This window comes from Salvelinus sp. IW2-2015, linkage group LG23, assembly GCF_002910315.2.
Source record: "Salvelinus sp. IW2-2015 linkage group LG23, ASM291031v2, whole genome shotgun sequence".
Classification (NCBI taxonomy): domain Eukaryota; kingdom Metazoa; phylum Chordata; class Actinopteri; order Salmoniformes; family Salmonidae; genus Salvelinus; species Salvelinus sp. IW2-2015.
The window spans coordinates 9,156,665-9,279,951 of NC_036863.1; the positions used below are offsets into that span (position 1 = coordinate 9,156,665).

General features: G+C 41.1%; 2 protein-coding genes across 3 annotated transcripts; one reads left to right on the forward strand and one right to left on the reverse strand.

Annotated features, from left to right (window-relative positions):
* Window positions 1-19,393: 19,393 nt before the first annotated feature.
* On the reverse strand, window positions 19,394-44,277 carry mpzl1l (myelin protein zero-like 1 like). 2 transcript variants are annotated; one of them, XM_023967959.2, is made up of 6 exons: window positions 44,002-44,277; window positions 38,640-38,812; window positions 35,927-36,140; window positions 35,511-35,640; window positions 26,156-26,264; window positions 19,394-23,930 (listed from the first exon to the last, which is right to left on the reverse strand). In XM_023967959.2, exons 1-6 carry the CDS (start codon window positions 44,072-44,074, stop codon window positions 23,829-23,831), a joined length of 801 nt encoding a protein of 266 aa, XP_023823727.1. In that variant the 5' UTR covers window positions 44,075-44,277; the 3' UTR covers window positions 19,394-23,828. The 2 variants fall into 2 exon arrangements, with proteins under 2 accessions (XP_023823727.1, XP_023823726.1); XM_023967958.2 differs by having other exon boundaries at window positions 26,144-26,264.
* Window positions 44,278-54,067: 9,790 nt separating this feature from the next.
* Window positions 54,068-120,877, forward strand: rasa4 (RAS p21 protein activator 4). Its single transcript, XM_023968581.2, is given in 21 exon segments — window positions 54,068-54,415; window positions 67,487-67,543; window positions 69,089-69,202; window positions 74,035-74,096; window positions 79,971-80,097; window positions 87,270-87,351; window positions 87,486-87,620; window positions 88,235-88,326; window positions 96,445-96,562; window positions 98,487-98,640; window positions 100,755-100,819; window positions 105,139-105,251; window positions 106,053-106,106; window positions 106,108-106,243; window positions 112,493-112,630; window positions 112,822-112,966; window positions 117,365-117,537; window positions 118,097-118,234; window positions 118,914-119,049; window positions 119,685-119,805; window positions 120,120-120,877. Coding segments are annotated over 21 exon segments (2,316 nt in total). The 5' UTR covers window positions 54,068-54,350; the 3' UTR covers window positions 120,211-120,877.
* Window positions 120,878-123,287: the final 2,410 nt, after the last annotated feature.

Sequence of the window (123,287 nt, forward strand, 5' to 3'; positions counted from 1 at the left end):
GTTGCTCTCTGTAGTTATTCTAGTTGCTTGTGAGAGTTGTGATGGTGGCTGCAGTGTAAAACTATGATTTATACCTGAATATGCAAATTTTCGAACAAAACATATGCATACCATAAATATGTTTATCAGACTGTCATCTGATGAATGTTTCTTGGTTAGTGACTATTTATATCTTTTATTTGGTCGAATTTGTGATAGCTACCTATGCAGTAAACAAATGTGGGGAAAAAAAGTTGTGTCTTTTGCTATCGTGGTTAGCTATAAAATACATATTGTGTCTTCCTGTAAACATTTTAAAAATCAGAAATGATGGCTGGATTCACAAGATGGTTCTTTCATCTGGTGTCTGGACTTGTGATTTCATGATATTTAGATGCTAGTATTTACCTTGTGGCGCTATGCTAGGCTATGCTAGTCAGCTTTTTTACTGATGAGGGTGCTCCCGGATCCGGGATGAGTACAAAGTAAAAGTTAACACTGGAATGACAGATGTGCAGATGATGATGTGCAAGTAGAGATATAGATACTGGGGTGCAAAAGAGCAAGAGGATAATAACAATATGGTATGAGGTTATTGAGGGGCTATTTACAGATTGGCTGTGTACAGTACAGTGATTGTTAAGCTGCTCTGACAGCTGATGCTTAAAGTTAGAGAGGAGATATAAGACTCCAGCTACAAAGATTTTTGCAATTAGTTTCAGTCATTGGCAGCAGAGAACTGGAAGGAAAGGCGGCCAAAGGAAGTGTTGGCTTTGGGGGTGACGAGTGAAATATACCTGCTGGAGCGCATGCTACGGGTGGGTGTTGCTATGGTGACCAGTGAGCTGAGATAAGCGGGGCTTTACTAGCATAGACTTATAGATGACCTGAGCCAGTGGTTTGGCGACGAATATGTAGTGAGGCCAGCCAACGAGAGCATACAGGTCGTAGTGGTGGGTAGTATACGGGGCTTTGGTGGCAAAACGAATGGCCTGTGATAGACTAATCCAATTTGCTGAGTAGAGTGTTGGAGGCTATTTTTAAATGACATCGCCGAAGTCAAAGATCAGTAGGATAGTCAGTTTTACGAGGGTATGTTTGGCAGCATGAGTGAAGGAGGCTTTGTTGCGAAATAGGAAGCTGATTCTAGATTTAATTTTGGATTGGAGATGCTTAATGTGAGTCTGGAAGGAGAGTTTACAGTCTAACCAGACACCTAGGTATTTGTAGTTGTCAGAACCGTCCAGAGTAGTGATGCTAGTTGGGCGGAAGGGTACGGACAGTGATCGGTTGAAGAGCATGAACTTAGTTTACTTGCATTTAAAAGCAGTTTGAGGTCTCGGAAGTAGTGTTGTATGGCATTGAAGTTCGTTTGGAGGTTTGTTAGCACAGTGTCCAAAGAAGGGCCGGATGTATACAGAATGGTGTCGTCTGCGTAGAGTGGATCAGAATCACCAGCAGCAAGAGCGAAAAAGATCGGCCCGAGAATTGAACCCTGTGGCACCCCCATAGAGACTGCCAGAGGTCCGGACAACAGGCCCTCCGATTTGACACACTGAACTCTATCTGAGAAGTAGTTGGTGAACCAGGTGAGGCAGCATTTGAGAAGCCAAGGCTATTGAGTCTGCCAATAAGAATGCGGTGATTGACAGATCGAAAGCCTTAGCCAGGTCGATGAAAACGGCTGAACAGTACTGTCTTTTATTGATGGAGGTTATAATATCATTTAGGACCTTAGCGTGGCTGAGGTTCCCGATGACAGCTCGGAAACCAGATTGCATAGTGGAGAAGGTACGGTGGGATTCGAAATGGTCGGTGATCTGTCTGTTAACTTGGCTTTCGAAGATTTTAGAAAGGCAGGTAGGATGGTAATAGGTCTATAACAGTTTGGGTCTAGAGTGTCTCCCCCTTTGAAGAGGGGGATGACCGCGGCAACTTTCCAATCTTTGGGGATCTCAGACGATATGAAAGAGAGGTTGAATAGGCTAGTAATAGTGGTTGAAACAATTTCGCGGATAATTTTAGAAAGAGAGGGTCCAGATTGTCTACCCAGCTGATTTGTAGGGATCCAGCTTTTGCAGCTCTTTCAGAACTTCAGCTGTCTGGATTTGGGTGAAGGAGAAGCGGGGGGGCTTGGGCAAGTTGCTGCAGGCGATGCTAATGTTTTTGTGCTGGACAGGGGCAGTCAAGTCTGGGGTGAACCAAGGGCTATGTCTGTTCTTAGTTCTACATTTTTTGAATGGGGCATGGTTATTTAAAACTTCTTGTCAATACGGGGGCGCTGTTTTCACTTTGGAAAAAATCATGCCCAAATGAAACGGCCTCGTACTCTTTCTAGATCATACAATATGCATATTATTATTACTATTGGATAGAAAACACTCAGAAGTTTCTAAAACTGTTTGAATTATATCTGTGAGTAAAACAGAACTCATTTTGCAGCAAACTTCCATACAGGAAGTGAAAAATCTGAAAACGAGGCTCTGTTTCAGGGCCTGCCTATTCAACTGGCTTTTATGTATCGATATGCATGCACTTCATACCCTTCCACTAAATGTCAACAGGCAGTGGAAGGTGGAATGGGGTGTCTAGCTTGATCTGAGGTCGAATGAGAGCTTTTGGAGTGACAGGTCCGGAATTTTCTTTGTCTTCTAAGGCGCACGGCGGAGCTCGACATTGTCTTGTGAAAAGCGTTACATATACACGGCGAATATCTCCGGCTCTGATTTTATTTGATACATGTGATAATAACATCATAAAGTAGGTTTTTTCAACCGAGTTTTATCAGTTTATTCAACGTTTATTGGGACTTTTGGAGTTTTCCGTTCTTTGCGTCAAGAGAGGATGGGAATGTTAGCAACCTTGGCTAGCATTGGGGCGCGAATTCACAGAAGAAATGGACATTCTAAACCAAACAACGATTTATTCTGGACCAAGGACTCCTTGTACAACATTCTGATGGAAGTCCAGCAAAAGTAAGAAAACATTTATTATATGTTATTTCGTATTTCTGTGTAAAATGTTGAATCCTATTCTCCGCCGTTTGGTGAGTGCTGTCTCGCAATAACGCAAGCTGTATGTTATGGTAAAGTTATTTTTAAAAATCTAACACAGCGGTTGCATTAAGAACCAGTGTATCTTTCATTTGCCATACAACAAGTATTTTTATGTAAAGTTTTTGATGAGTTCTTTGGTCAGATTAGGTGAGTGTCCAAAATATGCCCAATGCATCATCTGGTGAATCGATGCTACGTATTCACAATGTATAACCAGGATTTGTAGCTATAAATATGCACATTTTCGAACAAAAACTAATTGTATTGTATAACATGATGTTATAAGACAGTCATCTGATGAAGTTGTCCAAAGGTTAGTGATTAATTTATATCTTTTGCTGGTTTTTGCAAAAGCTACCTTTGCGGTGAATAAATGCGTTTGTGTGTTTGGCTATTGGTAAGCTAATATAATTCTATATTGTGTTTTCGCTGTAAAACACTTAAAAAATCGGAAATATTGGCTGGATTCACAAGATGTTTATCTTTCATTTGCTGTACACCATGTATTTTTATAAATGTTTTATGATGAGTATTTATGTATTTCACGTTGCTCTCTGTAATTTTTCTGGCTGCTTTGGTACTATTTTTGATGGTAGCTGCAATGTAAAACTATGATTTATACCTCAAATATGCACATTTTCGAACAAAACATAAATGTATTGTATAACATGTTATAAGACTGTCATCTGATGAAGTTGTTTCTTGTTAGTGACTCAATTTTATCTCTATTTTGTCGGTTTTGTGAAAGCTACCTATGCGGTGGAAACATGGTGAAAATATGCGGTTGTGTGTTTGGCTATTGTGGTTAGCTAATAGAAATACATATTGTGTTTTCGCTGTAAAACATTTAAAAAATCGGAAATGATGGCTAGATTCACAAGATGTTTATCTTTCATTTGCTGTATTGGACTTGTGATTTCATGAAAATTATATTATATGATATCCCTGTCCCGTTAGGCTAGGCTATGCTAGTCAGCTTTTTTRATGAGTAGGATCCCGGATCCGGGAGAGAGAAGCGGTAGAGGTTTTAAGATGGAGAGGAAAGCACTTTTAAAGAGCAACCAGGCATCCTCTACTGGTGGGATGAGGTTAATATCCTTCCAGGATACCCTGGCCAGGTCGATTAGAAAGGCCTGCTCGCTGAAGTGTTTTAGGGAGCGTTTGACAGTGATGAGGGGTGGTCGTTTGACCGCGGATCCATTACGCACGCAGGCAATGAGGCAATGATCGCTGAGATCCTGGCTGAAGACAGCAGAGGTGTATTTAGAGGGCAAGTTGTTCAGGATGACATCTAAGAGGGTGCCCATGGTTACGGATTTAGGGTTGTACCTGGTAGGTTCCTTGATAATTTGTGTGAGATTGAGGGCATCTATCTTAGATTGTAGGACGGCCGGGGTGTTAAGCATGTCTCAGTTTAGGTCACCTAACAGTACGAACTCTGAAGATAGATGGGGGGCAATCAATTCACATATGATGTCCAGGGCACAGCTGGGGGCTGAAGGGGGTCTATAACAAGCGGCAACGGTGAGAGACTTGGGAGTGGAGCTAGGCGCTGCAGGGCCTGGGTTAACCTCTACATCACCAGAGGAACAGAGGAGGAGTAGGATAAGGGTACGGCTAAAGGCTATAAGAACTGGTCGTCTAGTGCGTTCGGAACAGAGAGTAAAAGGAGCAGATTTCTGGGCACAGAAGAATAGATTCAAGGCATAATGTACAGACAAGGGTATGGTAGGATGTGAATACAGTGGAAGGAAAAACCTAGGCATTGAGTGACGATGAGAGAGGTTTTGTCTCTAGAGGCGCCATTTAAGCCAGGTGAGGTCACCGCATATGTGGGGGTGGAACAAAAGGGCTAGCTAAGGCATACTGAGCAGGGCTGGAGGCTCTACAGTGAAATAAGACAATAATCACTAACCCAAACAGCAATTGACAGGGCATATTAACATTAGGGAGAGGCATGCGTAGCCGAGTGATCGTAGGGTTCAGTGAGTAGCTAGGCGAGAACATTTTCAATTTCAGGTCAATTCTCTCCCAGAAGCTTGAGAGGGATGTTACCTTAATTTGATACCACTGTGCCTTCACTGGAATGCAATTGGACGCTTCCATGAAAAAGAGAGGACTGACATGATAGATGATATCACCAGCACTTACAGAAGAAAAACACAAATTCTTATCATACTCAAACGTCAGTTCAGCAATAAGACAATAACACCTTAGGGTTTCTGAGGTGAGGACTCTGGCGGTTGACGAAATTATCTATGATAGCTGTTCTTCTGAACTCCAATTAGTATCTAAACACATGTTACATGAGATCTGAATGTTTGGTAGTAGTAATAGTAAATACATCACAGCGCTGTCAACAAAACAGGTCTCTTCCATGTAATAGTCAGGACTGAGATGTGTATATAGAAACAAACGCTAATCTCATTCTCCAGAAAAGCAATGATGGTGATAAATAGGCAGGTTACATACTTTCATCACATGTCATATGGGCAGTCAAAAGCATTTCCCCCACCCCCTACTACTTCCAATGAAWAGCCAGGAGGAAGATCTTGATACTAGGATTTTTTTTTGTGACCAAATCTTTATAAATGTTTTCATTTCCTTGTTGGTGGGGGCTACATGAACAATACACACATTCATATAATTGAATAGTTAGCTCGCATCACAGAGCCAAAAGGTAACAATAAATTGAGTATGTAAAGAGATATATATWTWTWTTTTTATAAGCTCCCACTCCATTCCCTTAACCCCACCCATCCAACATGTCTCCCTCCAACCTTTTGGGCCTTGGGCCTAAAAGCAAAGAATACACTGAGTATACAAAACATTAAGAATACTGCTCTTTCCATGAGATACACTAGCTAGGTGAATCCAGGTGAAAGCTATATTGATCCCTTATTGATGTCATTTGTTAAATCCACCACAATCAGTGTAGATGAAGGGGAGGAGACAGGTTAAACAATGATTTTTAAGCCGTGAGACATGGGTTGTGTATTTGTGCCATTCAGAGGGTGAATGGGCAAGACAAAAGATTTAGGTGCCTTTGAACTGGGCATGGTAGTAGGTGCCAGGAGCACCGGTTTGTGTCCAGAACTGCAATGCTGCTSGGTTTTTCCCGCTCAACAGTTTCCTGTGTGTATCAACAATGGTCCACCACCCAAAGGACCTCCATCCAGACATCCAGCCAGCATGCCTGTGTAACGCTTTCGACACCTTGTTAGGGGGGGTGCAACTCAATATTAGGAAGGTGTTCCTAATGTTTAGTATACTCAGTGTATATATATTTTGTTTGTATGTTTGGGCTTCATTGATTGTTTATTTGAATGTGTTGGGCTGTAGCTGAGATCATTCTTTACAGATCAAGTGTATTTGTCCAGGCCTTGTATCTTAACTAGCTCCATTCATTCTCGCTGTTGATAATTCTAATGTTAGAAGTTCTAATAGTAACTGTATCCACTGGTGAATTGGGAGAGAGTGAGGTGATTGCACTCCAAGAGCCAACATATTTTTTTTGCAGCAGTGCTGCCTGCCAGCAGTTATCATCTCTGGTTTATTGAGAGATTCAATGAGCTATGATCATTAAATAACATAGTAAATGTTGTAACTTTGTAACTTTGTCCCAGAAGCATTTATCTGTCCGCCAAATCCATCCATTACGCACAGTTCTCTTATCATCAAATTATTAGGTTGTTGTCATCAGTGCTATTGAAAATCGGATAGCTTCCTTATGTTTCAGTAAACCATTAGCCAACACTTCAACGATTAAATGAAGTGTCATCATGAAAGTTTACTACCTCTTCATTTTATTTGTGATTAAATAAATGTTTTCCTGTTATTGTCTACTGTAGTTCAGAACAAGTTTGACATTTTAATTGAAGGCCTATCACAAACCTATTTTTGTAGACGATTCTGGTATGTTAATTAAAGCCTGTTGTTCGCAGCATAAACCAGCCTATTATTAATGAAGTTCATTCATTTATTGGTGATGGATACTTTAACTGTACGTTTAGGCTACTGTTAAAGAGCTCACATAGGCTACTTCTCTTCCAGAGCGGGTGAGATAACTAGTCCTACCAGTAAGTTCAGTCTAATCAATTCCCTTATGATATCACGTTACCTCCCTACATTGATTCAATGGATGGAAAACCGTTGTTCACCATTTGTGTCGCACACATTTCATTCAACATTTCAATCTAGCTCACAATCAAAGTTGGCTGTGTATTCCCTCCAGCATTGGTGAAGTGTAGGCCTATGACTGTGTAGCCTTGTGACACTGTCCTCCTACTGGACTCTAAGCCAGTCCCAATTTAAATGCAATATACTGTAGTACTATGGCATGGTGGAATCTCGTTATTTTCCTGCAGATGGCAGTATTGAGTCAAGACGCCATCCTGCCATCTGCAGGATTGTAATCAGACCCTGCAGGTGACGCCCAGTGCATTGATGGAATAAACTACCAAAAAGGAATAACCTGTGCCTGTTTACTGTACTAATAAGATATATAGCAAGATATCACATTCAAACTGATCCCAAATCCACATAGTAAATTGCCACTGGTGTTCTAGAGTCCAGGGAAAGTGTGACAAATCACATATTGTTAAATTGCTGAGATACAGTGGGGTAAGCTATCCCCCCTCCTGGACACCTACAGCACCCGATGCCATAGGAAGGCCAAAAAGATCATCAAGGACATCAAGCACCCGAACCACTGCCTGTTTACCCCGCGATCATCCAGAAGGCGAGGTCAGTACAGGTGCATCAAAGCTGGGACCGAGAGACTGAAAAAAAGCTTCTATCTCAAGGTCATCAGACTGCTAAACGGCCATCACTAGCACATCAGAGGTGGCTGCCTATAGACATAGATTAGGAATCATTGGCCATATAAGGAAATGAAACATTAGCCATTTTAATAATGTCTCCGTATTTTGCATTACTCATCTCATATGTATAAACTGTACTCTATACTATTCTACGGTATCTTAGTCACTTTAATTGTGTGTAAATATTGCATCACCCATCTCACATGTATATACTGTTTCTATACTATGCCACTGAAATCTTAGTCCAATGCCGCTCTGACATATATGTACATTACCGGTCAAAAGTTTTAGAACACCTACTAATTCAAGGGTTTTTCTTTATTTTTACTATTTTCTACATTGTAGAATAATAGTGAATACATCAAAACTATGAAGTAACACATATGGAATCATGTTGTAACCAAAAAAAGTATTAAACAAATCAAAATATATTTTAGATTTTATAAAATAGCCACACTTTGTCTTAATGACAGCTTTCAACACTCTTGGCATTCTCTCAACCAGCTTCACCTGGAATGCTTTTCCAACAGTTTTGAAGAAGTTCCCACAAATGCTGGGCACTTGTTGGCTGCTTTTCCTTCACTCTGCGGTCCGGCTCATCCCAAACCATCTCAATTTGGTTGAGGTCGGGGGATTGTGGAGGTCAGGTCATCTGATGCAGCACTCCATCACTCTCCTTCTTGGTAAAATAGCCCTTACACAGCATGGAGGTGTGTTGGGTCATTGTCCTGTTGAAAAACAAATAATAGTCCCACTAAGTCCAAACCAGATGGAATGGTGTATCGCTGCAGAATGCTGTGGTAGCCATGCTGATTAAGTGTACCTTGAATTCTAAATAAATCACAGACAGTGTCACCAGCAAAGCACCACCACACCATAACACCACCTCCTCCATGCTTTTCGGTGGGGAACACACATGCGGAGATCATCCGTTCACCCACACCACGTCTCACAAAGACATGGCGGTTTGAACTAAAAATCTCCAATTTGGACTCCAGACCAAAGGACAAATTTCCACCGGTCGAATGTCCATTGCTCGTGTTTCTTGGCCCAAGCAAGTCTCTTCTTCTTGTTGGTGTCCTTTAGTAGTGGTTTATTTGCAGCAATTTCGACCATGAAGGTCAGATTCACACAGTCTCCTCTGAACAATTGATGTTGAGATGTGTCTTTTACTTGAACTCTGTGAAGAAAGGGCTCTGTGTTGTTGTTTGTGTCGCACTGCTTTGCTTTATCTTGGCCAGGTCGCAGTTGTAAATGAGAACTTGTTCTCAGCTAGCCTACCTGGTTAAACAAAGTTGAAATAAATAAAATAAAAAATAAAAAATTAGTGGGGTCTTTGGTAAACAAAGTGTCACAACACATAGCGGCATATTTATCAATCGGGGCATTTGAAGACGAGCAGAGATCTTTGCCTTCTGCCAAACCTGGTCTGATATCACAAAGATTATTCCTGTCCCTTTGGGGATTTAGATAATTAAAAAGTACTTTAGGGACTGCAGATTACCGGCGTGAAGCTGTTTTTACGTACCAATAATCTGTTCTCATTGTGCATGCCCTTGGTGACAGTCTGTCCGATTACAAAAGCTGTTTTGTGGTGAGTGTTTTAGAGTTTTATACCCTTCTGGCTGATTTGCTCCCGTATGTATTATTTTGTATATATTTACTGTAAATAGTTCACTAAGGCTTATTGCACCATACTGGCAGCCTTTCTTTCTCCAATCCAAAAAATATATGTAGCACAATAGGCGCTAAGGAAAATCAACATTTTTTTGAAGTAGCATTCACATACTGGGGTGGCTTCATCTCAATTTTAGGCTTTTCGAATTCTATTCTCCTTCCTCTTGTTTATATTATGGCTATATTCCCACTAATATTCCTTTATGTAATTAAGCTTTTACATGTGCATTTTTCTGTCTTTATAATAATAGTAATAACAATAAAAATAATATGTAATTTGTAGTGGCATTTCCCATGCTCAATACACATGTGAAAGTTGTTGGGGCTTACTTCTGTGCGCAAATCATTTCACTGCTGGAGAATGAGCTTATTTATTCGTTTTTACTTATGAAAACCTGAAACTGGCCTTTAATATTTTACATGTTTTAGCTTAATTAAAATTAGCCTATCTAAAACATCTGTTAATACATTTTAAGTCATTCAAAATAGAAACTACATATTCGGTTAGAAAGTAGGTTTATAAACTACATATAGGCTACTGTGGGTGTGGTAGGCTAAATAATTACAACTGAATAGGCCTATGTGAATAGTGATAATGGATATGAAATATTCTAGGCACAGCATGCCCAAAGCTTGTGGATGAGCAGTACCAGACCAAAAACTGGAGCCAGAGAGAAGGCCATTTTTTTATTCTATCTGCTTAATTATGTTCTGTTCCTCACTCCACACATTCGCACACTCACATGCTCTGGCATTCAAAAGCAGACATGCCTTTAGCTATCGAAGAACTGTCAATCATATCAATGGACGGAATCAGTGAATGATTGCAGCAACCATTACATGGTCTGACAAGCTGCATAACAAATGAGGCCTAATTAGACAAAATAACAATTAACTTGTTTGAACGACTAAGTAAAAAATAAACAAGATACTAAGTTGTTTAAACGAGATACTAAGTAGTTTGAACAAGATCCTTCCAAGAGTATACTTTTTTTTCTTGGTGCCTTGGACTTCAGGTCTTCCGTAATATTCACTTAGTCAATTTAGGATGGGAGGAAATGCTAGTGCCCGGAAATACAATTTAAAGTATTGTACGGATAATCTTCCTTCGTCTTTCGCTCTTTGTAAGTTTGTTAATTTTATCAGTGATTGCTTAACTTGTCATATAAACTCAGTAAAAAAAGACGTCCTCTCACTGTCAACTGCGTTTATTTTCAGCAAACTTAACATGTGTAAATATTTGTATGAACATAACAAGATTCAACAACTGAGACATAAACTGAACAAGTTCCACAGACATGTGACTAACAGAAATGGAATAATGTGTCCCTGAACAAAAGTGGGGTCAAAATCAAAAGTAACAGTCAGTATCTGGTGTGGCCACCAGCAGCGTTAAGTACTGCAGTGCATCTCCTCCTCATGGACTGCACCAGATTTGCCAGTTCTTGCTGTGAGATGTTACCCCACTCTTCCACCAAGGCACCTGCAAGTTCTCTGACATTTCTGGGGGGAATGGCCCTAGCCCTCACTCTCTGATCCAACAGGTCCCAGATGTGCTCAATGGGATTGAGATCCGGGCTCTTCGCTGGCCATGGCAGAACACTGACATACCTGTCTAGCAGGAAATCATGCACAGAACGAGCAGTATGGCTGGTGGCATTGTCATGCTGGAGGGTCATGTCAGGATGAGCCTGCAGGAAGGGTATCACATGAGGGAGAAGGATGTCTTCTCTGTAACACACAGCGTTGAGATTGCCTGCAATGACAAGCTCAGTTCGATGACCATGACGGACCCTCCACCTCCAAATCGATCCCGCTCCAGAGCACAGGCACACGATCAGCTGTCCGTCCTGTCTCCCTGTAGCGCTTAGGCGTCTCACAGTACGGACATTGCCCTTTATTGCCTTTTCAGTCAGTAGAAAGGCCTCTTTAGTGTCCTAAGTTTTGTGACCTTATTTGGCTACCGCCTGTAAGCTGTTAGTGTCTTAACGGCCGTTCCACAGGTGCATGTTCATTAGTTGTTTATGGTTCATTGAACAAGCATGGGAAACAGTTTTTAAACCCTTTACAATGAAGATCTGTGAAGTTATTTGAATTTTTACAAATTATCTTTAAAAGACAGGGTCCTGAAAAAGGGACGTTTCTTTTTTTTGCTGAGTTTACATTTCGAAACTGCACTATGGATTTTTTTCCAATAGCCAGAAGGGGGAGACAAGGGAAGCATTGAACTACAGAAATTCAGGTGTGGCAATATTTTCATTTTGACAATAGATATTTTGCCACTTAAAGCATCAGTAGATGTTAGTCCATCTACTGAGGTTGGATTTAATTGATTTGAGTGTTCTGTTACAGTTTCTGGTAATGGCTTTATCTAAGAAAGGAAATATATCTATTCCCAAATATTTAAAATGGAGCTGAATTTGTCTATGATCTTCAAAGCGTTTGGGAGGGATTGAGATACATTGTCTACCAAAAGTAACATAATGTAGGCATATAATGAGATGACAAGATCCGTAGAATTGAGAGATATTGGTGTAATTTCTTTCGAATTGCCTGGACCAGAGGCTCCATAGACAATAATATGGATTGTGTGCGCTCCTCCCTCCCCAGATACCCCACACGTAGGGGATGAGATTAAGGGGTTTAGGTCTGGGTGCCCCACATTTGAAGTCTGCACGACCGCGCACCCTAGATTATAAACATAGCAGATGTGAGATGGAACCACCTTGCCTGCCACTTTTTTTTTTTTTTTTAACATGCAGTTATTCTGACAGAACATTAGCAGGTATTGCCTGGTATTACTATGGCTGAGGGATTGGCATATAGTATTTTAATCATATGAAATTGGAGCCAAGTGCCATATGTTCCAAAAACTGAACAAAGATATGACCATTCTAGTCTCTCAAAAGCTTTTTCTGTGTCGAGAGAAATAACTGCCCAAGGAGCTTTGGTTTCTGACGAAGCATGTAAGATTGAGGTTATCGAAGGAGAATCGTTTTTTAACAGACCCGCTTTGGTCCAGATGTACCAATTTGGGTAAATAAATTGAGACAGGACGACAGAATGTATTTTTAAAATATAATTTTTAAATCTGTGTTTATCAAAGATAGGGGGCGACAGTGAGAACACTGGGTGGCATCTTCACCTTATTATAATAAAAGCAACATTTGTGCTGTATTTACATCCCTTCCAAATGAACCTTTGTGAACGGCTGTGTTAATCACTTCAAGTAACAGTGGACCTAATTGGTTCCAACATTTTAAATAGACCTCAGGACAAATACCATCCCAACCAGGTGATTTGCCTTAATTAATGTTATTCAATGCCATTCTAAGTTATATGGAGAGATTTGGGCTCCCGATACTTGGATTCTTGTCAATGATGTTTAAAACACTTGATTATATGCTACTGTGACCTGAGGGGTATCCTACAAAGCAGGTTTGAGTAGTTAGCGAGGTACAGTGGGGCAAAAAAGTATTTAGTCAGCCACCAATTGTGCAAGTTCTCCCACTTAAAAAGATGAGAGAGGCCTGTAATTTTCATCATAGGTACACTTCAACTATGACAGACAAAATGAGAAAATAAATTCCAAAAAATCACATTGTAGGATTTTTTATGAATTTATTTGCAAATTATGGTGGAAAATAAGTATTTGGTCACCTACAAACAAGCAAGATTTCTGGCTCTCACAGACCTGTAACTTCTTCTTTAAGAGGCTCCTCTGTCCTCACTCGTTACCTGTATTAATGGCACCTGTTTGAACTTGTTATCAGTATAAAAGACACCTGTCCACAACCTCAAACAGTCACAACTCCAAACTCCACTATGGCCAAGACCAAAGAGCTGTCAAAGGACACCAGAAACAAAATTGTAGACCTGCACCAGGCTGGGAAGACTGAATCTGCAATAGGTAAGCAGCTTGGTTTGAAGAAATCAACTGTGGGAGCAATTATTAGGAAATGGAAGACATACAAGACCACTGATAATCTCCCTCGGTCTGGGGCTCCACGCAAGATCTCACCCTGTGGGGTCAAAATGATCACAAGAACGGTGAGCAAAAATCCCAGAACCACACGGGGGACCTAGTGAATGACCTGCAGAGAGCTGGGACCAAAGTAACAAAGCCTACCATCAGTAACACACTACGCCGCCAGAGACTCAATCCTGCAGTGCCAGACGTGCCCCCTGCTTAAGCCAGTACATGTCCAGCCCGTCTGAAGTTTGCTAGAGAGCATTTGGATGATCCAGAAGAAGATTGGGAGAATGTCACATGGTCAGATGAAACCAAAATATAACTTTTTGGTAAAAACTCAACTCGTTGTGTTTGGAGGACAAAGAATGCTGAGTTGCATCCAAAGAACACCATACCTACTGTGAAGCATGGGGGTGGAAACATCATGCTTTGGGGCTGTTTTTCTGCAAAGGGACCAGGACGACTGATCCGTGTAAAGGAAAGAATGAATGGGGCCATGTATCATGAGATTTTGAGTGAAAACCTCCTCCATCAGCAAGGGCATTGAAGATGAAACGTGGCTGGGTCTTTCAGCATGACAATGATTCCAAACACACCGCCCGGGCAACGAAGGAGTGGCTTCGTAAGAAGCATTTCAAGGTCCTGGAGTGGCCTAGCCAGTCTCCAGATCTCAACCCCATAGAAAATCTTTGGAGGGAGTTGAAAGTCCGTGTTGCCCAGCAACAGCCCCAAAACATCACTGCTCTAGAGGAGATCTGCATGGAGGGAATGGGCCAAAATACCAGCAACAGTGTGTGAAAACCGTGGAAGACTTACAGAAAACGTTTGACCTCTGCAATGCCAACAAAGGGTATATAACACAAGTATTGAGATAAACTTTTGTTATTGACCAAATACTTTTTCCACCATAATTTGCAAATAAATTCATAAAAAATCCTACAATGTGATTTTCTGGATTTTTTTTCCTCATTTTGTCTGTCATAGTTGAAGTGTACCTATGATGAAAATTACAGGCCTCTCTCATCTTTTTTAAGTGGGAGAACTTGCACAATTGGTGGCTGACTAAATACTTTTTTGCCCCACTGTAACTTTGGTCAACTCTGAGTTCAACTCAGGATAACCGGTCATACGAAAGTGGCTCACCTTTAGCCACCTAAATTTAAAAAAAAATAATAATAATTTAAAACCTTTTTCTCCCCAATTTCGTGGTTTCCAATGTTAGTAGTTACTGTCTGTCTCATCGCTACAACTCCCGTACGGGCTCGGGAAGATGGAAGGCGAGAAGCATGCTCCTCCGAAACACAACCCAACCAAGCCGCACTGCTTCTTAACACAGCGCGCATCCAACCCGGAAGCCAGCCGCACCAATGTGCCGGAGGAAACACCGTACACCTAGCGACCTGGTCAGCGCGCACTGCGACCGGCCCGCCACAGGAGTCGCTAGTGCGCGATGAGACGAGGATATCCCTACCGACCAAACCCTCCCTAACCCGGACGACGCTAGGCCAATTGTGCGTCGCCCCATGGACCTCCCGGTCACAGCCGGCTGCGACAGAGCCTGGGCTCGAACCCTAGCCACCTAAATTTATATGGCAATGAATCCTTCAGAACTAACCTGGGCCCAGTTTCCCATTTGAAATGTATGACTTTTTTCTTCTTCTCCGATGTGGGGAAAAAAGGTGCTTGTGCGTTGATAAGCACACCAAAGATGGCATTTATGATAAGTAAAAAAATGCATTTCTAAAACTGCACTTCTAAGACTATTTCACACCATAGCCTGCTGAATTTGCAAGATACATTTTCTTTCATTTTGATTTCAGCATTGTCTCAATGAAGTTCGGCATTCGACTAGCCATGTGCGACATGCACTCGCACTTACAACCTGCTAGAGTTAGCAGCAGACGGAGGAGCAATACCCACTGTCGTAGTACGGAAGAAGCCTGAGCTGAAATGTGAAGCTAACTGAAGCTGGTTAGCTTTAGAAAACCCTGAGAAGATCTAGCTTGCCTCGTAGGATACCCCTCTGGCTGCTGACCTCTGTAAATGACATGCAGAACATTGCAAATGTGCTTGTGTAGGAGTAGGTCAGTTTTGCATTATCCCCACTAATAGTTACAGTTAGGATTGGGGTAGGGGAAGCTGATCATAGATTTGTTACTAGTGGAAACTTCACCCTGGAGTGCATGGGTAGAGCAAGTTTGGAATGACAAATGTTTGACTTGCACGGCCAGCAGTATTCCATCTGGTAAACAACCCAAAATACAATCTTTGTAAACAACCACACAGACATTTAATCAGGAATAGCTTTTATATAAAATTAGACCATCAGATCCAGAGTGTTCTGTATAACTACAGTGCCTTCAGAAAGAACTCACACACCTTGACTTTTTACACATTGTTGTTTTACAGCCTGAATTTAAAATGGATTATATTTAAATGTTGTGTTACTGGCCTACACAGACTAAATGTTGTGTTACTGGCCTACACAGACTAAATGTTGTGTTACTCGGCCTAACTGTTCACGGCTCCTCCTCTGCAGTGCAGGGGGCGTTCCTCCTGCAGGCAGAGGAGGGTCGTGAGTGATTGGAGCCACCTGGGCTCAGGGTATAAAGCTGTCACTAATCACTTCTCTCTCTCTCTCTCTCTGCTCCTCCAGGTATGCTCATGATTTGTTTGTTCCTTTGTAGTTTTGCATAGTTTTCACTCAGTCATGTTCACACACACATATTCACGCATCCATGCACTTTACATACACCTTACATCATGATACTTCCACACCTCATTCCTTTTCTTAGTTTAAGTTAATAGTTTGTTTATAATAAAGAACACTTTTAAATTGGCCTATACCTGTTGTTCGTGCCCCTCATTTTTGTCACAGGCTATGAGCCGGCTTGTGACACCTACACAGACTAAATGTTGTGTTACTGCCTACACAGACTAAATGTTGTGTTACTGGCCGACACAGACTAAATGTTGTGTTACTGCCACACAGACTAAATGTTGTGTTACTGGCCGACACAGACTAAATGTTGTGTTACTGGCCGACACAGACTAAATGTTGTGTTACTGGCGCACACAGACTAAATGTTGTGTTACTGGCCTACACAGACTAAATGTTGTGTTACTGGCCGACCAGACTAAATGTTGTGTTACTGCGCGACACAGACTAAATGTTGTGTTACTGGCCGACACAGACTAAATGTTGTGTTACTGGCCTACACAGACTAATGTTGTGTTACTGGCCTACACAGACTAAATTGTGTGTTACTGGCCTACACAGACTAAATGTTGTGTTACTGGCCTACACAGACTAAATGTTGTGTTACTGGCCTACACAGACTAAATGTTGTGTTACTGGCCTACACAGACTAAATGTGTTGTTACTGGCCTACACAGACTAAATGTTGTGTTACTGGCCTACACAGACTAAATGTTGTGTACTGGCCTACACAGACTAAAGTGTGTGGTTACTGGCCTACACAGACTAAATGTTGTGTTACTGCCACACAGACTAAATGTTGTTTTACTGGCCTACACAGACTAAATGTTGTGTTACTGGCCTACACAGACTAATGTTGTGTTACTGGCCTACACAGACTAAATGTTGTGTTACTGGCCTACACAGACTAAATGTTGTTTACTGGCCTACACAGACTAAATGTTGTGTTACTGGCCTACACAGACTAAATGTTGGTGTACTGGCCTACACAGACTAAATGTTGTGTTACTGGCCACACAGACTAAATGTTGTGTTACTGGCCTACACAGACTAAATGTTGTGTTACTGGCCTACACAGACTAAATGTTGTGTTACTGGCCTACACAACAAATGTTGTGTTACTGGCCTACACAGACTAAATGTTGTGTTACTGCCCTACACAGACTAAATGTTGTGTTACTGGCCTACACAGACTAAATGTTGTGTTACTGGCCTACACAGACTAAATGTTGTGTTACTGGCCTACACAGACTAAATGTTGTGTTACTGGCCGACACAGACTAAATGTTGTGTTACTGGCCTACACAGACTAAATGTTGTGTTACTGCCTACACAGACTAAATGTTGTGTTACTGGCCTACACAGACTAATGTTGTGTTACTGGCCTACACAGACTAAATGTTTTGTTACTGCTACACAGACTAAATGTTGTGTTACTGGCCTACACAGACTAAATGTTGTTACTGGCCTACACAGACTAAATGTTGTGTTACTGGCCTACACAGACTAAATGTTGTGTTACTGGCCTACACAGACTAAATGTTGTGTACTGGCCACACAGACTAAATGTTGTGTTACTGGCCTACACAGACTAAATGTTGTGTTACTGGCCTACACAGACTAAATGTTGTGTTACCCTACACAGACTAAATGTTTGTGTACTGGCCTACACAGACTAAATGTTGTGTTACTGGCCTACACAGACTAAATGTTGTGTACTGGCCTACACAGACTAAATGTTGTGTTACTGGCCTACACAGACTAAATGTTGTGTTACTGGCCTACACAGACTAAAGATGTTGTTACTGGCCTACACAGACTAAATGTTGTGTTACTGGCCACACAGACTAAATGTTGTGTTACTGGCCTACACAGACTAAAGTGTGTTTACGGCCTACACAGACTAAATGTTGTGTTACTGGCCTACACAGACTAAATGTTGTGTTACTGGCCTACACAGACTAAATGTTGTGTTACTGGCCTACACAGACTAAATGTTGTGTTACTGGCCTACACAGACTAAATGTTGTGTTACTGGCCTACACAGACTAAATGTTGTTGTTACTGGCCTACACAGACTAAATGTTGTGTTACTGGCCACACAGACTAAATGTTTGTGTACTGGCCTACACAGACTAAATGTTGTGTTACTGGCCTACACAGACTAAATGTTGTGTTACTGGCCTACACAGACTAAATGTTGTGTTACTGGCCTACACAGACTAAATGTTGTGTTACTGGCCTACACAGACTAAATGTTGTGTTACTGGCCTACACAGACTAAATGTTGTGTTACTGGCCTACACAGACTAAATGTTGTGTTACTGGCCTACACAGACTAAATGTTGTGTTACTGGCCTACACAGACTAAAGTTGTGTTACTGGCCACAGACAAATGTTGTTACTGGCCGACACAGACTAAATGTTGTGTTACTGGCCTACACAGACTAAATGTTGTGTTACTGGCCTACACAGACTAAATGTTGTGTTACTGCCTACACAGACTAAAGTTGTATCTGGCCTACAAGTGTGTTACTGGCCTACACAGACTAAATGTTGTGTTACTGGCCTACACAGACTAAATGTGTTTACTGGCCTACACAGACAAATGTTGGTACTGGCCTACACAGACTAAATGTGTTTATGGGGCCGTACACGAGACTAAATGTTGTGTTACTGGCCTACACAGACTAAATGTTGTGTTACTGGCCTACACAGACTAAATGTTGTGTTACTGGCCGACACAGACTAACCCCATGATGTCAAAGTGGAATAATGTTTTAAGATGATTTTTAAAACAAACTAATTACAAATTAAAAGCTGAAATATCTTGAGTCAATAAGTATTCAACCTGTTATGACCAGCTGAAATAGGTTCAGGAGTAGAAATGTGCTTAACAAGTCACATAATACATTGCAAGGACTCACTCTGTGTGCAATAATAGTGTTTAAAATGATTTTTGAATAACTACCTCATCAGTCGAGCACTGAATTTCAAACACAGATTCAACCACAAAGACTAGGGAGGTTTTCCAATGCCTCGCAAAGACGGGCACATATTGGTAGATGGGTAAAAAATAAAAGACATTGAATATCCTTTTGAGCATGGTGAAGTAATTAATTACACTTTGGATAGTATGTCAGGGATTTCACCATGAGGCCAATGGTGACAGTTACAAAGTTTAATGGCGGAGATAGGAGGAACTGAGGATGGATCAACAACAGTGTAGTTACTCCACAATACTAAACTAAATGAGTGAAAAGAAGGACGCCTGTACAGAATAAAAAAAATGCATCCTGTTTGCAATAAGGCACTAAAGTAAAATTGCAAAAATAAATTAACGTTATGTCATGAATACAAAGCGTTATGTTTGGGGCAAATCCAAAAACACATCAGAGTTCCTCTCTTCATATTTTCATGCATGGTGGTGGCTGCATTATGTTATGGGTATGCTTGTCATCATCAAGGACTAAAGAGTTTTTAAGGATAAAAGAAACAGAAGAGCTTAGCACAGGCAAAATCCTAGAGGAAAACCTGGTTCAGTCTGCTTTCCAACAGACACTGGGAGACAAATTCACCTTTCAGCAGGACAATAACCTAAAACACAAGGCCAAATATACACAGGAGTTGCTTATCAAGACGACATTGAATGTTCCCGAGTGGCCTAGTTACAGTTTTGAATTAAATCATCTTGAAAATCGATGGCAAAATCTAGCAATGATCAACAACCAACTAGACAGAGCTTAAAAAAATAAAATAATAATAACTTTGTGCAAATATTGTACAATCCAGGTGTTCAAAGCTCTTAAGAGACGTATCCAGAAAGACTCACAGCTGCAATCGCTGCCAAAAGTTGTAACATGTACTGACTCAGGGGTGTGAATACTTATGTAAATGAAATATTTCATTTCCATTTTCAAACATGTCTAAAAACATGTTTTCACTTTGTCATTATGATGTATTGTATGTAGATGGGTGAGATTTTTTATTTATTTAATCCATTTTAAATTCAGGCTGTAACATCAAAATGTGGAATAAATCAAGGGGTATGAATAGTTCCTGAAGGCACTGTATAAAAAGTACATACAATGAAGTAAATAAATGAATTACACACACACACAGTTGAAGTCGGAAGTATACATACAGTTAGGTTGGAGTCATTAACTAGTTTTTTAACCACTCTACAAATTCTTGTTAACAAACTATAGTTTTGGCAAGTCGGTTAGGACATCTACTTTGTTCATGATACAATACATTTTTCCAACAATTGTTTAGACAGATTATTTCACTTATAATTCACTGTATCACAATTCCAGTGGGTCAGAAGTTGAAATACACTAAGTTGACTGTGCCTTTAAACAGCTTGGAAAATTCCAGATAATTATGTCATGGCTTCAGAAGCTTCTGATAGGCTAATTGACCTCATTTGAGTCAATTGGAGGTGTACCTGTGGATGTATTTCAAGGMCTACCTTCAAATGCAGTGCCTCTTTTCTTATGATTTTCCCGTGATGTCAAGCAATCAGCCAAGACCTCAGGAAAGAAATTGTAGACCTCCACAAGTCTGGTTCATCCTTGGGAGCAATTTCCAAATGCCTGAAGGTACCACGTTCATCTGTACAAACAATAGTACGCAAATATAAACACCATGGGACCACGCAGCCGTCATACCACTCAGGAAGGAGACGGGTTCTGTCTCCTAGAGATTAACGTACTTTGGTGTGAAAAGTGCAAATCAATCCCAGAACAACAGCAAAGGACCTTGTGAAGATGCTTGAGGAAACAGGCACAAATGTATCTATATCCACAGTAAAACGAGTCCAATATCGACATAACCTGAAAGGCTGCTCAGCAAGGAAGAAGCCTCTGCTCCAAAACCATCATAAAAAAAAGCCAGACTACGGTTTGCAACTGCACATGGGGACAAAGAATATACTTTTTGGAGAAATGTCCTCTGGTCTGATGAAACAAAAATAGAACTGTTTGGCCATAATGACCATCGTTATGTTTGGAGGAAAAAGGGGGAGGCTTGCAAGCCGAAGAATGCCATCAAAACCGTGAAGCACGGGGTTGGCAGCATCATGTTGTGGGGGTGCTTTGCTGCAGGAAGGACTGGTGCACTTCACAAAATAGATGGCTTCATGAAGATGGAAAATTGTGGATATATTGAAGCAACATCACAAGACATCAGTCAGGAAGTTAAAGCTTGGTCGCAAATGGGTCTTCCAAATGGACAATGACCATTTGCGACCAAGCTTGAACTTCCTGACTGCGTGGTCCCATGGTGTTTATACTTGCGTACTATTGTTTGTACAGATGAACGTGGTACCTTCAGGCATTTGGAAATTGCTCCCAAGGATGAACCAGACTTGTGGAGGTCTACAATTTCTTTTCTGAGGTCTTGGCTGATTTCTTTTGATTTTCCCATGAGGTCAAGCAAAGAGGCACTGACTTTGAAGGTAGGCCTTGAAACACATCCACAGGTACACCTCCAATTGACTCAAATGAGGTCAATTAGCCTATCAGAAGCTTCTAAAGCCATGACATAATTTTCTGGAATTTCCAGGCTGTTTAAAGGCACAGTCAACTTAGTGTATGTAAACTTCTGACCCATTGGAATTGTGATACAATTGAAATAATCTGTCTGTAAACAATTGTTAGAAAAATGTATTGTGTCACGCACATAGTAAATGTCCTAACCGACTTGACAAAACTATAGTTTAAGAAAGTTGTGGAGTGGTTGAAAAACGAGTTTTAATGACTCCAACCTAAGTGTATGTAAACTTCCGACTTGTATGTAAATATGTATGAGAGAGAGCAGGTGTTTAAGTTAGTAGATGAAATGCAAAAGGCACTAAATGACTACATTCCAGTTAAGACATCAAAAAGAAGCACAGGACACGGAGAAGAAAAATTAAATCATATAGTGCATGTGGTCTTTGATACGCAGGACATAGTGCATGTTTTGCAACATAAGATATTATATAAACAAGCACCAAATTACACATGCTAATATCGCTACTCAACAACTACTACACACATATACTAATACTGCACAAGCAGGAGACAGCAAGATAAACACCAGCATTTGATTCATTTTTAGGAATGTAGACTAACAATTACTTTTGCAGGACTAGTGGATGAGGCAGCTTTGGAAAACAGGAATGACACCTCTAGCTCTCTTGGGTGATCAGAACCATTTTGTCAACTGCGAAAATATACGGTTAAAAACACTAAAGCGCTACCCACTGGGCACAGATGTCAAGTCAACGTCTATTCCACATTTGTTCAATGTAATTTCATTGATTCAACCAGTGTGCCCAATGGGTAAAGAAGTAAAGGATTTTAAGACGTGAAAGTGTGAAGTATAGCATCAAGACAGACCACCAGCCACGCTTTTTCAAACTATTTGACAAAAATGACACACAATTTCAAATTGGAATTCTGAAACACATAATTGATTATTTTGTTAAAACACCAAGAGATACTACCATTGACCAGAAAGGAATGAATTACAGTAACAAGCTCTAGATCTTACATAGTTAACTATCCATATGCATAAATGTTGGTTGGGGTAAGACTACTGCATTCAAATATGGAAGGGATTAATACAGCATTTAAACTGATTATTAATGCATCGCTTCAATCAAACATGATTGAGAGTGAGTCATTGGAACAGAAACATTTGGCTTAACGTAAAATAAGACTTGGAATGTCAACTTTGTATATTAAAGCACAGTGATATATCAAAGTAGTTTTGTTAAAGGAAGATATTTGGTCCATTGCTTCTGAAAGACGGAAGAGAAGATTTGATGATATTATCTCTCTCACATGATCACGTCAAACCTACATAATCTAAAACGGATGTTAACTAAAATGTGTCAAACGTGGTTATTGCCATGATTAGTTGTGGTTAGTTAATAAATTACATGCAAACAGTGTATACATTTCTGTACAATAAAAACAATGTAAAAAATATAAATTTGTTTTGTATCATTGTTTCAGCTGAACAGTTCAGTTTCGAACCCAGTGGCAGGCAGTGTTTTAGTCATAGATATAACAATGCAATGTTAAATTCTACAGCACAATACACAAACTGTACACTGAAGTAATTTCACCAAGAGGCTTTCCATGGCTGTGTACCAGAGTGATATATGGTGTTAATGCGATTGTTACCTTGTAAACATTTATACATGATTAGATGAAGGTAGCATGATTGCAGCCAAAACGGCGATGTATTTCAGGTATCCTATTCTATATCCAAACCCTATGTCTAAACCGTCAATTTAACATGGTACCTGTATTGTAAAAAAAACAACTTGAACCTATGTATTTTACAGTTACTAAGCATGCAGTTAATGTATTAAAAGTGTTTCTCTAATCTCTGTGTTGTATTGAAAGCATTGGTAGCATACATTTTGTATCACACACATGAACATGCAATAAATGCTATCAGCAGACAAGGGTTTTTATGAGACAAAAAATATATAATTCTAAACCGCATCAATCCCCCCCTGTATTTAAACATTCCCCACCCACCCCAAAGCAGCTAGCTATGGTGGCCTTTCCCTTTTCGTCTCCAGTTCTCCCCCCACCCCCGTTTCAGTTTTTCCTTATGTCAGCGTAGACCACTGGCTCCATCTTGTGGAATGAGTTGGGGTTCTTGGTGCCCGAGTGATCCAACTGGGCGTATATCACCGGCCCCTGTTGTGATGAGCGGATGGATGGGTGGGGAGATATGGCAAAGGGGAAGGAGGAAAACTGTGTTAGTAACAAAACTTGTTTCACTGGTTTAGCTGTCAAGTTCAAATGCCCGTGGGAAACGTAAATGGCCGTGGGATTTAAATGGGGACAACTGCAGATAACAATGCCAAATAACAAAGACATCAAAGCAGTGTTGTTAATGGAAGATATTTGGCCCATTGCTTCTGAATGAAGCCAGATAAAGATAAAAGCCTATAAACAATGCCAGATTGTTGCGCAAAAGAAAACATGTTGTTTTTTCTCCCATCTAGCACAGCTTGGGACTACATCTGGGCTGCGTGAGTGTGTAAAAGAAGAGGGTGCCATTTTCCTCTTGTTATCTTCAGGGTGTCATTTCTACCGACCACTGGGATCAAAGAATCACACACAAAAAAACTCATAAAAACTCAAAACATAGATAGGGGGAAAAACAACACACATACAACGGCCAAGTACAGTACAGCTTCATGTTTTGACTGACAGAGGAATGTGGTGGCATTATCCTAGCCACCACAGATCTGACCTAACATGTCTCAATGTAATGAGCGAGAGGCACATTTCAAGACTGTCCCTCACAAGATCAACAAACTAAACCAGTCGACCGCAAACAAAAGCCTATCAGACACACAAAGATTAAAGGTTCTCCTTTTCCTAGACATAGGCCTACAATAGTGTTTGATAACGTCAGAGGACTCCCATGAACGTTTATAAGCAATGCATGACACCTTCATAGGCACTACATGAACATCTATACATGCTTATGTTAGCAACAGCAGCTTTGCAAAACGGGATGCTGTGACACTCTAGCCAGTTGTTGACATAAGCATTTAGGGCTTAACCAGAATAATAGTGATCTCACGCATTACATCATTCAGTGGTCACCAATCCTGGTCCTGGAGAGCTACAGGATGTGCAAATTTTTGTTTCAGTCCAGCACCAAAACACCTGATTCCATTCATCAAGGTCTTGATGATTAGTTGGATCAGGTGGGTCACTTCTGGGCTAGAACAAAAGCCTGTTCCAGGCCCAGGGTTGGTGACCACTGATTTAGTAAGTCTGTATAGCAAGGGTATCCGCCTCCAGTACTTGATGGCAGCAATGTCTATGGGTCTCCCCTTAGACTTAAAGGGACATTACACTCCAATGCTTGTCAGATGTTTTCAGACCTCAAAAGTTGTCTAACATCAAGATGAGTCCACATCCCATGCCATTGGTTTTGCAGATCCAGCTATGCGTCAACCCCAAATGAATGGGAAAGATAAGTACCGCAAATCTGGAACTTTAATGTCAATTATTTTTTCATTGATTTTGGTTAGCTGGACCTACATATAGCTGGACCTACACAACAGATGGTCTGGGACATGGACTAATCTCAACGTTAGACTACTTTCGAGTGCGAAAAAACGTGACAAACTTAGATTTGAGTGTAATGGCCCTTGAAATGGATATTGGCAATGAGGCTCTTTATCTACTTCCCCAGAGTCAGATGAACTTGTGGATACCATTTTATGTATCTGTGTCCAGTATGAAGGAAGTTAGAGGTAGTTCCGTGAGCCAATGCTAACTAGCGTTAGCGCAATGACTGAGAGTCTATGGGTATCTGCTAGTATGCTAGGGAGTGTGTCAACCTGGGTCTCATTCAGTAGGTTGAAAAGTCAACATTTTGTTATAATGTTCCCATTCTGAACACAACCCTGATTTCCAAAATCAGAAATCAGAAGGATGAAAAACTAAAAAGGTAGACAACCAGACACTAAAGCCATCAAAGAGATCAGCTTGAAATCCTGTTCCAGCGTTTCCCAAAATCAGTCCTCGGGACCCCAAGGGGTGCACGTTTTGTTTTTCGCCCCAACTACACAACTGATTCAAATGATCTAAGCTTGATGATTAGTTGACTATTTGAATCAGCTGTGGACGGAGTTTGGGAAACCCTGGCCTATGCTGTCGTAGCTAGGTACTAATCTGTTTTTGTTCTCTTGTCAACTACTTATGGAATAGTCATGCAAAATGTTGACTTGACAATGACAGCAATGGAGTTGACAGGAGCACAAATAGATCCGGGAAAAGGCTAATGCTGTTGTGTATCTCAGCTCTAGTTAGTTATTAGATCTCTCTTCCCCTGTTCGTGTCCCCTGGGCGACAGTGGGTGTGGATGGTTGGTTTGAGTCACTCACTGTAGCGCCTACCTGGACCGGGGCGGAGGGGCTGCTACACCTGGAGCCCTCCAAGCTGGATTCGTGCTTCTTCCCCCCCGGGCGTGTGGCGTGGGAGCTCACACTCGCCACTGAAGTGCAGCTAGATTTTGCACCGGGGGAGGGGTTTACGAATCGGAGGTTTGTTTTGTGCAGTTCAGGAAGCGTTGGCGCACAGAGAAATGGGCGACATGGACACATACAGTCAGACACAGGAGAAGACATGGGAGACAGATACAAATGAGAGATGGGCAGATTCCACATGAGTTATGCTGCACATTTTGAAATGACTGCTCCAAGTGGCTGGGAAGAGAGGTTGGCAGGAGTGACATACATGGGCAGAGACACTGTACTAGAAGATTAACAAGGCATGGATCTGTATGGGAACAAGGAGCTGATGCTTATAAAGACAGTTGAACTGCAGCTTTCCAAAAAACTAAGAAACAGCATTAACGTAACGAAAAAACACTGACTTAAAAACAGTTACTATATCTAATAGCCTATGTGACAATCAATTGGTCAATAAGAGAAGAGAATAAATAAAGTGGATTAGGGAAAAACATCATTCCCCACCCCAATGAGATAACGATGTGATCACCCACTTGAAAGATTAGTGTTGTATGTTAGTCATACCAATGTCAATCAGTGGTCCAATAAAACACACTTATTTTTGGGCTCTTGGTTGTTTAACAATTTGATAAAAGGTCATATTGTCAATGTAATAGTATCTTATGTTGTTCTTGTACATAACTGTTCTGTACTTCAGTCATGTATTTTATGTTTTATGCAACAGTAAATAGGGATCCTAATAAACAAAACTGAAGTGCAAACATGGCACTCTCCGGAAGCAAATATTGGCGCTGGTCAATAGTAGCGTACTATATAATAGGGTCCGGAGCCTGCTGGTTTTCCATTCTAACTGATAATTAAATGAGTCCCTGATTCAAAGGGAACAATGAAAAAAAATGCAGTGGAACTGGCTTCAAAGTCCAGAGTTGAGTTTGAGGGATCTAGGATCAGGTCCCCCCTGTAATATTATTCATTGTGGTCTAAATGTAAAAACTGATCCTAGACCAGCTACCTTACTCTTGAGACACTTTATAAATATGGGCCTAGGACTCCAAAATATACATTTATAGATTTCTTAAAATGTGAAATTAAACTTAAAACTGTTAGCATTTAGTTTGTGAGATTTTAAGAGCATGTGTCCAGTGACATAAAGTATTCACACCAATTGACTTTAGCACAATTTGGATGTGTTAAAGCCTGAATTTAACATTGATTAAATTGAGATTGTGTCACTGGCCTACACATAATACCCCATGCCAAAGTGGAATTGTAAAATGTCTTGAGTCAATAAGTATTTTACCCTTTGTTATAGCAAGCCTAAATAAGTCCAGGAGTAAACATTTGCTTATTGAGTCATAATAAGTTGCATGGAAACAGTGTTTAACATAATTTTTGAATGCATGCCTCATCTCTCTACCCCACACATACAGATCATTTTAAGGTCCCTCAGCTGAGCAGTACATTTCAAACACAGATTCAACCACAAAGACCAGGGAGGTTTTCCCAAAGAAAATATTTCAACATGCATCCTGTTTGCAATAGGGCACTAAAGTAAAACTGCAAAAATGTGGCAAAGAAATTAACTTCATGTCCTGAATACAAAGTGTTATTTTTGGGGCAAATCCAACACATCACTGATTAACTCTTCAAATGTTTTATCATGGTGGTTGCATCATGTTATGGATATGCTTGTCATCAACAAGGACTTGGGAGTTTTTTGGGATAAAAAGAAAACAGAAGCTAAGCACAGGCAAAATCCTAGAGGAAGACCTGGTTTAGTTTGCTTTCCAATAGACACTGGGAAACAATTTCACTTTTCAGATGAACAATAACCTAAATCACAAGACCAAATACAGTTGAAGTCAGAAGTTTACATACATCTTAGCCAAATACATTTAAACTCAGTTTTTCACAATTCCTAACATTTAATCCTAGTAAATATTCCCTGTCTTAGGTCAGTTAGGATCACCACTTTATTTTAAGATTGTGAAATGTCAGAATAATAGTAGAGAGAATGATTTATTTTAGCTTTTATTTCTTTCATCACATTCCCACTGGGTCAGAGGTTTACATACACTCAATTAGTATTTGGTAGTATTGCCTTTAAATTGTTTAACTTGGGTCAAACGTTTTGGGTAGCCTTCCACAAGCTTCCCACAATAAGTTGGGTGAATTTTGGCCCATTCCTCCTGACAGAGCTGGTGTAACTGAGTCAGGTTTGTAGGCCTCCTTGCTCGCACACGCTTTTTCAGTTCTGCCCACAAATATTCTATAGGATTGAGGTCAGGGCTTTGTGATGGCCACTCCAATACCTTGACTGTGTTGTCCTTAAGCCATTTTTCCACAACTTTGGAAGTATGCTTGGGGTCATTGTCCATTTGGAAGATCCATTTGTGACCAAGCTTTAACTTCCTGACTGATGTCTTGAGATGTTGCTTTAATATATGCACAGAATTTTCCATCCTCATGATGCCATCTATTTTGTGAAGTGCACCAGTCCCTCCTGCAGCAAAGAACCCCAACAACATGATGCTGCCAACCCCCATGCTTCACAGTTGGGATGATGTTCTTTGGCTTGCAAGCCTCCCCCCTTTTTCCTCCAAACATAACGGTGGTCATTATGGCCAAACAGTTCTATTTTTGTTTCATCAGACCAGAGGACATTTCTGCAAAAAGTACAATCATTGTCCCCATGTGCAGTTGCAAACCGTAGTCTGGCTTTTTTATGACGGTTTTGGAGCAGTGGTTTCTTCCTTGCTGAGCGACCATTTCCTCCAGCATCTTCACAAGGTTCTTTGCTGTTGTTCTGGGATTGATTTGCACTTTTCACACCAAAGTACGTTGGTGTGAACCCGTATCCGTCCTGAGTGGTATGACGGCTGCGTGGTCCCATGGTGTTTATACTTGCGTACTATTGTTTGTACAGATGAATGTGGTACCTTCAGTCATTTGGAAATTGCTCCCAAAGACGAACCAGACTTGTGGAGGTCTACAATTTATTTTCTGAGGTCTTGGCTGATTTCTTTTGATTTTCCCATGATGTCAAGCAAAGAGGCACCGAGTTTGAAGGTAGGCCTTGAAATACATCCACAGATACACCTCCAATTGACTCAAATGAGGTCAATTAGCCTATCAGAAGCTTCTAAAGCCATGACATAATTTTCTGGAATTTTCCAAGCTATTTAAAGACAGTCAACTTAGTGTCTGTAAACTTCTAACCCACTGGAATTGTGATGCAGTGAATTATAAGTGATATAAATCTGTCTGTAAACAATTGTTGGGAAAATGACTTGTGTCATGCACAAAGTAGATGTCCTAACCGACTTGCCAAAACTATAGTTTGTCAACTTCTTATGGCTGGGGGCAGTATTGAGTAGCTTGGATGAATAAGGTGCCCAGAGTAAACAGCTTGCTACTCAGTCCCAGAAGCTAATATATGCATATTATTAGTAGATTTGGATAGAAAACACTGAAGTTTCTAAAACTGTTTGAATGATGTCTGTGAGTATAACAGAACTCATATGGCAGGCGAAAACCTGAGAAAAAATCCAACCAGAAGGTGGGAAATCTGAGGTTTGCCTATTGAATATACAGTGTCGTTGGGGTCATATTGTACTTCCCAAGGCTTCCACTAGATGTCAACAGTCTTTAGAACCTTGTTTGATGCTTCTACTGTGAAGAATGAGGGAAGGAGGGCTCTTTGAGTAAGGTGTCCGGCATGAGCTGACCACGCGAGCCCCCGTGAGAGCGACCTGCGTTCCATCGCATTTCTGAAGACAAAGGAATTCTCCAGTTGAAACATTATTGAAGATTTATGTTAAAAACATCCTAAAGATTGATTCTATACATCGTTTGACATGTTTCTACGAACTGTAATGGAATTTTTTGACTTTGTCTGGACCTAGTACCTGCGCATTTGGATTACTGTACTAAACGCTGCGAACAAAAAGGAGGTATTTGGACATAAATGATGGACGTTATCGAACAAAACAAACATTTATTGTGGAACTGGGATTCCTGGGAGTGCATTCTGATGATCATCAAAGGTAAGTGAATATTTATAATACTATTTCTGGCTTCTGTTGACTCCACAACATGGCGGATATCTGTATGGCTTGTTTGGGCTCTGAGCGCTGTACTCAGATTATAGCATGGTGTGCTTTTTCCGCAATTAAAAAAAAAAACCTGGCAATGTTTATTATGAATATTTCTCTAAATTGACATGGCTCTCTGCAAAATCACCGGATGTTTTGGAGGCAAAACATTACTGAACATAACGCGCCAATGTAAACTAAGATTTTTGGATAGAAATATGAACTTTCTCGAACAAAACATACATGTATTGTTTAACATGAAGTCCTATGAGTGTCATCTGATGAAGATCATCAAAGGTTAGTGATTAATTGTATCTCTATTTCTGCTTTTTGTGACTCCTCTCTTTGGCTGAAAAAATGGCTGTGTTTTTCTGTGACTAGGTACTGACCTAACATAATCGTTTGGTGTGCTTTCGTCGTAAAGCCTTTTTGAAATCGGACGCTGTGGCTGGATTTACAACAAGTTTATCTTTAAAATGGTGAGAAATACTTATATGTTTGAGGAATTTTAATTATGAGATTTCTGTTGTTTGAATTTGGCGCACTGCACTTTCACTGGCTGTTGTCAAGTCGATCCCGTTAAAACCTCTTGAGAATACAGGGGGTAATATTTTCGCATTAGCATAATTTGCTCTACAGATTAAACTGCCTCTTATTCAATTATTGCTCTTACTATATGCATATAAATCATACCATTGGAAAGAAAACAATCCCTAGTTTCTAAAACCGTTTCAATTTTGTCTCTGAGTGATACAGAAGTCATTCAACAGCACTTTCCATGACCAAGAACATAAAATCAAGATGTGTTATGCTGGCTTCAAAGCTCTGCCTATATATGGTCGTGCCCCCTATGACCAGAAACACACCTCATTCGCCTTCCTCTGGTTGTCAAGATGACGTCAGAGGAGAAATTCTTTGTTTATCTGGGACTGACGTGAAATAGGACCCATTTCTTTGGCGTGACCGACAACTTCCGGACATCTGAATTTTCGAATTTGAGCTGCGTTGGTGTACTGTTTTGCTGGCGTTATGTATGCAAACTATCTCCGTGTCGAATTTTGTTTGATACATGTGACCATATCATCGTAATGTATGTTTTTTCAATATAGTTTAATCAGATTATTTGAATTTTTCCGGGAGTTTTTCGGTGTACCGTTGTCGGATTGTATTTACGTTTGAGAAATTCGTGCCACTCGACCGGTACCTGTGCTAAATGGAGTGGGCAAGGAAGAATTCTGAACGGAACCAACGACTCATCTTGACAAAGGACACTTTGATCAACATTCTGATGAAAGATCAGCCATAGTAAGACCCAATTTACGATTTTATATCATATCTGTTGTGCATGTGAACTGGACGTGGGCGCCTAGCCGAATCTGCCTGGTAAAAATATCGTGTCCTCCGCTAACGTGGTTAGCTAATAGATTTACATATTCTGTCTTCCCTGTAAAACATTTTAAAAATCTGAAATGGTGGCTTTATTCACAAGACCTGTATCTTTCATCTGGTGTCTTGGACTTGTGATTTAATGATATTTAGATGCTACAAGTTACTTGTGACGCTATGCTAGCTGTGCTAATCAGTGGGGTGAGTTGGGGGGTGCTACCGGATCAGGGTTGGTGACTCGTGAGAAGTTAACGGGATCTCAGCCATAAGAAGTTTTAACAAGAAATTTGTGGAGTGGTTGAAAAACAAGTTTTAATGACTCCAACCTAAGTTTATGTGAACTTCCGACTTCAACTGTATATACTTGGGTTCTTACCAAGAGGACATTGAATATTCCTGAGTGGCCTATTTACAGTTTTGGATTAAAAATGGCAAATCTTGAAAATGGCTGTCTAGCTATGATCAACAACCAACTTGATATTTTAAGAATTTTAAAAAGAATGTGCAAATATTGTACAATTCAGGTGTGCAAAGCTCTTAAAGACTTACCCAGAAAAACTCACAACTGTAATCCCAGCCAAAGGAGATTCTAACATGTATTGATGTGAATACTTATGTAAATTTAATTTAACACATTTGCAAACAATTCTAAAAACATGTTTTCACTTTGCATTATGGGGTATTGTGTGTAGATGTGTGAGAAATAGGGCTGTTCACTACAACAACAAAACAATTGGTTAACCGAGTCTGTTCTCTCGACCAATTGATTGGTCCAAATTTTTACGTGTATTTTCCATATATAGACAAGCTCTATGTTTGAATATAATCAACTATATGTAGGCTACTGAGCTTGTCTGATGCTTTAAGCACTGCGATTAAAAATAAGGACACACAAATTACTAAAGAGGGCAGCAGAGATTAATATAGCCTAACCAGAAGAAAAAAAAACTGTTCCCAACCCGACGCTCCTGAAGTTGCCGGTAATAGGCTACACCAGCTGTTGGCAACCTTTTCCATTTGGAAAGTAAATCGTACCATTTCTACTGATCCGCATGTCAGTTATGATTTTCATATGCACATTTTCATGGAACAGTTTAATTTATAATAAAGTATTAATGTCTCAAAATCAATGTCATGTGGTTAATCAAAATTCTATCTAAATGAAAATACAAATCTAAAAGTAACTTCTATTGCCAACATGTAAAAATAGCCTACATAAAGCCAACAAATAAAAACATTGCAGCCTGCAGCTATAAAATATCATGATAAAAATAAATATCCTATAAATCCCATTGGCTTCGCATGGCCTGTCTGCAAGGAACTTGAAACATTGTATCAACTATTAACTTGGTCCGGCCAAAAGCTCATGCTAGCAAACTTGCAACATAGAAAATATTCTGGGCCCTCACTCCAGTGATCTTGGGACAGACACAGATGTAGGCTATTTGCGCAAGGGATAAGTAATCAGGTAGGCCTATTTTATGACGTTTCCACCGGATCAAAGCATAACATTTTTGTGGTTATTGCAAGGGAGATGGCTGGAAAGATTTTTCAAATATGCTACATTGAGGAACTATTGTCAGCTCCACAGTGATGGTGAGTTAAGATAATCAGAAATAGTATCAGATCCCAAAATGGGCACATTTATAAGCCTACATTTGTGCGCAGGCCAGGTAGCCTAGGTCTACTTCTATGCATAATCAGGTGTGTGTCCTTACTCAAGATCGACAGGAGGGCTCCAAACAAAAGACAATTAATAAATTGACAACTCGTAAATGAAATAAACCAAGTTTAGCCTAGGTTGTGCGCTCTGCAAACAATGTGTTCACTCCTACAATGACAACGGTAAAACAGTAATAATAATAATAATAAATTGAATTTAACAGAAACTACTGTAACCAAACACAGTGTAGATGAGAAATTGAGAATTTACGATAAATGTACTACTGGTGATACTGGTGTGCCATCCCCGAGGCCTCCACAATGGATTAGTCCACTCAGACAGGCGTGAATCAGACAGGTCTCTCATGTCCCATAAGTGTTTTTACATATATTTGCCACTGCTCGACAAAAAAAAAAATCTTGGTTGACTAAATGGGGTCAGCCCTTGTAAGAAAACCCCCCCAATTTAATCCATTTTGAATTCAGGCTGTAACACAACAAAATGTGGAATAAGTCAAGGGGTTTGAATATTTTCTGAAGGCAATGTATATTGTTCAGGAGGTAGCGTTAGAGGAAACAGGAGAGCCATATGACAGTGAAACAGAAGAGGAAGGGGTTAGTGGTCAGTAATGGATGAGTGACATGTGAGTGGCAGACAACGACATGAACGTTAGATGACAAGCCAAGCTTAACGGCGCACCTATTTTTTTTTAAATCCGTCACTGTGGGCATTGACAGACAGATCTTGGAAAGCAACATCTCTGGTCTTTCGAAGTGCGACATTGTTGTCAACAATTATGGTGATTTGGATGATAGACTATTTTCCTCTCTCGAATTGAGTCTAGAAGATGGATAGTTTTTTTAACACTGCAATCAAAACTATCTGTTTGCATATAATGTGATACGAAAAAAAATAACACCTTGGCGTTTTATACCCATTAAATTATTGCATGTCTATCTTAAAAGTGTTTTCATAATTGTACTATTCCTTTAGTCAGCACCCCTACTTATTTGGGTGTGCGTCAAATCATGCTTAATATTAGGCCTAGGTCAAGAAAAACCTTGTAACTAATCATGTGAATCACAGCGAAGAGAGAGCAGTGTCTACACTTGGCATTTAGCCACCCTCTAAACACCTTCTTGTCGGAGATCGCATGACTTCCTCCACTCAGGTCTCTAATGGTAAACCTGGAGCACACATTTGAGCTAAGCAGATCGGACACCTACTAGGTCAGTAAGTAATTCATCATGGTTATAGGGCATTACAAGTACAAGTACCGCTGGTACAGTCTAACCCCACATAGCCAACACACACACTGGAAAATCCAGTCACGTCTTTCTTCTGAGTTTTCATTAATATATAATAACAACAACATATGCCATTAAGCAGGCGCTTTTATTCAAAGCGACTTACAGTCAAGCGCATACATTTTTTTACGTAGAGGTGGTCCCGGGAATCGAACCCGCTATCCTGACGTTGCAAGCGCCATGCTCTACCATCAAATGTTATTTCCAACACATAAAATGTTTTAATAGAAAACATGTTATTTTCTATTCCAAGAGAGAGGACACAAGCGACAATCGCAGCCATTGTAACTCAACCCCCATATCCCATGCAGCGGAGTTAGGGCTAAGTGTTAAGGTCTGATGACTAAAAACGTTAGTGTGTGTGTGTGTGTGTGTCAGTTGGTGACTCAGAGACATGCCAGGGGGGAGGTCAGGAAGAAGAGAGATTCAGGCAGGCCCCACAACCAAATAGGCCATGAAAACATTTTTTGAAAGTAGAGCTCCATTCACTGCAAGGGTTGCTTTCAGAAAAAAGACAACTATGAACATCTGATACATAATTTCTGAGATGCAGTTCCTTTTGATTGACCTCATCAAGAGCTATTAACTGCATGCAGTAAATTGGTTTTTGACAGAGCCGAGTAGTCTTTGCACACAAAACATATCACAACGATAGAAAGGTTTCTGGTGTGATTTCATTTGTTTCATCAAATATTTCATATTGCATTTATTGATGCCCCCTAAAATACTCTACAGATACTGATGGTCAGGTGTAATGATTGATACTGACCAAAGTCCAGATATTAAAGTTATCTACTACCCTGATGCTTATACAAGGGAGGATGTCTTACCCTTCGTATTCATGACTGGTTTGTTGCCTCTTGATGATCAGGCAGGTAACAACAGCGATGAGAATGAGCCCGATGACAGCGCCACACACGGCGCTCACTATGACAGCCGTGCTGTTCTGAGGGAGAGACTCTGCAAAACAAGGCAACGTAAGCATTGAAACATAATTGTAATGTTGTATGACAAAGTCACAGCTGTGCCAATACTGCCAGTTCAATGTTTGAGGCATTATATCAGTGTTAAAATGGTTAATCTCTTGTATGAGTGTTTCTCAACCCCTGGTTATTACGATATTGTTAATCGCTCAGTTGGCAGTTTTTATTCCAAGTCATCCTTCAATGTGAGAGAGCATGGTCACTTCCTGCTGAAAATTGACTTGAGTGTTGCTGTACTGTTGTGAATCCATTTGCAAGTTTACCTTTGATGACGACTTTGAGCTGTGTTTGAGCGGCGGTGACAGATATGTCTGGCGGGTTAATCACGGCACACGAGTAGGTGCCGTTGTCGTTGAACTGCGCCTCAATTAAATGGACAGAGGCGTCTTTTTTGTTCAGATCTCCCGCCCATTTCACCCTGTCTTTGAATTGAGCCACACTCCCTGGGTAGTGCTTGCCAGAAGTGTAATAGAAAATCTAAAAAAAAAAAAGACATGAGAAAAAAACGATATAAGAATGACTGAAGAGAAAATATATCGTTGCAGAATTGCACACTGTCAGCGTCCGAAATGGCACCCTATTCCCCTTATAGTGCACTACTTTTGACGGTGCCCATGGGGCTCTGGTCAGAAGTATTTTACTAGGCTATATAGGGAATAGGGTGCCATTTGGGACATAGTCATTGGCTAAGGACTCATAACAGAAATGGGAAAGACAAGCAAACAGGTTTAACCGTTGTAAGCTTATGGCTTATCTACATCACTGGGCACTTTTGCCAAGCAACAGCAAATCTTCCCCTGATACTCTGTATTATGTTCGTATCTGCTACTGTACCAAACTGATGGCCGATTTTGTTTAGTGTGTACATGACAGGCGGATATCCTCAATAGTCAATTTGTTTAAAAGATGGGAGGGACAGATAGCTGTGTGGACTAGTGTGGGTGACTCCCTCTCCAACTGAACACTGTTACGAGGCAGAATACAAGCGCATCATTACGAGCAAGATGAGCCAGCTAGCTAGGTCTCTAGGGGAGGGAAATGGGAATAGGGGTAATAGTTCTGCTTCTGCCTGCCATTTCCATACAAATCCCAGCAATGCAAAAAATACAGTGCCTTCATTAAGTATTCACACCTCCTGACTTTTTCCACAATTTGTTGTGTTAAATGTAAAAATTAAAATTAAATTTTTTTTTGGGTCAACGATCTACACAAAATACTCTAATGTCAAAGTGGGAGAAACATTTCCCTTTTCAAATGTTTGAATTTGTGAAGTATTCAAACCTGTAAGTCAATATATATATATATATATATATATATATATATTATTTTTATTTTTAAATCACCTTTGGCAGCAATTACAGCTGTGAGTCATTCTGGGTATGTCTCTAAGAACTTTGCACACCTGGATTGTACAATATTTGCACATTATTCTTTCAATTCTTCAAGCTCTGTCAAGTTGGTTGTTGATCATAGCTCAACAGCCATTTTCAAGTCTTGCCATAGATTTAAGCTGATTTAGGTCAAAACTGTAACTAGGCCACTCAGGAACATTCAATGTAATCTTGGTAAGCAACTCCAGTGTATATTTAGCCTTGTGTTTTAGGTTATTGTTCTGCTGAAAGGTGAATGTCTCCCAGTGTCTGTTGGAAAGCAGACTGAACCAGGATTTTGCCTGTGCTTAGCTCTATTACGTTGATTTTTATCCTAAAAAACTCCCTAGACCTTGCCAATGACAATGACATGATGCAGCCACCACCATGCTTGAAAATATGAAGAGTGTTACTCAGTGATGTGTTGTGTTTTCCCCAAACAACGCTTTGTATTCAGGACATTCAGTTAATTTCTTAGACACATTTTTATAAATTTTACTTTAGTGCTTTATTGAAAACAGGATGGATGTTTTGGATATTTTTTCATCTGTACAGGTGTCCTTTTCCCTCTGTCGATCAACTGTTGTTGATCCATCCTCAGTTCTCTTATCACAGCCATTAAACTCTGTAAAAGTTTTAAAGTCACCATTGGCCTCATGGTGAAATTACTGAGCGGTTTCTTTCCTTTCTGGCAACTGAGATAGGAAGGACGCCTGTATCTTTGTAGTGACTGGGTGTATTGATACACCATCCAAAGTGTAATTAATAACTTCACCATGCTCAAAGGGATATTCAATGTCTGCTTATTTGAAAAAGATTTACCCAGCTTAATATAGGTGGCCGCCTTTGCGAGGCATTGGACAACCTCCCTGGTCTTTGTGGTTGAATCTATGTTAGAAATTCACTACTCGACTGATGGACCTTACAGATAATTGCATGTGGGGTACAGAGATGAGGTAGTCATTCAAAAATCATGTTAAACACGTATTGCACACAGAGTGAGTCCATGCAACTTATTATGTGACTTGTTAAGCAAATGTTTGCTCCTGAACTTATTTAGGCTTGCCATAACAAAGGGGTTGAATACTTAGTGATTCAAAACATTTCAGCTTTTCATTTTTTATTAATTTGTAAAATAATATCTAAAAACATAATTCCACTTTGACATTATGGAGTATTGTGTGTGTGGTCCAGTGACACAAAATCTCAATTGAATACAATCATGTTTAAAAGATACAACTTTTTGTATTTCTGTATTTTGAAAGTTATATCTTTTAAACTTTATTGCTGACATGAAAAACATTTAGGACTATATGAACAACAGACTAATGAAACAAATACCAAATGATTGTTTTTGGGTTAAGTTTGGAGAAACATGAACTGGAAGGAGGCAGATGGTCAGGAAGAAGTTGCCTATAACATAACACAACCCTCCTCAGGCTAATGTCCTTCCATTGGACCAGTCACAAACACACATACTCCCTCGTTCTTTTCTGTGGCAGTGGGCCTAAATAAGAGGAAAAATGTTGTGCTCGAACACTTCGTGGAAAACCTGAGAGAAACTTCTTGGGAGTTGTTCATGGACCCAGAGAAAGAAATCACTCACAGAAACAGCGCTTCCGGGGTCGGATCCCGTTGGACGAAACGACCAGGTGACTGTGGCTGCGCTGCTGATCACTTCCCTGGACTTGAAGGAACACTTGAGGATCCCCGTGGTGCCATTCTCAACCAGCACCTCTGCCGGGGCATACAACTCTATGGCCGCTGTTAGATTTGTACCTGTTGATAAAGAACCAACATTTAGTTTGTTGCTTAATGTATTCAAAATTGAGATGCTGGAAGGGCATTGGGGCTATATAGTAGAGGTCGACCGATTATGATTTTTCAACGCCGATACTGATTATTGGAGGACCAAAAAAAGCCAATACTGATTAAATCGGCCAATTTTATTTATTTATTTGTAATAATGACAATTACAACAATACTGAAGGAACACTTATTTTAACTTAATATAATACATCAATAAAATCAACTTAGCCTCAAATAAATAATGAAACATGTTACATTTGGTTTAAATAATGCAAAAACAAAGTGTTGGAGAAGAAAGTAAAAGTGCAATATGTGCCATGTAAAAAAGCTAACGTTTAAGTTCCTTGCTCAGAACATGAGAACATATGAAAGTTGGTGGTTCCTTTTAACATGAGTCTTCAATATTCCGAGGTAAGAAGTTTTAGGTTGTAGTTATTATAGGAATTATAGGACTATTTCTCTCTATACCATTTGTATTTCATATACCTTTGACTATTGGATGTTCTTATAGGCACTTTAGTATTGCCAGTGTAACAGTATAGCTTCCGTCCCTCTCCTCGCCCCTACCTGGGCTCGGACCAGGAACACATCGACAACAGCCACCCTCGAAACATCGTTACCGTCGCTCCACAAAAGCCTCTGCAAGGGGAACAACTACTTCAAGGTCTCAGAGCGAGTGACGTCACCGATTGAAACGCTATTAGCGCGCACCCCGCTAACTAGCTAGCCATTTCACATCGGTTACACCAGCCTAATCTCGGGAGTTGATAGGCTTGAAGTCATAAACAGCTCAATGCTTGAAGCACAGCGAAGAGCTGCTGGTAAATGCACAAAAGTGCTGTTTGAATGAATGCTTACGAGCCTGCTGCTGCCTACCACCGCTCAGTCAGACTGCTCTATCAAATAATAGACTTAATTATAACATAACACGCAAATATGAACCTTTGGTCATTAATATGGTCAAATCCGGAAACTATCATTTCGAAAACAATACGTTTATTCTTTCAATGAAATACAGAACCGTTCCGTATTTTATCTAACGAGTGGCATCCATAAGTCTAAATATTCCTTTTACATTGCACAACCTTATATGTTATGTCATAATTACGTAAAATTCTGGCAAATTAGTTTGCAACGAGCCAGGCGGCCCAAACTGTTGCATACACCCTGACTCTGCGTGCAATGAACGCAAGAGAAGTGACAATTTCCCTAGTTTAATATTGCTTGCTAACCTGGATTTCTTTTAACTAAATATGCAGGTTTCAAAATATATACTTCTGTGTATTGATTTTAAGAAAGGCATTGATGTTTATGGTTAGGTACATTCATTGCAACGATTGTGTTTTTTTTCGCAAATGTGCTTTTGTTAAATCATCCCCCGTTTGGCGAAGTTGGCTGTCTTTGTTAGGAAGAAATAGTCTTCACACAGTTCGCAACGAGCCAGGCGGCCCAAACTGCTGCATATACCCTGACTCTGTTGCACAGAACGCAAGAGAAGTGACACAATTTCCCTAGTTAAAAGAAATTCATGTTCGCAGGCAATATTAACTAAATATGCAGGTTTAAAAATATATACACTTGTGTATTGATTTTAAGAAAGGCGTTGATGTTTATGGTTAGGTACACATTGGTGCAACGACAGTGCTTTTTTCACGAATGCGCTTGTTGAATCACCCGTTTGGCGAAGTAGGCTATGATTCAATGATAAATTAACAGGCACCGCATCGATTGTATGCAACGCAGGACAAGCTAGATAAACTAGTAATATCATCAACCATGTGTAGTTAACTAGTGATTATGTTAAGACTGATTGTTTTTTATAAGATACGTTTAATGCTAGCTAGCACCTTACCTTGGCTCCTTGCTGCACTCACATACCAGGTAGTCTGCCTGCCACGCAGTCTCCTTGTGGAGTGCAATGTAATCGGCCATGATCGGTGTCCAAAAATGCCGATTACCGATTGTTATGAAAACTTGAAATTGGCCCTAATTAAATCGTCCATTCCGATTAATCGGTCGACCTCTACTATATAGCCACTTAAATGTATAGCTTACATCAAAGCTTTGATGCTTTACAGTTGCTAGGCTTAAGACATTTTCAGTTATCAGAAAAAAAAGGAAAGCCACATTTCCAATCAAGTGTAGCGAAATGCTTGTGCTTCTAGTTCCGACAGTGCAGTAATATCTAACAAGTAATCTAACAGTTCCACAACAACTACCTAATACACACAAATCTAAGTAAAAGGGATGGAATAAGAATATATACATATAAATATATGGATGAGCGATGACCGAGCGGCATAGGCAAGATGCAATAGAGGTTATAAAATACAGTATATACATAAGAGAAGAGTAATGCAAGATATGTAAACATTATTAAAGTGACCAGTGATCCATTTATTCAGGTGAAATAGAAGCTGTTTTTCAGTCTCTCGGTCCCAGCTTTGATGCACCTGTACTGACCTTGCCTTATGGATGGTAGCAGGGTGAACAGGCAGTGGCTCAGGTGGTTGTTATCCTTGATGATCTTTTTGGCCTTCCTGTGGCATCGGGTGCTGTAGGTGTCCTGGAGGGCAGGTAGTTTGCCCCCGGTGATGTGTTGTGCAGAACGCACCACTCTCTGGAGAGCCTTGCGGTTGTGGGCGGTGCAGTTGCCGTACCAGGACGGTGATACAGTCCGACAGGATGCTCTCGATTGTGCATCTGTAGAAGTTTGTGAGGGTTTTAGGTGACAAGCCAGATTTCTTCAGCCTCCTGAGGTTGAAGAGGCGCTATTGCGCATTCTTCACCACGCTGTCTGTGTGGGTGGACCATTTCAGTTTGTCTGTGATGTGTACGCCGAGGAACTTAACTTTCCACCTTCTCCACTGCTGTACCGTTGATGTGGATAGGGGGGTGCTCCCTCTGCTGTTTCATGAAGTCCACGATCATCTCCTTTGTTTTGTTGACGTTGAGTGAGGTTATTTTCCTGACACCACACTCCAAGTGCCCTCACCTCCTCCCTGTAGGTGGTCTTCTCGTTGTTGCTAATCAAGCCCACTACTGTTGTGTCGTCTGCAAACTTGATGATTGAGTTGGAGGCGTGCATGGCCACGCAGTCATGGGTGAACAGAGAGTACAGGAGGGGACTGACCACGCACCCTTGTGGGGTCCCAGTGTTGAGGATCAGTAAAGTGGAGATGTTGCAAAGTGGAGATGTTGCAAAGTGGAGATGTTGCTACTATGGTGTTGAATGCTGAGCTGTAGTCAATGAACAGCATTCTTACATAGGTATTCCTCTTGTACAGATGGGATAGGGCAGTGTGCAGTGTGATGGCGATTGCATTGTCTGTGGACCTATTGGGGCGGTAAGCAAATTGAAGTGGGTCTAGGGTGGCAGGTAAGGTGGAGGTGATATGATCTTTGAATAGTCTCTCAAAGCACTTCATGATGACAGAAGTGAGTGCTACGGGGCAATAGTCACTAAGTTCAGTTATCTTTGCCTTCTTGCGTACAGGAACAATGGTGGCCATCTTGAAGCATGTGGAGACAGCAGACTGGGATAGGGAGAGATTGAATATGTCCGTAAACACACCAGCCAGCTCGTTTGCGCATGCTCTGAGGACGCGGCTAGGGTTTCTGTCTGGGCCGGCAGCCTTGCGAGGGTTAACACTTTTAAACATCTTACTCACGTCGGCCACGGAGAAGGAGAGCCCCGCAGTCCTTCATGGCGGGCCACGTCGGTGGCACTGTATTATCCTCAAAGCGGGCAAAGAAGGTGTTTAGTTTATCTGGAATCAAGACGTCGGTGTCCGTGACGTGGCTGGTTTTCTTTTTGTAGTCCGTGACTGCCTGTAGACCCTGCCACATACGTATCGTGTCTGAGGAGGGCCTTGTATGCATCGCGGAAGTTAGAGTAGCAGTGATCCAGTGTATTGCTCGCATGAGTGCTACAATCAATATGCTGATAGAATTTAGGTAGCTTTGTTCTCAAATCTGCTTTGTTAAATTTCCCTTTGTTAAATAATACAATAAATGCAGCCTCAGGATATATGGTTTCCAGTTTGCATAAAGTCCAGTGAAGTTCCTTGAGGGCCGTCGTGGTATCGGCTTAAGGGAGGATATACACGGCTGTGACAATAACCGACGAAAATTCTCTTGGGAGATAATATGGTTGACATTTGATTATGAGGAATTCTATGTCAGGTGAACAAAAGGACTTGAGTTCCTGTGTGTTGTTACGATTACACCATGAGTCGTCCTTCTCCCAGAGAGATGTTTATTTCTGTCGGCGCGACATTTGCTTCTTAATCTCTGTTGTTAACTAGTTTGGCATAGGTAAATTCGGGTTGTTCATCAGAGTTCTGTACCTATTTGGCAACATCTTCTCCATTTAGAAAGAGCCAGGCCAGGGAGGAATGTATGCAGTGTGACAAAAACATGCTGACAGCACAGAACGCAATAATAAAACAGGTGGACCCTTTCCCTTCAAGCCTTTGAATTTCAACCCAACAGACTGGGCAAGCAACACACAAATGAAAACCAAGTCCATTGGAAGCAATATTATTGTTGTATCTCAAAAGTGTAGTAGACCACAAATGATGCGCTACAATAATCATGTCTGACAGATTTTATTATAACTTTTTATAAAATGAAATTAGCTAAGTAAAATATGTTTAACTTGCTGTCCACAGACTATGAATCCGTCATATTTAGCCAATAAGTTGGTCAATTCTTACTCGTCATGACAAAACAATAGATTCAGAAATGTTTAGTTAATTATGTGAACAACACGTGACACGTTTCACAACAACAGGCGCTTCCTCGCGTCTCTGTGTATTTTGATATTCTTTGGTTTTATGTTAGGGAGCTAGGTTAGCATTCCTAGCTAGCTACCAACAAACTAAGCTAACCAGACCCTATAAGTCAAGAATGTAACTAGCTAACTAACTGGTACTCCATAGTTCATATATACATCACACACACCTTGATTTGAAATACGACTATCGTACCAAGTCACGCACTACTAACTAACTATCGTCTGTTTAGCTAGCCAGTTAACTAAAGCTTAATTTGCTAGCGGCTAGTTAGCATGCAAACTACTATAGCTACTGGCTAGCTAACAACTATAGCGATCATGTTATTAGCTTCTTTAAAAAGGTTTACAGTAATTTACTTACCGAAAAAGAGACATAACGTTATTCCATATAGTAAAACACAATTGCACGCGAGGTTTGTCCTCCTTAACTCCATAATTTAGAACGCATCAATATCTCCCCCTCCCTGTTTTTTGGTCCAACATTAGCCAACGTCCAGCTGCTCAATGCACCCTCCTCCTGTGTGTAAAAAAAAAAAACGCACTAGCATGACTGGAAAGACGATGACATATAATGTGCACTCGATTTATCTCACGCGGAGCACCAGACGGTAAAGTTGTTTTAAAATCCCATGCACCAAAGTGGAAACACCCCATTCGCACCTGATCTGAAGTAAATAGAGTTCACCTTCTACCACATTCTACTGTATATGCATTGGCGATTTTAGCATGTAAATCATGGTGGTGCAAACTCAAAGCTACTACACAACACTAAACAATACAATCATTTCACTATAACGGTGACAAACAGTTAGCCACTGATTCCTTCCAAACCACTCATTGTTGAATTTGCGATTTCCAACTTTTTGTGTAATGTTTATGTACAATGATACATTTCAAAAGTGCTGAACAAATCGTTATATTGACTACGTCCATCCTAGCTCGCTAATTTCTTAATCGAAATAACAGATTGTATCTTATCCGCTCGTCGTTCCCTTATTCCATAGTTTGTACATCTCAATTGTCAGTAGAAACCACATTTGTTTAAGCAAGTACGCCATATCAGCTATGTTTTTTTTTTAAAAGGCAGTAAATGAGGCTGAATTAACTGGTACCCCTCTCTCTCTCTCGCTCCCTCTCTCGCTCACTCCCTCTGATCTCAAGACACAGAGAACGATTGGTTCTAGTTTACAGTGCAGGGCTATGGCTTGATCACTACTGCTTGTACCACTGATCCATAACTGAGGATGTGGAAAGGTGATAGTGCTTGTGTGTGGTTGTCCTATAGGAGGAAGCCGAGTGCAGAGTGCCGTTAATATCAGGAATAATATACAGTTATTACAGTGCCTTGCAAAAGTATTTATCCCCTTTGCATTTTTCCTATTTTGTTGCATTACAACCAGTAATTTAAATGGATTTTTATTTGGATTTCATGTAATGGACATACACAAAATAGTCAAAATTGGTGAAGTGAAATTAAATAAAACACTTTTTTCAAAAAATTCTAAAAAATATAAAAAACGGAAAAGTGGTGCGTGCATATGTATTCACCCCCTTTGCTATGAAGCCCCTAAATAAGATCTGGTGCAACCAATTACCTTCAGAAGTCACATAATTAGTTAAATAAAATCCATCTGTGTGCAATCTAAGTGTCACATGATCTGTCACATAATCTCAGTATATATACACCTGTTCTGAAAGGCCCCAGAGTCTGCAACACCACCAAGCAAGCGGCACCATGAAGACCAAGGAGCTCTCCAAACAGGTCAGGGACAAAGTTGTGGAGAAGTACAGACCAGGGTTGGGTTATAAAAAAATATCTGAAACTTTGAGCATCCCACAGAGCACCATTAAATCCATTATAAAAAAATGGAAATAATATGGTACCACAACAAACCTGCCAAGAGGGCGGCCACCAAAATTCACGGACCAGGCATGGAGGGCATTAATCAGAGAGGCAACAAAAAGGCCAAAGATAACCCTGAAGGAGCTGCAAAGCTCCACAGCGGAGATTGGAGTATCTGTCCATAGGACCACCTTAACTAAATACAGGGAAATTATTGAGGGAAACCTGTTTCAGTCTTCCAGAGATTTGAGACTGGGACGGATGTTCACCTTCCAGCAGGACAATGACCCTAAGCATACTGCTAAAGCAACACTTGAGTGGTTTAAGGGGAAACATTTACATGTCTTGGAATGGCCTAGTCAAAGCCCAGACCTCAATCCAATTGAGAATCTGTGGTATGACTTAAAGATTGCTGTACACCAGCGGAACCCATCCAACTTGGAGGAGCTGAAGCAGTTTTGCCTTGAAGAATGGACAAAAATCCCAGTGGCTAGATGTGCCAAGCTTATAGAGACATACCCCAAACGACTTGCAGCTGTAATTGCTGCAAAAGGTGGCTCTACAAAGTATTGACATTGGGGGGTGAATAGTTATGCACGCTCAAGTTGTCTGTTTTTTTATCTTATTTCTTGTTTGCTTCACAAATAAACACATTTTGCATCTTCAAAGTGGTAGGCATGTTGTGTAAATCAAATGATACAAACCCCCCAAAAATCTATTTTAATTCCAGGTTGTAAGGCAACAAAATAGGAAAAAGGCCAAGGGGGGGTGAATACTTTCGCAAGCCACTGTATAGAATGACATTACTTGACACCACTTACAATATAAACTATGAAGGCATCACTATAAGTTTACTACACATAAAGGGCCTGATCTAAAGCACCACTAGGTGTCAGTGGTAACACATTAATGACTAGTGCATTACTTCATAACTGAATGGTGGAATCTCACTGAATCCCACAAGACACCAGAAAGAGTGGGGCATAATACTGAAGTAACATGCACTGGCGCCATTTTAGGCTTAACTAACTAATAATCACTAACTCTCATAACAGGACTAATATACTGAAAGGGCACACTTAAGTGCTATAACAACCTAAATAGTATACATAGGCATACACAAACATAATACATTGGGTGTATAATAACTCCTTTATGTAACTAAATAACTCCTATGACTGCGACCCGTTGTCCACTAATAACAGACTATGACAGACGGGTTGCGGTTGTTGTTTTTTCAGTCACACTGTGGCAGGAAAATAGATCCATGAAATGAACATGGATCACTCTCAGCTTGAGTTCTGGTTAAGTAAATGTGAGGATGGCTCACCTAGGGAGCTCTACACTCACAATTACACTTAGTTCAGGACCTGAATGGGCATTCTTATGGAGAACTGAAATGTCTTAGTCAACTAAATTGAGATCAAATTAATCTGAAACTCTTGACTTGCTCTGGCTACTCCCAGGGTTGGACGGGGCAGTGCATTTCCTCAAAGGGTGTCCCTGACAATTGGAAGATGAGCGAGATTTGAGAATCATCCTGCAGCGACGAGGAGGACACGGAAGGAAAGGAGAGTGTGGTGTTCTACCTCTTCGACTACCCCAGCAACATCCTGTCAGTCCCCGTGCCAGACCTGTCTCAGCTCACCCCCCCCGCCCCGCCATGACACCTCTCAGGTAGGGACAGCTGGTTTACTAACAGACAAACAACTACTATACTTCTACAAGCATGTTTGTTTATTTGTCTGGATGGAGTTGTAGTGATAGCAACTTGATACCAAATATACTTTTGCAATATCTTACCTAACCCAATCAGGCTCCATGAGTTCCATTCGAAGTCATGGCCATGATGGTGCCTCCCCAAACGCTAGACAGAGTACCCTCCAATATCACAACAACTCCACCAGTCACCACAAAAGGTCAGTCCAACAGTAAATATAGGTCTAACTTTGTTAATTCCCTGACTAAGAAGATAACTAGACACCAGTTAACTTCACAAAGCCTCAAAGCGTTAAAGGTAATTATTACTGTAATATTGTATGGTACAACCTTGTAGCTAACTGGTTGTGTTGTCATGTGTGGCTGTCTCAGGCAGAGACTGGGCGGTCTACAGGATAACCCCGTTGCTGTAGACGGTCCAGACAGGCCTGCTGGCACTGACAGGCCCATTCACCCGTACCAGCCCCTGGAGTGGTTTGTGAAAGAGATGGAGGCCAAGCTGAACGAGCTGGGCCAGAGGATCTCAGCCATGGAGAAGGCCCAGCTGCAGAATAAGAAGATGATCCTCAAGGAGAAGTTCACCAAAGAGTAAATGAAGGCCAAAGGCTTGAAGGATAACCTATGGCAGCCCCTGCAGACCAGCTTTGTACCTTGGCCACCCAGCAATCCACACTTTACTACGGCAGACTACCCTGACAGCTTCAGCCCTGACCTGCCGAGGCTGATGGTGGGCCAGCAGCAGATGTTGTGGCAGCAGTTGACAGGCCTGGGACCGGGCATTCTCACCCAGGCCCCCGACTGACTCATAGTGGCCTTCCCTGCTCAGGACGACATCATGGCAGGTATGTGAGCATTTACAGTAGAAGCTGGTTCCTTAATTCTTCTAATAACAAAACAATAGAGACAGTGTTCGGTCCGCCATCCTTTTCGTAATACTGAACATGGTTTCAATACATTTTCAACATAATTCACAAATTCGAATGTAATATGATGTAGTTATAATTTGAAGGTAGACTCTTATTAACAGCTCTATCTACCCCTGTGACAGTAGTGGTGAGCAGTGTCTATGTTGAACATTACAACCTCGCCCATACCTACAGCACAGTAGCCCATTACCACAGTGTCCCCACCCTCCATATACATCACGCAACGTAGCTACATTTTTATGTTTATATGTCCATCTTTCAGGGAACTTGATAATTTGTGTGTAGAAGTGGAAGTGTATGATGGTGTTAAAGAGTCATCTAACTGTCTGTCCCCAGGTTTCAATCCTCTAATCCTGGCTGCTACAGCGGGTCGTGTTGAGGTGAAGATCCTGCTGGATAAAGGAGGGGACATCGAAGCCCAGTCTGCGAGAATCCAGTCTGAGACAACCAAAAACACAATATTGTTTATGGACAATATTGCAAAACATGTTGATGCTCTCAGTATCACCGAATGTCTTACATGTGTTGACTTATACTGCTTTTTAAATTCCTTTGCATGGATGGGTGAGCTGGATGGATGCCACACCACTAACTCAAGCTGAACTGCTGCAGCTATGGTCCATGTTATGTCTACAACCATCTCCACACTGACAGGAAAAGACACACAGGGCTGTGAAGGGTCCTGCCCGACCCAAATGTTTCAAATGGCATAATTACATAAGAGGCTGTCTGTTTGACAGGTGTTTATCAAACAGAAACCACCAGAACGCTATCACTCACAAGATAGACTAAAAACAGTAAATAAAGTGATTGTTTGATTGAAACTGTTTTATCATAAATTAATGATTAATTACATGTTGACTACATATTTTGTTACTCTTTCCTGATATGATTTTATAAATCCTGACTGCAATCTCTAGGTTAGTCTTGTTTGGCACAAACACTTGTAGCTGAATGCATTGCTAATACTGCCCCAAAAACATTGCCATTCCCATGCTGTTTCATTATGTGTATCTCAATAATTATTTACAGAAATGTCTGTATGCAGCATTGTGGTATTTGTTTCTGTGTTGACAGTGGCAATGGTCAAAATAACAAGCATTACAAATGTATACATTTTATTTCTTTGATTTTGGAGTAGGTACCAGTTCCCACATCATACTCTAAGTTGTGTACTCTGCAGGGTTCTCTCTATAAAATATTACTTGTTGATGAAGAGGAAATCATATGATGTATAATATGTATACACTGGCAAGAAAAAGTATGTGAACCCTTTGGAATTACCTGGATTTCTCCATAAATTGGTCATAAAGTTTCATCTGATCTTCATCTAAATCACAACAATAGACAAACACATTCTGCTTAAACTAATAACACACAAACAATTATACGTTTTCATGTCTTTATTGAACACACCGTGTAAACATTCACAGTACAGGGTGGAAAAAGAATGTGAACCCTTGGTTAATAACTGCCAGCGATAACTTCAACCAAACTTTTCCTGTAGTTGCATATCAGACCTGCATAACGGTCAGGAGGAATTTTGGACCATTCCTCTTTACAAAACTGTTTCAGTTCAGCAATATTCTTGGGATGTCTGGTGTGAACCACTCTCGAGGTCATGTCACAACATCTCAATCGGTTTGAGGTCAGGACTCTGACTGGGCCACTCCAGAAGTCGTATTTTCTTCTGTTGAAGCCATTCTGTTGTTGATTTACTTCTGTGTTTTGGGTCGTTGTCCTGTTGCATCACCCAACTTCTGCTGAGCTTCAATTAGCGGACAGATAGCCTTACATTCTCCTACAAAATGTCTTGATAAACATGGGATTTCATTTTTCCGTCGCCTATAGCAACCTGTCCAGGCCCTGAGGCATCAAAGCAGCCCCAAACCATGATGCTCCCTCCACCATATTTTACAGTTGGGGTGAGGTTTTGATGTTGGTGTGCTGTGCCTTTTTTTCTCCACACATAGTGTTGTGTGTTCCTTGCAAACAACTCAACTGTAGTTTCATCTGTCCACAGAATATTTTGCCAGGTGCTGAACTTCAGACGCGCAGCAATGTTTTTTTTTGGACAGCAGTGGCTTCTTCTGTGGTGTCCTCCTATGAACACCATTCTTGTTTAGGGTTTTACATATCGTAGACTCGTCAACAGAGATGTTAGCATGTTCCAGAGATTTCTCTAAGTCCTTAGCTGACACTCTAGGAATCTTCTTAACCTCATTGAGTATTCTGCGCTGTGCTCTTGCAGTTATCTTTGCAGGACGGCCAATCCTAGGGAGAGTAGCAACAGTGCTGAACTTTCTCCATTTATAGACAATTTGTCTTACCGTGGACGGATGAACATCAAGGCTTTTAGAGATATTTTTGTAACCCTATCCAGCTTTATGCAAGTCAACAATTCTTCATCTTAGGTCTTCTGAGATCTCTTTTGTCGAGGCATGGTTCACATCATGTAACGATCGTCTGTGGTGGTAGAAGGATTGGACCAAAGCGCAGCGTGGTAAGTGTTCATGTCTTTAATATAAATCCAAAACTGAACACATGAACAAAAACAATAAACGATGATCAAACGAAACAGTACCGTGTGGCGACAAACACTGACACGGAAACAAACACCCACAAACCAAAAGTGAAACCCAGGCTACCTAAGTATGATTCTCAATCAGGGACAACGATTGACAGCTGCCTCTGATTGAGAATCATACCAGGCCGAACACAAAACCAACATAGAAAAACACACATAGACTGCCCACCCCAACTCACGCCCTGACCATACTAAATAAAGACAAAACAAAGGAAATAAAGGTCAGAACGTGACACATCAGGCAATTCTTCTTGTGAATAGCAAACTCACATTTTGTGAGTGTTTTTTATATTGCAGGGCAGCACTAACCAAAATCTCCAATCTCATCTCATTGATTGAACTCCAGGTTAGTGGAGTCCTGACTCCAATTAGCTTTTGGAGAAGTCATTAGCCTTGGGATTCACATACTTTTTCAAACCTACACTGTGAATATTTAAATTATGTATTCAATAAAGACAAGAGAAATACAATAATGTGTGTGTTATTAGTTTAAGCACACTGTGTTCGTCTTTTGTTGTGACTTAGAGGAAGATCAGATCACATTTTTTTACCAATTTATGTAAAAATCCAGGTAATTCCAAAGGGTTCACATACTTTTTCTTGCAACTGTACAGTGCATTTGGAAAGTATTCAGGCCCTGTCATGGCCGTTAAAGGAAGTGGACCAAAGCGCAGTGTGGTAAGCATACATTTTCTTTTATTAATCAAAATGACGCCGAACTAAACAATAAACACTACAAAAACAAACCGTGAAGCTAAAGGCTATGTGCCCTAAACAAAGTCAACTTCCCACCAAGACAGGTGGGAAAAAGGGCTACCTAGGTATGGTTCTCAATCAGAGACAACGATAGACAGCTGTCCCTGATTGAGAACCCTACCCGGCCAAAACATAGAAATACAAATAATAGAACATAGAATACCCACCCCAACTCACACCCTGACCAAACCAAAATAGAGACATAAAAAGGATCTCTAAGGTCAGGGCGTGACAGGCCCCTTGACTTTTTCCACATTTTGTGACGTTACAGCCTTATTTTAAAATGGATTAAATACATTGTTTTCCTCATCAATGTACACACAATACCCCATAATGACAAAGGGAAAACAGGTTTTTAGACAATTTTGCAAATGTTTTAAAAATAAAAAAACGAAATACCTTATTTACATAATAGTTCAGACCCTTTGCTATGAGACTCGAAATTGAGCTCAGGTGCATTCTGTTTCCTTTAATAATTCTTGAGATGTTTCTTCACCTTGATTGGAGTCCACCTGTGGTAAATCCAATTGATTGGACATGATTTGGAAAGGCACACACCTGCCTATATAAGGTCCCACAGTCAAAAGTACATGTCAGAGCAAAAACCACCCATGAAGTTGAAGGAATTGTCTGTAGAGCTCCAAGACAGGATTGTGTTGAGGCACAGCTCTGGGGAAGGGTACCAAACATTTTTGTAAAGTACAGAGAGATCCTTGATGAAAACCTAGTCCAGAGCGCTCAGGACCTCCGACTGGGGCAAAGGTTCACCTTCCAACAGGACAATGACCAAGAGCACACAGCCAAGACAACGCAGGAGTGGCTTCGGGACAAGTCTCTGAATGTCTTTGAGTGGCCCACCCAGAGCCTGGACTTGAACCCGATCGAACATCTCTGGGAAAAGACCTGAGAATAGCTGTGCAGCGACGCTCCTCATCTAACCTGACAGATCTTGAGAGGATCTGCAGAGAAGAATGGGAGAAATTCCCCAAATACAGGTGTGCCAAGCTTGTAGCGTCATACCCAAGAAGACTCAAGGCTGTAATCGCTGCCAAAGGTGCTTCAATAAAGTACTGCGTAAAAGGTCTAAATACTTATGTAAACTATTTATTTCAGCTTTTTATATTTAGTACATTTAAAAAAATTACTAAACCTGTTTTCTCTTTGTCATCATGGGTTATTGACTGTAGATTGATGAAAGCAATTTATTTTATCCATTTTAGAATAAGGCTGTAACCTCACAAAATGTGGAAAAAGTTGAGGTGTGTGTGACCATGCCACCACAGGTTTAAACAAGAGCATGGGGCGCTCTGCCTATTAATACAGTACAGATCTGGTGGGAGCTCACACTGTTTCACCCAGGGAAGAAGCTGAGACTGGAATCACTTTGTGGAATTTATTTCAGACAATGTCCCTTTTAAAGATAGAGTCAGCGACATGACATAGATGCATCTGTACTGGTCAGAGGCAACATGAGTTGGGCTAACACAAACAAATGGGTAGGTTAAAATTTCTTTAGGATCGGTGGGTTCCCTGCGGGACGGTTGAGCTAACGTAGGCTAATGCGATTAGCATGAGGTTGTAAGGAACATAGACATATCTGATATTGGCAGAGAGCTTAAATTCCTGTTAATCTAATGGCACTGTCCAATTTACAGTAGCTATTACAATGAAAGAATACCATGCTATTGTTTGAGGAGAGTGCACAGTTTTGAACATGAAGTTATTAATCAACAAATTAGGCACATTTGGACAGTCTTGATACATTTGAACAGAAATACAAGGGTTCATCGGATCAGTCTACAACTTTACACATACACTACTGCCATCTAGTGGCCAAAATCGAATTTGCAGCTGGGATAAGACATGGCCTTTCTCTTGCATTTCAAAGATGATGGTACAAAAAAGTTTTTTTCTTTGTATTATCTTTAACCAGATCTAATGTGTTATATTCTCCTACGTTCCTTTCACATTTCCACAAACTTCAGTGTTTATCTTCAAATGGTACCAAGAAAATGCATACCCTTGCTTCAGAGCCTGAGCTACAGGCAGTTAGATTTGAGTATGTAATTTTCGGTGAAAATGGGGGGAAAAAAGGGTACGATCCATAAGAGGTTTTAACAACATGACATTATGTTTAATGTGCACAAAACATTAAGAACACCTGCTCTTTCCATGACAGACTGACCAGGTGAATTCAGGTGAAATCTATGATCCTTTATTAATGTCACTTTTTAAATCCACTTCAATCAGTGTAGATGAAGGGGAGGAGACAGGTTACAGAAGGGACTCTAAGTTCGAAGTGTTACATCCAGCTCATTATTGCATCATGCTGGATGTAAGTGAGCCGGATGCTGGATGTAACTCTGAGCCTGAAGATGGATTTAACTGTGCCAGTTGCAACTCTGTGCTGGATGTAACTCTGAGCTGGATGCTATACAGGATGTCGTATCCAGCTCAGGGTTACACCAACTACTGTATTTTTAGCCACATAATTGTTGTCTTTCAGTTTCATTAATTTTCACCCCGCACAGTAGGTGGCGGCAAAAATAACTTTTGGATGTAGTCTTTCCGTACAACTCCAACGAAGAAGACCGTAGTCTACTATCAAATACTCACAATCGCTTTCTTTCCAACCACGAGCGAGTGGGTCACAAGTACGTTGATATATACAAACCACCGACCTGTCTTGTGAAATGAGTTGCAGACAGGTGTATGATACGTGGCAAAAATAATATTGACGAGGTTTGCCTGTTTGTTCAATTTACTGCTGTCAGGCGCGAAACCCCCAAATTCTGTTTGACAGCTGTTTTTGAGGAGGAACAATCTGCGTGTGATTTCACAGTTGAGTCATCACCGTTTGGACGCTGGGACTTGGAGAAATGGCAAAACGAAACACTTTATTTATCAGAATTGTGGAGGGGAAAAATTTGCCAATTAAGGACATGTAAGTACTGTTACTGTACATGTTTTACTCTTCGTTTTTTGTTCTCCGATTTTACCAGACTTTGCTTAGGAGAGGACTTAATTGATAGGCTTTTGCTCATCTGTTTTTGATATTTAAATGTGAATTGAATCAACTACTTTAGGGTATTTCAATGATAGACTGAACCAACCTTTTGATGCTGTAAAAAAAACGCTGGTATATTTTCATTATTGGCAAATGGGTTCATTGTGTAGACTACAAAGTTATTTCCTCAAACACGTATCCTTGATTGTGTAAATATATGATTATAATACAAAACACATCAAAGTAAACAGCCCTGGATAATGAATATGCGGTATGTCAATCAACAATCACATCAAACAGAACCTGCTCTACCATGAAAACATGACTTCAAAGGAAAGCCATTCTTAGAAAAATAAATGATATAGATAATGGGCAATAATATGGAGTTGGTCCCCCCCCCTCTGCTGCTATGACAGCGTCCACTCTTCTGGGGAGGCTTTCCACCAGATGTTGGAACATTGCTGCAGGGACTTGCTTCCATTCAGCTACAAGAGCATTAGTGAGGTTGGGCACTGATGTTGGGCGATTAGGCCTGGCTTGCAGTCGGTGTTCCAATTTATCCCAAAGGTGTTAGATGGGATTGAAACAGGAAAGGGCCTTCCCCAAACTGTTGCCACAAAATTGTAAGTACAGAATCGTCTAGAATGTCATTGTATGCTGTAGTGTAAAGATTACCCTTCACTGGAACTAAGGAGCCTAGCCCGACTCATGAAAAACAGCCGCAGATCATTGTTCCTCCTCCACCAAACTTTACAGTTGGCACTATGCATTCGGGCAGGTAGCTTTCTCCTGGCATCTGCCAAACCCATATTCGTCCATCTGACTGCGAGATGGTGAAGTGTGGTTCATCACTGCAGAGAACGTGTTTCCACTGCTCCAGAGTCCAGTAGTGTATCATCTCTCATCACTCTCCACATCTCTTATCTGTTTACAGAATTCCATGCTTTGGATAGAAACAAGCAGACTCTGAAGCTGAACTAAACATAGATTGACAGTGCATTGGACAATTGAAAAAATAGAAGCATCTCCCACTCAGCTCACTGCTAATTGGCAAACGAAGCTGTGCTCCCCTGATTTTCAGTACCTCGCTCCACATCATCCTTTACTCTGAGATATATATATTTAGCCAAGTTATCGTTACTCATTATATATTTATTATTACATGTTTTACTTTTCTATTATTTCTCTTTACTTTTTCTCTGCATTGTTGAGATTTGATATAAAATCTAAACAAATTGGGGTTTCATCAACTCTGCTTTTCCATTGCAAGTATTATAAACATTCTTGCCTCCGTTGAAAATCCTCCTGACTGTTATTAATTTATACTCCAATATGACATGTTCCAAATAGTACCCTGTTCCCTATGTAGTGCACTACTTTTGAATGGAGCTCTGGTAAAAAGTAGTGCACTACATAGAGAATAGTGACATTTGGGACAGAACCATGGAAGCCGAAACAGCCAAATACTCTAAACGTGAATCGATTATCAAATGCGGTATGATTCTAGAAACACGAATCCCTCTACTTTAATATCCCATCAGAGAAATAATTTCAAAAATATACACTCACTGTTTTAAAACACTTACAGCCGACAGTATTTTTCAGTGACAACACGTTTGTGGCGTCCGTCTTACGTTTACACACAGTTGTTAGGAGACGCAGATAGCTAATTAGCACAGGTAGTCGACTCTGTTTTCCGTCTATTTTACGTAAACGCGCAGTAACATGGAGATATGGCCGTGTGGGAACACTAACCCTATAAAGGTGTGTATCAATTAGGGATGCATGATATATCGGTGAACATATCGGAATCGGCCAATATTAGCTTAAAATGCTAACATCGGTATCAGTAAAATTTTGCGCTACACGGGCAACACAGCATTCCTAACCTAGCCCACAATGTCTGCTGTGTGGATCAAGCAGTCATCTGAAAGAGTAAGAAAATTTCAGAGAGACAACTCAAAGGCGAAATCCATAATCCGAAATGCCGTTTGGGTCTTTGCATGTCAAAAAAGATACACGTCCAATAACACTATTTGACGCATTAAATAAGCTTTTAATTTGACACGTCAAATAACAGTTATATTGTAGAATGTTGTGTGTTGTGAATTTGCAAGTGCAAGCCAATCGCCACCACTACTATCAGTAGTACTGTTAAAGCTGTACAAAAAAGTCTGCAAACACCGGCCACGAACGATGTGCTTACAATACCCCATTGGTAATAAAGCATTATTTGTTCGACCGCAACTTCTGGGGTAGCTAGCTAGCTTTAGCTTGGTACATAGCTAGCACCAATACAACCGGCCTGAAAACGATGAACAGTAGAAACTGCAGTCATTTTCATTATTCCTAGCAATGATTTAGGATTCCTTGTGAGTAAGTATTGTTGTTCACCTATTGAAATTGAGCTTCAGTTAATGAAAATAAATAGCTAGCCAGCTACTTAACCCTGTTGCCCAAAGCTAACGTTATAAGCAGCCAGCTAGCTTCATTTGGCTAGTGACGCTCGACCGGGTTGTGTTGTGAAGCTAGCCACAATAAGGATTAGGCACAATAGTGGAATTTGCGGTTTGCCTTCAAAATAAAAGTACCTCTTTGAAAGTGATGCAGAATGTTACAATTGGTGGAATCATGCCATATTTAGACTAGATAATGTTAAACAAGGTTGGAATGTGAAGCAATGAAATGAGGTATCAGTCTACTCGGTGACACCCACAGAACACAACTGTGAAGAGTTTATGCAAATATTAGCAATGTAGCTCTTATCGCGGGACTGTGAAATCACCTCCCCAGTCAGCCTATTGTGTGTATTGACATTCCTATTGCACTGTACAGCTTTACCTAAGGATTGGGGATCAATGAAATGGGGTATCAGTCTAGTCGAATACCCAAGATATATTTTCCCAGAGTTATCAAACTCCAAAACATTCACACAGTATTGTTTTTCCTCGGGAATAGTGTTCAATACACATAGGTTGACAATAAATGTGGCTCAATTCAGTTGTTTGAGTCCCGCAATAAGAGCTAAGACGCTAATGTTCTCTGGGTGTCACTGAGTAAACTGATGCCCCATGTCATTGATGCACAATCCATAGGTAAGGCTGTACAGTGAAATAAGTATGCCCCAATGCAATTCTAAAGTATAATACATCCAGGGTGATTTCAACAGATTTGTCAAATTTACAAATTGTCTTTTGTTGATTTTATATAACAACATTCCAACCTCGTTTAGCATGATCTATTCAATTATGGCATAATTCTATGTGTATTCATTTGCATCACTGTCAATGACAAACTTTTATTTTGAAGGCTAACCGCAAAGTCTACTTGAGGCTAACCCTTATTGTGGCTAGCTTCACACAGCTGGGTCCGACCACCATTAATCAAATAAGGACTGTCTTATAGGGTTATTTTAGATGACACCTAGCTATATAGTTAGCTAGCTAACTGTAGCTACGGAAACAGATTGTCGTTCTGCTATTTTTTTGGGGAAGAACATTGTTTGCATCCATGAGTTAGCTAGTTTTTTTTTATGACCAGCACTGCAGGTGCTCGAGACAACTTTACCAGCATCATAGCATACATATCGTTGTAACATATGAAATACGAGTGATAGTGTAATCAATGTGTAATAACTACGCAAAACATTTATGAACGTGTTAAATTATTATTATTATTATGTGCAGTCATATTCAGGTCCTGATTGGTCAACAAGCTTATTTGACACGTCAAATAGTGTTATTTGTATATATTTTTTGCCACGGAAGGACCCAAACGGCGTTCCATAGCAATCCTGGTTGAGAATGAAATGACGGAACCAATGAACAACGAAACAGCACAGCAAATGAACTTTTTGGTGTGTGTGAACTTTATTTAACTAGGCAAGTCAGTTGAGAACAAATTCTTATTTACAATGACGGCCAAACCTGGACAACGCTGGACCAATTGTGCGCCGCCCGATGGGACTCCAATCATGGCTGGATGTGATACAGCCTGGATTCGAACCAGGGACTTTAGTGACGCCTCTTGCACGGAGATGCAGTGCCTTAGACCGCTGCGTCCGTGTGTGTGTTAACTATTTAACTGTACTAGAATGCTTAAAAGGACGCTAAAATGTTAATTATTGGCATCATGGTTTTTTTGTCAAGGAAAATATTGGATATCGGTAAAGGCCAAAAATGTCATCGGTGCATCACTATTATCAATTTTAACCTTTTTGTTTTTAGAAAAAAAACATTCTCGCTGATATGAAAGATAAGGTCCTTATGCTTCCAAAACTGTACCGCAAGTAATGTGTGTTAAAGTTAAGACCTAGCGTTGGGGCTCTTAGCAAAACTCCCCCATACAAAGAGACCTTCGTCCAATGACTCGTGTAATGTAACTGAACTGAGAGCCATGATAAAGGGCTAGGTTGTGGTCATGATGCAGGAATGTGAGAAAATATATGTAAGAATGATTAATGACAGGTATTCCACAGGAGTTTTTTTTGCTTGGTTATAGTGTGACCTTTCTGGTGCTGTGTTGATAGAAAGACTGGTATTTCATACTAATTAATTGTGAAATCGGCCAACCGGAATTCTTTCAGAATAACACTTTAATATGCTAATTCTGTCCTTTTCTTCACCGGTGGTAAGCACCGGTTCACTAGGATACACAGCTGCTGTGTCTAGTATGTACACTAAATTCACTTTATTGTAAACACCTTCCCAGAGGATTGGAGACTTGCATTAGCTCTCCAATGCTTAGACAGCTGTGGTGTCAAGTATGTACACTGACTCCATTTTAACACCTCAGTGCTGTACATAGGTGGTTTGGTGAACAACACTTGTGGGATGAGTAACATTCCCCTGAGACCTGGAGACTTGCATTAGCTCCCTGAACTAATGCCCAGGCTTTAACTCAGAGGGCTAACAGTCTCGTGGTTTACAGGAGATCCGGGTACAAAGTCAAACCCTGGTCTGTCACATACAGACGTGTGTGACAGTGAAAACCAAGAGCTGCCTCCACATCCTGGATTTAATGTGTTTATTGACATATTCATTGGCTGGGCATTGTATAAAGTGTTGATGGTTTGTTTGCACTCTTTTCACATGATTTGAGGTCACCTCCTTTTTAAGACGGTCAACCTGAATAACAACATGACTGTGTCTTAAAGGTCTGTGTCTCAAATGCCCCAATTTGATTAGACTAAGTGTGTCATGAGAAATGTCATTCCATTTTTACTTCAACTTTTCAGTATTTGGTAGAGGGAGAGAATTTCTCTTTGGACATGCATGTTTTCCAATGGGTTTTAAGTGCTGCTACAGTAAAGTAGATGGAGGTAGAGAATATTCACTCCTTCACTCTACATAAACAGACGGAGAGTGGATTTACACTGCTTGTCTGTCAAATGATACATGAAATGACTTTGAACCCCATATATTTCTCATGGGGAACAGGTGGCCACTAAAACACACAGATCCTCTTCCTATCAATACACACTGTTTTTGTGTGCGTGACTAATGTCTTCTGTGTGTGACCATGGTTAGCAACTATCTTGTCCACATTTACCCACGACACATCCCCTAAATACACAAGTGTCAACCTCACAATGGAAGAAGCTATTTGTAAGAGGCTCATGGGTTAAAAACAAAAACAACCAACAAACGTTTCCTTAGCACCAGTGACTATCATAGTACTGCAGGTGGTTCACACTAAACGTTGCCTACGTGGTTAAACTGACAAAAGTAGAGCCATGTTTAATGTAACACCTGATTCCGACAGTCCCCAGTTAACCCCATCACTGTATGTAGCTCATGCTTCCTTTGACTTGTTCAATCAGATTTTTTTTTTAATAGACAAAGGTTTGAAATAATGACATTTGCATACTAAATAGAACAAATAGAGCCCAGGAACCACCACGTGGATTGCTATCTAGTTAAGTATATTGATTTAAATTGTGATTTTGGGTAGATATAACCTTTTTTGTGTGTTCAACACACATTACTGTACAACTGTTAACCCCGCAAATGTTTGCATTTGCATGCGCTCTGGGGTAGCTGCGGTGAGAGAGCGCCGTAGTGGAAGTGTTTGCGCAAAAATGTCTCGCTTGACGACACTGCTTCGCTCCATCACAGAGAGATAAAGGCGTGCTGAAATAAATCACCCGCAGCAATATTCAGCGCTCAACGATGCCGCAGCCCGCTAATTGCCGTACTACGAGTCACTAATCCTGCATCTGACAGATAATTAAATTCCTTCAACTAAACAATCGACACTTTTTTTAACGTAAACTCTACCCTGACTAGGCTATATCGCCTCGTTGGCGCTTAGCGCCGATTGTCTCTTCTTCAAGGTGAGAAACTGTTCTGTCACGGTGTCTTAGATAAACCATTTTCCTTTGGATGGTGTGATACAAGAGGCAAATGGCACAAAACAAAATGGCAAGACCAGGAGAATAAAATTGTTTATTTGATTAGCGTTGTTTACTTAAGCAGGAGAATCCAATTGTTTTGTTACACTTTTGGCCGCAAGCCAAAACGAATGTTTCCAAATGGCACACAGAAGAGACAATGACAAGGGAAAAACTCCTTCAGTAGGAAGCAACCTTGAGGAACAAAGTTGGACAAAAATATAAATGTAACAATTTCAGCGATTTTTATTTTACTTTTTCATTTTTGTATTTAAATGTTTTAAAATATTTTTGTACTGAGTTACAGTTCATATAAAGAAATCAGTCAATTTAACTAAATTAATAAGGCCCTAATCTATGGACTTCAAATGACTGGGCAGGGGCACAGCCATGGGTGGGCCTGAGAGGGCATGGGCACACCCACTGGGGAGGAGGCCCAGCCAATCAGAATGAGTTTCCCCACAAAAGGGCTTTATTACAGACAGAAATACTCCTCAGTTTCATCAGTTGTCTGGGTGGCGGGTCTCCGGTGAAGAAGCCAGATGTGGAGGTCCATGGCTGGTGTGGTCTGCGGTTGTGAGGCCGGTTGGACAGTTGCCACATTCTCTAAAACAATGTTGGAGGTGGCTTATGGTAGAGAAATTAACATTCAATTCTCTGGCAACATTCCAGCAGTCGGCATATTAATTGCACGCTCCCTCAATTTGAGACATCTGTGGCATTGTCTTGTGACAAAAAAAAGCATTGTGATTTTATCGTCCTCAGCACAAGATGCACCTGTGTAATGATCATGCTGTTTAATCAACTTCTTGATATGCCACACCTGTCAGGTGGATGGGTTATCTTGGCAAAGGAGAAATGCTCACAAACTGTGATGTAAACATATTTGTGCACAACATTTGAGAGAAATAAGCTTTTTGTGCGTATGGACATTTTCTGAGCTGTTATTTCAGCTCATGAAACATGGGACCAGCACTTTTACATGTTGCGTTTTTATATTTTTGTTCAGTATAGCTTAAGAGAAGGAGCCTGTCCTCCAGTCATATGGCTGGCTTGTTAGAAACTTGCAGTACCTTTTTATATCACATCACCATTTTGGCCAGTGTTATCCGACCTAACATCTAAAACGATGCCCACCCTGGCTCTACAGCCTCTTGTTGACACTATTTGGCATGCGTACTTGTCCAAACATTTTAATCAGGTCATCTACCACATTAGAAATACCCACACTGGTTTTGTTCCAAAATGGCACCCCATTTTATATACAGTGCACTACTTTTGACCAGAGTGCTCTATATTTGGGACTTGCGCACAATTTCTATCCAGCCACGACCCCTTAGATAACATAGGCTCTTAGAAGACTGACTGAGGGTTCCTTTCTTGGCAAAATGAGAAGGATCTGATCTGACTCACAGAGAAACAAAGGATATGTCCAGAATATTGGAGGAAGGAGAGATATCTCTCCTTCCTCCAACAATGTGTACTTGTTCATTTCCCTTCACTGATTTGAAGGGAAATGACTGTTATTAGAAATATGACAAACTCCCACTAGAACATGCCTTGCCTTCCACCAATCCAATACTTTTAGATTTGTGGGAAGTATTAAACTACTTTTTCGGCATGTATCATACAGCTGTACACTTATGTTATTGGGAAGCACCCACTGATACCCACAAACTGGCTTGGCCCGGCTGCTAGCGCTAAGGGGTGGTGAGCTGAGCTGTAGAGGGCCGATAACTTTGCAAAGAGTCCGGCTTCAGAAGATACCTTCTCAAACCACATACACTCTGAGTCTAGATCTGACAAGCAAGGAATGTGATTTCCCCCCAAAAATGTAGCATACAATATGGCTGTGTTTGAGTTATTTGTTTTGTGCAGTAATTTTCTTTAATGCTTGGTCATACTTCCAATGTTGTGGCAAAATGGCTTAAGGACAACAAAGTCAAGGTATTGGAGTGGCCATCACAAAGCCCTGACCTCAATCCTATAGAATATTTGTGGGCAGAACTGAAAAAGCGTGTGCGAGCAAGGAGGCCTACAAACCTGACTCGGTTACACCAGCTCTGTCAGGAGGAATGGGCCAAAATTCACCCAACTTATTGTGGGAAGCTTGTGGAAGGCTACCTGAAACGTTTGACCCAAGTTAAACAATTTAAAGGCAATGCTACCAAATACTAATTGAGTGTATGTAAACAACTCTGGGAATGTGATGAAATAAATAAAATCACTCTCTCTACTATTATTCTGACATTTCACATTCATAAAGTGGTGATCCTAACTGACCTAAGACAGGGAATTTTTACTACGATTAAATGTCAGGAATCGTGAAACCTGAGTTTTAAATGTATTTGGCTGAGGTGTATGTAAACTTCCGACCTCAACTGTACATAAGTATTCAACCCTCTGAGCCAATACACATTAGAGTCACCTGGCAGTGATTACAGCTGTGAGTCTTTCTGGGTAAGTCTCTAAGAGCTTTGCACACATGGATTGGACAATATTTGCACATTATTCTTTCAAGTTGGTTTTGATCATTGCTAAACAGTCATTTGCATGTCTTGCCATAGATTTTCAAGCCAATTTAATTTTTTAAATATATATCAAGTTTATTTTATTTTATATAGCCCTTCGTACATCAGCTAATATCTCGAAGTGCTGTACAGTATATATTATATTTATTTTTTAATCGGTGTCCAAAGATACCGATTTCTGATTGTTATGAAAACTTGAAATAGGCCCTAATTAAATCGGCCATTCCGATTAATCGGTCGACCTCTACTCTAAAATAACGTAAGGAGAAACGTATGATCTCTGTAATTGCAAACTAAGGTTTCTGTACCAAATATTCAGTTCTGCTTTTCTGATGTATCAAATACTTATGTCATGCAATAAAATGCAAATTAATTACTTAAAAATCATACAATGTGATTTTCTGGATTTTTGTTTTAGATTCCGTCTCTCACAGTTGAAGTGTTACCTATGAATAAAAATGACAGACCTCTACATGCTTTGTAAGTAGGAAAACCTGCAAAATCGGCAGTGTATCAAATACTTGTTCTCCCCACTGTATATATATATATTATTTAACTAGGCAAGTCAGTTAAGAACACATTCTTATTTTCAATGATGGCCTAAGAAAGGTGGGTTAACTGCTTTGGTCAGGGGCAGAACGACAGATTTTTATCTTGTCAGCTCGGGGATTCAATCTTGCAACCTTACGGTTAACTAGTCCAACGCTCTAACCACCTGCCTTACATTGCACTCCACGAGGAGCCTGCCTGTTACGCGAATGCAGTAGGAAGACAAGGTAAGTTGCTAGCTAGCATTAAACTTATCTTATAAAAATCAATCATCACTAGTTAACTACACATGGTTGATGATATTACTAGTTTATCTAGCGTGTCCTGCATTGCATATAATCGATGCGGTGCGCATTCGCGAAAAAGGACTTGTTGCTCCAACGTGTACCTAACCATAAACATCAATGCCTTTCTTAAAATCAATACACAAGTATATATTTTTAAACCTGCATATTAGGTAATATTGCCTACTAACATGAATTTCTTTTAACTAGGGAAATTGTGTCACTTCTCTTGCGTTCTGTGCAACAGAGTCAGGGTATATGCAGCAGTTTGGCCGCCTGGCTCGTTGCGAACTGCGTGAAGACTATTACTTCCTAACAAAGACAGCCAACTTCGCCAAACGGGGGATGATTTAACAAAAGCACATTTGCGAAAAAAGCACAATCGTTGCACGACTGTACCTAACCATACACATCAATGCCTTTCTTAAAATCAATACACAGAAGTATATATTTTTAAACCTGCATATTTAGCTAAAAGAAATCCAGGTTAGCAGGCAATTTTAACCAGGTGAAATTGTCGCTTCTCTTGCGTTAATTGCACGCAGAGTCAGGGTATATTTAACAGTTTGGGCCACCTGGCTCGTTGCAAACTAATTTGCCAGAATTTTACGTAATTATGACATAACATTGACGGTTGTGCAATGTAACAGAAATATATTTAGACTTATGGATGCCACCCGTTAGATAAAATACGGAATGGTCTTTCACTGAAAGAATAAACGTTTTGTTTTCAAAATTATAGTTTCCGGATTCCACCATATTAATGACCAAAGGCTCGTATTTCTGTGTGTTATTATGTTATAATTAAGTCTATTATTTGATAGAGCAGTCTGACTGAGCGATGGTAGGCAGCAGCATTCATTCAAACAGCACGTTTGTGTGTTTTGCCAGCAGCTCTTCGCAATGCTTCAAGCATTGAGCTGTTTATGACTTCAAGCCTATCAACTCCCGAGATTAGGCTGGTGTAACCGATGTGAAATGGCTAGCTAGTTTGCGGGGTGCGCGCTAATAGCGTTTCAATCGGTGACGTCACTCGCTCTGAGACTTGGAGTAGTTGTTCCCCTTTGTGGAGCGATGGGTAACGATGCTTCGAGGGTGGCTGTTGTCGATGTGTTCCTGGTTCGAGCCCAAGTAGGGGCGAGGAGAGGGATGGAAGCTATACTGTTACACTGGCAATACTAAAGTGCCTATAAGAACATCCAATAGTCAAAGGTATATGAAATACAAATCGTATAGAGAGAAATAGTCCTATAATTCCTATAATAACTACAACCTAAAACTTCTTACCTGGCAATATTGAAGACTCATGTTAAAAGGAACCACCAGCTTTCATATGTTCTCATGTACTGAGCAAGGAACTTAAACGTTAGCTTTTTTACATGGCACATATTGCACTTTTACTTTCTTCTCCAACACTTTGTTTTTGCATTATTTATTTGAGGCTAAATTGATTTTATTGATGTATTATATTAAGTTAAAATAAGTGTTCATTCAGTATTGTTGTAATTGTCATTATTACAAATAAATTAATAAAATAAAAGAAATCGTCCGATTTAATTGGTATCGGCTTTTTTTGGTCCTCCAATAATCGGTATCGGCATTGAAAAATAATAATCGGTCGACCTCTATATTAGAGTAACTACAATATTGTTGATCCTTCCTCAGTTTTCTCCTATCGCAGACATTAACTCTAACTGTTTTAAAGTCACCATTGGCCTCATGGTAAAATCTCTTAGCGGTTTCGATACTCTCTGGCAAATTAGTTAAGGACGCCTGTATCTTTGTAGTGACTGGGTGTATTGATACACTCTGGATGGTGTAATTAATAACTTCACCATGCTCAAAGGCATATTCAATATCTGCCCCCCCCCCCCCAATCTACCAATAAGTGGCCTTCTTTGTGAGGTATTGGACAACCTCCCTGGTCTTTGTGGTTGAATCTGTTTGAAATTCAATGCTCAACTGAGGGACCTTAAAGATAATTGTATGTGTGGGGTACATAGATGACTTAGTCATTCAAAAATAATGTCAAACACTTATTGTCCATCTAGTCAATTCAACTTATTATGTGACTTGTTAAGGAGTTCTTTACTCCTGAACTTAGTTAGGCTTCCCATAACAAAGTGGTGAATACTTATTGACTCAAGAAATGTCACCTTTTCATTTTTTTATTAATTCGTAACAATTTTCACTTTGTCTCATCAGCCCGCACACACAATAATGTCAATGTCAATTTAATAAATTTTAAATTCAGGCTGTAACACAACAAAATGTGGAAAAAGTCAAGGGGTGTGAATTCTTTCTGAAGTCACTGTATATTCGCATAGATTGCATTTCGATTACTGATGGTGTTTATTTGGAATCTTTACTTCGTCCTAACTTTTGATGTCTTGCTTCTATTATTTAATAATTATTTTGTTTGACATTTTTTACTACGCTGTCAGGATATAGTAACACAAACATTTCGTTGTACCTACTATAACATCTGCTAAACTGTGTACGTGGCCAATAAACTTTGATTAGATTTTTTGATTTGATTTGGGACGCAGCCTGAGGCTTTAAAGGCCAGCAGCAGACCCGGACCGGTTGTGATGTCTGTCGGTACCCGGGATGGCTCTTTTGAACTGGGAAGCTGCAAAGGCTAGACTAGAGATGCTGTTTACGCATCTGGTGCCCTTTCGCCGTAGGCTTTGACTCACACCAAAGGAAATGCACGTGAACACACAAGCGCACGTGCACACACACACACAAAAAAGCATGTTAAATGTTTCTATGCTGGCTCAAACCTTTGTTTTAATATTTCCTCACACCTTGTGGTTGTAGAGCTTAAGCATCAGTACAACTAGGCTTATCCATCCATCCGCAATGTTATTTTATTTTTGTTAGAATTAAACATTTAAAAAATTATATGTAACCTCTGCCTCGGGTAGACCATTGAGTGTCTATGGACATTTTTATTTGAAGGGTACCTACATAAGGATGCCATTCTACATGCATTACTCCTAGCAAACATATCAGTACATAAGCATTTAATATATTATGTCCGCATTATAAGTGACATTACTGACACAGGCTATGAAATTTCAACATGCGGTTGTTGGCATAAGCATTAGTACAGCTTATGAATGAGTTTTGGGATAGTAATAATGTTTTATGAAGTCTTTATGTAGGTATGCCTTACCGTGTAACTGTCATCTTCTCTGAGTTTCATCAGTGAATGTGTTTGTTATGCTCTCTCTGATTTCCATTGCAGAACTGGAAGCAGTGATCCATATTGCATCGTGAGGATTGACAATGAGGCCATCATTAGGTATGTGTTTGTGTGTCCTGTCTCTGGCAGACCTATTAAGCCGGCTGAAGATCCTCTCTGCCGCACTGCTTTGTTTGCGCTAAGGCGATTATCATACATTTTACCGCTTTTGATTAATTAGATCATTTCCATAGCGCACCGCTTACTTTCAATTAGTTTGGCACATCTCAGCTGGCTAAAGCTTTGTATTTAGATCCACCTGGGTGTGTTTTGATGAAAGCCAAGAGTGTGTTTTTAATCAACGTATTATATCTAGAATTACAATGTCTTGTTTGTCGATTGTGATGGAGTAAAATAATTTTTAGCTGAGGTTTGTCTGCATAGAATAGAAATGCCTTTAATTTAGGACCGTGTTATCCAAAAGGATTAGGACAATATGGCCATTATCTTTAACCAAGCGGTTGTTGTTATGAGCAATCTGCTGGTTAAGTCGGTTGGTTGCCTCAGCCTGACAATCTGCTGTAGACCGAACAGTAAAGTAAGAAAAGGCCAGCTTTGCTTGTTAATGTTTAACTGAATGACCTCTTGTCTGGCTCGCTGAATGGGGGCTGACTGCAAAAAGCTGAAGTCAATGGCTGTATGCTCTCTCACTAGTAAAACCCTTAATTGTGGAATTTGAGCCTGCCTGTCTCCATAGTGAGATTCAGTGGGAGGTGGAGGGGTGATGGAGAAATTACTTAGGAGAGTTAAGTAACTGTCTTGTAAAAATCACACTTTAAAAAGTTTTTTTTTAAGTTTTTCGTTTACTCATACCCAAATGTTGTTGACTTGTTCTATACTAGGATTTGTGGCCAACGCATGAATTGCAGAAAAATCCTACCAATAGAGAATGATCGAGGCCTGTTTAAAAAAAAAATTAAATAAGGGGTGGATCAGCTTAATATTGCAGAATGATTGTTGCTTCCATCAATGTAATTGTCTGCATCATTTCCAATCCCCCGTATATTTTTTGGAGTAAATATATGTATCCATATACATGCACATAGATATACAAAGATAGATATACAAACTTTTTTTAGAATATACCTTTTATTATTCCCCACAATCCTACCACCCTTCCCCCAATTGGAGTAAACTAATAACACTAGGCTTCTACCTTCAGTTTATACATCTTATACACATTTTACAGACGCAATCTATTTTACAATAGTTATATTTAGTTTGTTTTTAATCCTCTTTTTCTGATGTCCATCCATTTTGATTTCTATTTGTAACTGCTATTTCACAAAATGTCTGAACCTATATACATTTACAGACCCTGTATGTTTTACATTGGTTATCTTGTTGTTAGTCCCAAATTCCTTGATGGATACCTATTAGCAACAAACAATCAAGGTTTATTGTGTTTTGTCAATGATGCAAACTAAGATAAATCTCTGTCATTGGAAAACACATCGTTACTCAAATTCAGGACTAGTATAGATTATTATGTATTATTTATGCGTGCATCAAGTTATTAATATGCCTTTATGGTGTTTTCTTATGACCTTATCTCAATATGCCTTTCAATGTTGATAATAGTATAACCTTATCTCTCTCTCCCAGGACGGCTACGATATGGAAGACGCTCTCTCCCTTCTGGGGGGAGGAGTATAACGTTCACCTGCCCCCGTCCTTCCATACCATCTCCTTCCATGTGCTGGATGAGGACTCTCTGAGGTAATGAGGTTGTCTCTTCTCAAAGTCAGCTTTTATATCATTGCCACACAAGGTTTTTACAACAGCAATAGTAAACAGTCCTTTCAAGTCCTATGCAGTACTGTACTTTAATTTTGATATTATTTATATCCATTATGGACCCTATTCAAATATATTTAGGTCCTTTTTTTAATACTCAATTCAAAACAGTGCAGTACATTAACCCTTTACACTCATGGGAATTGGTCTATATGGATAGGACTAAATTGAAATGTTTCTTACAGAAGAAATATGAAAAGCATAAGCATGGTGGCAATTGAAAAACAGTTTTGAGATTATGGGAACATTATTAGACCAAAGTTGAGGACACAACAGTTCACCTGATACAATACTGAACATAAACATTACGCTGTTGATTTTTACTATACTTATCGCCACATTTGTTAATCTAAAAATATTCTGGATACATTCAGTAACATGATGAGAATATTCCTGGAAAATGTGGGGTAGGTGCAACATAAGACACATAAATTACAAGGGTTTGAGTGAGAGGACTAACTGGTGTCTCCAAGTGGCCTCACAACTCTCAATTAATTTCAATACACTTATGATTCAAAGGGCTCTGCTAGCTGTGCCGTTGAGAAACTAGAGCAAGCACACTTGTAGTTGCATCCTGCCATCACACAATTACTGTTTACGAAATCCAAAAACTGCCCATTTATAAATTGCAATCTGGGTCAGGTGGGCATTTGAAAGCGTGTTCTATTGCTAACATGACTTGCTAAGTTATAAAAGATGATCTTTAGTGTTAGGCTTTAACAAGGCAATTCAGAGAAACCGATTTGTAATTTTGGTGAGTGTTCTGCAGCAAATTGTATTCACAATAGACAAACAGGCTCATTCTGTTGAAAACAACCGAGGGTACGACACCATGTTATCTATCTGTACATCAAGCATAGTGATCAAAAACGTTGACACTGTATATGACATGAGTTTTATGATATGGAAATGTGAAGTGCACATTTGTGCTTGGGTGTTTGGCTTGCTTGTATGACATTTGATCTTGCAAAATACATTGAGTCCTCTTAATTTACAGCATTTCTCTCACTCTGACAACAAAACATTTGCATAAGTTGCCCAATTAGCAGGAGAGATGGGGGCGGCAACTTGTCGTGTGCGGTGCTGAAGTTCAGAACGTCTGTCAATCAAAACCCATGCAGAATTGTGAAGCGCAGAGCTTGAACTAAAACTTTGTTTTATAAAATCATATTGTAAAGCCACTCCGTTCCAATTTAGGCGCTTATCAGTGTCAAAATCTGCCAGTTTCAACCAGTATACAGGTATGAGTGCAAAAGGTTAAGGAATAAGTTACATGAAGAAGTTGTCTTCTGCTTTTTTCAAGGAGGTACAGTACCAGTAAAAAGTTTAGAAACACCTACTCATTCAAGGGTTTTTCTTTATTTTGACTATTTTCTACATTGTAGAATAATAGTGAAGACATCAAAACTATGAAATAACACATGGAATCATGTGGTAACCAAAACGGTGTTAAACAAATATAAATATATTTGAGATTCTTCAAAGTAGCCACCCTTTGCCTTGATGACAGCTTTGCACATTCTTGGTATTCTCTCAACCAGCTTCATTAGGTAGTCACCTGGAATGCATTACGGTGAACAGGTGTCCCTTGTTAGAAGTTAATTTGTGGAATTTCTTTCCTTAATGCGATTGAGCCAATAAGTTGTGTTGTGACAAGGTAGAGGTGGTATACAGAATATAGCCCTATTTGGTAAAAAAACAAGTCCTTATTATGGCAAGAACAGCTCAAATCAACAGAGAAACAACAGTCCATCATTACTTTAAGACATGAACGTCAATCAATCCGGAAAATTTCAAGAACTTTTAAAGTTTCTTCAAGTGCAGTTGCAAAAACCATCTAGCGCTATGAATGAAACTGGCTCCCATGAGGACCGCCACAGGAATGGAAGACCCAGACTTACCGCTGCTGCAGAGGATAAGTTCATTAGTTACCAACCTCAGAAATTGTATCCCAAATAAATGCTTCAGAGTTCAAGTAACAGACCCATCTCAGCATCAACTGTTCAGAGGAGACTTCGTGAGTCAGGCGTTCATGGTTGAATTGCTGCAAAGAAACCACTACTAAAGGACACCAATAAGAAGAAGAGACTTGCTTAAGTCAAGAAACATGAGCAATGAACATTAGACCGGTGGAAATCTGTCCTTTGGTCCGAGTACAAATTTGAGATGTTTGGTTCCAACCGCCATGTCTTTGTGAGACCCATAATAGGTGAATGATGATCTCCGCATGTATGGTTCTCACATGAAGCATGGAGGTGTGATGGTGTGGGGGTGCTTTGCTGGTGACACTGTCAGTGATTTATTTAGAATTCAAGGCACACTTAACCAGCATGGCTACCATAACATTCTGCAGCAATACGCCATCCCATCTGGTTTAGGCTTAGTGGGACTAAGACCCAACACATCTCAAGGCTGTGTAAGGGCTATATGACCAAGAAGAAGAGTGATGAAGTGCTGCATCAGATGACCTGGCCTCCACAATCATCCGACCTCAACCGAATTGAGATGGTTTGGGATGACTTGGACCGCAGAGTGAAGGAAAAGCAGCCAACAAGTGCTCAGCATATGTGGGAATTCCTTGAAGACCGTAGGAAAAAGATTCCTCATGAAGCTGGTTGAGAGAATGCCAAGAATGTGCAAAGCTGTCAAGGCAAAGGGTGGCTACTTTGAAATATCTAAAATAAGATTTTGTTTTGGTTACTACTTGTCATTTCATAGTTTTGATGTCTTCACTATTATTCTACAATGTAGAAAATAGTCAAAATTAAGGGAACCCCTTGAATGAGTAGGTGTGTCCATGTCACGTCTGCTATGTGGAAACATGCAGTGTATTCGGAAAGTATTCAGACCCCTTCCCTTTTTTCACATTTTGTTACGTTACATCCTGATTCTGAAATAGATTTTTTTTAAATCCCTCATCAACACACAATACCCCATAATGACAAAGTGAAAACAGGTTTTTAGAAATGTTTGCAAATGTATTAAATAAAAAAACTTAAACCTTTTTTTCCCATAAGGATTCAGACCCTTTGCTATGAGACTCTAAATTGAGCTCAGGTGCATCCTGTTTCCATTGATCATCCTTGAGATGTCTCTACAACTTGATTGGAGTCCGTCTGTGGTATATTCAACTGATTTGGACATGATTTAGAAAGGCAGACACCTGTCTATATATAAAGTCCCACAGTTTACAGTGCATTTCAGAACCAAAACCAAGCCATGAGGTTGAAGGATTTGTCTGTAGAGCCCCAAGACATGATTGTGTCAGCACAGATCTGAGTAAGGATACCAAAACAAAATTGTAGCGTTGAAGGTCCCCAAGAACACAGTGGCCTCCATCATTCTTAAATGGAAAAAGTTTGGAACCTCCAAGACTCTTCCTAGAGGTGGTCGCCCGGCCAAACTGGGCAATCGGGGGAGAAGGGCAATGGTCAGGGAGGTGACCAAGATGGTCACTGACAGCGCTCCAGAGTTCCTCTGTGGAAATGGGAGAACCTTTTAGAAGGACAACCATCTCTGTAGCACTCCACCAATCAGGCCTTTATGGTAGAGTGGCCAGATTGAAGCCACTCCTCAGTAAAGGCACATGACAGCTCGCTTGGAGTTTGCCAAAAGCACATAGTCTTGTTTCTCATGGTCTGAGAGTCCTCTATCTGGTCTGATCAAACCAAGATTGAACACTTTGGCCTGAATGCCAAGCGTCACGTCTGGAGGTAACTGGCACCATCACAGTGAAGCCTGGTGGCAGCATCATGCTGTGGGGATGTTTTTCAGCTGCAGGGACTGGGAGTCAGGATCGAGACAAAGATGAACGGAGCCAAGTACAGAGATCCTTGATGAAAACCTGCTCAGGACCTCTGGGGCAAAGGCTGGGGCAAAGGTTCACCTTCCAACAAGAACACAACCTTAAGCACACAGACAATGCAGGAGTGGCTTTGCGACAAGTCTCTGAATGTCCTTAAGTGGCCCAGCCAGAGCCCGGACTTGAACCCGATCGAACATCTCTGGAGAGACCTGAAAATAGCTGTGCAGCAACGCTCCCCATCCAACCTGACAGAGCTTGAGAGGATCTGCAGAGAAGAAGGGAGAAACTCTTCAAATAGAGGTGTGTAAAGCTTGTAGTGTCATACCCAAGAAGACGCGGGGCTGTAATCGCTGCCAAAGATGCTTCAACAAAGTACTGAGTAAATGGTCTGCATGCTTATGTAAAAGTGATAATTCCGTTTTTTTTTAATACATTTGCAAAAATTTCTAAACATTTTTTTGCATTGTCATTACGAGGTATTGTGTGTAGATTTGATGAGAGGGGAAAACAATTTAATACATTTTAGAACAAGGCTGTAACGTAACAAAATGTGATACAAGTCAAGCAGTCTGAATACTTTCCGAATGCACTGTAGACCTATATTTTAAAATTATCATTTAGTTGTCTCAACAAATTTCAGGGGTATTTAGCGTCCTCTTCTCCCTGGGCATGCAATAAGCTGCGGTGTGCAAAAAAACGGCTGCGCCGGTATAAAACCAGGAAGCTGATTGAGCTAGCATATACAAGTGACCCATTGTCTGATAAGACCTTTGGACATGAGAAGTTGCTAAAACTACAGTATTGTGCAAGAAAAACCTGTGACGGCTAGCCTGCATTGTGATAAACATGCACACTGCAGACTCATTTGAATTTATTATTGACAGTGGTACAAACTTGAAGAGCAAGTTCAGTGGAATCTACCTAACCTGTAGCCCTTGTGTCGTTCCAGCCGTGATGACGTCATCGGGAAGGTATCCATCAATAAGGAAGCCTTGGCTGCCAAACCACAAGGTGAGACCTCGCTGCGGCTGTGTTTTCCTCAAATCATGGTCTGAGGCAATATACAAGCTGTGTTTTGACCCAAAACATGTCCAATTATTTAGCCATGTGCACTTTCCTTTACGCTAACACTGACCAATTTCTTTGAGTTTTAGCAACTTCCATGTTCTCAGAAATGATCTTAGCATGTTGTCGGGTCAAATGGACCCATGTTGTTGAACTACGGTACACTACTGGTCAAAAGTTTTAGAACACCCACTAAATTGTAGAATAATAGTGAAGACATCAAAACTATGAAATAACACATGGAATCATGTAGTAACCCAAAAACTCTTAAATCCAAATATATTTCAAATACCCACCCTTTGCCTTGATGACAACTTTGCACACTCTTGGCATTCTTTCAACCAGCTTCACCTGAAATGCTTTTCCAACAGTCTTGAAGGAGTTCCCACATATGCTGAGCACTTGACTGCTTTTCCTTCACTCTGCGGTCTGACTCATCCCAAACCATCTCAATTTGGTTGTGAGATTGTGGAGGCCAGGTCATCTGATGCAGCACTCATCACTCTCCTTCTTGGTAAAATAGCCCTTCCACAGCCTGGTGGTGTGTTGGGTCAGTGTCCTGTTGAAAAACAAATGATAGTCCCACTAAGCCCAAACCAAATGGGATGGCGTATCGCTGCAGAATGCTGTGGTAGCCATGCTGGTTAAGTGTGCCTTGAATTCTAAATAAATCAGACAGTGTCACCAGCAAATCACCCACAATAACACCACCTCCTCCATGCTTTACGGTGGGAAATACGCATGCGGAGGTCATCGCTCCCCCACAACGCGTCTCACAAAGACACGGCGGTTGGAACCAATAATCTCCAATTTGGTACAAATTTCCACCAGTCTAATGTCCATTGCTCGTATTTCTTAGCCCAAGCAAGTCTCTATTTCTTATTGTCCTTTAGTAGTGTGTCCTTTAGTAGTGGTCTCCTCTGAACAGTTGATGTTGAGATGTGTCTGTTACTTGAACTCTGTGAAGCATTTATTTAGGCTGTTATTTCTGAGGCTGGGAACTCTAGTGATCTTATCCTCTGCAGCAGAGGTAACTCTGGGTCTTACATTCCTGTGGCAGTCCCCTTGAGAGCCAGTTTCATCATAGCGTTTGATAGTTTTTGCGACTGCACTTGAAGAAACTTTAAAAGTTATTGAAATTTTCCGTATTGACTGACCATGTCTTAAAGTAATGATGGACTGTCATTTCTCTTTGCTTATTTGAGCTGTTCTGTTCATAATAAGGACTTGGTATTTTACCAAATAGGGCTTTATCTTCTGTATACCCCCACCTTGTCACAACACAACTGATTGGCTCAAACTCATTAAGAAGGAAAGAAATTCCACAAATTAACTTTTTAACAAGGCACACCTGTTAATTGAAATGCAATCCAGGTGACTACCTCATGAAGCTGGTTGAGAGAATGCCAAGAGTGTGCAAAGCTGTCATCAAGGCAAAGGGTGGTTATTTGAAGAATCTCACATTTTTTTTAAATGTGTTGATTTGTTTAACACTTTTTTGGCAGTGTTATTTCATAGTTTTGATGTCTTCACTATTATTCTACAATGTAGACCTTTTGACCGGTAGTGTATGTCTCGTCCTTCCAGTAAAGGAATTCCCTCTACCCTGTAAGAGTAAAAGGGATCAGATGAGTTCAGGAGTAAAGTCATCTTGTGTGCTTAGTCATTATCTGGACTATTGATTCAAGGATCCCTGCATTCCACTGTTGCCATGACGCTGGTGTGGTGAGTCATCACATAGCCCTAGAGCATACTTTTGTTTTCTAAATAACGGACACGACAATCACATGATCACATAGGTTCACAAGTGGCCTCTCCTTGAATGAGGTCTTTAAACAAAGTCTTACTCACTTGGTTCATAAGTCTGGGTTTGCACTGAGAAAAGGCCCACTGGATTTTAATGGGACAGTTTCCCGGACACAGAATCAAGCCTGTGCCTGGTCCTGGACTAAAAAGCATGATCAATATCCGTTGAAATAACTTCTTAGTCCAGGACTAGGCTTAATCTTTGTCTGGGAAACCGGCCCATAAAATTCAAGTGGGCCTTTTCTCAGTGCAAACTCAGACTTATGGTCATATGGTTAGAATAACACTTATCCCACCAACGCTGCTTTGAGCCATTGTCTGATCGTCTCTACCTGCTGGCTTATTTTAGTGTTGGCAGGCTGACTCACTGGGCAAACACAGGGGTGACTACAGAGCTTCGTGAAGAGAGTGACATGTGGGTGAGGGGCCTGAGTCACACTTCACAGTAGGGTCGTGACACCGATGCTGGTCGTGGGGGGTAGTCTTACTCAGTTTTCTTCCATGCAGGGATGATGGTGACTTTCTGGCACTCACGGAGACGAGGGCGGGAATTGTCATTAGTCTTGGTGGCTGGAACTTGCCGAAGGTGTAGTTAATAACTCCAATGAGCATTGTGTATTTGTAAGATGTGGCAGCATGTTTAAATTCCCAAGATACTTCTAGATAATTACGAGCTGATTGATCAACTCTGATATGATTCACATGGTAGCAAGCCAACTATTATAACGCTTTATTACTTCCTATAATATGAATGATATGTTGTTTATACAGGATTTTTGTAGGGCATCATGCATGCTTAAGACAGGCCAATGATATACCAGTTTGGTGTAGTCTGCGTTACGATCAAACATTTTTACCAAACACCGTACACTACAAGACAACATATAAACGTTAGCTTCTTTATATTGCATCTCCTGTATACAGTATGTCATTGGATCTCAGTTTTGTGTACTGGTAAACATTTACAAACAGTGAAAGAACATCTCTTACTCATAATCACAAAGGCTAGATGGAGCACTTTTCCAGGGGTCTATTGCTTTGTCATTGTTTTGATTAAGGGAAGTCCTTATACATAACGAGTCGGGCAAGCATATTCCTACCCTCTTGTCTCCGCATTGTAATCCATTGCAGATGCGTTGCTTTAAAACTTATCTGACCAACCAGGAGAAGCCTTTGTTTCCAAAGGGGAGACCAAGGCTTAAATTGAAGGGGATGAACAGTGACTTCATTGGTCATCCTTGTTTAAACGGTAGGCCAAACATTAAAGGAGACGAACAGTCATCACCCCTCACCCTTCTATCTGCTACACCATCAGAGCCTTTAACATGTTACTTTTTTTTCTGAAGACATAATTAAATGAGAATCATTCCAGTTTGAAAACGATCACAAAAATAGATCCCTTTTGTGTGATGTCAGACCATGTTCTACTGCTTGACAGTGTGAATGTGCTTCTCTGCTAGGGCTCTCACACTTGAGGTGTCTGGGGGATTACTGTGGAAATAACCTTGAGAGAAGCAGGCTGTATGGAGAGGGACCTCTGAGGAAGGGGGTGGGAAAGAGGACTGTGAGCGCACTGAATCACCTTTTGAAGCAGGCAGGTCAAGGCTTGAAAGGTTAGAGACCCCTAGTGTGTGTATATTTGCCAGTCACGGTTTGAACACTCATGGATGAGACCTTTCACTGATGCCGACTGGCCTCTACCAAGGTTTGGTCAAGTGTATACTAGGCCTAAACAAAATGCTGTGGAGAACATTTGTGTGTTTGAACATCTTGGAAAAACCATCTGGCCTTAATGGCCACAGATATTCTTAAATCTCAACCCGGTACAGACCGAAGAGCACTGGCCACCCCTCAGAGCCTGTTGCCTCTCTGGGTTTCTTCCTAGGTTTCTGCCTTCTGGGGATTTTTTTCCCTAGCCACTGCTTCTGCATTGCTTGCTCTTTTGTGTTTTAGGCTGGGTATCTGTAAAGCACTGCTGATGTAAAAAGGGCTTTATAAAATAAATGTGATTTTTGATTTTAAAATGTTTTAAGTCAAGTCAACTCGTACTCATCCATATTTGATATGATTTTGTTTTTTTTAGTTCAGTTTCCCGCATTGTACATGTTTGTTAGGATAGCATATACCATAGACAGGACGGCGACGTTTCCTCAGAATGGTCTTCACATGGTTTCTGTCCCAAATGGCACCCTAATCCCTTTATAGTGCACTGCTTTTGACCAGGGTCCATATGGCTCTGGTAAAACGTAGTGCACTATAAAGGGACTAGTGGGCCAGAGACCGTACATGAACTATTCAGTGTTACTGGTGTATTTTTCTACTCTAAAACTACTGACATTACTTTTCATGCTGTGCTCGAAATGGAAACTGACCGACTCTTGTTTCAGTTCACTTTTCTGAAATGACTTCATCAATGTTGTGCCCATTGTAGACAGGAGTCTCCCTTCCTCCAGTTTCTGTTCCCTGGCTGAATGCCAGCCAAGATTTCACAATGTTCAGAGAAAAGCCTTTGTCATCAACACAACTTACTCCTCTCACTGTTTGTTCTGGAATAGATAGTTAATTGTACATTTTCAGCGCAACGGAAATTTTACTTCTAAGATGGAGATTGAAAAATAACTGACAATCAAGACAGCCCTCAAAATAGAGGCGATGAAACTACTGCTGTCAGTCTGAAGTTTAAGGCCTCCATGGCTGTGTCCCAAATGGTACCCTTTTCCCTATAGTGTGCACCTCTTTTGACAAAAATAGTGTAATATGTAGGGAATAGGGTCCCAAATCGCCTCATGGCCACAAGTAGCTATTAGCACAGACCATTGACCAATGTTCCATCTGTTTTGTAACCCATGCGCAGTCCGCTGAACCAATGATCGGACTGTTTGTAACCCACGCACAGTCCGCTGAACCAATGATCTGTGTCTCCATTAGAAACAAGACAGCCTAATAAAAAAAGTCTCAAAGCTTTTTTTCCGTCCTGCTTTGTGGAAACGTCTGTGGTTGTAGCCAGATTTATTTTTGTCCCACACTCAGCCGGCAATAAAGAATAATGTTGCTTGACTAGAGACATACCCTGGAATATCAATCAGGAGAAAAAACACTTCTTTCAAGGGTAAACAGAACGATTCTGGGAAATCTTGCCGACTTGATAGGACACTTCATAAATCATTGGGAAGCTGGAATAAATAGGCCTACTGGTTGAATGTAGTTGGAAATTATCTGGAGGGATGAAGAGTCAATTCACTGGTTGTTTCATTCAGCTTCTGTATTTTATGCATTGACTTTATGATGAGCTGAATTCTGACAAAATACATGAGTCGTATGTAGGAAATAAATGTGAAATAGCTACTGTACTCTAAAATATCAGACCTGGAAAACCTCTGGATAATACCAATGACTGTAAGGATAACAGATTTAGTGAGACTGAGGCTGTCCTAATGTTTTCCTTTTAATCAAGGAACTTATTGCCTGTGGTTTATTTCCCGATAAGTCGTCAATTTATTGCTTGTGCTTGGTTGACTAAATCTGTTATTATCCTGAGTCATTGGTATTATCCAGAGGTTTTCCAGGTCTGATATTAAGACATCAGAGTACAGTATATTTGAGTCCAAATTGCAGTGCATGTATTAGATCTGTTCCAGTTCGAAGGCTGTTGAATGCAGGTTTAAACCGGGTTCAAGATCTACTCGCGCAGAAGCGAATGTATCACAGGCATTAGGTCTTTTACATTAAGCCTCCAAAAGCCTGAGACACAGAGAAAGGATGTTATTGGTGGGATTTATTCACAGCGTGTGTGTGTGTGTGTACAACATACTGTATTCCCCTCATGAATTACCTTATCTCATCAGAGCAATACACAAGCCATCCCAAACAGGAATGTGTGTGTTTTTATGAGCATGTTTTCTTCTATATACATTTGGTTATTCTACATAACTTTGGTTATGAGCGTGTAAAGTGCATTTGCTATAGGACCATATATCTCACGTGTCCCCACACTAACTTTCCTGTGTGTTGAAGGGCTGGACGGCTGGGTGAACCTAACTGAGATTGACCCAGATGAGGAGGTGCAAGGGGAGATTCACCTCCAGATATCAGTGTTAGGGGACGTCCCCAGAATACTGCGCTGCCAAGTACTGGAGGCCAGGTAAGACATGGATGTTGGCTAGTCCTGTATGGCTCATTTGTTGGGGCATAGTGCTTACAACGCCAGGATTGTGGGTTTAATTCTCGCGGTGGCCATCCATAACAAAATGTATGCATCTACTACAGGAAGTTGGATAAAATTGCCTACTAAATGTCTTGGTACATACACATTCATTACCTAGAAGGTGACAAATTACCTGTGGGATCTAGGGTGGACCTACTTCTCAGGTTTTACTCTAGATACGCTGACGGCATCGCTTTGTACAGCAACTACATCACACAAGGCCAGTGCTGCTCATTGGTAGTGGATGAGGTGGGGTCTACCATCACTGTATACATTACATTTTTATTAAACCATTTTTTTAACACTTCTCTATGTATAACCAATTGTTTATGAATAATTCTGATGTTTTGGATGTTATATACACTACATGACCAAAAGTATGTGCACACCTGCTCGTCAAACATCTCAATCCAAAATCACAGGCATTAAATATGGAGTTGATCACCCTTTTGCTGCTATAACAGCCTCCACTCTTCTGTGAAGGCTTTCCACTAGATAAACATTGCTGCAGGGACTTGCTTCCATTCAGCCACAAGCGCATTAGTGAGGTCGGGCATTGATGTTGGGTGATTAGGCCTGGCTTGCAGTCGACATTCCAATTAATCCCAAAGGTGTTCGATGAGGTTTGAGGTCCGGGCTCTGTGCAGGCCAGGCTGTATCACAATCGGCCGTGATTGGGAATCCCATAGGGCGGCGCACAATTGGCCCAGTGTCGTCCGGGTTTGGCCGGTGTAGCCCGTCATTGTAAATAAGAATTTGTTCTGAGAGTCCAATAGCGGCGAGCTTTACACCACTCCAGCCGACACTTGGCATTGCGCATGGTGATCTTAGGCTTGTGTGCGGCAGCTCGGCCATGGAAATCCATTTCATGAAGCTTCCGACTAAGAGTTATTGTGCTGACGTTGTTTCCAGTGGCAGTTTGGAACTCGTTAGATTGTTTTAACTGAGGACAAACTATTTTGCGGTCCCATTCTGTGAGCTGGTGTGGCATACCACTTCACGGCTAAGACGCTATTGCTCTTAGACGTTTTCCCTTCACAATAACAGCACTTACAGTTGACCGGAGCAGCTCTAGCAGGGCAGAAATTTGATGTATTTGTTGGACAGGTGGCATCCTATGACTGTGCCACTTTGAAAGTCACTGAGCTCTTAAGGCCATTCTACTGCCAATGTTTGTCTATAGAGATTGCATGACTGTGTGAGCGATTTTATACAACTGTCAGCAACGGGTGTGGCTGAAATGGTCTAATCCACTAATTTGAAGGGGTGTCCACATACATTTGTGTGTATATATAGTCGGAAGTTTACATGCACCTTAGCCAAATACATTTAAACTCAGTTTTTCACAATTTCTGACATTTAATCTGAGTAAAAAATCCCTATCTTAGGTCAGTTAGGATCCCCACTTTATTTTAAGAATGTGAAATGTCAGAATAATAGTGTAGAGTGATTTATTTCAGCTTTTATTTCTTTCATCACATTCCCAGTGGGTCAGAAGTTTACATACACTCAATTAGTATTTGGGAGCATTGCCTTTAAATTGTTTTACTTAAGTCAAATGTTTTGGGTAGTCTTCCACAAGCTTCCCACAATAAGTTGGGGGAATTCTGTCCCATTCCTCCTGACAGAGCTGGTGTAACTGAGTCAGGTTTGTAGGCCTCCTTGCTCGCACACGCTTTTTCAGTTCTGCCCACAAATCTTCTATGGGTTTAAGGTCAGGGCTTTGTGATGGCCACTACAATACCTTGTCTTTGTTGTCCTTATGCCATTTTGCCACAACTTTGGAAGTATGCTTGGGGTTATGAACCATTTGCGACCATGCTTTAACTTCCTGACTGATGTCTTGAGATGTTGCTTCAATATATCCACATAATTTTCCATCCTCATGAAGCCATCTATTTTGTGAAGTGCACCAGTCCCTCCTGCAGCAAAGCACCCCCACAACATGATGCTGCCACCCCCGTGCTTCACGGTTGGGATGGTGTTCTTTGGCTTGCAAGCCTCCCTCTTTTTCCTCCAAACATAACAATGATCATTATGGCCAAACAGTTCTATTTTTGTTTCATCAGACCAGAGGACATTTCTCCAAAAAGTACATTCTTTGTCCCCATGTGCAGTTGCAAACCGTAGCCTGGCTTTTTAATGGCGGTTTTGGAGCAGTGGCTTCTTCCTTGCTGAGCGACCTTTCAGGTTATGTCGATATAGGACTCATTTTACTGTGGATATAGATACTTTTGTACCCGTTTCCTCCAGCATCTTCACAAGGTCCTTTGCTGTTGTTCTGGGATTGATTTGCACTTTTCGCACCAAAGTACGTTCTTCTCTAGGAGACAGAACGCGTCTCCTTCCTGAGCGGTATGACGGCTGCGTGGTCCCATGGTGTTTATACTTGCATACGATTGTTTATACAGATGAACGTGGTACATTCAGGCGTTTGGAAAAAGGATGAACCAAACTTGTGGAGGTCAACTATTTTATGCTGAGGTCTTGGCTCATTTCTTTTGATTTTCCCATGATGTCAAGCAAAGAGGCACTGAGTTTGAAGGTAGGCCTTGAAATACATCCACAGGTATACCTCCAATTGACTCAAATGATGTCAATTAGCCTATCAGAAGCTTCTAAAGCCATGACATCATTTTCTGGAATTTTCCAAGCTGTTTGAAGGCACAGTCAACTTAGTGTATGTAAACTTCTGACCCACTGAAATTGTGATACAGTGAAATAATCTGTCCGTAAACAATTGTTGGAAAAATGACTTGTGTCATGCACAAAGTAGATGTCCTAACCGACTTGCCAAAACTATAGATTGTTAACAAGAAATTTGTGGAGGAGTTGAAAAACAAGTTTTAATGACTCCAAACTAAGTGTATGTAAACTTCCGACTTCAACTGTATATAGTATATTTCTTGCATTAAAATTCAGATACATACGTTTTTATCTCATTAGCAAAAACATTCTGGGTAACAATAAGTACCTTACTAACTGCGTTTCCATCCATATTTATGTGAAAAAAGTCACGACATCTGTGATGGAAACAAAGTTTTGGTGCAACTTTATAAATTCCGACATGGACATAGTGGGATCGTTTTGTCTGTCAAATTAATTATGTGAGAAATTGTGGTGAAAACACCTTTTTAAGCGCAAATATTTATATAACAACCATCATATCGAATTACATTTGGAGTCATGCAGTATGGTGTGGTCCTTCCACGACGACTCGGAAAACCATGCAGTTTATTAGGCTACAGATTAAATAAATTATGATGAACTTCACAGGGTGGTGAAAGTGCACAGTGATCATGATGCTCCTTTCCAATAAATATTGAGGGTCTCATTCTGGTGGCATGATGATCGACGCTTGACAAGTAAAAATATTCTCGCTCTTATCCTTAATAATCTCATGCGTAGACTAACCTACCCGGCCACACAGCCTACCCACACTATCTGCGAGCAGTTGGCTAGAGTGCACGTGGCAAGACCAGAGTAGGCACATTTGCTATTTAATACAAGTTTTTGTGACAACTATTGGTACAGTTAAATGCAATGGACACACATTGAACTTTATATTTTTATTCGGTACATGAAAACTTCAGCGAGATATTACATTGTGTGCCGTATGTAATCGCTCACTGATTTGTATCTGCAACTAGTTCATTTGGTGGAAACACCACTGGTGGAAAAATGTGCGTATTTTCTTTATGCAGATTTTTGAAAATTTGCCTGAAAATCTGTTGCCAATTGGATGGAGACTAGATACTGTGATTTGTTTTATGTTTGACCATTAAAAACAAACAGGTTCTTAGCAAAGAGCAATTTCTCAAGCAAGAATTTAGCAAGGACAGTCAGAGTGGTCCGAGTGGTGAGGGGGAAAACTGAAATCTAGCAGAGATGTTTGGAACTCTTTCTTATTGGTCGATAAACTAATTTACCACCTGGTGATGTCACCAAGCAGGCCAAAACTCCATCCCACCAAAACATAAACTAAAGGGGCATAATCATCATTTCCACAGTATTATTCCAACCTCATAGTGTGGAAATATACAGTGCCTATAGAACATCTCTTGGATTTCTTCACATTTTATTGTGATACAAAGTGTGATTTTAAAATGTATTTAATTGTAAGAAAATTGTCAACTATCTAGACAATACTATTTTTCTACATTCATAAAAAAATCAAACACTAATATACAGTGCCTTCAGAAAGTACTTATACCTTATTCCACATTTGGTTATAGCTTAAATTAAAGTAAACATTTTTCTCACCCATCTACACACTACCCCATAATGACAAAGTGAAGACATGCTTTTAGAAATGTTTGCTAATTTATTGAAAATTAAGATATCTAATTTACATAAGTTTTCACACCCCTGTGTCAATACTTGTAGAATCACCTTTGGCAGCGACTACAGCTATGAGTCTTTGTAAGTCGAAGAGCTTTCCACACCTGGATTGTGCAACATTTGCCCACTTTAAAAAAAAAAAAATCAAAATTCTTCAAGCTCGGTCAAATTGGTTGTTGATCATTGCTAGACAACCATTTTCAGGTAGTGCCATAGATTTTCAATTAGATTTAAGTCAAAACTGTAACTCGGCCACTCAGGAACAGTCACTGTCTTCTTGGTTAGTAACTCTAGTGTAGATTTGCCCATGTGTTTTAGGTTATTGCCCTGCTGAAAGGTGAATTAATCTCCCAGTGTCTGGTGGAAAGCAGACTGAACCAGGTTTTCCTCTAGGATTTTGCCTGTGCTTAACTCCATTTAGTTTCTTTTTTATCCTGAGAAACTCCCCAATCATTAACGATTACAGACATACCCATAACATGATACAGCCACCACTATGCTTGAAATTATGGAGTGTGGTACTCAGTAACGTATTGGATTTACCGCAAACAAAACACTTTGTATTCAGGACAAAAAGGGAATTGCTTTGCCAATTTTTTTGTTTATTGCCTTCTTGCAAACAGGATGCATGTTTTGGAATATTTTCACTCTGTTAATTAGGTTAGTATTGTGGAGTAACTACAATGTTTATATATCCTAATTTCTCTTCGATCACAACCATTAAATTCTGTAATTGTTTTAAAGTCACCATTGGCCTCATAGTGAAATCCCTGAGCGGTTTCCTTCCTCTTCGACAACTGAGTTAGGAAGGACGCCTGTGTCTTAGTAGTGACTGGGTGTATTGATGCACCATCCAAAGTGCAATAACTTCACCATGATAAAAGGGATATTCAATGTCTGCTTTTTAACCCATCTACCAATAGGTGGCCTTCTTTGCGAGGCATTGGGAACCCTCCCTGGTTTTTGTGGTTGAATCTGTGTTTGAAATTCGCTGCTCGACTGAGGGACATTACAGATAATTGTATGTGTGGGGTACAGAGAGGAGGTAGTCATTTAAAAAATCATGTTGAACACTATTGCGCAGTGAGTGAGTCCATGCAACTTATTATGTGACTTGTTAAGCACATTTTTACTCCTGAACTTATTTAGGCTTGCCATAACAGTTGAATACTTATTGACTCAAGACATTTCAGCTTTTCATTCTTAATTAATCTGTAAAAAAAAAAAAAAAAAAACACAATTCCACTTTGTCATTATGGGTTATTGTAGGCCAGTGACCTAAAAAATCTCAATTTAATACATTTTTAATTCAGGCTTTAACACTTTTTATTCTGTATATTTGTATTCTTCTTTTCACTCTGTCATTTATGTCATTATTGTGGAGTCACTACAATATTGCTCTATCCTTGTTTTTTTTCATCACAGCCATTGAACTCTGAAGCTGTCTTAAAATCACCAGTGGCCTCACGGTGACATCCCTAAGCAGTTTCATTCCTGTCCTGCAGCTTAGTTCAGAAGGATGACTGCATCATCCACAGCATAATTATGAACTTGGCCATGCTTAAAGATGTATACAATGTCTGATTTGTTATTGTTACCCATCTACCAACCACTGCCCTTTGAGGCTTTTGAAAAGCTCCCTGGTCTTTAGTTGAATCTGTGCTTGAAATTCAATACTTGACTGAGGGACCTTACAGATGTTATGTGTATGGGAGACAGAGAAAGGGGTAGTTATTCAAAAATCATGTCAACCCCTATTATTTCACACACAGTGAGTCCATATAGCTTAGGTGATTTGTTAAACCAAATGTTACTTTTGAACTAATTTAGACTTGCCAATACAAAGGGTGTGAGTGTTTATACAATGACTATATTTTAGTTTTATTTATATATATATATATATATATTATGTAAGATTAATTTGTAGAATTTTCTTTTCACTTTGACAGTATGGAATATTGTGTAGATCAATAACAAATTGCAATTAAATCTATTTAAATCCCACTTTGTAACACAACAAAATGTGAAAAAAGTTCAAGGAGGTGTAGACTTTCTATATGCACTGTATAGTATATAAAATGGAATAAATCACATTTTTGACTGCACTGGGCCTATTTTAAAAATGTTTTATTTTGAGTTTGCGCTGTAAACATAGCTTGATAAATCAGCAGTAGTCTGGTTTAGTCTACTACGAACATACAGTTCCATCTTTGTATTGTTCACAGGTTTGAGCGTTACGTGTACTGGCCACACAGCTTCCAAACTCCGTGAACTCATTCTTCATAAATACCTGGGGCGTCGTCTGTGCTGTTTGTATTTCAGCCCATCTGCCGGAGCAGCTGGATTCACACAGACAGACATACGCCAGGCTGACTCTAGATACTACAACGAGGCGTGTTGATTACTTTCTCTGAGCTCATCCCCAATGATCTCATACTGACCTCATCTCAAATAGTGCGTGGGAGGGCATTTTTTTGTGATTGAGACTAGACCTGTGGTTATGGGTTAAAATATAACATTGGTTTTCTTATAATTACTTTAGGTGCGCTTGATTTTGCTTGCCTGGTGCGCGGGTTTGCACTATTGGGTCTATTCCATTGATCCCATTGCACCGGAGAGAACTTAATCAAACGCCTTCTGATGTGTTTGAAAGAAGACATACTGTTTTGAGTGACCCAGATCTGATGGAGAGTGGAGATACAATGTGCTTCAATGTCAACTAATCTGTAAAATGCTCAACTTTTCTTTTTGTGTGGTTTGTGCTTCAGAGACCTTGCAAAAAAGGATCGCAATGGAGCGTCGGACCCTTTTGTCAGAGTACAATACAACTGCAAAACCCACGAAAGTGCGGTAAGCCAAAGACCTGCCTGCATCCATGGTCCTTACATTAAGATATTTATTACATTCATTGGAAAAACTTTTTGAAAAGGCCCTTTTGTGAATTGAATATAGGAATCTGCGAATGGATGTTTCTGTGGTTTCAGGTGGTCAAGAAGTCCTGTTATCCGCGCTGGAACGAGAGCTTTGAGTTTGAGCTGGACGATGCCCCCCTGGACACACCTCTGAGTGTTGAGGTGTGGGATTGGGACCTGGTCAGCAAGAATGACTTCCTGGGAAAGGTGAGAAGTTCTGTTGGGGTAACTTTCCCAAAATTCCCAGGTTTCCCAGAAATCCCGGTTGGAAGATTCCCGGAATCAGAAAGGAATAAGCAGGATAACCTTCGGAAAGTTACTGGAATTTTGTAGCCCTACTACCAAGTCTGAATAACAGTGGTGTGAAGCACTTACTTTTTAATGTAGTTGGTTTGGTCGTGTAACCTTAACGCAAGTCGTCAGGTCTTAGTCATCTCCCTAAGCTAATACCTAGGCTTTAACTCAGTAGGCATATTTTGTAAGGAATGGTATTATGTTGTGCAGGAGACCTGGGGTTTGAAGCCCCAAATATGTGGGCACCCCCCATAAATATTTTAAATATGAATGTTGAATGGATAATTGGAACCCTGGTTATGTCCATATTCAAAAGAGTCTCAGAGTAGCAGTGCTGAGTTTAGCCTGTTAGACAGGGGGGACCTGGCCCTAGATCAGCACTCTTACTCTGGGCCATGTTCTGTAGACGTCAGATTTAGACACACAGGATCACAACATGATCAACACTACTCTCCATATACATTGAATACAATTAGTTTACAATGTATTGTAATCAAATGTGTTGATGTTTATTCTCCTCTGTTCAGGTTTTGTTCAACATCCACAGATTACAGTCAGCCCACCAGGAGGAGGGCTGGTTTCGCCTGGTCCCTGATAAGCCCAAACATAGTCAGCATGAGTGAGTATCAATGGGTTGCCACAATTATCATAAATGCAAACAAGTTTTTTGCACCAAGGAAACAACCGTTAGCTGACAATATAGAAATGGCTTGGTGACATGCAAGCTCCTCTATCCAAGTTTTTTTGTTTTATTTTATACCCACATGGCAGTCATAGACATTGAAATCTAATAATTATTATTATTATTGGTATTGGCCAATGTCAATAAATAAGTAATGAAACACAAAGTGTGAAGAAGAGTGACAAGTGCTTAGTATCCTCATAGAGTAGTGTTTTAAATTAGGTGGAGGAAGCAGGCTCCGGTAATTTGTTTTGTATCTCACAGTCCAAAGGGGTACACTAAGATGGAAGCTAGATCTATTCAGGGTTTTCTGAAGCTAGCCAGCTTCAGTTAGCTTTTTATGCGCATGGGAGTGTAGTGTGTGAGTGCATGTGTGTATGTGCATGCGTGTGCGAGAGTGTGGGCGGGTGCATCTGTTCCGGTCCATGTGCCGACAGGAAGTACTAATCCTTTTCCCGGGCTAAATCCCTGGTTTATTTCTCCTCCATAAAGGATCATTTGGCCATGTGGACTCTGGGCAGGGATTAGAGAGGGAGGGAAATTGTGAGGAGAGGAGGAGTGGGGCTTATATAAAAGGAAGAGGGCTGTAGCAGGATATGCATCCTTTTTGGACAGGAGGGGACAAAAGCAGTATGCCCCCGCGGGAACCCAGATTAGTGCCAGAAACAAGGGCAATGTAGGGCGATTGGGCCGGCTACATGGCTCGCTGGCACTGGCGAACTATGGATTTTGTTCTTTCAGCTGGTGGCTGGTATTGAGAGACAAGAAATCTCCGTTAACCTCTGAATGTGATCATGGTTGGGGAGGATTTGAGAGGGCATGCTCTTCCTGGTGCAGTACATAGCCATAGAATTAGAACCCTAGAAGAGCTTTGCCATTCACTTAAATGCCATAATGGGTGAACTGGCGGCTATATTGTGTACCCATAGGAGTACATTTCTATGGACAGAGCACTGCTTTAGGTCATTTTGTGCAGCCATTCATAAAATCGTTGTCGTGAACACCATAAAGAATGACGTTATGTATAACTAATGTCATGTCATCATGCTTCTCCATAAGCGTCTTTAATCATCATTACCAGCTTACAAGCATGCAGCTTATGATCTGGCCCTAATGTGTTTGTAAGCAAATGCTAATTGTTATGCATGTAAGTACTTCATAAATGGTTGTATTATAGACCAGTGCATGACTGGTGGTGGATCGTGTGTGCTGCTTTTCATTCTCACCGTTTACTTGATGTTTCCCCATTTTTAATAAAGGGAAATCCAAAATATTGGTCTCTCTACCCTAACCCCTAACCAATTAGTGGCTTTCACTAGGAGAAGATTGGTCGACACAGTATAAACCTGTGGAAATAACTACCAAATAAGGACCTGAGATGACCAGATGCGCTATTAGTCACAGGGACCATAGGTCAGTGTATTTTATATTTAGTGCTGCATACATCAGGAAGTGGTTGTAATTGTAAGATTAAAAAGCCAAACGTTTTACTGTACAGTATGAACATAGTGTATGCATCCCAAATGGTACCCTATTTCCTTTATAGTGCAGTACTTTTATGGGAATAGGGTGGCATTTAGAATGCAGACAGTGATTTAACCACCATCCCTTCTCCCCCAATTAATCAGTATAACTCCACCAACTTAACGTTTCCCCAATGGCCTCATTCTAATGTCTTCCGTCTTCCTTTTATTTTTATGCTCATTCTATTTTGCATTCTATTTATCAAATTGGTTTTTGAAAGTAGCATAGTTGAATCTGTAACGATGATGTAATGGCAAGTAGTTCAAAAGGAAAATAAAGGAGGATTTAAATACATTCTGGCGATATTGAATTAGGTTTTCATATGAAAAAATCCTACATTTCCCTCTCAGGCGATGCGTAACATTGTTTTGGCCGGTCACGATTATTGATGGACATCTGTCTGTCACTGCTCTGTTTCACTTTCCATTTTCATAACCGGGAAAGAAGGGAGGGCTGTTAAAATGTCATGCCAATCCCAAACAAAGGATTATTCAGCGGTGTCTATGCTGCTCTCCAAGCAATAACTCTAACAAGATTTACCTCCATATTCATGATGTCACCCGTAGTTATGAAATCACAACAATTGAAATCAAATGCCATGATGAGTACTGGTGCTGTTGAGATGTCAAACCGTGGTTACACTATACAATAATGTTCATGAATAAGCCATTACATTCTTATACATGTTATAAATGCTTTATATATTTTTTACCGATAATACACTATTCTTAAATAGTTTATTAATGCTTATTCATGAAAGTTATACAAAAAATGTTTTTACATTTTGGGCAGTGTCGGCATGGCAACCCATTGAAAGTCGGTTTTCACCAGAGGACTTCGATCAACTCTGTGGTAAAATTCTCAGATTAAGCCCACGTAATCCATGTCTTCTCAAATTATCTTCTTTCTTCCCACTCTTTTCAGCCAGTCAAGCTGTTGTTTATATTGTCTCTTTAAAAAAAAAAAACACCTCTGGACTTCCTCTTGATTAGATTTCTGACAGGCGGTTGCCATCTGGGGCCTGTAGTCTTGTTGACTAGTCGTGTGTGTTTTGTGCCAGGAAATGATGAGTGTCAAGTCTGGATCACTCATCCAATCCTTTATATGCCAGCTCCTCAGTAGAGGGTTGTGAATTCTCCAACCAGGATTTCTGGAAAGTTACTGGAATTTTGAAACCCTAATGCAGTGCTGTGTGGGCTTGTGGATGTCTTTAAATGGTTGAGCTTATTTTTTCCCCCCCCTGAACTTTACAAGCCATTATGTTCTTGATTTCATACGACTTTGTACGATTCCCACAGCTTCACCAAGCACCCTAGCTTCTATAAAATTAAGCTGGTTTTGCTCACAGTGCTAGTAAGTGTCAGGACCCGGTTACGAACTCGGGTCTCCGGTGTGAGAAACAGTCACTTAGCAAACTGAGCCACTAATAGTCGGCAGAACCCAGAAGATGAGGCAGACACAGCAGTACTTGAGACGGTGTTTTAATAAAGAAAAAAGGAAAGTTCTTCAGGCAAAAATATAAATCCACAACATCAAAAGTAATTCCAAGTCAAAAGGTAAATCCACAAGGTGGTAGGTACAGCAGGAAAAAGCCTCAAAAGATAATCAAAAATAAATAAACGAGAACAAAAACAGAGTACCACAAGAGAGTCCAACTGGAGCAACAAATGTTCACAGCATCGCTAGGGCTGGGTGCTAACATTCAAACACAGAGCAAAGAACTGAGGAAAACTAAGGGTTTAAATACATTCAAGGGAAACGAGACACAGGTGCAAATAATAACTGGAAACAAGGGAAAACAAAAGGGTCAAAAAAGCACAATGGGGGCATCTAGTGACCAAAACCGGAACAATCCTGGCCAAATCCTGACAGTAAGACTGTCAAATTTGTTCCATATGGCTTGATGAGTAACTTTCCCTAATTTAAATGATAATGCCCGAGAAGCCGATGTTTGGAGGATATATTAGCGCGGGTCGTGTCCGTAGATACAGAATAAAAAGACTGAACGACTGGGTCGCGTCTCTGGCAACCGAACCAATAGAACGAACGACCAGCCGGTTTGGGAGCAACCCTAGATTTGTTTCGGGACTATATCTTGTGGAAGGATGAAATGGTATGAGGGCTGACAAACCGTGCCAATATATCCTCCAAACACCAGGTTTGAGGGCATTATCACTATTATACAACAGGTAACCAACATATTCAAATAATGATTTACATATTTATATGAAAAAACGTATTTTGATTTAATTTATTCATGCTATTTCATCCTTCCACAAGATATAGTCCTGAAACAAATCTAGGGTTGCTCCCAAACCGGATGGTCGTTCGTTCTATTGGTTCAGTTGCCAGAGACGCGACCCAGTCGTTCAGTCTTTTTGTTCTGTATCTACGGACACGACCCAGTCGTTAGTATGGCAATGGAACATTTAGAACGGTCTGGCAACGTTATTATACCTTGCTTGCTAGCTAGCCAACTACGGCTAACTTAGTCATGTAAAACAGCGCAGACATAATAACAACAGTATATGCATTTGTTAAAGCTGTTTTCTAGTGACATTTATTTGGATACATCCATAACAATGAGCTAATGAGGCACGATTTCGCCTGGCATAGAAAATGTGCTCTCTGTTTAGGACACTGTTCAGAGGAGCTAGACAACACAGCGAACACATTTTCAAACTGAAGCTGAAAAGACCGCACACTAGCTGCACTTCGTTTCACTGCATTTCGTTTTTCAATTCACATTTCTTTGTAAATATCCATAAAAATGATGCCAGCTGATTTATGATTTCGACTGGCTGAGAAACACTGCCTGCCTCTCTCGCCCCGACACCCAACCCCTACACGTTTATTACTATGGGACAGTTGGAGATCGAATTTGAATATTGCAACGATGTTGCAAATGTCAGAGAGACAGACAGCAAGGCCTATACAAATCTCCGCTGTTGAAAAATATAAGTTAGTTTAAAAGAAATGTGAGATAATGTCTAGATGGTTTTTATAGTGGTGATCAAGTTTATAACTTCCCTGCCTGGGCTGATGAGACATTGGATTGCGCAGTCAGATGGAACAGAGTAAATTGGAATTTTAACATCAAAGATTTAGATGGTGGTAACTTGTGTAAAATATACACTGGCTGGAATGCGGTTTTAACCAATCCACATTCAGGATTAGACCCACCCATTGTATAAATAACCACATTCCACAGTCTGGGCCATTCTTACCACTATTGGAAAAGTGTTTTTCAGATCTTTTTTCCACTTCATCTTTTGGACACACATAAAGGTTGACTCTGTTGTCGTGCAGTCTGTAACGTACCTGCATAGTAGGGTGTGTTCAAAACATTTTCTGACTGTCTTTTAAACACACCCTGAAATTACAGCCCTTACATTTTTTTATATACAGTACCAGTCAAACGTTTGGACACACCTACTCATTCAATGGTTTTTCTTTATTTTTACTATTTTCTACATTGTAGAATGATAGTGAAGAGAGAAACTATGAAATAACACATAGGGAATCATGTAGTAACCAAAAAAGGGTTACCCTAGTGAGGTTATGTGGGATGGTAGCGCCCCACCTCGTCAACAGCCAGTGAAACTGCTGGGCGCCAAATTCAAAACAACAGAAATCCCATAATTAAAATTCCTCAAACATACAAGTATTTTACACCATTTTAAAGATGCACTTGTTGTAAATCCAGCCACAGTGTCCGATTTCAAAAAGGCTTTACGACGAAAGCACACCAAACGATTATGTTAGGTATGAGCCAAGTCACAGGAAAAACACAGCCATTTTTCCAGCCAAAGAGAGAAGTCACAAAAAGCAGAAATAGAGAAAATTAATCACTAACCTTTGATTATCTTCATCAGATGACACTCATAGGACTTCATTTTACACAATACATGTATGTTTTGTTCGGTAAAGTTCATATTTGTATCCAAAAATCTGAGTTTACATTGGCGCGTTATGTTCAGTAGTTCCAAAACATCCGGTGATTTTGCAGAGAGCCACATCAATTTACAGAACTACTCATAATAAACATTGCTAAAAGATACAACTGTTATGCATGGAATTTTAGATCCACTTCTCCTTAATGCAACCGCTGTGTCAGATTTCAAAAAAACTTTACGGAAAAAGCACACATGCAATAATCTGAGTACAGTGCTCAGAGCCCAAACAACCCAAACAGATATCCGCCATGTTGTGTAGTCAACAGACGTCAGAAATAGCATTATAAATATTCACTTACCTTTGATGATCTTCATCAGAATGTACTCCCAGGAATCCCAGTTCCACAATAAATGTTTGTTTTGTTCAATAATGTCCATCATTTATGTCCAAATGCCTCCTTTTTGTTAGCGCGTTTAGCCCAGTAATCAAAATTCATGAGGCGTGATCACTAGGTGCAGACAAAGTCAAAAAGTTCCGTTACAGTTCGTAGAAACATGTCAAACGATGTATAGAATCAATCTTTAGGATGTTTTTAACATAAATCTTCAATAATGTTCCAACCGAAGAATTTCTTTGTCTTCAGAAATGCAATGGAACGCAAGCTAACTATCACGTGAGTGCGCATGGTCAGCTCATGGCTCTCTGGCAGACCTCTGACTCAATCCCCTCTCATTTGCCCCCACTTCACAGTAGAAGCATCAAACACGGTTCTAAAGACTGTTGACATCTAGTGGAAGCCTTAGGAAGTGCAATATGACCCCATAGACACTGTGTATTCGATAGGCAAAGAGTTGAAAAATGTAAAACCTCAGATTTCCCACTTCCTGGTTGGATTTTGTCTCAGGTTTTTGCCTGCCATATGAGTTCTGTTATACTCACAGACATCGTTCAAACAGTTTTAGAAACTTCAGAGTGTTTTCTATCCAAATCTACTAATTATATGCATATTCTAGCTTTTATGGCTGAGTAGCAGGCAGTTTAATTTGGGCACGCTTTCATCCAAAATTCCCAATGCTGCCCCCTACCCTAGAGAAGTTAAGTATAAAATATATTTTGATTTGTTTGAGATTCTTCAAAGTAGCCACCCTTTGCCTTGATGACAGCTTTGCACACACTTGGCATTCTTTCAACCAGCTTCACCTGGAATGTTTTTCCAACAGTCTTGAAGGAGTTCCCACTTATGCCAAGCACTTGTTGGCTGCTTTTCCTTCACTCTGCAGTCCAACTCATCCCAAACCATCTCAATTGGGTTGAGGTTGGGTGATTGTGGAGGCCAGGTCATCTGATCCAGCAGTCATCATTCCATCACTCTCCTACTTGGTCAAATAGCCCTTACGCTGCCTGGAGGTGTGTCCTGTTGGAAAAAATAAACGATAGTCCCACTAAGCGCAAACCAGCTGGGATAGCGTATCACTTCAGAATGCTGTGGTAGCCATGCTGGTTGTGTGCCTTGAATTCTAAATAAATCAGACATTGTCACCAGCAAAGCACCATCACACCTCCTCCTCCAAGCATTACAATAGGAACCACACTTATGGAGATCATCTGTTCACCTACTCTGCATCTCACAAAGACACGGTGGTTGGAACCAAAAATCTCAAATTTGGACTCAGACCAAAGGACAGATTCCCACCGGTCTATTGCTCATGTTTCTTGGCCCAAGCAAGTCTATTCTTATTATTGGTGTCCTTTAGTAGTTGTTTCTTTGCAGCAATTTGAGCATGAAGGCCTGACTCACACAGTCTCCTCTGAACAGTTGATGCTGAGATGTGTCTGTTACTTGAACTCTGTGAAGCATTTTCTGAGGTTGATAACTCTAACTTATACTCTGCAGCAGAGGTAACTCGGGGTCTTCCATTCCTGTGGCGGTCCTCATGAGAGCCAGTTTCATCATAGCGCTTGATGGTTTTTGCAACTGCACTTGAAGAAACATTCAAAGTTCTTGAAAATTTCTGCATTGACTGACCTTCATGTCTTCAAGTAATGATGGACTGTTTCTTTTTGCTTATTCGAGATGTTTTTGCCATAATATGGACTTGGTCTTTTACCAAATAGGGCTATCTTCTGTATACCAACCCTACCTTGTCACAACACAACTTATTTGCTCAAATACATGAAGGAAAGAAATTCCACAAATTAACTTTTAACAGTTCATTTGAATGCATTTCAGGTGACTACTTCATGAAGCTGGTTGAGAGAATCCCAAGAGTGTGAAAAGTTGTTATCAAGGCAAAGGGTGGCACCTTTGAAGAATCTCAAATATAAAATATATTTTGATTTGTTTAACACTTTTTTTGGCTACTACATGATTCCATATGTGTTATTTCATAGTTTTGATGTCTTCCCTATTATTCTACAATGTAGAAAATAGTAATTAAAAAAAATAAGAAAAATCCTTGAATGAGTAGGTGTGTCCAAATGTTTGACTGGTACTGTATATATTTTAAGATATTTATGTTTGAAGATTTTTTTATTTATTCATTTCATTTGTATTTTCTGCAAGGGTTTGCCCAAAAAATATTTTCCTTTGTTTTGATATGACTTCCCGTTAAGTTCTTTTCTACTCTGCTCCAGGGGCACTCTAGGATCTCTGCGCCTGCAGCTGCGCTTCCGAGATGAGACGGTCCTGCCCTCCAGCCACTACCAACCACTTACGGAGCTGCTGTGCCAATCCGTGGGCCCCCATCTTAATGTGAGCACCAAGTCAATGCCACTCCTCAGTCTCTCAAGTGTCGCCTGGGTTGCATAAGATCAGGGCTAAACAGCTCTGGTCATCGAGGGCCACGGGCCATGTATGCTGGTTTTTAACCTTTGCATTTTAACCAAAGACTGAATTAACAGTTTTTCTAAGCTATTTTAAGTACATTAAATAAACTCAGCAAAAAAAGAAACGTCCTCTTACTGTCAACTGTTTATTTTCAGCAAACTTAACATATGTAAATATTTGTATGAACATAAGATTCAACAACTGAGACAAACTGAACAACTTCCACAGACATGTGACTAACATAAATGGAATAATGTGTCCCTGAACAAAGGCGGGGTCAAAATCAAAAGTAGCAGTCAGTATCTGGTGTGGCCACCAGCTGCATTAAGTACTGCAGTGCATCTCCTCCTCATGGACTGCACCAGATTTGCCAGTTCTTGCTGTGAGATGTTACCCCACTCTTCCACCAAGGCACCTGCAAGTTCCCAGACATTTCTGGGGGGGGGGGGTGGCCCTAACCCTCAATCTCCGATCCAACAGGTCCCAGACGTGCTCAATGGGATTGAGATCCGGGTTCTTTGTTGGCCATGGCAGAACACTGACATACATACCTGTCTTGCAGGAAATCACGCACAGAACGAGCAGTATGGCTGGTGGCATTGTCATGCTGGAGGGTCATGTCAGGATGAGCCTGCAGGAAGGGTACCACATGAGGGAGGAGGATGTCTTCCCTGTAATGCACAGCGTTGAGATTGCCTGCAATGACAACAAGCTCAGTCCGATGATGCTGTGACACACTGCCCCAGACCATGACGGACCCTCCACCTCCAAATCGATCCCATTCCAGAGTACAGGCCTTGGTGTAACGCTCATTCCTTCGACGATAAACGCAAATCTGACCATCACCCCTGGTGAGACAAAACCGCGACTCGTCAGTGAAGAGCATTTCTTGCTAGTCCTGTCTGGTCCAGCGACAGTGGGTTTGTGCCCATAGGTGACGTTGTTGCCGGTGATGTCTGGTGAGGACCTGCCTTACAACAGGCCTATAAGCCCTCAGTCCAGCCTCTCTCAGCCTATTGCGGACAGTCTGAGCACTGATGGTGGGATTGTGCATTCCTGGTATAACTCGGGCAGTTGTTGTTGCCATCCTGTACCTGTCCCGCAGGTGTGATGTTCGGATGTACCGATCCTGTGCAGGTGTTACACATGGTCTGCCACTACGAGGACGATCAGCTGTCCAATCAGCTGTCTCCCTGTGCGCTGTCTTAGGCATCTCACAGTACGGACATTGCAATTTATTGCCCTGGCCACATCTGCATTCCTCATGCCTCCTTGCAACATGCCTAAGGCACGTTCACGCAGATGAGCAGGGACCCTGGGCATCTTTCTTTTGATGTTTTTCATTGTCAGTAGAAAGGCCTCTTTAGTGTCCTAAGATTTCATAACTGTGACCTTAATTGCCTACCGTCTGTAAGCTGTTAGTGTCTTAACGACGGTTCCACAGGTGCATGTTAATTACTTGTTTATTGTTCATTGAACAGGCATGAGAAACCATGTTTAAACCCTTTACAATGAAGATCTGTGAAGTTATTTGGATTTGTTCGAATTATCTTTGAAAGACAGGGTCCTGAAAAAGGGACATTTCTTATTTTTTGCTGAGTTTAATATGCTTGGTGTTAATCCTGATTCTATTAATCCTATATTGTGTTGATTTACTGCATGGTATGCGGCACAATACAATGTGCCTCTTAGCAGACTGTTTAATCCATAGCAATTTACAGTACAGAATTCATTTTCAGTAGGTGTACCTCTGTAGGAAATGAAAACCACAACCTTGGTGTTGCCAATGCCGTGCTCTTACACAGGACCACAAGTGCTTGTGATGATAAATCTTGGTTTGGTGTCATAGGGCAATTGGCCAGATTTGATCATGCTCATCGATGAGACCACTACAGCTGAGAGTCGACAGGAAGTGGCCTCCAACCTGGTGAAGCTCTTCCTGGGTCAGGGATTGGCCAAGGAGTTCCTTGATGTTCTCTTCAAGCTGGAGTTGGACAAGACTAGTAAGTCAGACTTCACACACCTAAATTGGAGTTGGACAAAACTTGTGTTAAGCACAGCCCAATAATGTGGAATGTTTAGATTTTAAATATATTATTTCAAATGAGAACAGTCTTTCACTGTGGTATGTTGGCCATATACCACACCCCCTCGGGCCTTATTGCTTAATAATACCACAGTGTTGGTGAATACTCTTTTTCTGATTGCCTAGAAGGGCATTATAGAATGAACATTAAAACCAGATAACAGGACAGAAAAGGTAAACCAACAACCACACAAACTGAAATTGGATACATTGTAAAAGCATGTTCAACAAGGAAAAAAATGCCAGCTAGCATTACACAAACAAATCAGAGACACATTTTCTTGGGAGCATCTGATGACCTAACCTAACGTAAGTGATGAACATGCATGAATTCATCCTGTCCCCTCTGCCGCTAAAGCTATCAAATCCTTCCACGGTTCTAGTTTGACTAGCTGTTTTCATGCAATGTAATGTGATCTCATTATTAACAGTCAGTGTTGATGAGTGTCCTGACGAAGGCTAACTTTTTTTACAGCTTTGTTATTAAGCCACATGGGGAAAAAAAACTTTAAAATGCCTCTCCTGTGAAGTAGTGATGTGCGACATACTCCTAGCTTCTTGAAACTGGTCAGACATTCTCCAAATACCGGCTTCGAGGGCATTATCACTTTTATACAACGCGTTATGAACATATTCAAATAATGATTGACATTTTCATTTTAAAAACATTATTTTTATGGATTTATTCATACTATTTCATCCTTCCACGAGATATAGTCCCGACACACATCTAGGGTTGCTATCCAATCCAGCTCGTGCTATTGGTTCTATCTATTTTTTGTTCTAAATGTATGGGCACAGTTTTTCGTTCCAAATGATCCGTTGTCCTGATGGCTGGCAACGTTCCAACTTTGGCTAACAGTCAAGTCAAACAGTGCAGCCATAATAACTGCAAAGTAGCTGCATTTGCGTTTGTTTAAGCATTTTTCTAGTTATTTGTTTGGGATACATCATAACAATGAGCAAATGAGCGATTTTGCCTGACATAGAACATTTTCTCTCGCCAGACCACTGTTCAGAAGAGATCGCTAACTACACAGCTAACACAATCACTTCAAACTTAAGCTGCAATGACAGCAAACTAGCTGCATTTTGTGTTTTTTTTTATTGACATTTCTTTGTATACATTATATCCATAAAAATGATGCTGATTTAATGATTTCGACTGGCTGAGAAAAGCTGCCATCCTGTCTGTCTCAGAAAGCTGGAGATCAACTTTCAATATTGAAATAATGCTGCAAATGTAGGAGAGACAGACAGCAAAGTTATTACAAATCTCCGCTGTTGAAAACCAATTGCTAGTCTTAAAGAAATGGGAGATACTGCCAAGATGCCTTTTACAGTGTAGATCTAGTATATAAATTGCCTGCCTGAGCTGATGAGACAGTGGATTGCTCAGTCAGATGGAACAGAGTAAATAGGCATTTCAACATCATAGATTTAGCTGGTGGTTATTTGTGGAATACACACCGGCTGGAATGTGGTTTTAACCAATCAGCATACAGGATTAGACCCATCTGTTGTATAATTCCCTATAAAGCCCGGTATAATTCAATGGCTATGAAGTTAATTATTTTGAGCTGCTTTTGAAAGCAAAAGTCGAATTGAAAACATTGGCATTATTGAATTAGATTTTCAAAATGGCAAGCAAGGAGGATGCTTTGGTTTACTAAACTAGCAGTCTGTTTGTTTGGTTACCACGGCAACTACTGTAGCGAGCTTGTAAACTTTAAGTTTGACAACATCCACTGAAGTAGCTACTACACTTGCAAGCTACTTCAGTGGATGTTGTCACATTTCTACTGGCAAATGAATACATTTCTAGCGTAAAATGTAGATTTATATCCATGGTATAAAAGGGATAATAAACTCAGGGCTCTATGCGTTGTCTGGAAGATACCATCAACGGAGTTGCATTAAGTCCCACTCAGCATCCACGTCGTGCTATATTTTCCAGAGTACGCATAGCACCTCATTGATTATTCCTTACATATGTCATTGCTGGCTGTTCTCTTTGACCTCTTTCCTCAGGTGAACCCAACACCTTGTTTCGCAGCAACTCCTTGGCATCGAAGTCCATGGAGTCATTTTTAAAGGTAAACCCTCTTTCCGGCAACATGTAGTGCTATCAGAAAGTATTCAGACCCCTTGACTTTTTTTGTTTTTAGGTTACATCCTTATTCTAAAATGTATTAAATCGTTTTTTCTCCCTCATCAATCTGCACACAATACCCCATAATGACAAAGCAAAAACAGGTTTTTAGAAATTCTTGCTAATTTATTCAAAATAAAAACCGGAAATATTACATTTACATAAGTATTCAGACCCTATACTCAGTACTTTGTTGAAGCACCTTTGGCAGTGATTACAGCCTCGTCTTCTTGGGTATGACGCTACACGCTTGGCACACCTGTATTTGCCAAGTTTCTCCCATTCCTCTGCAGATCCTCTCAAGCTCTGTTAGGTTTGATGGGGAGCATTGCTGCACAGCTATTTTCAGGTCTCTCCAGAGATGTTCGATCGGGTTCAAGTCCGGGCTCTGGCTGGACCACTTAAGGACATTCAGAGACTTGTCCCGAAGCCACTCCTGYGTTGTCTTGGCTGTGTGCTTAGGGTCGTTGTCCTGTTGGAAGGTGAACCTTTGCCCCAGTCTGAGGTCCTAAGCAGGTTTTCATCAAGGATCTCTCTGTACTTTGCTCAGTTCATCTTTGCCTTGATCCTGACTAGTCTCCCAGTCCCTGCCGCTGAAAAACATCCCCACAGCATGATACTACTACCACCACCATGCTTCACCGTAGGGATGGTGCCAGGTGTCCTCCAGATGTGATGCTTGGCATTTAGGCCAAATAGTTCAATCTTGGTTTCATCAGACCAGAGGGTCTGAGGCTCTTTAGGTGCCTTTTAGCAAACTCCAAGCGGGCTGTCATGTGCCTTTTACTGAGGAGTAGCTTCTGTCTGGTCACTCTACCATAAAGGCCTGATTTTTATGGAGTGCTGCACAGATGGTTGTCCTTCTGGAAGGTTCTCCCATCTCCACAGAGGAACTCTAGAGCTCTGTCAGAGTGACCGTCGAGTTCTTGGTCCGCTCCCTGACCATTGCCCTTATTCCCCGATTGCTCAGTTTGGTCGGGCGGCCAGCTCTAGGAAGAGCCTTGGCAGTCACAAACTTCTTCCATTTAAGGATTATGGCCACTGTGATCTTGGGGACCTTCAATGCTGACAATTCCTTTGACCTCATGGCTTAGTTTTTGCTCTGACATACACTGTCAACTGTGGGACCTTTTATATAAACAGGTGTGTGCCTTTCCAAATCATGTCCAATCAAGTTGTAAAAACATCTCAAGGATGATCAATGGAAACAGGATGCACCTGAGCACAATTTCGATTCTCATAGCAAAGTGTTTGAATACTTATATAAGGTATTTCTGTTTTCACTTAGTCATTATTGGGTATTTTGTGTAGATTGCTGAGGCTTTTAAAAAATGTCATCCATTTTACAATAAGGCTCTAACGTAACAAAATGTGGAAGACGTCAAGGGGTCTGAATACTTTCTGAAGGGGGGGCGGTGTGCGTGCATGCGGTACCAGTCAAAAGTTTGGACACCTACTCATTCCAGGGTTTATTTATTTTTACAATTTTCTACATTGTAGAATAATAGTGAATACATCAAAACTATGAAATAACACACATGGAATCATGTAGTAACCAAAAAAGTGTGAAACAAATCAAAATATTTTATATTTGAGATTATTCAAAATTATTAAAAATAGCTACTTTGCCTTGACAGCTTTGCACATTCTTGGCATTCTCTCAACCAGCTTCATGAGGTAACCTGGAATGCATTTCAATTAACAGGTATGCACTGTTAAAAGTTCATTTGTGGAATTTCTTTCCTTCTTAATGCGTTTGAGCCAATCAGTTGTGTTGTGACAAGGTATGGGTGGTTTACAGAAGATATCCCTATCTGGTAAAAGACCAAGTCCATATTAGGGCAACTCGTTGAGTGCGGTATTAGTGCCAGCATCAGTCTGTGGTGATAAATAGACAGCTTCGAAAAATATAGATAAACTCTCTTGGTAAATAGTGTGGTTTTACAGCTTATCATGAGATGCTCTACCTCAGGCGAGCAAAAGACTTCCTTAAGGATTGGACCCATTTTTTTCAATTTCCGCCTAAAATGACATTGACACCCAAATCACCTTTTAAGTTTGTGGAAATTGGAAGTTAATGTAGGAGAATTTAACACAATAGATCTGGTAAAAGATAATACAAAACAAAAACATGTGTTTTCTCATATATATATATATATATATATATATATGTATGTATGTGTGTGTGTGTGTATATGATATATATATATATATATATATATATATATGAGAAAACACATGTCTTTGGAGGGAGCTGAAAGTCCTTATTGCCCAGCGACAGCCCCGAAACCTGAAGGATCTGGAGAAGGTCTGTATGGAGGAGTGGGCCAAAATCCCTGCTGCAGTGAGTGCAAACCTGGTCAAGAACTACAGGAAACGTTTGGTCTCTGTAATTGCAAACAAAGGTTTCTGTACCAAATATTAAGTTCTGCTTTTCTGATGTATCAAATACTTATGTCATGCAATAAAATGCAAATTATTTACTTAAAAATCATACAATGTGATTTTCTGGATTTTTGTTTTAGATTCCGTCTCTCACAGTTGAAGTGTACCTATGATAAAAATTACAGACCTCTACATGCTTTGTAAGTAGGAAAACCTGCAAAATTGGCAGTGTTTCAAATACTTGTTCTCCCCACTATGTATGTATGTATGTATGTATGTATGGTTGAAGTCGCAAGTTTACATACACTTAGGTTGGAGTCATTAAAACTAGTTTTTCAACCACTCCACAAAATTCTTGTTAACAAACTATAGTTTTGCCAAGTCGGTTAGGACATCTACTTTGTGCATAATAATACTGTGAAAATTATGATTATGCCCTTTTAGTGTAAGAGCCTGTTTTGGTGGGATGGTGTTTTGGCCTGCTTGATGACATCACCAGGTGGTAAATTAGTTTATAGACCAATAAAACCTCCAAACCTCTCTGCTAGATTTCAGTTTTCCTCGAACCACTCTGACTGTCCTTGCTAAATTCTTGCTTGAGAAATTGCTCTTTGCTAAGAAGCTGTTTGTTTTATGTTTGACCATTAAAAACGAATCACAGTATCTAGTTTCCATCCAATTGGCGATAGATTTTCAGGCAAATCTTCAAAAATCCGCATAAAGAAAATACGCAAATTTTTCCACCAAATTAATATTAGATTTTGTTCACCAGCTGTTATTTACAAATAGACACAGACCTTTACCCCTTGTTTTACCGGAGGCAGCTGTTCAATCTCAACATCAATTGTTCAGAGGAGACTGCATGAACCAGGCCTTCATGGTTGCTGCAAAGAAACAACTACTAAAGGACACCAATAAGAAGAGACTTGCTTGGGCCAAGAAACACAAGCATTTACTGACATTAGACCGGTGGAAATTTGATCTTTGGTCTGGAGTCCAAATTGGAGATATTTGGTTCCAACCGCCGTGTCTTTGTGAGATGCGGTGTGGGTGAACGGATAATTTCCGCATGTGTATTTCCCACCGTAAAGCATGGAGGAGTAGGTGTTATGGTGTGGGGGTGCTTTGCTGGTGACACTGTCTGTGATATATTTAAAATTCAAGGCACACTTAACCAGCATGACTATCACAGCATTCTGCAGCGATACGCCGTCCCATCTGGTTTGGGCTTAGTGGGACTACCATTTTGTTTTTCAACAGGACAATGACCCAAAACACACCTCCAGGCTGTGTAATGGCTATTTGACCAAGAAGGAGAGTGATGGAGTGCTGCATCAGATGACCTGGCCTCCACAATCCCTGACCTCAACCAAATTGAGATGATTTGGGATGAGTCAGACCGCAGAGTGATGGAAAAGCAGCCAACAAGTGCTCAGCATATGTGGGTACTCCTTCAAGACTGTTGGAAAAACATTCCAGGTGAAGCTGGTTGAGAGAATGCCAAGAGTGTGCAAAACATAATAGAAGGCAAGGCAAAGGGTAGCTATTTGAATAATCTCAAATATAAAATATATTTTGATTTGTTTGATACTTTTTTTAACACATACTGAATCATGTAGTATTTCATAGTTTTGATGTCTTCTATTTTTCTACAATGTAGAAAATAGGAAAAAATAAATGAAAAACCCTTGAATGAGTAGGTGTTCTAAACTTTTGACCGGTAGTGTATATACATGTGTATTGAAGGATATCCATTTTACTATGATTTTAATTCATAAGCTATGTTTTCATTGAAAAGTGAAGCATTGGACAGATGCTTAAAATGTTTTCCCACAAATACTGTAGCATGGCGGACATTTTGCCATCTGACTACCACAGGTGGCAGGCATGCAGTATCTGCACAGGCTTCTGGGCCCCTTGATCAACAGGATCTTTGAGGAGAAGAAGTATGTAGAGCTGGACCCTAACAAAGTGGAGTTGAAGGAGGCTGGGTAAGATTTCAAGATGATGTAGGCAGAATCTACCTCACACCCAGTGTTGATTTAGTGAAGGTGCTGGAGGCAAAAGGCAACTGGAGAAATAGGAAAAAGTCTTTGTACACTTCCCGTCAAATACACATTGCTTTAATTGTAGCTGAGCTTTCAGTCAGTCGATGCTCCGATGAAGGTCGACTGACCGAAAAGCTCATGTAAAATTTTAAGAAATGTGCATCTGACTGGAAGTGTGCAGAGACTTTTTCCTAGTTTTCGCAAGAAAATATGCATCTTAATTTTTTATACTTAGCCACACATGCTACATCTCATTATTCAGTCTCTGACTACTGTAGATGACTTGTGTACCTGCGTGTGTGTGTGTGCCTGTGTGTGTGCGCGCCTGCGTGTGTGTGTGTGTGCGCCTGCGTGTGTGTGTGTGTGTGTGTGTGTGTGTCTGCGTGTGTGTGTGTGTGCCTGCGTGTGTGTGTGCCTGTGTGTGTGTGCCTGCCTGCGTGTGCGTGTGTGCCTGCCTGCGTGCGTGTGTGCCTGCCTGCGTGCCGTGTGCCTGCCTGCGTGCGTGTGTGTGCCTGCCTGCGTGCGTGCGTGCCTGCGTGCGTGCGTGTGTCTGCTTATGTGCGCGTGCCTGTGTCTGCGTGCGTCTGCCTGCGTGTGTGTGCCTGCGTGCGTGTGCCTGCGTGTGTGTGCCTGCGTGTGTGTGCCTGCGTGCGTGTGACTGCGTGCGTGTGCCTGCGTGCGTGTGCCTGCGTGCGTGTGCTCGCGTGCGTGTGCCTGCGTGGTGCGTGTGTGTGTGTTGTGTAGGTGTACGGGCCTCCACCGGGTGCACACTGAGGCTGAGGTGATCCAGCAGAGCACCAGCCCTGCAGTCCTACCTTTCTGAGTTGCTCCATGCGATTGTCCAGTCAGCCTCCTACTGCCCTGTTGCACTCTGCCAGGCCTTCCAACAGCTCTACCAGTGCGTCAACAAGCGCTTTCCTGAGCCTGAGTATAGGGTTAGTACACAGCAGTGTTTCCCTAGCATGTTTTTGGTGGTGTCCAATATGAATCCATCTAGGGCTGTTATTGTCACCATATTACGACACACCGGCGGTCATGAGTCATGGTTTCGGTCACGATCACGGTATCTAGCTCCAAAACTTCTCTGATACCGCTGACGGTCATTAGTAGCCTACCAAACTTGCTAACTGCCAGTCGCTAATGGCCTGGTACTCAGCACTCTATTGTCCCTCTAATCACTCTGACATCAATGCAAACTAAATCCAAAATCAAATAGAACACTTCATGAGAGCCCATGAGCTCATTTGGCGCAACATTTCTATAGGCTATGCAATTGTGACTCACCACCTGGATTCAGTCTTATGTAGCAAAATTTGAAATTGTTTTTTACATTGGATAAAAGTAGAGACTCAGAGCTACAAAATGGTATATCATACACTGTATTTGAGGAAACAATGGGAAAGTAATTCTGCTTTGAAAGTTGATCAACTTGAAACTCACTTTTGAGAAAATGGCCTTTGAATGTTTTGGTATCTAGTAAAGAGCTATTCTTTGTCTACACCCATTCAGTATCGTTCACACCGTCTTAAGCTTTAGCTCCACACATCTCATTTCGCACTCGGAGCGCACACTTGACTCTATGGCCAATGATTTGTTTACGTCAGCTAGGGACGTTACCTAGCTAGCTAACAGTACACTTTAGCTAAAGACCTATAGCTAGCTAGCTAGGTTAAACAATGGTTGCAGTCCAAACACTTAAAAGACACACCCTATCCCCTCAGACCTCAAATTAAGTGGACACTTCTGATGACGAGTATACACTTGCAGGACAAGTGCCCCGGAAATTTGTCACTCGTTCATCCCGCGATGATTTGTTTTCAGCCGTGTATGTTCACACATGTCACGTTAGCTAACGAACCAGCCAGCTAACATTAGCTAGTTAAACAACAATGAATAGTGACAACAATGACACAGTGCTGTGAGCTAACCAACCAGGTAAAATTTTAGCTAGCTAACATTAGGCTCTAACTAGAAAAGCAAATGGCTCTGGGAAACGAATAATAACGTCAGCTAGGGAGACAGCCAGCTAACGTTAGCCAGCTAACAGTATACTTTAGCTTAAGACATTTTTGCAAATATGTGAGAGCAGAACTAATACACGGGCTCTGCCCGATCACTAAAATGGCCACCCCGATCAGAACTACAGATCACAAAATGGTCGACTGCCAAAACTACAACTCCCAGAAGCAAGGGGAACCCTCAGAAGGTGGAGCCAACCCACAGATAAAGGGTCAAGACAAACCAGGAAGGGAGAGAGAGGGCTGGAGAGAGGGCTGGAAGGATCTATGAACCATAGAAAGAGACAATATATATTGGCTGGATTTACCGTGTATGAGCTGGACTGTTTTGGACTTACCTGTTGGCGTTTGCACCTGGACCTACCGAGAACCCGATTCGTGTATCGAACCCTGCTATCCTTGACCTTGCCTGAAGCCTGGGTGGACCCGGACGGAGAAACAAACACACAGGTACTGTCCTGTTCGAAATAACTCTCATTCTGGGGTCATTTTGGTGGCAGGTTCCCACTTACTTTGTGACAAATGCTCCTAACCTTGAAGAGGTTTGCCACAACATGTAGCTACGTAAACAATGAACCTAGATAGGTAAACGATGTTTAAGATCACACACGTCACGTAACGAGCCAGCCAGGTAACGTTAGGCAGTTAAACAACAATAAACACAGTGCCAAATCATGTCGTTACTACCCTGCATGAATACGGCTTTGGGATACGAGTAATAATGTCCGCTAGCTAGCTAACAGTACACTTTAGCTTGAAATGAAACCACTTTCTGTCAAAATTAGAAACGTGTAATGTCTGAAAATATAGCTAGCTAAAGCTAGACTGTCTTACCTGTATACATCATTGTGCATGATGGATGCATCTCCCTTAGTTTGAAGATGTAATCCGGAGACAGGTGTTTTCTGCATCTCTTTAGGTATCATACTCTAATTCCACTGATTTCAAAACTTGATCCTCCAGAAAGTGGAGAGCAACTCTTATGCAGCTCCACTACACAATATATATTTTTTAACCTGTTTTGGATAGGGGGCAGCATTTTCACTTTGGATGAATTGCGTGCCCAAACTGAACTTCCTCCTACAATGTCCCAGATGGTAATAAATGCATATTATTATTACTATTGGATAGAAAACACTCTGAAGTTTCTAAAACTGTTTGAATTTTGTCTGTGAGTATAACAGAACTCATTTGGCAGACAAAAACCTGAGAAGAAATCCAAACAGGAAGTGAGAACTCGATTTTCAAAACAGTGCCAATTGATTTCCCTGTTAGTTATGGATGTGCATACACTTCCTAGGGCTTCCACTAGATGTCACCGTCTTTAGATACTGGTTGTAGGATTCTACTATAAAGGAGGGGCTCATAAGAGCTATTTTACTGAGTGCTCTGCAGAAAGCCTCGGTCTCATTATGCGCGGTCATGAGAGAGTATGCTCTCGTTCCAATGCTTTTCTTCAGACAATGAAATTCTCCGGTTGGAACCTTATTGATGATTCATGTTAAAAACATCCTAAATATGGATTGAATACATCATTTGACTTGTTTCTACGACCTGTAACAGAACTTTTTGAGTTTTTATCTGGAGGGATTGCTCGTGCGTCATGAAGATGGATTACTGGGCTGAACATGCTAACAACAAGTGGCTAAATGATGAGCTTTATGGAACTTTATGGAACAAATCAGTCATTTATTGTCGAACTGAGATTCCTGGGAGTGCCTTCTGATGAAGTTATTCGAAGGTAAGTGAATATTTCTAGTGTTTTTGTAGCTTCTGTTTACGCCAAAATGGCGGCTATTTCTTTGGCTATTTTGGGTTCTGAGCGCCGTTCTCAGATTATTATTTTTCCCTAAAGTTTTTTTGAATTCTGATACAGAGGTTGCATAGAGGATAAGTTTATCTTTAATTCTGTGAATAACACTTGCATCTTTTATCAATGTTTATTATGAGTATTTCTGCAAAATCACCGGATGTTTTGGAATCAAAACATTACTGCACGTAACGCGACAATGTAAACTGATATTTTTTTATATATATGCACATTATCGAACAAAACACACAATAGATGTATAACATGATGTCCTATGACTGTCATCTGATGAAGATAATCAAAGGTTAGTGATTAATTTTATCTATATTTCTGCTTTTTCTAACTCCTATCGTTGGCTGAAAAAATGTCTGTGTGTGTTTGTGACTTGGCTCTGACCTAACATAATCATATGTTGTGCTTTCACTGTAAATCATTTTTTAAATCGGACACCACGGGTAGATTAACAAGATGTTTATCTTTCATTTGCTGTATTGGACTTGTTAAATATTTCGGAAAAATATTTTTGAATTTCGCGCGCTGCCTTTTCAGCGGAATGTTGTGGGTGTTCCGCTAGCGGAACCCCTGAGCTAGAAAGGTTTTAAAGCCACGTTGGACAGGATTACCAACACAGACTGACAAGTTAAAATAGACAGAGTCCTACAGTATATGGCAGACCAATCCGAACTCATCTCTCGGCATGTCCAGCCCACTCATTATCTCAGCCAATCATGGCTAGTCAGAAGGTTGCTGTCTTTTTCTGTGGCTTAACCAACAAGGCTTGTAATTTAACACTTTTATTCGTATTTACAGATGGCATACAAGTTTGTTATTAAGGCACATGAAAGTTCACATGTTCAAGAAGGCATTTCTGCCAAAACAAAACGCATTTTGATGAAAAAAAAATGTGTTTTACGTTCAAACGGCTCTCCTGTGAAGTCGTGACTTGCGACATATGCCTAGTTTCCGGGTCACAATTGTGTGTGAGAACAAAGTTTTGATGGCCTCTTAAAAAGAAGTGCATCCCATCAGCTTCCTCTATTTCTCAACTTTTCTAATATTAAGCACATTGCTTCGCTTTTACATTTTAGCATATGCATGTTTTCCAGAGCGACTTAAAGTAGTGAGTGCATACATTTTTGTGCTGGTCCCCCTTAGGAATTGTATCCGCAACCCTGGCATTGCAAGCACCATGCTCTACCAACTGAGCCACACAGGACCACCACAGACTTTACAACATAAGTACCCTACCTTGGTGGCATGAAAATTACGTATTTCTTTCTCCTGCCCCTGTTACGACATGTACATGATTACGGTCCATTCTAAATCAAAACTAATTTCACACATACTGTATATATTATTTAGTATATGTAAAGACAAGATTAAATTGAGAATAGTCTGATGGCTGACAGTATTATCACTTGTGAATGATGTATTATCATTTGTGCTCAGTGTGTGCAGTCTAAAGCAAGAAACAGTGCATGCCTTTTTTTGTTGTGACTTTTTCAAATCATAGTCGCACACATCATGTAGCTTAGCCCATAGGCCTATATGTTTTGATAAGGTTTGTATCACAACTAAAGTGACCCAATAACAAAAAAACGTAGCCTATAGGCCTAGGACTCCTGTAACACAATTGGAGAGGATGTACCCTGCAGAGCCTGGTGAAACGTGTTCTTATAATCCGTCATTGCACAGTCGCGTGTGAGTTTTGACTGGACACTTAAAAAAAGAGGACCCCAGCTTGGTCAAGCTGCTATGTTTAATGCTAAATTCTTAAAAGTAAGCACATTAATCCGCTTTACAACAGTGTAGCCTACCTTGGATACATAGGCGGTGTATAAATTTCAAGTTTGGGGAAGGTAATTTTCACCATTAAAAAAGCTCCTTTTATAATAAAGCATTCCATGAATCATTGCATTTTGCAGACTTATGTAAGATAGCCTACTATTCTTAATGTGATGATTGGATAGTCATAATTTAGGCTAATTAATATACTGAACAAAAATATAAACTCAACATGTAAAGTTTTGTTCCGGACGTTGCTTCCAGATGGAGTTTGGAACTCCGGTAGTGAGTGTTGCAACCGAGGACAGACAAGTTTTATGTGCAACGCGCTTCAGCACTCGGCGGTCCCATTCTTTGAGCTTGTGCGGCCTACCACTTCACGGCTGAGCTGCTGTTGCTCCTAGACATATCCACTTCACAATAACCGCACTTACAGTTGACCGGGGCAGCTATAGTAGGGTAGAAATTTGACGAACTGACTTGTTGTGTCATGTCGAAAGTCACTGAGCTCTTCAGTAAGGTCATTCTACTGCCAATGTTTGTCTATGGAGATTTCATGGCGGTGTGCTCAATTTTATACACCTGTCAGCAACGGGTGTGGCTGAAATAGCCAAATCCACTACTATGAAGGGGTGTCCACATACTTTTGTGTGTATATATAGTGTAAGCTATATGTAGAGCACAGGTTAAATTAAGAATGGTCTGATGGATGAGAGTATTATCAAGTGTTTGTCAAATTGTGAATGAGAGACTGAAGTGTGTAGCCTGAGTAAGAAACGGAGCAGAGCTTTTGCCTTTCATGCAACTTTTTTCAAATCATCATTAGTTGCGTCATGCAGCCTTAGGCTATATGTTTTGATTTTTGATACATTCTAAGGTTTGTATCACATCTTAAGTTGCATGAATAACTCTAAATGGACCTGTTCTTTTGTTAACTGCTCAACACAAAATAGCCGCATGGGCGCAGTCCCTCAGAAATAATTTGGGGAAAATATCCTTTCTATTTGATTCAGCTATGTTCAACTATAGGCCTATTCTCCATACTATAAAACAATACCATGGAATTCTAAGCAAATATTGTCTGCTAAATGAACTAGTATAGCCCACAGCCATAGCCAGATCAGGGCCTAACATAAGGACAACTCAGATTATGCTGTAATGTTCTTCTGAAACAGGCTACATTTCATGTTTCTTTGGACCTATCTAAAATATATAATGGATTTATTGTGACGGTGTAGGCTATATTAAATGGATTTGACTTTTTAAAATGTAGATGTGCTGAAGGTCCAAATCAGTAGTTTGTAGGCAATGCGTGGAAACCAGGAGATGCTAAATGTGTTTGTTAATTACCTGCAAATTACAGTAAAACAGCCCGTTATTTGCATGACAATCACTGGTTGATTGCCACAGCTCTAATCCCATCCTTGAAGGGATTACTCTTTTTTTTATTTATTTTTTTACATTTTGGATTATTTTCGATACCTTGGATGTTGAAATCAAAATTAAGCTTAAAATGATAATGATAACTCCCCCACTCATTGTAATCTCTGTTGTGTGGCCTGTGTTTGCAGAAGGTGAAGTTTATAGCCGTGACCAGTTTCCTGTGTCTGCGCTTCATCTCTCCGGCTATCATGTCCCCCAAGCTTTTCCACCTCCGGGAGAAACATGCGGACGCCCGCACCAGTCGCACACTGCTGCTACTGGCTAAGGTAGGCACAAAATGGTGGTGCCGCACACTGCTGCTACTCGCTAAGGTAGGCACAAAATGGTGGTGCTACGCACTGCTGCTACTGGCTACTGTAGGCACAAAATTGTGGATTTAGTTCCCGGTTGCCATCTGTGTTAGAAATATACTTTTAGTGGTACAACTCTTCTTCTCCCATCCGCCATACCCCTACAGGCCATTCAGACCATTGGCAACCTGGACACTCTGACCTGCTGTTCCAAAGAGCCCTGGATGGTGCCACTGCAGCCAGCCATCCAGCTGGGTATCACCCAGCTCAAAGACTTCATCATTAGACTGGTCAGCTGTGACAACTCTGAAGGTAAACACTATAACATACACTATATGACCAAAAGTATGTGGACACCTGCTCGTCGAACATCTCATTCCAAAATCATGGGCATTCATATGGAGTTGGTCCCCACTTTGCTGCAATAACAAGCATCTCACTACACCCGCAATAACATCTGCTAAATATGTGTATGTGACCAATAACATTTCATTTGATAACAGCCTCCACTCTTCTGGGAAGGTTTCCACTAGATGTTGGAACATTGCTGCAGAGACTTGCTTCCATTCAGCCATGAGCATTAGTGTGGTCGGGCACTGATGTTGGGCGATTAGGCCTGGCTTGCAGTCGGCGTTCCAATTCATCCCAAAGGTCTTCGTAGGGGTTGAGGTCAGGGCTCTGTGCAGGCCAGTCAAGTTCTTCCACACCGATCTCGACAAACAACTTCTGTATGTACCTCACTTTGTGCATGGGGGCATTGTCATGCTGAAACAGGAAAGGGCCTTCCCCAAGCTGTTGCCACAAAGTTGGAAACATACAATTATATTCTAGATGATTCTATGCTGTAGCGTTAATTTTTCCTTTCGCTGGAACTAAGGGGCCTAGCCCGAACCATGAAAAACAGCCCCAGACCATTATTCCTCCTCCACCAAACTTTACAGTTGGCACTATGCATTTGGGCACATAGCGTTCTCCTGGTCTGGCGTCCGCCAAACCCAGATTCATGACTGCCAGATGGTGAAGTGTGATTCATTACTCCAGAGAAGGCATTTCCACTGCTCCAGAGTCCAATGGCGGCGAGCTTTACACCACTCCAGCCAACGTTTGGCTTTGCGCATGATGATTTTATGCTTGTGTGCGGCTGCTCGGCCATGGAAACCCATTTCATGAAGCTCCTGACAAAACGTCATTGCGCTAACGTTGCTTCCAGAGGCAGTTTGGAACTCGGTAGTTAGTGTTGCAACCAAGGACAGACGATTTGTACGAGCTTCAGCACTCTTCTGTCCCATTCTGTGAGCTTGTGTGGCCTACCACTTTGTGGCTGAGCCATTGTTGCTCCTAGACGTTTCCACTTCACAATATACAGTACCAGTCAAAAGTTTGAACACACCTACTCATTCCAGGGTTTTTCTGTATTTGTACGATTTTCTACATTGTAGAATAATAGTGAAGACAGTCACCTGAAATGCATTTAAATTAACAGTTGTGCCTTGTTAAAAGTTAGTTTGTGGAATCAGTTGTGTTGTGACAAGGTAGGGGTGTTATACAGAAGATAGCCCTATTTGGTTAAAGACCAAGTCCATATTATGGCAAGAACAGCTCAAATAAGCAAAGAGAAACGACAGTCCATCATTACTTTAAGACATGAAGGGCAGTCAATCCGGGAAAATTTCAAGAACTTTGAAAGTTTCTAAAAGTGCAGTCGCAAAAACCATCAAGCGCTATGATAAAACTGTCTCTCATGAGGACTGCCTCAGGAAAGGAAGGCCCAGAGTTACCTCTGCTGCAGAGGATAGGTTCATTAGTTACCAGCCTCAGAAATTGCAGCCCAAATAAATGCTTCACAGAGTTCAAGTAAAAGAAACATCTCAACATCAACTGTTCAGAGGAGACTGCATGAATTAGGCCTTCATGGTCGAATTGCTGCAAATAAACCACTAGTAAAGGACACCAATAAGAAGAGACTTACTTGGGCCAAGAAACATGAGCAATGGACATTAGACCGGTGGAAATCTGTACTTTGGTCTGTTTAGTCCAAATTTGAGATTTTTGGTTCCAACCACCGTGTCTTTGTGAGATGCAGAGTAGGTGAATGGATAATCTCTGCATGTGTGGTTCCCACCATGAAGCATGGAGGAGAAGGTGCTATGGTGTGGGGGTGCTTTGCTGGTGACACTGACTGTGATTTATTTATATTTCAAGGCACACTTAACCAGCATGGCTACCACAGCATTCTGCAGAGATACGCCATTCCATCTGGTTTGGGCTTAGTGGGACTATCATTGGTTTTTCAACAGGACAATGACCCAACACACCTCCAGGCTGTGTAAGGGATATTTGACCAAGAATGAGAGTGATAGAGTGCTGGATCAGATGACCTGGTCTCCACAATCACCTGACCTCAACCGAATTGAGATGGTTTGGGATGACTTGGACCTCAGTGAAGGAAAAGCAGCCAACAAGTGCTCAGAATAAGTGGGAACTCCTTCAAGACTGTTGGAAAAGCATTCCAAGTGAAGCTGGTTGAGAAAATGCCAAGTGTGCAAAGCTGTCAAGGCAAAGGGTGGCTGCTTTTGAAGAATCTCAAATCTCAAATATATTTTGATTTGTTTAACACTTTTGGTTACTACAAATTCTACATCTAAATACTACATGATTCCAAATATGTTATTTCATAGTTTTGATGTCTTCACTATTGTTCTACAATGTAGAAAATAGTAAAAATAAAGAAAACCCTTGAATGATTAGGTGTCCAAACTTTTGACTGGTATTGTACTTTTGTATAGTCTATGCAATTAATATGGTAATTCAGCCGTCCCTGTTATTGATAACATAGAATGTTTCCTTGCAGAATTGAAGTTAGCCAATAGCTATATCCTTAGCATATTTGTAGTCCTCAAAGGGAAAACTCTATAAGATCTCCTATTCTTTACAGGGTAACCACTACAACATCTCTTCCATGCGCTTATAATATGTGGTTAGCTATAAACAAATTCCCTAGATATGTAGAGGGTAAACTCAACAAGATTTCTCCCATGCTCTTATGTTTTTAGCTGGTGGTTATTAGCTAATTCCATATGGTTCGCTGGAGGTTAGAAACAACATGTATTTGACTGTGATTTAATGTGGAATGCTTTGAAGTGTTTGCCATGCCAATAACTCAAATCACTGACTTCACTAATACAATTATACTGAACAAAGGTATAAATGCAAAATGCAACAATTTCAACGATTTTACTGAATCACAGTTCATGTAAAGAAATCAGTCAATTGAAATAAATAAATGAGGCCCTAATATATGGATTTCACATGCTTGGGCAGGTGCACAGCCATGGGTGGGCCTGGGAGAGCATAGGTCCACCCACTGGAAAGCCAGGCCCAGCCAATCAGAATGAGTTTTTCCCCCACAGAAGGGCTTTATTACAGACACAAATACTCCTCAGTTTCATCAGCTGTCCGGGTGGCTGGTCTCAGACGATCCCGCAGTTGAAGAGGTCCTGGGCTGGCGTGGTTAAGCGCGGTCTGTGGTTTTGAGGCTGGGTGGATGTACTGCCAAATTCTCTAAAATTATGTCTTATGGTAGAGAAATGTACATTCAATTATCTAGCAACAGCTCTGGTGGACATTCCTGCAGTCACTGTGTCAATTGGGTGCTCCCTCAGCTGACATCTGTGGCATTGTGTTGTGACAAAACTGCACATTTTAGAGTGCCCTTTTGTTGTCCCCAGCAGAAGGTGCACCTGTGTAATGATCAGGCTGTTTAATCAGCTTGTTGATATACCACACCTGTCAGGTGGATGGATTACCTTGGAAAATGAGAAATGCTCACTAACAGGGATGTAAACAAATTTGTTCACAACATTTTACAGAAATTAGCTTTTTGTGCATATGGAAGATATCTGGAATCTTTTATTTCAGGTCATGAAACATGGGACCAACACTACATGTTGTGTTTTTTATATTTTTGTTCAGTATAATTCAGCTATCTTTTTTGATAGTAGAGATCAAATCAAACAGTATGTTACCTTTTAGGGTTGCTAAGATGTTAGTCATGCTAGCTGTGTGTGGTTTCCAATGGACTGACAATGCTGTGTGTTTAGGGATGCTATATCAATCAATCAAATGTATTGATAAAGCCCTTCTTACATCAGCTAATGTCACAAAGTGCTGTACAGAAACCCAGCCTAAAACCCCAACCAGCAAGCAATGCAGGTGTAGAAGCACGGTGGCTAGGAAAAACTCCCTCGAAAGGCCAGAACCTAGGAAGAAACCTAGAGAGGAACCGGGCTATGAGGGGTGGCTGTCCTCTTCTGGCTGTGCCGGGTGGAGATTATAACAGAACACAAGTTCTGCTTACAAAGTAGTTAGCCTTATATGCTAGCTGTGATTCCCTATGGGCCACCCATGTGGGTGGGGCTAGGTCTACATAAGGGTGCTAATTTAAAAAAATTCACAAAGCTCTGACGAAGGCCATGAGGCTGATACGTAAGCTTATTAAAGATCAGTGATACTATCAAGAGCAATGTGCGGTTTCCTTTTTCATTCATCTGATTCCCTATGTGCTGACATGACTCTGCTGTGTGTTCCAGACCTAGAGCTATAGTAGAGGTTATGTCAAACGCTACTGTTATGTTTAGGGATGATAAGATTTTAGCCATGCTAGCTAGTTGTGAGTGATTCCCTATGGCTTGACACTACTGTGTATTCCAGACCTGGGCCTGCAGCAGAGGATGAGTCTCCAGTGTGGCTCCATGGAGAAGGAGGGCTTCATTCTCCTACACAGGACCAAGGACAAGAGCATGCTGATGACATCACCTTTTAAGAAGTACTACGTCACCCTCAGCAAAGACACCCTGTCTTACGCCCGAACCCAGCACTCCAAGGTGAGTGCCTTCTCAGCTTGAGAAGATCACCTGTTGTAGTTAGTAAATCATTGACATTTATTGATACTGTAGACTTTTTTTTATTGGAGAATTTCTGTTTCAGCCCGTTATCTTCCTTTTGCTTTATAATGAACATTACCCAGGTATTTGTTTCCAGGCGTCCAATAGCAGCTAGTTCAAGGCCCTTGTACTAGTGTGTGAAAAACGCTACATGAAACACAATCTCTCCCACATCCCTTGTTGTCTTCCCACTATCATGGAGGAATGTATTTTATTACTGTATTCTTGTCTTATTGTCTATTTCTGTGCCTGTGTGTTGTATGTCTGAAACACCACTGTAGTATATTCATTCTAGCCTTGTCCCAGATCTGTTTGCGCTCTTGCAAACTCCGTTGCTGTCTTTGTCAAGCCAAACATGTTATTTGTCATGGTTGGCATGAACATGAGTGACGAGGGGTTGGCATGATAGTACAAACAGACTGGAATTCGGGCAGTAGTAATTCTAAGGTAAGGTGACAGATGGTTAAATTGAATTAAATTGTTTCCCCTGCTATCACAGAAGAGCTCCTTCATCTCCCTGCCCAGGATCCGAGCAGTGGAGAAGGTGGAGGAGAAGAGCTTTGGCAGTGCCAACGTCATGCAGATCATCTCCAGCCGAGACAATGGCCTGGTGGAGACACTGTACCTGGACTGTAAGGTCAGCTTCTTCACAAGACCCCAAAGCAGATAACACCCTATTCCCTATATTGTGCACTACATTTGACCAGGGCTATGGTCAAAAGTAGTGCACTATATAGGGAATAGGGTAGCCATGCAGGCCTACTGTATTTCTGAATCAGAATCAGTAAACTTTATTACAGCCAGAAATGTTCACAATAAATTTGATTGGTTTTCTCACACACACACACGAGTTAAAAAACATCAATACAGAATACATAATGTAACACATGCAAGATGAACACGTGATTATCACACAATACACAACTCATACCACATACAGCACTGTTGCCGGTCACTGGTAGTACAGTACCTGTATTCATCAAGTGTCTCAGAGTAGGAGTCCTGATCGAGAATCAGGTCCGACCTATCCATTTAGTCTTATTCATTATGATCTAAAAGGCAGAAATTATCCTAGGTCAGCACCCCTACTCTGAGGCACTTTATGAATACTGGCCCAGATTTGAATTATGGGATTAATAATAATTAATTGATGATGATAATAATAATAAAAATTATAATTGATTGGACTTAGCTCTTTTTCTAGACACCCAAAGCACTTTACATATTGTAGTAAGCGGGATGCTCACCTCATCCACCACCAATGTGTAGCACCCACTTGGGTCTCTACCCCCTCTCTTTATCTCTTTCCCCCGTAGAGTGTGAATGAGCTGAATCAGTGGCTCTCGGCCCTGAGAAAAGCCTGCAGCCACAACACAGACACTATGAGCTCCTACCACCCAGGGATATACAAAGGAGATCGATGGAGCTGCTGCCACCAGAAGGACAAAGCAGGTACCACAGGTTGGCGTGTCTGCCATGCAATGCAATACAATGCTACAATAGATCAGGTAAGAGTGGGGTATGGATTCAGAATCTCCTCATTTGCCGCGCATCAAAATTAGCCTAAATATAGGCTACTATTCATGTGTATTTCATACTGTTTGGGTAAAATGCTTGGATGGAATGTCAACCCCAATATATGTTCATGTCACATTTGCATTTTACATTTAGTCATTTAGCAGATGCTGTTATCCAGAGTCACTTACAGGAGCAATTAGGGTTAAGTGCCTTGGTAAAGGGCATATTGATAGGGATTCAAACCAGCAACCTTTTGGTTACTGGCCAAACGCTCTTAACCACAAGGCTGTCGCCTCCTACCACCCACGGTGCAATCACCCATGGTCTGCGTTCTATTGATCTCTTACCGTATGTATACAGTACAAGGTTTTAGCCCTATTCTAACACACCTGGTTCAGAAAATCAAACTCCAGATAAGTTAAATCAGGTGTGTTGGAGTAGGGCTGGAACAAAATTGTGCGCACATAGTAGTGCTCACAGAGCTGGTTTGACCACTCCAGTGGCAAGTGCTGGACAGGTGGTTAATAATGTTTATGGGGTTGAGTCAATAGCTGCTCTTGTCTGTCCAGACCCAGGATGTGACAAGACCAAACACGGGGTGACGTTACAGGAGTGGTACGATCCCCTCGACCCAGATCTGGAATCCCAGCTCATCTATCGACACCTTATTGGAGTCCGACAAGCTTTGAGGTACAGTTCAAAACATATTGGAGAAACCTATATCCCCCTTGTTTGTTCTCACAGACAGAACTGAGTTCAAATTGTATTTGTTTTCTTCCAAATACTTAGCTGCGGTCGATCAAGCTTGTCTTGCGCAATGGATCCAATGGAATAGTCCCAAAAGTGCAAGCCCCACCCATCTGGCACTCCAGGAAGCTCCAAGTATTAAACATATCTTAAATACTATTTGAACCCAAGTCTGTTCACAGATGCATTGCAGGTTCCTGTGTTTTGGTACTGTAGGCTGATGCACATTTTACTTTTGATTGTTTGTTTTCTTTCAGGAAAAGATACCAAGAGATGATCAAGCCAGAAGAAGAGGATGACAGAGAGACTTTGGAAGGTAGGGTTCTTGAAGCTTTTTTCTTTTCATAAAGATACTGTAACAATATACACTGATCAAAAAAATAAAGGGAACACTTAAACAACACAATGTAACTCCAAGTCAATCACACTTCTGTGAAATGTAAACTGTCCACTTAGGAAGCAACACTGATTGACAATACATTTCACATGCTGTTGTGCAAATGGAATAGACAACAGGTGGAAATTATAGGCAATTAGCAAGACACACCCAATAAAGGAGTGGTTCTGCAGGTGGTGACCACAGACCACTTCTCAGTTCCTATGCTTCCTGGCTGATGTTTTGGTCACTTTTGAATGCTGGCGGTGCTTTCACTCTAGTGCTAGCATGAGACGGAGTCTACAACCCACACAAGTGGCTCAGGTAGTGCAGCTCATCCAGGATGGCACATCAATGCGAGCTGTGGCAAGAAGGTTTGCTGTGTCAGCGTAGTGTCCAGAGCATGGAGGCGCTACCAGGAGACAGGCCAGTACATCAGGAGACGTGGAGGAGGCCGTAGGAGGGCAACAACCCAGCAGCAGGACCGCTGCCTTTGTGCAAGGAGGAGCAGGAGGAGCACTGCCAGAGCCCTGCAAAATGACCTCCAGCAGGCCACAAATGTGCATGTGGCTGCTCAAACGGTCAGAAACAGACTCCATGAGGGTGGTATGAGGGCCCGACGTCCACAGGTGGGGGTTGTGCTTACAGCGCAACACTGTGCAGGACGTTTGGCATTTGCCAGAGAACACCAAGATTGGCAAATTCGCCACTGGCGCCCTGTGCTCTTCACAGATGAAAGCAGGTTCACACTGAGCACATGAGCACATGTGACAGACGTGACAGAGTCTGGAGACGCTGTGGAGAACGTTCTGCTGCCTGCAACATCCTCCAGCCTGACCGGTTTGGCGGTGGGTCACTCATGGTGTGGGGTGGCATTTCTTTGTGGGGCCACACAGCCCTCCATGTGCTCGCCAGAGGTAGCCTGACTGCCATTAGGTACCGAGATGAGATCCTCAGACCCCTTGTGAGACCATATGCTGACACATGCACATGTGCTTAGCCCGGTGCGGTACATTCCAGCTCCACGTATCGGCCGGGCTAGAGTGGGCATCGAGCCAGGTGCCATGAAGCCGGCTCAACGTATCTGGCCTCCAGTACGTCTCCTCGGGCCGGCATACATGGCACCAGCCTTACGCATGGTGTCCCCGGTTTTCCAACACAGCCCAGTGCGGGTTATTCCACCTCCCCGCACTGGTCGGGCTACGGGGAGCATTCAACCAGGTAAGGTTGGGCAGGCTCGGTGCTCAAGGGAGCCAGTACGCCTGCACGGTCCGGTATATCCGGCGCCACCTYCCCGCCCCAGCCCAGTACCACCAGTGCCAACACCACGCACCAGGCTTCCAGTGTGTCTCCAGAGCCCTGTTCCTCCTCCACGCACTCACCCTGTGGTGCGTGTCTCCAGCCCGGTACCACCAGTTCCGGCACCACGGCACCAAGCCCTCCTGTGCGTCTCCAGAGCCCTGTGCGCCCTGTTGCTCCCCGCAACTAGGCCTTGAGGTGCGTGTCCTTAGCCCGGTACTAACCAGTTCCAGGCACCCACGACCAGGCTTCTGTGCGCCTCAGCCGGCCAGAGTCTGCCGTCTGCCCAGCGTCCATGCTGAGCTGCACGTTCCTGCCCAGCGGCCATCTGAGTGCCCGTCTTGCCCAGCGGGCCATCTGACTGCCTGCCTGCCCAGCGCCATCTGAGCTGGCCTGCCTCCCCAGCACCATCTGAGCTGCCTGCCTGCCCAGCGCCATCTGAGCCGTCCTTCTGTCCTCGAGCACGTCGAGAGCAGTCCTCTGTCCTGAGCCGTCAGAAAGCCGCCCGTCTGTCCCGAGCCGTCAGATGCGCATCCGTCAGTCAGGAGCTCAGAGCCGCCCGCCAGTCAGGGAGCTGCCCAGAGCCGCCCGCCAGTCAGGAGCTGCCAGAGCCGCCCGCCAGTCAGGAGCTCCAGAGCCGCCCGCCAGTCAGGAGCTGCAAGAGCGCCCGCCAGTCAGGAGCTGCCAGCAGCCGCACGCGCAGTCCAGGAGCGCCAGTCGCCGCCCGCCAGTGCGCAGGAGCCGCCGCCAGTCAGGAGCCGCCCTCAACCAGTCGGTAGCTTACCACTCAGTCCGAAGCTGCCCTCCGCTCCAGTGGCGCCCTCTACGATGGCTTCATTCCGGGATCGCTGGCAAGGGTCCTCATCGTTTCCTGTGAGGCCACCTAAGCGGGTATTTGACTTATGGTGGAGTGGGGTCCACCATCCCGCACCCGAAGCCACCGCCGTCAGGACAGGCCACCGGACCCTCCCGCTTCTGTGTCAGGTTTTGCGCCGGAGTCCGCACCTTTGGGGGGGGTACTGTCACGCCTGTCTTAGTTATCTTTTTTCTTTATTATTTTTAGGGTTTGACATGGGGGAGTTTGTGTGTTTTTGTCTCGTTCTAGGGTGTTTGTTATTGTCTAGGGGGTGTTTGTAGAGTTCATGGGGTTGTGTTCATTGTAGGTGTTTTATGTAAGTCTTATGTTGCCTAGATTGGTACTCAATAGAGACAGCTGTCTAATCGTTGTCTTGATTGGGAGCCATATTTAGGCAGCAAATAGTCATTAGGTAGGTTGTGGGTGATTGTCTATGTGTAAGTTGCCAGTGTCTGCACTTATTGTTTGTACAGCTTAACGTTCGTCGGTTTGTTGTTTTGTAGTTTTTTGTTTAAGTGTTCTTCAGTACGTCGCTTAAATAAATAGATATGTATTCACTTTCACGCTGCGCCTTGGTCCTCTTCTCCCAATTTCCCAACGGGTTAACGACGATTGTGACAGATTTAGGTATTAAGGCCATGCATCCGAAAGAAGAGAAGGTGAAATATTTTGACTGAACATTGCTGCTTTGGTGGATTTCCGCTCTGTCTAGCCACATTCTCTCGTGCTACTCTAGGCCTATATAACACACGTACTCTAGTCCTATATAACACAGTCTTATATACACAGGCTTTGCCCCCACCTGTTTTGACACCCACATTTTAGGAAGTATTTTTTTTTAATTAAAATTTTTTTGGTGGGGGGTATGTTATTTTGTACTGTTATGTTTATTTT

Excerpts from the sequence above, each read along its gene's own strand:
- mpzl1l (XM_023967958.2), bottom strand. The coding sequence starts at position 44,074 with ATGGAGTTAAGGAGGACAAACCTCGCGTGCAATTGTGTTTTACTATAT. Across the intron at positions 38,813-44,001 it reads AACGTTATGTCTCTTTTTCG|GTACAAATCTAACAGCGGCC; the intron begins GTAAGTAAATTA and ends CTTTATCAACAG. Across the intron at positions 35,641-35,926 it reads GCTCAAAGTCGTCATCAAAG|AGTCTCTCCCTCAGAACAGC; the intron begins GTAAACTTGCAA and ends CTTGTTTTGCAG.